We start from the raw sequence: 144,179 nt of genomic DNA, 5'->3' as shown, positions 1-144,179 counted from the left end.
ATAAATGTCTGTCCAACACTCGAGAAGCAATTGCATCTGCTAATGTATTCAAAGACCTTGGAATATGTTGATATTCAATGTAATCAAATTCACGTTCCAAGAGACGCACTCTCAAAAACAACCTTAACAACACAGGATTTCTAATGGCATAAACTCTATTAAGCTGTAATACAACAAGTTCAGAATCTAACCTCACAATCAAACGTCGAATTCCAAATGAAATAGATTCGGATAATAATTCAACCACTGCACTGTATTCTGCAATGTTATTCGTTGTTTGACCGAGGCTTACCCCATGCATAGAAACTAACTCGTCAGAGGGTGAATAGATAACCCAAGCTGCGGAAGAGATATTCCGTGTACTACGACAAGCACCATCAGCAAATCCAATGTATGTTTGGAGAGGCGTCGACATCTACAATATCAAGAGTAAAACCAAGATAAGCCAGGATAATGACGAAAACCACACTCGCTAAACTAAGCACACTGACTAAACTAACACACTTGCTAGCTAGAAAGGAAATCTAACCTATCTAAAAATTTCTCCATCCATCATTTTAAGCATAATACCTCTTTAGGTAAAGTCCATTTCTGGGTTTGCCCAAAGAGTCCCCATCAAAATCAACTAACTCATAAGCCCCTTTTGCTAGCTTTCGCTTTACAATGTAGGGCCCATGCCACATGGGAACGAATTTTCCAGCACCTAGCTTATCGTTCGCTTGATCATATAATAGTACTAGGTCTCCTTCTGAAAAACTTCGAGGAGTTACATTTTTATCGTACTGAGCTTTCATTCGTTTTGCGTGAGTCTCGATGGCTAAAGTAGCGTCACGTCGAGTCTCATCTAATTTAGCCAAGTATAACAACCGTTTCTCCTCTTCGGAAGTAGCTGGAAGTAATTCGACAGCCATTTGAAGTGATGGGATTTCGCACTCAATAGGTAACACAGCTTCTAAGCCATAAACTAGCTGAAAAGGGGTGAAACCTGTTGAATTTTTCACTGAAGTTCGATATGCCCATAGCGCCGAAAATAACATGTTATGCCAATTCGTTCGATGGATACCAATGATCCGTCGAATCATGACGACTAGAACTTTGTTGATTGACTCAACCAAACCGTTGGCTTGCGGATAATAAGGTGTAGAGCTATCGTGGCGCAAACCAAGCTGGCTTGTAAGCTCAGTCATCATGACATTTCGAAAATGGCTTCCATGGTCCGTAATGATTGCTTGTGGGACACCAAACCTAGTTATGATATGATTGAATACGAAAAGTGCAGCTGTCTTGCCGCTTGCGTCGAATGTAGGCATCGCCTCGGCCCACTTAGTAAAATAATCAACCGCAAGGATGATATACGCATGCCCCCCGGCCGAGTGAGGGTTACAAGTAATAAAGTCAATGCCCCATTTGGCGAATGGACCAGCGGCAATTATAGGGTGGAGAGGAGCAGGTGGAGCGCGCATCTTGCGATCAAACACTTGACAGTTGTGGCATTTTCTGACGGCAAGGATACAATCTTTAAACATAGACGGCCAGAAATAGCCAGCGCGCAACACCTTCTGAGCTGTGGCATACCCAGACATATGACCGCCACATGCTCCAGAGTGACAATCATTCAAAACTCTCTCAGCCTCATCGTGAGTTAAACAACGTCGAAAAACTAAGTCTGCCCCCAGGCGATAAAGTGTATCTCCAATAATTCTGTATTGCTGGGATTGAAACCGAATTTTTCGACGGTTTTCCTTGGAAGCTTCAGGCCGAAAGGTTTGGGTTTGGAGATAGATGATTATATCCCCATACCACGGATCTACAGTGCTAATAAGAAACAAAGATTCGTCCGCAATGGACTCCTCTGCCACAGTCTCTGTGTCAGCACTCGGGAAATCACACATCAATTCCGCGAAGACTAAAGATTTCTTAGACTTGGACTTCTCAAACTCCAAGTCGAACTCTTGCAGGATGACGATCCATTTAGAGTACTTGCCCCCTAGCAGTTGTTTTGTCAAGATATAAATCATAGGGTTGCAATCCGAAATAACAGTAGTTTTGCGGAGAAGAATGTAGTGACGAAAACGCTGGACAGCTTGAACGGCTGCCAGGGCCAATTTCTCCACATGTGAATATTTTAACTCAGTTGGATTTAAGGTTCTGCTAAGGTAATATATCACATGCTCTGCCTTGAATTCATCTTCTTGAACTAACACCATTCCAATGGTGGAATGCGAAGCTGCGAGGTATAAGAAGTAGTCCTGGTTGTAGTTGGGAGGATGCAATAACGGTGCATGGGTCAACGCGTGTTTTAATGCATCAAAAGATTGTTGAGCAATCTCGTCCCAAAAGAATTGTACGTTCTGTTTCAACAACCGTGTAAAACCTTTAGTGACCTCGGCGTAGTTAGGGATGAATCGGCGTAAAAAGTTCGCTTTCCCTTGCAAACTTTGGAGTTGGCGCAAACTCGAAGGAGGAGGCAATTGGATGATAGCCTCGACTTTCGAGGGATCGACGCGAATGCCGGTTTTGGAAACAACAAATCCCAGCAATCGACCTGTTTCTATACAGAAAACACACTTGTGGGGATTCAACCGAATTCGATAATGCCTACACCTCATAAAGATTGCTCGTAAATGGACAAGGTGATCAGCTCGGTGTAAAGAATGAGCAGGCAAATCATCGAGATAGGGTTGCACAATGTGCTTGATGTCATGAAATGCATAAGACATGGCCCGTTGAAAAGTAGCACCGGCATTCTTAAGGCCAAAAGGTAATTTGCAATAAGCAAATGTCCCCCATGGACAAATGAATGCCGTTTTTGGTTGATCGGCAGGTAGAATATTGATTTGATTATAACCTGAGAAACCATCCATGAAGGAAAACATCTCACTTCCGGCACAATCATCAATTATTTGATCGATATAAGGCGTAGGATAGTTGTCTTTTGGACAAGCTCGATTGATATCCCTATAATCGATACAGATTCTTATTGTTCCTTGTTTTTTATTGACGGGAACAATATTCGATACCCAATCCGTTAACGGGATCGGATAAATGAAACCTGCTTTCAACAGCTTTTCGACTTCGGCTTTGATTGCAGCTGCTTTTCGAGGGTGAATCTGACGCAACCGTTGCCGAATGGGTTTAGCATCCGGGTAGGTTTTGATTTCATGAACAACAATGGCAGGATCGATTCCTGGCATTTCCTCGTAGGACCAGGCAAACACGTCGCGGAATTCTTGGAATAGGGCCTTGTAAGTTTCAATTTCTTCGTCAGTACATGCGGCACCTATATGAATGTTCTCCTTAATTCCGGGCTTCACTGATATATCAATGGGAATAGTACGAGAAATATTCCCTAAATTCAGCTCTGAATCAGAATGTTTCGTTGGATCCTGAGCGTCTTTGACATATTCAGCGGTAAAGATAGATGAAAAATCATTTTCAAATGCATCGCCCTTAGGTAAAAACGAAGATCTGTGATGGAGATCTTCCCATGGTAGATCATCTACACTTAGGATTTCGCGAAGTTGTTCGTCAGATGACACTTCTTCGGGAAACGTTATCCGTTCTAAAGGTGAGGTGAAAAGTGACTCTTCACTGACCACATTCATTTGATCGGTTCGGTTGAATGAAAATCGGTAAAAGACATAAGAGCTTCATAAGCAATTTCATACGGACTCAACGGCATAACATCACCGAGTGAATCTAGCTCAGAGTCAGAGGGAACATACCAAGGATCATCATAAATAATGTTTTCTGACGTGATCATATGAATCGTTGCAAATGAAGGATCTACATTGAGTGGAGGGAGAGGAAAAGTTCCCAGTAAACCGGAATCCTTAACTAAACCTACACCAATGTCCTTATAAGGGATTGTCGTTTTACCAACATGTTGGATAGTTTCTGAAGAGGATGGGTCGGATGAAAAGTATGTCAGCTGATCAATAGTCACGATCTTACCGTTATGTGGAAATTTAATGACTCTGAAGACCGATGAAACGACCGCTGTCATAGCATATGACCAACTTCGACCCAAAAGAAGGTTGTAGTCTAGAGGGGCATCAACCACTTCCACATCCAGACTAACGGTTTTACCTTCGACCCCTATAGGCAATTCTTGTAGAATACCAAACGGACGGAACCCACGGCCATCAAAGGCCTTAAGGATGGTGGGGGATTGGTTCAACGAAGGAGAACCAAGCGATCTCCAACATTGAATCGACATAATACACGTAGAAGCTCCCTCATCAATCACAGTCCGATGAATAGGCCTGTTTTTGACTATCACTGGGATTTGGAAAGCCATTTGATGGGGGAGACGTGGTGTACTATTTTCTAGATCAAAGATCATTAGGTTCGGGTCCTGAACATCGACAGCTCCGATAGCCGACAAAAGCAATTTTCGTTGCGCTGGACATGATTGCAGCACTTCGAGTGCCGACATTGCTGAAGGTGAAACAGCTAAGTCTTCAACAATGTTGTAATTCTGGGCTGCTCTCGCATGTGGGTTGAAAGCAGACCTTCGAAGTACACCCTTGGCGGGCGGCTTAATCACTAAGTCTGGGTTAGGTTTTTCGATCTGTAGTGGATCGGAACCAGGAGTTGAGGTTGATGGGTTAGAGTGAGAAGATTCTGCTTCTTTACCATCAACAGGAGCCTTACTACCATAATCTTGCGATCGAGTCGCAATCCTGACATGAGACATCATCAAAATGGGTTCTTCACTGGCATTCGAAGAAGAACCTATCATCTTATTTTCCTGCTCGGGAAATGGATTCTTTAACACAGCAGGAGTGGAAGAACCTTTAACGATTTTCACTACCTCGGCCCGATGAGGGCAGTCTCTCGTAAAATGATCTTCTTCACAAATGAGACAAGGATAACGAGGTTTGCGTTTTTCGTCATTGGTTTCCGATTTTTCTACTTTCTCCTTTGGAGCCTTGTCTTCTTTGGCCTTCTTCTTTCCTTTCTTCTTTCCACCGTTTTTTGGTTTGGCCGTAGATGACTCTACGGCGTGAATGTCGGCGGTGAGTTCAGGAGAAGACTCTCCTGTCGGAGAATCAGGCAAAGTGATAATTGGAGTAGTTGAAGCCTTGGAAGACTTCTTCTTGCTCTTCGTAGTCACGATACCAATCATACCATCAGCGGCATGAGATCCCGAAGGAGCAGCAGCGATTTGGTTTGACTTGGGAAGATCCGGTATTTTCTCGTGTAACGTACCCGACTGAGTATAAACTAAGTCAAGGTACTGTGCTTGAGCAATGACTTGCTCCTCAGTAACTACTCCGGCCTTAGCTACATCTTCAGTAATTCGTGGTAATAATGATTTTACAAACCATTCAGCTAAGATTTGGTCCGGGATAAAAACTTTCACTAATCTTCTTCGACGTCTCCACTCATGGATGTGATCAGAAATGTACGTGGATGTCGATTGTTTTAGCGAAGTTAATAATTCTGTACCATTATCGTATCTGACTGGTAACTGAAAATGAGTTAAGAATGAAGTAGCTAACTGGCTAAAGTTGTAAAAAGAAGCCCGTGGCAACTCAATGTACCACTTGGCTGCGAGACCAATGAGTGTACGCTGGAAAAGACGTAAGCGGATGGAATCATCTGAGATGGAGTTTGATGCACACCAGAGGTGGTAAGTCATCACGTGATTGGATGGATCCTCTCCAGACTTACCTTCGAACTTGGGTATATCGCTGGGCAACTTATTTGGCATTGGCGGCCAGAACTGTTGATATTGAATTGGATCGTTTGTTAGGCGCGTCAAGTCGGGTAAATCTAAAGTTGCAATAAAGGTAACTGCCGGTTAGGATCTCTAAAATTCTGAGTCACAATACCAGCCCCAGGAGGAGGATATCCAGGATAACTAGGAACAGGAATCGCATTGGGGATATTATATCCTCCTGGAAAACCAGGATTAACCGGACCGTACTGGGGTTGCTGAGGTTGTTGATAAGTGTACCCAGGATACGGTTGATACTGGTAAACCGGTTGTTGGGCAGCTTGCCAGGTTGATACGGTCCCTGGTACGGAGGTTGAACAAATTGAGGTTGAGTAGTAACAACCGTACTTGTACCAGGTGGTCCTACAGGCATCTGGACTGTGGTTTGGACTGTAGGTCCAGACAACGGAACAGATGTCTGAGGAGTGGTTACAGGGACTGTAGAAACCGGAGCTGCCGATACTCCAGAAGTAAGCATGGTAGATGAAGCGGTAGTTGCTGCAGCCGTGTGAGGTGGAGTACCAGGTGCAATTGGCGGCTGAGTAACTACCGAAGTTACAGGGGTCTGAACACTTGACTGGACAGGTTGCGGTTGCTGGGGTGGACCAGGAACTACAGGTTGTCCTGCTTGAGGTGCCGACTGTACACTTGGCTGCAACATCTGTTGACCTGTGACGGGTCCCATGTTAACATTCCAGGGTATTGACTCGTAACAGGTTGAGGATACTGAGATCCATAACCGTATTGAGGATAGGGTTGATAACTGTAAGGTGCAGTCCCATATGACTGTCCTTGAGGTGGTTGATAACTTTGACCAGGGTATTGACCCGTAGGTTGATAACCTTGACGTAAATACGAGTACTGGGGTTGACCTTGACCTTGGGGTTGGTATCCTTGAGGTTGATACCCTTGGGGTTGATACCCTTGGGGTTGCCATCCTTGAGGTTGCCATCCTTGAGGTTGATATTGATACTGAGGTTGACTTTGGGGTACATATTGAGGCTGGGGTTGATACCCTTGGGGTTGATACCCTTGAGGTTGCCCCCCAGACATTAACGAAGGTTGCCCCCCAGGCGGTAATTGGCCACCTTGAGGTTGGTTAACGGGAGTTGAACCTGACATCATATAAACATCACCTATACTCAATGGAACATTACCACTGTTTCCAACTAATAACCCATGCTCAATGGGTCGAGGGATGCTCCTGAAAAAGTACCAGAAAGTGACTGATACCCAGCAGGAACAGAAGGACCACCATGTAAAAATGATTCAGGACTTGGTGAAAACACAGATGACGGACCAGACATATTTACAGGATTATGAATTCCTCCGGGTGGAAAAGGAGTACGAGGTGTAGAAAAACCTGCTGAGTTGTCTAAAAAATTGGTTAAAGCAAGGTACCAAGGTTCACTTCTAGGAGGACTGTAAAAGATGGACTCACGCTCCCTTAGATCAAGGGTAATTATATCTTCAGAATCAGAAACGCCTAGTTCTTCCTCTGGAACAAGTTCTTCGATTGCAATTAACCCAACAGGAAGATTTTCGGTGATAATTCTTTCTATTCTTGGTGAATCAGGAACACTAGGAGTTGGAGTAACAGGTTCGGAAATTTCAGGTTCTTCGCCTGTTTCACTGGCAGATGAAAAACTACCAGTAAGCTCGGAAACTGTAACAGCTTCGGGATTGTAACCTGTTTCTAAACTTTGGTAATCTGGATGGACTACCAAGGCAGACTCTCCTTCTTCAGGTGAACCTACTTTACTGCCACTAGGAGTTACAAGGACCTTTAAACCCTCTAAATTACCCGGACTATCTTCAGAAGATTCACCCCGCGCTTGACGGAGTTTTCTTAATAAATCTAATCCGGTGACAATTTCAGGAGACTGGCCCCCAATTCGACGGGACCGTCTCGGTAATTCCGCCACAATTAATGATTTTAATTACAACACACGAAAACAAAGTAAAAAATTTCAAATCAAACCACCTAAGTCTTCTAAAGAACCAAACAAATTTGAAGCATACGCCTAAATAATCTAGAGTGTCAAAGCACACACAAACAGTATCTTCCGGACCAAAAGCGCTAGTTGGTGATTAGGCCCAACCTCGCAGGATTCAGTACAGAAATGGCGGGTGGAACAGTTACGCCGACAACCTGCTTAATGAATAGACTGGACCAAGTACCTCCACTTTAACCGTCTCGAAGTGAAGCGTACCCCCCAGAAAATCCAAGTGAGTATAGCCGACGTCTGCTCCAGGTACAGTGGGACCTTCCCTCCACCGTCACCTTGGGTAGAATCCTAGATATTATGGCCACTAAGGTTACCAATCACAACAATTACACCTGGGGGAACAGTCTAAACTCCGACAGCACGCAAGGGCAGAGTAACAAGCTCCAATCCCCTTACCGGCTCCTTGACAGTAATCCAAGGTTTACCGATAAGTGACCCCTGGTTCCTCGACAATGGTTAATCCGAGGTTTACCGTTTTTAATACGTACTGCCTGGCATCGTTCCCAACGAGGGAGGAATGATCCCCTCACTGGTTCGGACACGAGCTCGTGCTTCTCCTTTAAGAGGAGCTTTCCCAGAATGTAACTGAAATAATTGGATTTGTTCTACTCAAGATAGACTAACTGTTTGGTTTTGTAGTCTTGGAGAGTTAAGTACTCACCTACTCCAAGACCCTAGCCTAAGCTATGTTGGTGCTTCAGAACCCTAAAAAATAAAAGTTACTAGATCAATTTTAATTTAAGCGTTACTTTTAAGGTTGTTCTTTAAGTCAAAAGGTGATGGAAGTGAAACTTGTGGTGTGTTGACTCGACTCAAAACCACTACAAAATGCACCTAGGATGATTTATCCACTACTTTTCTTTTTCGATGAATTGTTTTAACTAAAAAGTTGAGAGAATGCAATCTTTATAAAAGCAACTTCTTAATTGAAGACAATCAAAGAAACAATTCGATTTTCTTTTCCAAGCATAAAAACATAACTTCTCTTTACATGCACGAAAAAAACTCTTTTCTTCTTTGAAAAAAAACAAAAAGCTACTTGAAACAAGACTTTTAAAGAAGATGTTTTTGTATTTTTCTTTTAATAAAGTAAATAAAACTAATATAACCAAAAGCAATCTTTTAACAACTATCAAAATCTATGAAAATCCACTCATAAGCAAACTAAAGGCAAATTTATTCTAAGCAATTCTAACAAGGTCAAAACTAACAATGATTATTCTAAGGTGTTTTACTTGATTATGAACGAATCAAGGACTAGCTTATCGCAGAACCAAAAACTAGTCAAAACAAAATTCTAATCTTTTTGTCCTTTTTGAAAATGGAAATCAATACTTTAAAAACAAGCAATGCGAAATTTGACCCAAAACAACTCAAATGATAAGTTGCTCAGACAAGGAGACTTTACGACAGGCTCAACTTCTAAGAAGGTTGACTAACCAGAGATATCTAAGGCTGGACAACTTTCTAAGCTCAAAGTCACTACAGAACCTATTCAAAAATCAAACCCTAGGTCTAAACTTCGTTGAAATCCACTAAAACACTCAAAGCTCACAAAACCAGTTCAGGTGAGAATTCTTGACAGGGTACTAAAGGATCTGGGCAGAAAACACTAAGGAAAAACAAAATCTAAAAGTAATTTAAAGCAAAAATGGAATTTTCTTGACTTTTACAGGAAGACGCAGGCCACCCGTTGTCACAGGTGCGGCCCCGCACTGTGCAGTCGACAACAGCGCATCCAAGGACGCACTGTGAAGCACACAGAGACTGCGTCCTTCTGGAAAAAGGAAGAAAAACTAAAGCCAACTAAATCTACAGCTAAACCACCCAAATACTAATTCCCACAGCCAAAAACCAGAAAATAAAAATGATTTTCACAAAGCAAAGTTCATATAAAGGAAAAGACTTATCCATTAATGGAGTCCCCAGCGGAGTCGCCAATTTGTCGTGGCGGAAAAAGTCATTTGGGCTGACACAACTGACCTCCCTAGGAGTATAAACTCGCTAGCGACAAACAAGACAAAATGGAGTGATCTTTCTCTAAATCTACCTTTTACAACATGAAAAGTACAAGTGTTTAGGCTTACCTTATTCCAAAACGCTATTGTTGTAGTTCGTTCTTGCCAATCCGGATGAGCTCTTCCTTCAAGTCAATTCCTGCAACCACAAACAATCAAACAATTACCGAGCACTTGTATTTCATATAATAAAACATAGATTCAACATGCAGACCAAGGAACACATGAAATAACTCATTAACATAAGCTATTGAGAAAAATAAACCAGTTTGTATTAATAACGAAACAAAGAAACTCTTACAACCTGGCCTTGGTGTTGTGCAAGTCCCTCCCAGGGTCCATCAAGTGTCTTCCTCTACTTTGACAAAGCTCACCCACTTCCAAGTAGAATCATGTAAAGACAATCTCTCCTCACAAAGGTTCTAATGGAAGACCTAAATCCTGCAGCATTTACCCAAAGAAAATGTATAGCTCCAACCTCCCCTCCTTCTGGCTCAATGCCTTTATTTATAGTGCTGTAAAGAGGTTATTCAGGTCCACTATCAATGGGATCATCCCCCTCTATGGGTGGGATAGCTCCCTTATTGATGGGATAAGCTCCCTCTTAATAGAGATACATGAACCAACTGGAGGCGCATCCATTTCATCAAACCGACCTCTAGAATGTTCTAGAAGTAACCACAAGTAACTTTCTCAAGATAAAACTTGTGCATTTTGCCTTTTACAGGAGGACGCACCTGTCCTTTAACATACAGAGCGTCCATGGACGTAGTTTTTGTGAACATGACCTGCGTCCCCGCAGGTAAGGCTAGAGAGAACCTGTGACCCCAGAGATAAACAAAGTTTTTACAAGACTTTCTCTCTTCTTTGAGTTTGAGATGGATAACAGAGGCATAAAGACTTGCCTAAGAGGGTAGCATGACTGTTGATTTGAGCCATACTAACTGTAAGTAGTCAAGGTGACATTTTTTAGTGTAACAGTTACGTCTGCTAAGAATTCCGGGTCATAAAAAGCTCAAAAATGTACTGTTTTGACTGAAATAAAATGCTATGGGTTAAGTACATGTTAAGGGATGATCAAGAGGATAAAGATCTATCACTAAGAGTAAGGATTCATCTGTAGATTAGCTCTTTAAATCTTGAATTTGCTCAGCAAAGGAGCAAGAGTAACAAAACCCTCTACTTCGCTTTTGATAGAGTCAAAAGCTTTTCGATTCGGTACTCCTTTCTTCAAGAAATGAATAGCAAAATACTACAACAACAAGATACTAGGATCTCCCCAGCGGAGTCGCCAGTTTGTTGTGGGGAAAAGTATCCGATGCGGATGACACTAACCCTTTCTAAAGGTGACAGACTTTAGCAACAACTGAATGACAAAGTTTTCATGTTCATCTTTATGAAAGCACAGAGAGAATAGAAAGAGGATCAACCAACCTGGTGTCTTGCGCTTAGTCGATCCTTGTCCTTCTCGCTTTGTATCCCGTTCCCAGCTCTTTACTCTCCAAGCCGATCCAGCTACACACAGAATCTGCACAACAAAAGGGAGCAAACTACGAGATACAAGCAATCATAATTGAAACATGGATTAGGTTGCATCAAATATACATGTAAACACAAAAGCATCTATGTAAAACAAGTATATAGGAGAACATGCAAACTTTATTGATAGAAAGTAACAGGGTTCCAGAGGAAGTTACAACCAATGATGTTGGCTCCAATCCAGCAGCACCTCCTCGGCAGCAAGAACTCTCTTCTTCACCTCTAGTAAAAAAATCACCCAATAATCCTGGCAGTATACCAACAGCACCTCCTTGCTTAAACAAAATTCCAGCCTCCCTAGACCTCATAGAAGAGCTCTATATATAGGAGGGAAGAGGAAAGGATGAGTCAGCTGGAGGCTGGCATATAGCTAACTAGTGTCCTCTCCATCTTCAGTTAATCTTCAGTTCCTGTGTCCAATTGGAGGTCCTTGCTTACACATGGTGATCAAGTACCTCTTACTCATCACAGGGCGAATCTCATGACCCAAGTGTCAGTTTGGAAGCTTCCTGGGCAAATGACACCTTGCAGGATGACTGTGCCACTTGGCCAATCTCGCCCAGCGCAGGTAGCCTTCATTGTTTTTGACTTCCAGCGCAGGTACAGAGTGGGACAGTTGCAATACAGCGTAGGAGCTCAGTTAAGCAGCTGACATGATCCAAAATAAGCCTGTTCTGAAGTGTTTTCAGGTGGAGAACTGATTGGAAGTGCTGTTGATTGATGACCTTGTTCTTTTAGGGGTAAGAACAACATTTTTAGGGATTGAGGATCCCTGTAATTATCGACATTCCCTGCTCCTTGACGCGAGGCACAAAAATGTCTATAACAACCCACCAACATGAGGTTCCTCAGCTCTAAGAAGTACTAATGATGACAATGTATGGTTTCAGCCCACTTCTTGAAAATAAATTAATGAATAAATAGCATCCTTGCAGATTGTAGTAGAAGTTCCCCGAACCTTATAGTCTGAGTTTCTTAGAATGCCCTCTGCAAGGAGAAGGATTTTCACAACACCAATTGCAATTGAAATTTAGTTGAATGAAATTTCCACTACATGAAGAACCACCTGTAGTTCTTTTCTTAAGAGGAACCTGAGATTGCCCAATAGTGGAAAGACATGGCCAAGTGTGTCCATGCTTGAAGATCATACAACTCAAGGTTCATGTTGCAATGTTTTCCAACAAAGGCTAACCCCACTAAAGGATGGGTTCCCTAGCAAGTCTTGCTAGTTTGGTCTCAAAACATCACCCAAATCTATCATTATGAATGCAGAGGAGCATGATCAAGATAGAGAAATTAACCTTAAACCATTCATTTTTGGAGGGTTTAATAAGAACTTGACTAGCACAAATGAGACCAATTCACATAGTCCTTATCACCTATAAAACTAGTGTGAAAGAAAGATTTAAGTTGGAAGGACATATGGCAAGGGATATTGGAAAACAAAAGCAACAAGAGTGTCCCACATATAATTCCAAAGAGGTGCGACACTACAATCCTTTATTGTATCAATGCAATAGGATAATCCATTCCAAGGTTCTACCTTACTCAAGGGGAAAATAAATTGAACCACATAGCTAATTGTGTAGTGTGAAGTTGTGAACCAAGTGCATGCAGTAGTACACACTCTCATGCTTTGCATTAAAGAAACCATTCTTGAGTTAGTTGAAATCTATTCCAAAAGGTATATCAACTACAAATAGGCACCTTCATACATTAGATAGACATGGGAGTTACCATTCAAGAGGGGCATGTGGTTTAATGCATCAGACCAACCACGAGCTTTATCCATTGAACGTAAGCATGCATTTAGTTCTCAAATTATGTCTCAAATCAAAGGAATCAATTTGGATGGCCAAAATTGGGGCTTCAAATAAAATGTTACGAGTTGGTCACACTCAACAACATGGCATTCTGAAAGGAATTGAGGCCCAAAAATATGAAAGTTGGTTTTTAAAGACTTCAAGATGGCCCTTAAATCTTGAAGCCTCAGTCAATGATATGGATCTTGGAAAGGAATTTAACATTTCAATAAAGGAGGAATTAAATGTGTCAGATAACATTTTGAATACATCTAGAGGGAGATCAAGGGAATCCTGCTTAATGCAAGTTATTAATTTATCCAACCAAAATTTAGATGTATGTGAGAAACCAATAGATGTGTATGTTTAATCTATCCCCATTAAGCCAATTGAGGACCAAAAGATCTTTGGAGCTGGGTTTGTAGGGTTTAGATTTTTAGTTTAGACTTTTCTATTTTACTTCCTGCTTCTTTCTTTGATATAGGAGCTGCTTTAGCACTCCCACTTTGTAGAGACATCATTGTACCTAACAGACCCATTGACCTACTTTAGTGGTTATTTTTTGGACACTAATACATTTATCTTATCTTATCTTTCTAACTATGCCATCTTAGTGTGGCCATCTACATTGTTTAAGCTAAATGTTGATGAACATGGGAGAAATATTCCATCAAAATGAGGACCAAAGTATTTCAAGACCATCCTTACTAGCAAGCATTGATCCTAAAGGGGAGGGGGATGAAAACAGGGGAGGGGGATGAAGATACTAAAGTATTAAAAATGAAGTTTAATCTCCCTTCTAATAAGAGAGAACATACATGGCAGAAGAACATAGAACATAACAACAGAGATAATAGTGAATAGAAAAAAAATAATAATATAGTACATTGTGCCAACTTGGTGTAGCTCCAGATTGGTTAATGGAAATGATGACAAACTTGAGACAACAATTCATCTACAATACTGGCTAAGGATCAAAATTTTTCAATACCTATATTATATAGACACCCAAATAGTAAGGTGTCGAACTCACAATAATTACGTGATGAAATATATAGAATAAAATGTTAGTGTTGGACCTCACATAATATTCTTATCACATTAACTCAATCGAACCTAGGGACTTGCGTCTCGAAGCCAGTTTCCAGATTAACAAATCTTAGGTAATCCCTCATAATGTAATACAAATCAAAACATATTTTGATTTAAAATGGAAACATTAGAGATTCAAATAATGAAATATATTCATTCTCTAATTTCATGAACATTAATAAGAATGATTGCATACATGCAAGAATATTATGCTCTCTTTTATGCATTGAGGAAAGAATTTGCATCTCGGTGAGAATTTCTGTGATGCATGATTTCCCTCATAATGTCTTGAATTTCATTTATGGGTAACAATTGAAACCATTGTGCTATAAATTATATAACATGTTTCAAGTGCTCAAATATGGATGGAACAGAGGAAAGTAACTGAACATTTGGATTTCCATTGTTATACCCAAAACCATTGAAATATTTGATAGATATACATTCTTCTATAATAATTTTAGGAGTCATTACCACCAACAGTTGTACATGTAAGTGAATTGCATGGAATCACTCTATAGCACTCCAAAATCTTTCAATGCAAACTTATCCCCCCTTAATATTTACTTGTAAGCATTCAATTACAATGTTGAATGTAGCCTTTGTACTAAATAATTAAGACCCACTGTGGATATGGGACACCCAGATCATTGGCATAAATTCAATCCATGGAGTTGTATGTGGCATTGTAGCAATGTACTAGCACTGCAACAGTAGTTATGAGTTCTTAACTAGAATGTCAGAGAAGAGCATTCAGGAAAGCACCCATGCTATTGGTAGAAGTTCAATTCATGGAGTTGTATATAAAAAGGTAGAAATAAACATGTACTTCTGGGATAAAATTTGAGACTAACTACAAGTGGATATGGGCCCTTCACCAAAATTCTAGACTGGGGCATTCAAAATAGGTATTTCATCCAAAATGTATTGAATTTTTTAACACCTAATACCGAGTGATAATGATGCATAATTGCACATGAATGTTTCTATGAACATGTAATATTGTAACAACCAACATGCCTCGTTCTATCCAAATTTCATATATAATCCTATAGGTGTAAGAGTTTTGGATGTAAAGGGATCCTGGTATCAATTGTTTTGGACATGAACTAAAAAAAAATGAACCTTCTAAATGCCTCCATTAATGAAACATAAATTCTCTAGCCTGAAAATTCTAGGTCCTCCCAAACAAATTTAACGTGAATGCTTAAACACTTGGATAATAACTTTTTAACCTCATGAGAAGCTTACATAGAATCTTCTTCACACGATTCTTACAACAATTACTTAGAATCTACTTCCTATGATGCTAACAAACTCATTCGTTTCATTAAAGGAACCATTCTTGAATTAGTTACAATTGCTTCGAAAAGGTATATCAACTACAAATAGGCACCTTCATACATTTGATAGACATAGGATTTATGTTTCTCTAGCTTACCATTCAAGAGGGGAATGTGGTTTAGTACGTCACACCAACCATGAGCTTTAGCCATTGAATGTAAGTATGCATTTAGCTCTCAATTTGTATTTCAAATAAAAGGAATCAATTTGGATGGCCAAAATCAGGGCTTGAGATAAAATGTTACGAGTTGGTCACACTCAGCATCATGGCATTCTTAAAGGAATTGAGGCCAAAAAATATGAAATTTGGTTTTTAAATACTTTAAGATGGCCCTTAAATCTTGAAGCCTTAGTCAATGATATGGATCATGGCAAGGAATTCAAGATTTCAATAAAGGATGAATTAAATGCATCAGATAACATTTCAAATACATCTAGAGGGAGATCAAGGGAATCCTTCTTAATGCAACTTATTAATTTATCAAACCAAAATTTAGATGTATGTGAGAAACCAATATATGTGTATGTTTAATTTGTCACCATTAAGCCAATTGAGGACCAAAAGATCTTTGGATCCTGGTTTGTAGGGTTTAGATTTTAAGTTTAGACTTTTCTATTTTACTTCTTACTTCTTGCTTTGATATAGGAGCTGCTTTAGCACTCCCACTTTGTAGAGACATCATTGTAACTAACAAAGCCATTGGCCTACTTTAGTGGTTATTTTTTGGACACTAATACATTTATCTTATCTTATCTGTCTAATTATGCCAGCTTAGTGTGGCCATCCAGATTGTTTAAGGTAAATGATGATGAACATGGGACAATGATTCGATCAAAATGAGGACCAAAGTCTTTCAACACCTTACTAGTAAGCATTGATCCTTTAACAATAGTCTAATATTATGTAGTATGCCAACATGGGGGAGGATGAAGATACTGAAAATATTAAAAATGAAGTTGACTATGTCTTCTAATAAGAGAGAACATACATAGCAGAATAACATAGAACATAATAGAAGAGAGAATAGTGCATAGACCAAAATAATAGGGTAGGATACTGTGCCAACTTGGTGTAGCTCCAGATTGGTTAAGGGAAAGGATGACAATCTTCAGACAACAACTCATCTACAATACTAGCCAAGGATCAAAATTTTGTCAATGCCTATATTATATAGACACCCACATAGTAAGGTGTCGAACTTAGAACATGTACTTGATGAAATACACAAAAGAAAATGTTCGTGATGGATCTCACAAAATATGCTTATCACATCAACCCAACCGAACTTACGGACTTGCATCTTGAAGCCAGTGTCCAAATTAACAAAGCTTGGGTAATCCCTCATAATGTAATACAAATAAAAACATATTTTGATTCAAAATGGAAACATTAGAGCTTGAAATAATGAAATAGATTCATTCTCTAATTTCATGCACATTAATAAGAACAATTGTATTTGTGCAAGAATATTGTGCTCTCTTCTATGCATTGAGGACAACATTTGCATCTCGATGAGAATTTCTATGATGCATTCTTGCCCTCATAATGTCCTGAATGTCATTTATGGGTAACAATTGCAGCCATTGTGCTATAAATTATATAACATGTTTCAAGTGCTCAAATATGGATGGAACAGAGGAAAGTAACTGAACATTTGGATTTCCATTGTTATACCCAAAACCCTTGAAATATTTGACAGATATACATTCTTTCGTAATGATTCTTAGAAATGATTACCACTAATGGGTGTAGATGTCAGTGAACTACATGGTATCACTTGATAGTGCTCCAAAAGCTTTCAATTCAAACTTATCCCCCCTTAATATGTGCTTGTCAACATTCAATTACAATGTTGAATGTACCCTTTGTACTAAAGAATTAAGACCCATTGTGGATATGGGATACCCACATCATTGGTAGAAATTCAATCCATGGAGTTGTATGTGGCATTGTAGCAATGTACTAGCACCATAATTGTAGATATGAGTTCTTAACTAAAATTCCAGAGCAGAGCATTCAACAAAGTACCCACGCTATTGGTAGAATTTCAATCCATGGAGTTGTATATAAAATTATAACAATGCACATGCACTGCAGGGATCAAATTATGGACTAGCTACAAATGGAAATGGGCACTTCACCAAAATTATCGACTAGGGCATTCAAAATAGGTATTTCATCCAAAATGTATTGAATTTTTAATACCTAATATCGATTGATAATGATGCATAACCACACTTAAATGTTTATGTGAACATGTGATATTGTAACAACCAACATGCCTCATTCTATCCAAATCCTAGATATAATCTTGCAGGTTGTTTAAGGGAAAACTAGTGTCGATTCGAGCTGCTAGTCCCACTAAGATGGGTAGCTATCTTAGAAACAAACAATGAAAGCTTTTCAAGAGTTCCTTTAAGTGTGATAGATGGAAGAGAAGAAAAGAGGACCAACCTGGATATTCCGCTTTGATCCTAGCTTGATTTCTTCTTTCCTTGATAGAATTTGCCACTCCTCTCCTACTTGTCCCGCTTCAAAGAGTACACGTAGAGTCAAAGTAACAACAAACTATCAAAGCATCTCTATCTAAAACATCATAAACAATGCAGAAACAGAAACACATTGACCATACAATTGCATTGATAAACAATAATATTCACAAATACAAGATCATATGGAGGAAAACTCAAAGAACTTTATTAATAGTAATGTAAGAGAGGATTACAACCCAGCTGTCTCATCCAGCATCATCCTCCCAGTTGTAGAAGCCCTCTTCACCTCATGAACAAGAAAATCACCCAACAATGCAATGTCTCTTCTCACCAACAAACCAACAACATTTCCTTACAAAATACAAAATTCTAGCCTCTAGATCTATCAAATGAGGGATCCATTTATAGATGTCTTGCAAGGGTGTGATTCAGCTCTGGGCTTTTGATTAGTGTCATTCCACTAATAGTTATTGGTTCCACTTGTAGATTTCATGATCCCTTACTCATCCCTAGGCGAATTCAGAGAGGCAAGTGTCACAGCAGAAGCTTCTGGAAGATTCCATGATCATCCACCTTGCAAACTGTCTCTGCCATTTGTCTATTCTCAGTCATCGCACCCCACAGAAGGCCATTTGAGTATGCATCGCACCTGGCCAGCAATCAGTATGCATCACACCTTGCCCATGGAGTAGTTTGTATGGTCCAGCTTTGGCCAGTTCTCAGTAGTTTTTTAGGTGGAACTTCTGGGAAATGATGTAATTAGTTGACCATGATCCTTTAGTGTGTGAAACAACACTTTTAGGGACTTAAGAAGCCCTTAGTTTATGGACATATGAGTTTGCGGTTACAGTGCCAAAATATGTCTATAACAGCTGCCCCCTAAAGCATGAGGTCGTAAATCTTCTGATGTGAGGTGAAATACTTTATTTATGAGGATCCAAGGTATTCAAACTAGAAGGTGACCTGTATAAGATACAATACAATACATCATCATTATATTATTTTCATGATCTAGATGAGGCAAGAATTCCCATGCTCAACTTTATAAATTCATTTTCATGTACATAGGATAGACAATCGTCTACTGTTGCAGACTGGTGATTCTCCACATACAGAGTCATCTTCTCTGATTTAGATGACTATCTGTGCAACTTCTGTGTACAATTGATGTCTTTATTTTCCTGAATATATCATAGCTCGGATGGATGAAACTAGATCTGGGGTCTTCAAAACTCGTCCAATCTTCGCCCGATGTACAAGTCGATCCATGTGAAAAGATGTTCTGAAGTCGAACATGGAAAGACATCGCCTGATTACCAGCCAATGATGTAAGTTGTTAACAGACATGAGAGGAATCACCGATAATGATGATGACCCTCAAGGTACTACAGTACAATTCACGTGGTGTGAATATATGAGCCGATGTCGAACACCATGCAAAGTCTTTCGGTCGAAGGTCATTGATGTAAACTTGTCGCTAGAAGTGAGAAACTTGCCATTGAGGCATGCAAGTTTCAAATTACTGAAAGGGATGTTTCTAAGTCAACTTCTTGGATAATGAGCTGATGTCAACAAGAAGTGACCTTTCGTAGGATGGCCTTGATGTATCCCACATCTACGACGCAAAACAAAGAAAATGCTTTTTGTGGAGGTGAAAATGATCTGATGATATGAGGTTCAGGAATGGCGGTTATGGAAAATGAAGCGTGGATGTAAAGCAGTGGATGAGGCACTTGCTGGATGGTGAAATTTCTGAATGACTTCTCTTGAACATATTGGTGACACTGATATGGACTGGCAGCATTAACCCCATGGATGGCATGACGGACCAATGGTGATGGTGAATGGAAAAACCCAACCCAACTTAATCACAGTGATGGAGTGAAAGTGTCATGTTCAAGAGCGACTTGTTACCAATAGAGTTCTTCAAGTTTTCTTCCCATTTTTCCCCAATCGTTGCTGACCAGTACCTCTTCATTTTTGACAAGCTTAAGGAGGATAACATATGCTTGGTCTATAATGTTTCCTTCGGGCAAACCTGTTGCTTTGTGTTTAGGTAGCCTAGCGTTAATGAGACTCATTCTTGTCTGGGTGCACAAGTTTGTCACTATTGTTTTAACGAGTTTAACGAGAAAGATAACTTGGTCCTTTTCACGTTTAGAGAGTTTTAAAATGGATGAAAAGCAGACTCCAACAGTCCTTTTTCATGGAATAATCCCTTAAGTCCGAAAAAGTGTAAAATAATATGAAAGGGATGGCTTTTTGATAGCTTTAACGAGCCGACAAAGACAAGCACTCGATCTTTTTGTTTAATGATCCCTCAAGTCCAAAAAGATTAAAATATATGAGAGGGATGGCGTTCCCCTTATTTTAACGAGCTAGAAAGGCCAATAGCTCGACAATCTTTTTATATTTAACAAGTCTAAAAAGAGTTTAAAAGAGGCTCGTTTTTTAGGAACGAGTGGTATTTCTAGGTAGCAGCTGGTTCCAGGTAAGTTTGGAACTTCTCAAAACATGGCAATGTGAAGAGGGTGGCAATCAGAATCAGTCATCGCAGATGTTCCTCAAAAGGCTAAATAATCAAGTGGAAGCGTATGGTCGGCCAAATGAAATGGAGGTGACAGAAGGAACACAACCAAAGTTCAAAAGGGCAGATAGCAAAGTGATCACAAAGGTTATTTACCAAAGGCGGGTTTAGTTTTTAATGATATTGAACCTTGTGCCAACATGTACTCAGTGTAGGTTGATTTTTTAACGAGCTTGAACCTTGCGGGAACATTGCTCTTACTAGTCTTTTAATAATGTCTCTTGGTAGATTTATTTTTTAATGAGCGTGATCACTACTATAACATGTGCTCATGACCTTTTTATGTAAGGTAGAAATGACCAAGCTACGAGGTTAAAGGGTTAAGAACCTACAAACTAAGAAAATCAAGGGCTGCTTTTCACTTGCATGCAGAGGTTTGCATGCCCTCGGGTCTTTCAGTAAAAAGAGAGTTTCCAGGTTATCAAATGGAAGTCCTTGTGGTTAGGCAGGATCGTTTCTGTTGGGAGACAAAAACTCTTCCTTTGCGATGTCCATAAAAATAGACAAAGGTGATTGTTGTGAGCTTCCATTCACATAATGTACGAAGTTGAATGCTGTGAGCTTCTATTCACAATCATACAAAGGAAATAATTGTGTCAGACTGATCACATAACCTATACAGGAATGTTATTCGGTCCAAGTATTATAACCTTTCAAGAAAATCTCTCTTTTCCTCTGGGTTCGCCTATCGAAGCAGACTAGGGTGCATGCCCCCTAACCTTCATCACACTCACCGATCTACTTGCAGTAATTAGGTGGATGGGATGAAGGTTGAAGAGACATTGTTGATGCGAAGAGACCATTAAGGGATGATGGTTGATTTGTAGTTGTGTTTGAACCAGGAAATGAAAGCTGGTCAACACGTTGCACCAGTCTGCCTTCATGTGGAAAACACATCAGTCGAAAGAATTTGGAAACAATGGCTTCCATGCTATATATATAATCACATCCAAGGAGTACATTGTAATCTAGTGGACCTTGGACTACCATCATGTTCAAATGAATGATTTTCTTTCTCAAAGTTATCGACAACTTTGGAAGGATCCCTAATGGTCGACTGGTTCCTTTGTTGAAGCCCGACAAATTTTGTTTTTTAGGCAAAAGCGATGGAAAACAAAGCACTTTCCAAGAATTTGAGCAAAGGATACTCACCGAAGCCCCTTCATCTATGATTGTGCCAAACACGATCATTTTGTAAACTTATACTATGATTCGGAATGGCACATTAGATGGAAGGCAAGGTTTCGCTAGTTGATTCCAATCAAAGAAAATGACTAGACTACTCGGAGGAGGTACCAGATAAATGTCCAGATAAGTCTCATGAACTAGGGGTTTCTCTTCCTATTGTGAAGGAATGGGCGGATTTCCCCCAAGTTCATTAGACTCTATATCGACAAAAAGAATTTGAACAATGTCGTTCTCATCCTCTTTGGAAACTATATCATCTAAAGGTGGATTTTCTGAAGGCAAGACTGGGTCGACTGCCATCTTGACTAGTTGACCATGATCTAGTATGGACTCAGAAGGTCCACTTTCAATTATAGGTGATTCGATCGACAATTGAGTTATGTGAATCGGGTTTTCAAATAGTGAAGGACTTGGCAAGAGTTTCTTGTATCCAGGTGGAAGCTGCTATGGTGAATCGGGACGGTTATCCGAAACGCTTTTGGATTCATCCAGAAAAGGATAATGGTGAAGAGTATTATCACCCTCACATAACCTACATGGAACTCTAACTTTTCCTTTCTGTCGATTGACTTCATTTTCACTAGTTGATGGTGCACTGTCAACCTAATTGTCAGGGGTTGACGACACTGAATGGTGTAAACAAGGAGATCATTCTGTCAAGATCCGTAGGATGCAAGGGAAATCTTGATGGTAATGTCTCTCCTTGCAAATTACGCATGGAGTTTTTGGTTTGGAAACTTTAGTGTGCATATTTTTTCCAGATGATGCATTGGTGTTCCCTTGTTTAGCTGGCTTCTTCTTCTTCTCCTTCCCTTTCTTTTTCTTCTTAGTTACTTAGTTTTTAGTGTCACTAGTTTCACCAAGTGAAGAGGAAGAAGGGGAAGGAGAAACAAACGAAGTAGAAGGTGAAGGGGTAACTTCAGTATCATCTGGTTGCTGATTAGATTGTTGAGGAATTACGGTGTTTTGAATGACAAAGGTCGAGAAAAGCCATACCGGCAGGTTGATTGTGATTCCTGGAAGGGACAATGTAGCCATATATGGAGAACCAATATCTCCCCAAGAGGAGAAAGGACTAGGATTCCCTCCATGAAGGATTCCTTGATCGGTAGACTCCATTATCTCAACCTCAGATTGATGTAGGAACAAGGATGTTATTATGTTTAAAATAAATTTTAAGATGCTTTGACGCAACTTGCTTTTTCGATTTTTAAGAGTTGAGAAAAAGCTAAAGGTGACTCTAGTCACCTTTGATTTTTAATGAGCCTCAAGTGACAAGTGCTCAGATGGACCTTTTCTTTTAAGGAGTCAAAAAGGAATGAAAGTGACTGATCTAGAAATCTAGACAGAGGGTTTACCAAATCAATTGTAAAACTCCAAAATACGCCTTGGTGCTAAATGATAGAGAAATTACCAAGGACTTATGTACAACAGTCAATCTTCCAGAATGCTGTGTTCAGTGCATTACGATCGATAGGGTGGCAGACATGACTTCCTAAGGATAAAGGATATCATCCTATTGTGGTCTCCCAATATATTCTCGATGGTACGGGGAGCACAAGTCCATACTGGTACTTGTCGTATCAAAGAGGAGGAATCACCCAACCTTCGATGAAAATGATAGTAACTAGTTTTTATGACGCCAGAACACGTCTCTAGCCTAGACTTCTAGATGTGTTGCGTTAGGTTCCAAAGCATTTTTATGTTCATTGAGGTTTATTTTAGAGTTGATCTTGCTTAGAAGTTTGTCTTTCAAGGTTCACCGTGTGATGTAGATGTGAAATTCCTAAATATGCAATCTAAAATGATAAACAGTCATTTATGTTCTTTTAGCAATGAAAATCCTAGCTACAAAGGAAAGAAGATAATGATTTTCTTTCAGCAGAGAGCATAGAGCACACACTAAATGCACTTTCCTAAATCAAATTTCGCATGCAGTCAAAATGCAGATGCACATGCATGTATTTGTTTTCCGCTTTCTTAATGTGTGAATGCCAAAAAGAAAGCTAAGTACAGATCTGAACTATTTTCTTTCAAAGCGACAGTACTAACAATTTTCTTTTCAAAATGAAAGGAAGACTAAGACGACACTTTTCGATTTTGAATTGAAAATTGTTTTCGACACTTCAAATACTAATAATTTCAAATCAAGTACAATGACAAAAGTACAATCAACTATCTAGAAGAGGAAGACTTTACGACACTCTTCTTTTGATTTAAAATGACAATTACGACACTTGCATCAAAAACGATAGTGCAATTAGGCTACTTTCGACGAAGGAATTCTGTAAATGATTCGCAAATACACAAAAACATTTACAATTCCTAACTGATTGAGGCTGAAATAATGTGAAGGAAGATGGTTTCAGCAAGAAGGTACTGATCACGAACAACAAAACTGCTGAATAAAGCGGAAAACAAGGAGGAAAAACCAAATTTCAGAGAAGAAAAACAATTCACTCAATCATCGCACCTACAACACAGGGAAACAGGGATGCATCTCACCTACAACACATGGGAGTTGCGATGCATCCAAGTTGCACAGTTACAAACAGTGCAATGGGCCAGGGAGCGAAACTGAGCTTGGTTTTTGCTCGAAACTTGTAGCTAAGTTCAGTGATTTAGGTTGAGTAATGATGGACAGTAAACACTTAGCATAAGGGTAAGATTTGATGAGGTTCTGAGCTATCACAAGGGCACTTAGGATGCTTTGTAAGTTAGATGTTCAGTTCATAAACCAACCCAGAGATTGACTGAAGCAGTGTTTGTCTACTTCGCAATTGCATAGCAAAGGCATTTCAAAGGCTAGCTGGCTAACTTCAGGCTCTGTTTATAGTTTATAAAGCAAACAATAAAGAATCAAAACAAACTATTCGTTCCCCAGTGGAGTCACCATTTTGTTTCAGGGAAAACTAGTGTCAATTCGAACTGCTAGTCCCACTAAGATGGGTAGCTATCTTAGAAACAAACAATGAAAGATTTTCAAGAGTTCCTTTAAGTGTGACAGATGGAAGAGAAGAAAAGAGGACCAACCTGGATCTTCCGCATTGATCCTAGCTTGATTTCTTCTTTCCTTGATAGAATTTGCCACTCCTGTCCTACTTGTCCTGCTTCAAAGAGTACGTGTAGAGTCAAAGTAACAGCAAACTATCAAATAACTTCTATCTAAAACATCATAAACAATGTGAAAACAGAAACACATTGACCATACAATTGCATTAATAAACAATAAGATTCACAAGTACAAGATCATACGGAGGAAAACTCAAAGAACTTTATTAATAGTAATGTAAGAGAAGATTACAACCCAGTTGTCTGATCCAGCATCATCTTCCCAGTTGTAGAAGCCCTCTTCACCTCATGAACAAGCAAAACACCCAACAATGCAATGTCTCTTCTCACCAACAAACCAACAACATTTCCTTACAAAATACAAAATTCTAGCCTCTAGATCTCTCAAATGAGGGATCCATTTATAGATGTCTTGCAAGGGTGTGAGTCAGCTCTAGGTTTTTGATTAGTGTCATTCCACTGATATTTCTTGGTTCCACTTGGAGATTTCATGATCCCTTACTCATCCCTGGGCGAATTCAGAGAGGCAAGTGTCACAGTAGAAGTTTTTGTAGGATTCCATGATCATCCACCTTCCAAAATGTCTCTTCCATTTGTATATTCTCGCTCATCGCATGCCACAGAAGGCCATTTGAGTATGCACCACACCTGGCCAATTAGGCAGTCAGTGTGCATCGCACCTTGCCCATGGGGTAGTTTGTATGGTCCAGTTTTGGCCAGTTTTGAGTAATTTTTCAGGTGGAACTTCTGGGAAATGATGTAGTCAGTTGACCATGATCCTTTAGGGTGTGAAACAAGACTTTTAGGGACTTAAGGAGCCCTTATTTTATGGACATATGAGTTTGGGGTTGTAGTGCCCAAATATGTCTATAACAAGGTCTATGAGTTTTGGAGGTAAAGGGATCCTGATATCAATTATTTTGGACGTGAACTAAATAAAAATGAACCTTTTGAATGCCTCCATTAATGCAACATAAGTTCTCCAGCTTGAAAATTCTAGGTCATCCCGCACAAATTTAACGTGAATGCTTAAATACTTGGATAGTGACTTTCTAACCTCATGAGAAGCTTACATAGAACCTTCTTCATGTGATGCTTACAAAAATTACTTAGAATATTCTTCCTATGATGCTAACACCCTCATGATTTGCATTAAAGGAACCATTCCTGAATTAGTTGCAATTGATTCCAAAATGTATATCAACTACAAATAGGCACCTTCAGACATTCAATAGACATGGTTGTTATGTTGCTCTAGCTTACCATTCAAGAGGGAAGTGTGGTTTAGTACGTCACACCAACCACAATATTTAGCCATTTAATGTAAGTATGCATTTAGCTCTTAAATTCTGTTTCAAATCAAAGGAATCAATTTGGATGGCCAAAAGTAGGGCTTGACATAAAATGTAGGTCACCTGCAAAAGTGTACATCTTATATTTTAAGGAGGAATGGTTCAAATTTTACTAGAGGAATGCTTCAAATCTACCAATTGTTGCTGTGGATGGACCAGGTATTTTTGGTATAACTCATAGGCATTCCTGAGACGTAGAACATAGAATGCGATCTATATTTACAAAAGTATGTCCTTCATAAGCTCATAAGATGGACTCCTCATCCTTTTATGGAGGATGGTATTTTAAGGCATTTATCTCTACTATGTAGAATGAAATTCAAAGGTTTGAAGAATTGTGGGCCTATAACGATTACAAATCCAAGGTTGAGATGCTTGTCTGAGAGGAGATCATGCCCCATCAGAGGCTATCTATGAGAATTACTGAAACGATTCACATTCTTAGATCCAATGGGTAATGGAATAGAAAAACTTATTAGATCGTTTAAAATCCTTTGTTGATACTTGAAGTGGCCATGTTATGAATTCCAAAATGAGTATGAATGAACTTACATAAGAATCGAAGAGAAGGGAACTGAACTCAATTCCAAATCTCAAACAAACTATATTTAGGGCTCATATTTACACTAGATTTTTAATGCATCTTGAAAGTTGAAATACATTGGATAAGGCTTGGATTCAAATTTCCCTTGCTATGCTATCCAATTTTGAATTGGAAGAGCACTGGTACAATAAATAGAAATCGGAACGTGAACAATTGGAGTAAATTGAATCAATCATGGGCTATCATAAAAAAAGTTTCACAAACCCATTTGAAATTTATGATTTCAGGGAAATTAGATAATAATGACATGGAAAGCTTGGGGGTGATGTTGAACCTCATAAATGTATTCGTTTTCTCATCTTCCACTGATATTTTCATGATTATAAAAAACCTAACACATCCAATTTTGTAGATTTCTTAACCACCTTATTATAGAAATTTGGCTTTAAATAAGTAATCCATTTCAAATTATGTGTTTGATAGTATCTATGAATATTTTGAATGAAATTCCTTAGTTCTCGCCAATTATGATATGTTGAAGGTTACTAGTGTTCATCAACATTTTCTGTAGAATTAACACCTACCATAAAATTCCTTATAGAGAATGATTAAAGATAGTTGTAGAATATCCACAATCACTTCCTTAGGGCAGCTGCATAATTCTTCTTAGTTCTACAACATGCCAATTGTAGGGTGGAATTCCCAAACAATAGTTAGGTTGACACATGGCACCCGGATTATAGGGCAATATAGTCCCCACAATATCAACTCATTAGCTAAAAGTAAAACCTGTTAATTCCAGTAGTTGTTAGTTTGTATTTCCAAGAAGTTGTTAGGTTATTCTTCAGAATTTGGTTTTAGCAAGTTTCTAGGTTATACCTGGGAATTCCATTCAGCAATTTATTAAGTTATACCTGGGAATTCAGTTTAGGAAGTTGTCAAGGTAATTTTGGATTACAGAAACGAAAAATAATTTGCTAGAATTAAAGATGATATAAGCATTAGGGGAAATTTGAGGTCTAAAATGAGCATCCTAAGAAAAATTTACAACCAAAATAAAATTTATAAGTAAAAATAGGATTCAAGATGATGACGCCAACCATGGGGGATGATGCACTATTTTTGGAGTAAAAAAGTAAAAAGATTAGAAAAGATTAAAATAATAAAACTATTTTTTCAACTCACATTTTCAACTTATATCCCTATGGGTTTACTCAAATTTCAAGTGACAACACTTTTTGGATGCAAAATTTAATTCCTCATCCAAGGAGTACCCATGTTGCATACTTTCGATGTACCCTGCTACATGAAAAATGAGAAATAAAAGAAAAAACGTGATTGCAATCACGTTTTTCATTTATTTCTAATTTTTCGTGTAGTAGAGTCCATAGAAAGTATGGAACATGGGTAGTGCCTAGACGAGGAATCGGATTTTGCATCCAACAAGTGTTGCTGCTCGAAATTTGAGTAAACCCATAGGGAGATAAGTTAAAAATACAAGTTGAAAAAATAGGGAGATGTTGTTATCTATTATTATTTTATTATTTCCACTATTATTTTATAATTTCCTTAGGAGGCCCATTTTATACCTCAAAATTCCCTTAATGATAATTTTATTAATGTCCATGAATGACCAAAAGGTTAGGTCAATGGGATGCAAATGTACAATAAATGGTTACAGACTATAGAAGTGCCAAAGAAACTCCTATAAGATAGTCTCTAAGAGGTCAAACATAAAATAACATAAATTAAACTACTGAACATGGCCCTAGAAATAACAAGATAAAATTATATGCATTTCCAAAAGCATGAGGGAAATGATAGGGGGAAGGGGGAATCCCTCCACCCATAATAGACATAGAGTCAGACATGAAGGTGGAAGAGAATGGAAAAGTCCCTCTAGGATCATTTCTAGTGGAAAATGAGCCAATACACTATTCGAGAATGTCCTCTAGAGGGAGTCCAGGTTTGAGAGGTTCAAACAATAAAACCATACAAGGAAATATATAATGATCTACTGATAATATCCTTACAATCTAGGCCACTAGAAAGAACTTGGTGATGACAGAGTTTGGGGGCGAGTGGCAGCAGCAACTATCTTGTACTCAATGTTGTGATTAGGAACTCAAATTCCTCAAGCACTGTGGGGGTTTTTATGCTAGCTGAAGAGGGAGAGGAGGTCCATGGTTTCACAGATCTAATTCCATAAGTATACCAGGGCTCTGCCTATCACCTGTCACCACCAGCAGAACTACAGAAGGGACAAAAGGAAAAAAGGAAGTGATATACTTGATGGAAGTTGTTATAGGAATTCCTCATAATATCTTAAGTCCATGCCCTAACACCTACAATAGCTATGCATATTTAGTCTAGATGGAGGAATTAAGAGGTTAGGGAACCCCTCAATTCCCAATAAAGGCAGACAAACCTACCTCTAAACTCATAGTAAAAGGGACATCAAAAATCTTGATGTATCTGCCAAATACCAAGCATAAATATAGAGGATTAACATAAAAACAGTTGTTGAAGCCAAAATCATAGAACCGATTACTCAATATTGAGTTGAAAATATATATAAAGCCTTGAAAACATTTGTTCTAGATTGGAAATGACCAGTTAATACTTGTTCGCAGTCCATTCACAGGTTTAGGGTGAATCAAACAAAAATTGAAAATTCTTGTGCCAAATGCTACATAGAAACAAAGGCTATTTCTCAAGAGAAAAAAAGGAAGTAGAATGTGTTTTTGTGTTCCTTTTTTGTGACAGTACTTTCCAACAAAGACTTGTTTATAATGTTGAACCATTTTGTTTACGAGATAGTCTCCTTCCACCCTTTGGTCATAACAACATCAGACTAACATTGAATGAATTTAATAGGCCAATGGTTAGTGCAACACCATCTTAGGAACATAGTGTGAATACAAAGGTTCTTTTGTCAAATGTACAATATAAGATGGCCTGGTGTTTTGCAGTGTACATGCTAGGGCGCCTTAAATATTCTCCCATTCTATATTCAACTCAATACAAGCACTAGTATATAGTGTTGTTCCAAGGCTCGAAACTTAAAATTCATAAATGCTATAAAGTTAGTATATAGAACCATTATCCCTAATTATGGAAGGCAATCATTATGACCAACTCTGAAAATAAGTTTTCTAAAGTCATTGTTTTCCTCTATTGAAGAAGCGACAATAGTAAAATTCCTAGTGTGTAAGGTAGTGGTGGGAGATCTAGATATGAGTACAGAGGTTCCTTTTCATACTAAACACCTACATGCATTAGTAAATGAATTTGTTGTGTGGGTAGACGTCCATGGAAATGGCTATGGAATTTTTAGTTATGATGAGTATGTAGGCCTCATTTATTAGGCAATAATATACATCCAATCAGGTTGAGAATCCATGTTGATATTATAAAATGGAAAAGAAATTGGAGCGTAGAAGAAAAGTGAATTTGAAAGGGGAGTACCTTACCCAGGAAAATCTCTCCAGAGGGGATAGACCAAAAAAGAGGAGGGGAACTTCTACCACAAGGGAAGAGTTCAAAGAAGGCTCTAGTTAAAATATTCATAATAAAATATTCATGCCTAATTCCCAAGCAAGGGTTGTCCCCGAACCATGCCATTGAATTGACCACATCGGGTATAGAAAATTCCTTCACTTCCACAAACTCTTGGCTTCCATCATACAAATAGAACCCCAATGACTCAGCTCAGTCTAGGAAGACACTTCCATGATTCGGAGCCCATGAATGAATATCCGTAATCAATGTAGGATCCATGAAGACTAGGGCCTGGGAAGGAACACCTCTCTGGGATGTGTAGAGGGAACTTTCCTCTTTGTGATGTGTAAAGGGAAATTTAAAATGAAAAATAAAATAAATGTGTGATCACTAAAAAATATGGAGGGAAGGAAACATGGAAGGCTTTGTTATAGTTTCACCAACACCATATATTAATAGTAAAAAATGACAAATTTCCTAGGTTCAAGTGTTTATTTGACATTGTTACACACATTTTCTCATTATATGTATATTTATATATTGAATTGCCAAAAACTAAATTAGAGTGAAAATGTGGTTGTCATGACAGTCATTGAGAAAAACCCCATATATATATAGATATCTATCTATAGGAAACATGGAGGGCTTTGTTATAGTTTCACCAACACCATATATTAAGAGTAAAAAATGACAAATTTCCTAGGTTCAAGTGTTTATTCGACATTGTTACACACATTTTCTCATTATATGTATATTTATATATTGAATTGCTAAAAATTAAATTAGAGTGAAAATGCGGTTGTCATGACAGTCATTGAGAAAAACCCCATATATATATATATATATATATATATATATATATATATATATATATATATATATATATATATATATAGATATATATATATATATATATTATTTTTTCTATTTATGGCGAGGATATTGAGTATCTTAATATGTGTTTTGGCTGATCATTTTAATAGTAACTTCTATGTTGGTTTAGTAGCAATTGTATAAAAGTGTTATAATTTTAGCATTATTGATGGATTCATATACCCCTTTGTCTCTAAATTTTAACACTATATATGGATTTAGAGACCCTTGTAGTGAAGTGTAACAATTCGGTATCAAAATTGAAATTGTCCATTTATAGAGTGACAAAATTAAAAATTACTAACATAAATGACTAATTCATATCGTTGTTGTACTTTTTATCTGATCATATTTTTATTCTTGGACTATAATAGTCATTTAAATTAATCATTATTAATTTTGACACTTATTATCTAGTCATATATTTTAATCTTAGACTAAATTACTCATTTAAATTAGTCACTTATTTTCTAGTCATATAATTCATCCTTAGACTAAATTAGTCATTTCTAGTTCGGTCACTTAAAATTTCTCAAATTTAGTAGTAATTCACTTGAAATAATTGCGGTGACTAACTTTTTTAGTTAGCTAGTCACTAATTTCATCATTTTATACTAGTGATCCTCAACAACTCCCTCGAGAGCCACTCTGAATCTATGTGAAATTTGCAACACTATATTGGTGTTTATCAATGATCCTTGGAGGTTCAGTTTTAGCATGGTTTATTTAGTCATCACATTCATGGAAGCCCCAAGATCAATCAGGGTGTGAGGGACAATGATGCCATTAATGTGAACATCCACCACTAGACTTCCAGGGTCTATATTTTTGGACAAATCACTCTCCCCAACATCAAATCAGATAATTGGCCAATAAAATTGATGGTTGGGATGTCTCTTTTCGTCCTACCAATGTGTTTTAAACATTTCTCTCTGATAAACTTATTGTAGATGGGAACATCCTTAATATCTTAGAGGAGGGGTATTTTAACACATAAATTCTTCAATTATCCCAGAAATTTTGTCTCTTATGGGGTGTGATAGTTAGAGTGGATCAATCTCTCAGGAAAATTAGGTGGATTTACTTGAGGGATACTCTCTTCCTTTTCCTCTTCAAGATCCTTAGGTGGAGATGGAGGTTGGTTATCTGGGAGCACTCTTCTAAACCTGATGTTGATTTCTTGAATCTTGAATAGCATAGGCAAGGTAAGATGCCTCTCCACTATAGAACTATTGTGCTTTCTTGTTATTTGGGTTCAGATTAGGTTGAGGAGGCATCTAAGGTTGCTTGGATGGAGCAGGATGAGTGAGCTATGGTTGAGATGGAGATGGAGGTAGTAAAGAAGGAGGTTGGTTGAGTTAAGGCTGATGGGTTATTCCACTGAGGATGTGGAGAGGCACATGGCTAAAATGTTTGATTCATAGGTTGGGGAGGATATTGTGGTGGATAAGGCCAAGAAGGAGGTGTGGACCATGATGGATGAGTGAAAGAGTACCAAGGGGGAAAGGGTGCATTCTAGTTGGGATGGTAATAAGAGTAGGATGCACCTTGCATTCCCTGTTGGTATGGCTAAGGTCCTTAAGATCTCCTTTGATTGATAAAATAGAGTTTCTCAGCCGTACCTTTTTCCCCTTGCTATATAACTTTTAATCAAGGAAAAGAAGGAAATTTATCTGTGGCATGGTTTCCCTCATAGACTAATAAATGCTCTATCATATTTAATGGACATTCATTTATGGGGTTCCTTTTAGTGCACTTAGGGAAAACAATGGCTAAGGCCCTCTCTGTTTCCTCTTGTCTCCTCTTGATCTGCATGGTATCCATTTGCAAAAAGAAAAAGTATGTAACATTTCACTTTTAAAGTCCTCCAACATGTTTGAAATTTCATTCTTAATGGATTTCATGGAGGGATAGGAACTAACCAAATCTTAAATAGCCCTACCCTTCTTCCTATCAGTTGTTTTCGTGTCTTCATAGAATAAATGGTAGATGTCTCCCCCAGATAGCATGTTGAGGTTTCCAGCATGTCCTCTCTGATCCCTCGAAGAAGAAATAACTTGAATGATTCAGGATCACGGTGCATTTGGACCTCCTATAACTCAGGTGGAATATTTCCTCATAGTCCTCTAAGAATTCATCAGGTCCAAGAGTCATTATAAAGATTTATTCTTTGGTTTCTTTGGATCTAAAGTAGTCCCTGTACTTGTTGTTAAATGCTTATCGCATTTGAGCCTAGGTACTAAATTTATCCATGGGAAGACCCATAAACCAACATAAGGTTGCATCCTTAAGGGTAGATGGGAATAAATTTAGTGTCTGGTCATGAGAGGTACAGTCATAGGTCCTATGGATAACAACAAAATCAAACTTAGAAGCATCAGGGTCCTCACAGGTTAAGCCATGGAAGTGAGGAAGGGAGGTAGGGCTTATATTCTTCATTCTAGCATCTCCATTAGTCTCTCTAATAGGGAAAACCTCCTCATTCTTGTTTTCATCCATGGTTTGGGTAGGTGAAATGGGTTCTTATTATTCCCCAATAGGTTCTCCAAAAATCTCATTTTGTTCACCTAAAGGTCTTCTAACTCCATTGTAGTGAGGGAGGGCAGTTGACAGTCACCGAAGAAGGGTGAAGGTTGACTGTTTGATGGTGTGGGGTTGTTTGGTAAGAATTTTCCTTGAGCATCTCTATTCCTACAAGGCATGAAAGAAAATTTTTACTTTCTATGTGAATTTTTTAAAATTTGAATTCAAAACAGAAAGCGCTGCTTAAGCAGAAATAACATCTACATAGACACCTCCCCGATAATCGAGCCAAAAAGTGGTGAACTCTGGTATTGTACCAAGAGTGCTGCAACTCCCAAGGGCTCCTCAACTCTATTTATCAACCCGAGCTTTGTACAATTTTCGAGGTGACAATCCTATATACATAATAGATGGAATTATACTTATACCACCCTCAACTAGGTCACTTAATCATTAGGGCTCCAAAACCATTCTTCTACTAGATTAGGGGGAAATTAACTACTAAAAGTTGAATTCAAAAGCTGGCTCTAATGTAGAAAAATTAAATTATTTTAAAATCTTACTTGTAGACATTACCACCTTGGAAATGTTATTGGATCAATTCATGAAGGAACACCAAAGTTATTATACCCGTAGAAAGGAAACTACAGTAATTTCAATCATCCATCTAGCTATCAAATTCACTTGTAAACGGGAAATTATTTTACCAATTCATAACTCAATATTTCATGCATAATTGATCTAATTCACACTTGTACATAAATTAATGTTCTACTTTTCCCAATCTAAGATAAAGAAATTAATGTTATTCTCTCTTGTAGTAAAGGAAAAAGGATGGTTGGAATGGCCTAGGTGCTACATTTAATCATGGAGTCCAAGTTGAGGGGTCAGACTACTCCTAAACTAAGTCAAACTTGCATTATAGGTGAAAACAAAGGAAAAAAATTTTGTTACAAGCATGCTACAGGAATTTGCTACAAGATCCCTATATTGCTATAGGAATACCTTTAATGGAACAAGAAGGTTGCCGAGAGGGTTTGTGATCTAAAATGGATTTTTGATAGACTTCTAAGTCTAAGTGCTCCTCACAGAGGAAAATGAAAGTCCAAGGATGCTCTTGGAAATATGCCCATTGTGTAGAACTTTTCATTTTGGATCTACTACAACTTGAATGGGCTAAAATAGACCTCAGATGCAGAAGTTATTGCAGAAAGAAGATTTCCTTTGTCCTTTGAAAAAGGAGGCATTTCTCCTAAAAATTGGCCTACAAGGCTTTATAAAGGAAAATCACATCGGAAGGGTCGAGCGGAGGACGTAAAGCGGAGGTGGAATGAACCTCTGACTGCGACCTCCGACTTATCGCATCGAAGGTAGGCCTTTGCGTGATGTCGGGACCCTAAGCAGGGTGATGAAGCAATTACGATGATCAGCATCGGCATATGCTAATAATATAAGGGAAAGACCCCAGGCCAATGTGACATTGCGATCACTGATATCGGCATCGACAGATCGACGTCAGCGTATGCCATGCCATATGGAAATACCCCCGAGCCGTAGCAAATGCAATATGCCATACATCGATCCGCGATGTACGATCTCAGCCGTCGGATTGGGAAAGGATATCAACAGCCAGGAATTAATCGGCGGTCGGGGTATCGGTGATCCCCAACACAAAGGGGTGATGCACTAGCGACATGCGATGTGATATGGACCGTCTGATCGGGGATCAGATCAATGGTCTAGATTTAATCAACGATCGGCGATCCCCGATAATAGGGCCAATGAGATTGCGGTAGTGATAAGTGATAAAAAGCCGGACCTGATGGGATTATAGACCCAATTCTATAATTTTTGAAGTCTAGGAATTCAGATTTTTCAATGTATTCCCGTGTATTTGGGGTTTTGGCCAATCCACCTATGCAATGCGATATGCGACTAATGATGGGACCGATAGGCTTTATAGGGGCAATTAAATGGAATTTGAAGTCCGGATTTCACGCCCGATAGTGTATTTTTGGAAAATCTCTGTGTATTGGAATTTTTGTCCATTTTTGAGTTTTTGCCTAGAAAAAGGTCTCGATCCCTTTGTAACAGCTCCTAATAACTGTGCCACGCTGCAAGTGGGCATTTTGCAGACAATTATGTGCTTGGGAATGCGCAGAGCCACAGAACCACAGAACCAGATGGCCAGTCAAAGAGACAGAGAGAAGAAAAGCTGCAGAGCCACCGAGGGATGATTACACGTAGAGAAACAGCTGGGGAAGCCGCAAGGCCAGAAAAATGCCTCAAAGGAGTCAGAGATCTCAATTGACGGGGTCGCAGAAGATTGTTGTAGCTAATGCGCAGAGAGCTGGAGGTCACTGAAGGAGAGTTGTTAGCTGAGAGAGAGCGAAAAGCTGGAGAGCGTGATTGACTGGCAGCAAAGTTGCTAAAGGTCACTGGAAGGTTGAGTGAACCATTGATGCACCCCAAAGGCTAAGACAGAGCTTAGAGAAGCCATAGCCAAGAGCCAGAGCCAGAGCCAGAGCTAGAGCCAGAGCCAGAGCCAAAAAGTCGAGAGCTTCAGAGCCAGGGATGAGATGGTGTTCTAAGCCCATTGTGTTCTATGTAAACCAGTGGAGTTGAGCGTGGAGCTTGTAAAAGAACTACTGGCATAATCCCACAGAGCCTAGTCGAGTTGACTAGAGCTCAAGGAGACATAGCCCAAGAGTTTTGGGTGAACTCCAAATTAATATTGTTGTTATGTGTGTTGTTTTATTGGTGCATCTTGCTGCTATGCGTGTGTTGCTTATTTGTTTCTTTACCTACTGTCATATGTATTTTATACCAGCATAAGCAAGTGAACTTACAACACATAACGATTTTAAAACAAATAAAACATACACCTATGTTCAAGCACATTATTAATTCCACAATTGGTTAATCACTAGATCTTGGGAATATATATATCTAAGCTTTGAAAGTGTGAGAGGTTCTTGGAAGTTAAACAAGAAGCTTTTAGTGCCCCATTTTCAGATCAGGTGGTATTGGAGCTTAAAAGTTGATTAACCCCACCTTCAAAGAAGGTTATATCAAAATTGGTTATACCATGACGTAGGTGATATCATGATGCAAGTGGTATCAGATGAGAATGATTGATTTACAAAGCAAAGATTTCTTGTCTGAAAGGTGTTTGGGAAGTCAAGGATTGATTGTCTGATCGATTGTATGCTTGTTTGCAGACTGACTATTGTTTGAGTTTGCAGAGGTGAAGGGGAAGCTATTGTTTGCTGAGTGTAGGAGAGGACAATAAGGAAGAAGGGCTAAAGGAATTCTTCTTATCCCAAAGGACCTCAAAGCAATCCTTGAAGCACAAGAGGTTTGTTGCAAAAGGTTGCTTGAATAAGCTCTTTGATAGTCTTTCTTGAAGTTCTTTTGTGCATGTTGATAATGACAACTTCTACAAGTGATTCCTCAAATTCCTCCTTCATCACAAGATTATTTGATGGAGATATGAAGCAATAATTTTTCATCATGATGGACAAGGTGAGAGAAATTTATGAGGATGGAAGGAAGAGCAGCATACTTTGAGAGTATTTGAATTTCGTGGAGGAAGAGAAGCAGTGGATTTCTATCAAATTACAGGAAATGGAGAGGCAACTTCATATTGAAAATATGAACCTGAAAAGGATGCATGAGTTGGAGACATAGCTCTTTGTTGCCAAAGAAGCCTTAGTCAAGTATCTGCTTGAAGAAGAGGTAAACCATTCCAGTTTCTCTTCAAGTTCCTCTAAGAATGCTTATATTGGTTCTTTTGAAAAGCATACCAGAGGCATAGGTTCCAAGCTAATGTCCAAGATGGGCTAGGAGGGGTAAGGCTTGGGTAAACATGCACAAGGTATTGTTGAGCCAATAATGGTTGAGGAAAGGCCTAAGTATTTAGGTCTTGGCTATGGACAGTATTATGGAGAAAGTTCCAAAGCTGCCATGAAGACCATTGAAACAACTCCAAGAAGGAGTTTCATTTAAGGTATTCTACCCCAAGATTGTGAAGATTGTATTCTTAGGGAATTCAGTGGTGTGAAGCATACCTTGAAGAAAGAAAGGTGTATATCAGCATACACTTGAACCAGAGAGTTGTGGAAACTCTGACAACCTTCAATAGATTGATGGTGTTCCAAAGGGAGCTACTTCTTCGTTCAGCTCACCTCCTCGTGAAGGTAAAAGTGGTGGAAGAGAAAGGTATAAATCTGGTTCTTATCATATTCCTTTTGATTACGTTCAACATGATAAATTTCCACATAAGCATGGGAAAATAATTGCATGTTCCTTTTGTGGTTTGGATAGCCATAATGTTTCTAGATGTTGGAGGAGAATGACCACATACAGGAAACCTTTGAAGGAAAAGAAGCAAGAAGCCAAAGGTCCATGGGACAAGGCAAATCATGTTGTCAAGAGGATGCACATGTGTTGCACTTATTGCCATAAGCAAGGGAATCTTGCTGAAAGGTTTTGGACTCTGAATCCAGCAATGCTTCCCCAAAAGTTGAAGAAGGTGGAAAGAGAAGATGGTAGAAATGGAAAGGAAGATTCCATGAATTATGTGTCTCATGATGATTCACATGTTTGTGTTGATGTGCAGATAAACGAAAGACCTTTGAAATGGATTGGTAAGAAATGGTTAGAGTTCTTAGACAATTGAAGATTACATGTCTTTTGATATAAGGCATCTGTTTGCATTTCTTTGTTAATGGAATGCAAGTTGCAGGATTTTACCAAGATGGTGAATGGAAAAGGGTTTAGTAGGAGACTCACTTTGTTGCTGCAACATTATGTTCATTTCAACTTCGAAAGTATAGTGTGCTTAAGCAAAAGTTGAAGGATGAATTGCATGCATGAGAATGATATGCATGAACACAGGGATGTTGATGATTTCCTTGTATTTGAACATGTATGTGTAATTAACTTGAAGGGTTAATAGCTTTGTTGTAACATGCATGTAATGTTGACTTGGGAAAAGTTGATTTGGTCTCCAAGATGGAGATAATGATGAAGTGTTTCATCTTTTGAAAAAGAGTTCTAATGGTCTTTTTCTGCATGCTTGACTTGAAGGGTAATTTGTTTTAAAGGCACGTTTTGTGGACTTGGTATCTAGTCCATCATTTGTATGCAGATGTAGGACATGGAGGTGTTCACAAGATGTGAAAATCTATTTCTTTTGTTGAAGAAAGAGTTTTAGGCCATCCAGTTGTTGTCTGTATTTCTGTTGTTGTTAACAGTTGTTGTTGATTGATTGTCAAATAGGTACAAATGAAAATTTTGTGAAGTAGATGTAACTTCACATTGAGACACATTGAATCAATGATCAAGGTAGAGAGGTTCAAACTACCTTCTGTAACCTTCTTAGCAAGAGTTCTGCAGGAAGGCAAGGAGGAAGGCAGTCCTTCCCAGGAGGACCAGCACATCTAGAAGGAAAGTGGTCAGAGGCTTTGGTTCAAAGGCACTATGCAAGGCAAGTGTATGGAGGCTGAAAGAAGAGGGTGTTGTTACTCTCATTTAATGTTTAGATCAATATATCAGTCTTTTGGGGACCAAAAGTTCTTTTAGTGGGAAGGCGTGACACAAAATGGATTTTGGATAGACTTCTAAGTCTAAGTGCTCCTCACAGAGGAAAATTAAAGTCTAAGGATGCTCCTGGAAGTAGCCCCATTGTGTAGGCCTTTTCATTTTGGATCTATTGCAACTTGAATGGGCTAAAACGGATCTCGAATGCAGAAGTTATCGCAGAAAGAAGATTTCCTTTGTCCTTTGAAAAACGAGGCATTTCTCCTAAAAATTGGCCTAAAAGGCTTTATAAAGGAAAATTGCATCGGAAGGGTCGAGAGGAGGACCTAAAGCGGAGGCGAAAGGAACCTCCGACTATGACCTTTGACTTATCACATCGGAGGTAGGCCTTCACCCGATGTTGGGACCCCAGGCAGGGCGATGAAGTGATTACAATGATCGGCGTTGGCAATCAGCGTCGACATATGCAAATAATATAAGGGAAGGACCCCGAGCCAATGCGACATTACGATCATTGATATTAGTGTTGGCATATGCCATGCCATATGGAAAGACCCCTGGGCCATAGCAAGTGCGATATGCAATATACCGATCTGAGACATGTGATCTCAGCCGTCGGATCAGGGAAGGAGATCAACGACCAGGAATTAATCGGTGGTCGGGAGATCGGTGATCCCTGACACAAAGGGCTGATGTGCTAGCGATAGTGATGGATATGGAATGTATGATCGGGGATCAGATCAACGGTCTAGATTTAATTGGCGATTGGTGATCGACAATCCCTGATAATAGGGCCAATGTGATTGCGATAGTGATAAGCGATAAAAGGCCGGACCCGATGGGATTATAGACCCAATTCTCTAATTTTTGAAGTCTGGGAATTCAGATTTTCAATGTATTCCCATCTGTCTAGGTTTTTGGCCAATCCACCTATGCGATGAGATATGTGACTAATGGCGGACCTGATAGGGTTTATAGGAGCGATATAATGGAATTTGAAGTCCGTATTTCACGCGCGATAGTGTATTTTTAAGAAAATCTCTGTGTATTGGAATTTTTGTCCATTTTCATGTTTTTGCCTGGAAAAAGGCCCCGATACCTTTGTAAAAACTCCTGATCACTGTGCCACACTGCAAGTGGGCATTTTCCAGATAATGATGCATTTGGGAATGTGCAGAGCCACAAAGTCGTATGGCCAGTCGAAGAGACAGAGAGCAGAGAAGCCGCAGACCCACATAGGGATGATTACACGCAAAGAAACAGTTGGGGAAGCCGCAGAGCCGAAAAAATTCCTCAAAGGAGTCAGAGAGCTGAATTGATGGGGTCATAGAAGATTGTTGTAGCTAATGCGCAGAGAGTTGGAGATTGCTGAAGGAGAGATGTTGGCTGAGAGAGAGCAAAACGCTAGATAGCGCGATTGACTGGCAGTAAAGCCGCTAAAGGTCGCTGGAAGGTTGCAAAAGGTAGCTTGGAGGTGGAGCGAGCCATTGATGCATGCATAGGCTGAGAGAGAGCTCAGAGAAGCCAGAGCCAAGAGCCTGAGCGAGAGCCAAAGCTAGAAAGTCGAGAGCTTCAGATCCAGGATGAGATGGTGTTATAAGCCCATTGTGTTCTGTGTAAACCAGTGGAGTTGAGCATGGAGCTTGTAAAAGAATTGCTGCCATAATCCTAGAGAGCCTAGTCAAGTTGACTAGAGCTCAAGGAGATGTAGCCGAAGAGTTTTGGGTGAACTCCAAATTAATATTGAAGTTATGTGTGTTGTTTTATTGCTGCACCATGCTGCTATGCATGTGTTGATTATTTGCTGCTTTACCTACTGTCATATGTATTTTGTACCAGCATAAGCAAGTGAACTCACAACACATAACGGTTTTAAAACAAATATAATCATACATCTAGGTTCAAGCACATTATTAATTCTGCAATTGGTTAATCACTAGATCTTGGGAATATATATATCTAAGCTTTGAAAGTGGGAGAGGTTCTTGGAAGTTAGACAAGAAGCCTTTAGTGCCCCATTTTTAGATTAGTTTGGAATGTAAGAAAAATGAGATCAAGGGATGGGAAGAGAATGAAGGTTGGGGCATATGGATGGAAGGTTACCAACACCCCTAGCCAAGCTAAACCATTTAGGATGACTAGATTTGGTCTAAAAGGGTTGCTCATGGTGAATTAAAAGGCAGAGCTCAAGAACAATGGTGGAGATTCATCATAAGGGAGTGGAGAAGTATTGGATGGAGATGGTGAAAAGGTTCCTTGCCTGCAGGTCTAATAGTCATGCAACATCACATGCACCTTCTCTTCTTATCATTCCCAAAATGTCATAACCAATGGTGGAAAAGATGAGTTGAATTTATAAACTATCTAACATATGCCAAAAACGCTTATCTATGCAAGCAATCAACTTCTAAGATACAACAATTATATGAAAAATAAGATAACCAATGTAGAATTTCCAAGGAATCATAAACATAGTGTTTTTTCGATATGATTGTGTTGAGATGGGATCCCTTGGGTCTTTTTGGGGTTAAGATAACCAAAGCTTTGGTACATTTTGTGAAAATAATGTAAAGTCTCTGCGATTTGGGGATGTAGAGCATGTAGATGACTAGGAGTCAAAGGGGTTTAGCCCCTTGTTTCATGTAAAGTTTGAGTCAGTTTTGAGATCCACCCATGGTCTGCGAACCATGGCATTGTATGAAAAAGGCTATAAATAGGTGTGCCTTAGAGCGTACAAGGCAAGCAATTGAAAAGGGATGGAGTCTTAGAGGTGATAGAAAGAAGAAGAGAGGGTAAGATAGAAGGAAAAAGGCTCTGCAGTTGAGTGTGTGGAGGCCTAAGTAGAATCCATAATTGAGTGTGTGAACCCTTGCAGCTAAGTGCGCAGTGCAGTTTTGAGTCTGTAACCTTGAATCGAAGATCAATAAAGACTATTTTTGAAGAATTATTGCATATTTTTGTTTATCTCTATGAATGTTTATGTTGTCGATGAATAAATTTTTTATGGAATATTGATCAAATGTTGCAGGATTCTCTTGAATAAGTACTATTAATGTACGCAATGCATGTTTAAGTACTTTCACAAAGACTCTGATGAATTTTGATATGTTTAATAATAACTTAAGTAGATTTGCATGAACACTAATTTAGGGTTGTTCTTAGGTGCACGTAAGTGGATAAATTAAATGTTAAAGGTCCGCTAATACTAATCGTAGACCTTCAAAAAGGTCTGGAGACTATTTTAACAGAGTTTCAGTAATGTGTCCTTAGGGTGTATCAATCTGCGCAAAGGAAGATCTGAGGTACTAAAAAACATCACACTAGTCTCTGGATGCAGAAACTTGGTTCTAGCATCCCCCCTTATTGCTTCAGGTCAGACTACAACCTGCGCTACGTGGGTTGTTGCGAAAAGTTCCATTAGTGTAGGATTTTGTTGGTTGGCGTAGCTAATTCCGAACCTGGGTCAGGACTCCTAAGCCAGCAAATGGTTCCATTGTTGGGACCGAGATCTACTTGAAAGAGATGTGTGATGTCACATCACTGGAATTGAACCAAGAAGGAAATTGAAAAGTGGTTGGATCGGAAGATTCACAAATTCATTGAGCAAGAAAAAAGTAATCTGCACTTATCGAAGGAAGAGTGGTTGAACATGTATTTGTATACAGAGATACACGAAATCTTCTTTTGCACCTTCCCCATTTAACTGTATGAGTGGATGGCTAGATTGACGGATAGCGAAGGAAGGTGTAGGCTTGATAATTTGATAGTGTGGACTCCAAAATTAGTGCAACAATTAGAAGCCTCTAAAAGAAAGATCGAGCAGACTATTAATCACTGGCTCAATCAACTTATAGGAGGATTTGTTACAGAATTTGCAGTTGATACCTCAGTCAACTATAGCAAAGTAGAGTGAATATTTTTCAAAGGACCGCGAGGTAATTACTTAAGATCCTTGAATACATGGATTAAAATGTTATTATGTGAAAAATCGGTGATTCCATACCTTGATGTTCAGAGCTTTTTAGAAACCGTGAAGGATCAAGGCCAGAGAAAAGTCCATTGATTGCACCTCCTTTAAGTGACAACGAAGGGGTGGAACGGACTCTGTTGCAAAGCGCTATTTAGCTAATCACTCATGGGATTCCTAGAGTAAATCATCCATCCACTCCAGCTCCAGCTCCAGCTCCACCACCACCACATACACCATCGCCCAAACCTCCACCTCCACCACCACCACCACCACCATCCAACATGGTGAACGTGATGAAATTGCCGATCTTCAAAGGCATAGGGAGTGAAGATACAAAGAAGTTCTGGTTTATTGTGAATGCTATGTGGACATCACAACAAATTACTAACGACAATATAAATAAGGCCCAATTGGTTATCGCTTTGTAGGATCACATGCTCACTTGGTATATTAAGTATTGTTCTGATAATCCTCTTGCATCGCTAGCAGAGACTAGGGAAGCTTTAAACAAGGAGTTTAGTAAACCTAAGTCTGACTCATAGTAAATAATTGGATTTAAAGAGATCATGATGAGGGTCGATGAGATGCCATGGGAATTAGATCAAAGGTTGAAGTGTCAAACTCGAGAAGCTAACATGTAGCTATCAGATAGTTAGTATCATCAATGGTTTATAGCTTCGATTTTGCCCCACCCGAGAATTTCCCTGTCACAATAGAAGATAGGAATGCAAGCAGAAGCCTTGGAAATTACGACGAGGTTACATGCAACACCTATTTAAGATGCCACCTTTGGGGTACAACAGATTCACTCTCAACTACAAATCTTACACCTAGAATTATAGAGTTTGAAGAAAGAAAAAGAGACTAAACCGGAAGTGCGCGTGGAAGTGTAGTGTTTGAAATGTAAGAGTGAGGGGCACGATAAAGACCACTGTCCAGTGTATCAAAATTATATTACAAGAGGAGGGTCGATTCACCTGAAACCAGAGGGCCTAGTAGGACCGAGCATGGGGGCTGCACTATGGTGTGCTATTTTTCAGGTTGTTGAAGAACACGCGACAGATAATTTTCATTTACTTCAAAAGTTCATCTAGACACCTCAATAGTTGTTCTATAACTTTAGCAAATTGGTGGGACACGATGAGCACCATAGCTGAAGCTATGAACTGATGATGGAAAGAACACCTACATACCAGATGCAAGCAGAAGCTCGTACTCCAGATTAGGGCACCGAAGGGGTGCGCGAAGGTTATCAGGGATGAGGACAGGACCGAGGAAGAGGAAGGCCTGGTAGAGGCCATGGTCAGATCATATGCTACAACTGCAAAATACCAGGGCACTATGCACGAGAATTTCAGAATCAGACACGCCTGCCATGTCAATACTGTAGCCTGCACTACGCGGGTTGTTGTTGAAAGGGTCAGTAGTGTAGGGTTTTGTTGGTTGGCGCAGCTAACTCCGAACCTGGGTCAAAACCCCATAATACAAAAATTGTGCATCAGTGGATAAATTAACTACTAAAGGTCTGTAAAGATTGATTGTAGACCTTTGCAAAGGTTTGGAGATTGTTTTATCAAAGTTGCAGTAACATTCCCTAAGGTTGTATTGATTTGTGCAAAGGTAGCTCTGAGGTACTAAAAGACAACACACTAGTCTCTGGATGTAGAAACTTTGTTCTAGCAACCCCCCATACTTCTTCAGGTGAGATTGCTGCGTGCATTATGTGGGTTGTTTCTGAAAGGGCTAGCAGTGTAGGGTTTTGTTGGTTGGTGCAGATAACTCCGAACCTCAAGCCTGGAAACTGAGACAAGCAAAGCATCATAGTTAGTAAGGACTCTAGACCTAAAAAATATAGCATTTCTAGATGGGTCCCTTCATGCACAGACCACTGACGGTCACATTATCCTGAGTACAATTAAGAACATTGAGCTAAATATAGATATGCTCTCCAATGAGACCCTCCATGCGTTGCATACAGGGGTGGAAGATAAATTGAGAACTAGGAAGCAGTGCACCTTCAACCCCATCAGTGAGTACAAAGTGAACAAAGAGAATATGTTCATTAAAAGGATGTGGGATTTGAAGGAAAAGGAGGCACCTCAGATGCATAGTTTCAGTCTAGAGTCAGCTGTTGCAGAGGCATGCAAGATATTGTGTGAACTTCACATCCTATAGGATGCACAGCCAGAAGAAAAGATCAGAAAACTAGCCATTGGTGCACGTGAAGCTAAAGCAGAGGTTGGCTGAGTCTAGTTTGAGCTCAAAATGAAGATCACATAGTTGCAATTAAAGTTGCAGCCCACGACTCTACCTGAGGTACGGGAGTAGTGTAGAGCTGCGATAAAGGAAGCAATGTCTACCCTAGATGCCATAGTCGCTGACTGTACGACATGGTTCGAGCAAGCTATGTAGCTAGTGACCAATCTGTAGGAGGATATGAACCTGTAGACATTGAACATAGAGGTAAGGGAGCTGCAGCGGCAATACGATGAAGTCAGGGAAACTGTGCGCTCCATAGCACGAGTGCAATGCTTTGCCAAATTACAGGATGGGAAGCAGCTCCTAGCACAGGTAGAGGAAGCATAGAAGAAGGAGGCCTTGCAAAAGGCCAAGTTGTATCCTTAGTTAGAGGAGGCTTATTAAGTCACGACTACTATTTAAGATAAGCTAAAGGGTCGCAACAAACATAAAAGATGTTGAGGCTGGTTGTAGAAGGACCAACCATGGAAAAATTGGTTGAGGAAGTCAAGCATAAAGCAACATAGGGCGTTGTAAAAGTTGCAATGCTCTAGGTGGACATGGGGGATCTTCACAGTAAGATCATAGCACCAACGGAGTGAGTCAAGGGTGAGTCAAGATCTTTGTGTTGGCGGCCTATTGGGATGGAGTCCCCTGGGTGAGTTTTGGGTTAAGATAACCAAATTTTGGTACATTTTGTGCAAATAATGTAAAGTCTCCATGATTTTGGGATGCAGAGAATGTAGATGACTAGGAGTCAAAGGGGTTTAATCCCTTATTTCATGTAAAGTTTGAGTAGGTTTTGAGATCCACCAATGATCCGCGGACCATGGAATTGTATGAAAAAGGATATAAATAGGTGTGTCCTAAAGAGTCCAAGGTAAGAAATTTAAAAGGGATGGAGTCTTAGAGGTGATAACAAGAAGAAAAGCGGGTAAGATAGAAGGAAAAATGCTCTGCAGCTGAGTGCATGGAGGCCTAGGTAGAGTCTGCAGCTGAGTGCGCAGACCCCCGCAATTGAGTGTGTAGGGAAATTTTGAGTCTGTAACCTTCAATTAAAGATCAATAAAGACTATTTCTGAAGAATTCTTAGATATTTTTGTTTATCTCTATGAATTTTTATGCTTTCGATGAATAATGTATTTTATATAATATTGATCAAATGTTGTGCGATTCTCTTGAATAAGTCTTATTAATGTACGCAATGCATGTTTAAGTACTTTCACAAAGACTCTGATGAATTCTTCTATGTTTACTAATAACTTAAGTAGATCTTTGAGAACACTAATTTAGGGTTCTTCTCTTGTGTGCGTAAGTGGATAAATTAACTATTAAAGGTCCACAAAGACTGATCATAGACCTTCGCAAAGATCTGGAGACTGTTTAAACAGTGTTGTAGTAACGTGCCCTAAGGGTGTATTGATCTGCGTGAAGGTAAATCTGAGGTACTAAAATACATCACACTAGTCTCTAGATGTAGAAGCTTGGTTCTAGAAACCCCCCATACTGCTTCAGGTGAGACTGCAGCCTGCGCTATGTGGGTTGTTGCTGAAAGGGCCAGTAGTGTAGGGTTTTGTTGGTTGGCACAACTAACTCTAAACCTCAAGCCTAGAAACCGGGACAATCCAAGCAGCATAGTTTGTAAGGGCCCTAGACCTCAGAATGACAACATTTCTAGATGGGTCCCTTCGCATAGAGAGTGCATGTGGTCACATTATCCTAAGTACAATCAAGAACATCAAGCTGAATATAATGACACTCTCCAATGAGACCCTCGACGCACTGCATACACGGGTGGTAGATGAATTGAGAACTAGGAAGTAGCGCACCTTCAACCCCATTAGTGAGTACAAAGTGAACAATGAGAATATGTTCACTGAAAGGATGTAGGATTTGAAGGAAAAGGAGGCACTTCAGAAGCATAGCTTCAATTTGGAGTCAACTGTCGTAGAGGCATGCAAGATAGTGCATGAACTTCTTATCCGGGAGGATGCACAGTCAGAAGCAAAGAGCAGAAAACTAGTTTCTATTGTGTGCGAAGCTAATTCAAAGGTTGGTTGAGTCCATTTTTAGCTCAACATGAATATCACATAGTTGCAATTGAAGTTATAGCCCACGACTCGGCTTGAGGTTCAGGAGTAGCACAGAGTCGTGATAAAGGAAGGAATGGCTACCCTGGATGCCACAGTCGTTGACTGTATGACCTTGTTTGAGAAATCTATGGAGCTAGTGACTAATCCACAGGAGGATCAGAAACTACAGACATTGAACACAGAGGTAAGGGAGCTACAGCGGAAATACGATGAAGTCAGGGAAACTGCACACTCCCTAGCACAAGTGCAACACTTTGCCAAATTACAGGAGGGGAAGTAGCTCCTAACACAGGTATAGGAAGCACAGAAGGAGGCCTTGCTAAAGGCCAAGTTGCAGCCTTGGTTAGAGGAGTCTTATCAAGTCACGAATATTATTTAGGATAAAATTAAGGGATTGCAACACATCAGACGATGAGGTTGGTCGTAGAAGGACTAGCCATGGAAAAATTGGTTGAGGAAGTCAAGCACGAAGCAACATAGGGCATTGTCGAAGTTGCAACGCTCTAGGTGGACATGGGGGATCTTCGCAGTAAGATCGTAGTGCCAACAGAGTGAGTCAAGGGCAAGTCATGATCTTTGTGTTGGGGGCCTGTTGGGATGGAGTCCCCTGGGTGACGTTTCGGTTAAGATAACCCAAGTTTTGGTAGATTTTGTGAAAATAATGTAAAGTCTCCATGATTTGGGGATGTAGAGCATGTAGATGACTAGGAGTCAAAGGGGTCTAGCCCCTTGTTTCCTGTAAAGTTTGAGTCAGTTTTGAGATCCACCCATGGTCCGCAGACCATAGAATTGTATGAAAAAGGCTATAAATAGGTGTGTCTTAAAGAGTCCAAGGCAAGCAATTTAAAAAGGATGGAGTCTTAGAGGTGATAGCAAGAAGAAGAGAACGTAATATAGAAGGAAAAAGGCTTCACAACTGAGTGCACAGAGGCCTAGGTAGAGTCCACAGCTGAGTGCGTAGACCCCTGCAGCTGAGTGCGCGGGGCGGTTTTGAGTTTGTAACCTTGAATTGAAGATCAATAAAGACTGTTTCTGAAGAATTCTTGCATATTTCTGTTTATCTATGTGAATTTTTATGTTGTCAATGAATAATGTGTTTTATGGAATATTGATCAAATGTTGTGTGATTGTCTTGAATAAGTCTTATTAATGTACGCAATGCATGTTTAAGTAATTTCACGAAGACTCTGATGAATTATTCTATGTTTACCAATAACTTAAGTAGATCTATGTGAACACTAATTTAGGGTTGTTATCTCATGCACGTAAGGGGATAAATTAACTGTTAAAGGTCTGCAAAGACTGATCATAGACCTTCACGAAGGTCTAGAGATTGCTTTAACAGAGTTGCAGTAACATTCCATAAGGGTGTATCAATCTACACAAAGGCAGATCTAAGGTACTAAAAGACATCACACTAGTCTCTGGATGTAGAAACTTGGTTCTATCATTCCCCCATACTACTTCGGGTGAAATTACAACCTGCGGTATGTGGGTTGTTGCCGAAAGGTCTAGTAGTGTAGGGTTTTGTTGGTTGGCATAGTTAACTCTGAACCTAGGTCAGGACCCCCTAAGCCAACATATTGTAGATTCCTCTATTCAGGCTCCCATGAGAGAGATGAGATAGAGGCAAGAGTCAAATTTTTTTTGAGGAATTATACTCTACTAAAATGCAGCAACTAATCAAACATTCTAAGCTAAAAGGAATATCAATACATAAGAGGGATCTAAGCTACTAGGTTTGGGACGAAACCCAATATCCTCAACCCTCTGAACTGACTTAGTGACAAATAAATAAGAAACTTCTCATTATCGTTGCAGAACTGTCAAATACATCACATAATAAGGTAAAAAATAGTAGTCACAAGTGTTTGAAATCAATAGATTCTTATATGCAAACAAAGTTGGAATCCTAATGAGTTCCTTGGCATGTTTATTTATACAAGAGGGTAGCTACCAATAACTCCGTATAAAATAGATATGTTTGTCTCCCAAAACTCGAGAAAGGTGGATCTAGATCTTCGTTGAAATGCACTAGCTTGGCTGCCAATGAATTCGAGTTGATGAGAAATAAAATGGTGATATTAGCTTATTGAAGGAGTTAAGGAGGTGGACAACCTCCTAGAATCTCATCCTTCTATCTACTCTGAGCTCCTGCATTGAAATTATCTAAAAATTTCTCCAATACCTACATTTAAACCATATTAGGCCACATGACATAGCAACACATATTTCACCCCTCTCACTAAGCATAATATAAGAAAAATTGTAATTAAATGTGAGAAAGAAATAATTTTAAAGTTGGATGATGGAATTATGACCCTTATGGTATAACAATTGATGAACCTCATAATAGGTCGAATATCTAGGTGGCATCATTGATGAGCAAGGCGTGCATGTGGATCCATCTAAGATCTAATTCATTCAGGATTGGCTAGCCCTTACCACTCTAATAGAGGTTCGAAAGTTTTTTGGAATTGAAAATTTTTATTAGAGGTTCATGTTGGGATTCTCTCATATCACTTGGCCTATGATTCAGGTTGCCAGGGGTGGAGTGAAATAAATTTCTTTTCTGGTCCAAGTCTCAACAAAAGGTGTTCATTGAGCTTAAGCACTTCCTCTTCTTTGCACTTGTACTCACACTGCCCGACCTACAACAACAATTTTAAATTGACAAAGACACATCTGACTATTCTATTGGTGTAGTTCTAACCCAACATAGGCATGCGATGGACGATCATAGTGAAACATTTTTCAATACAATTTGGAAATATCCCACTTATGATAAAGAGATGTATTCCATTGTTCAGGCATGATGACAATGGAAACATCACATTCTGGGGAAGGAGATGGTCATCCACACATATCACTGACCTCTTAAGTTTATCCAAACACAAGGAATGTTGTAGAACAATTGGCATCAGAAGTTGTCTACATATATGAAAAAATTTCACTTGAACATTAAACATAAGAAATGCAACACCAAACATGTTTCAGATTGCCTATGTTGACCCCAATTTGTAGCACTGACTATTGTTCTCAACTCTTGTGGCCACGACACCTCTAGATGGTCGCAATTATACAAAAATGATCTGGAGTTCGCCACCACATACCAAATGCTAGTGTATGGCAAGAAAGTTCCATATCTCCACCTCTAGGACACATTATTATGCTACTTGGTCCACATTTGTGTTCCTTCAAGTGAGCATCCCAAGCTGATCTGGGAGGCACACTACAGTTAGGGCATAAGACACTTTGGTGTGGAGAAAACTATGGTCATATTATAGAGGTGATTTTATTGGCCAATAATCTGACAAGATATTGGAAAATATATCAAATCCTACACTTCCTATGCCACTGCGAAGCCAACCATATAGAAGAAACTCTAGTACACTCCTTTGGCTACTTCCAACCAGCCCTGGGAATCCATCTCCATGGACTATCTGTGGGTCCTCCCTTATAGCAAGCCTAGTAATGAATGTGTATTTTTGGTCATGGAAATATTTTGTAAGATGATTATATTGGAGGCTTGCAAGAAGAGTATCATAGTAGAGGAAATTTCAAACTCTTCTTTGAACGAATATGGGTACATTTTGGAATCCCATAGACCATTATATCAGATCAGGATAGTAGGTTCCTAAGAAAATTCTATTTGAGCTTCTAGACATTACTGGACACTAATCTCACCAAGTCGAGTGCATTGCATCCCTAGACTAATGGAGAGATAGAGGTCGTCAAGAGGATGGCAGTGCACACACTGTGCATGTACAACCCCAAGCATCCAAAAATTTTGGATAAAAACCTTCCTTATGTGCAATATACTTATAACATAGCTCTCCATATCTCAACTAACCATATTCATTTTTAAGTGGGTCTAATTTTTTAACCATTATGTTTGATTGATGTTGTCATGCCTCATGTGACTACACAGACATAATCCACACATATACAGTTTGACGCTAATAAGGCAACCCTATTTATTGAATGCATCCAAAATATCTGCCAATAGGTGCATGACATCTTGGATAATTCCAATTCCAGGTATAAGTAGTGACATGATCAACATCGGATTCTGCATAGGTTTCAGTTGGGAAACAAAGTTTGGTTGCATTTGTAGAAAGAATGTCTTACTAGATCCCATTGGAAGCTCAAACCACTATGATATGGGCCTTACACCATGACCAAGGCTGTGGGAGACAATTATTTTAAGCTCAACATTTCCCAAATCCTTAGTTTGCACCAAGTGTTCAATGTGGACCAACTTGGGTCATACTTTCCATCATTACTATACAATCAAACATTACAGAGCAACTAACACCAATAAAGTTAAGTCTAGATTGCATGGAATAACCCATAACTGATTGGATCATGGACACATATATCAATAACATTCACTAGTAGACTATCCAACTATATTGGCTTGTCAAAGTTGTCAAACTCCTACACCAAAGCAAGTGGCTCACTAGGGACCAAGTTAAGTAGAAGTTTTCCCATCACATGAAGGCACTGAACACAATGGGGACCAATTCTTCCTAATAAGGGTGGAATGATCCAGGTGGATATTGGTGACCACTTGCCTATTCCACTTGGACTTCCACCATTGTTTCTTTCAATTTCCTTAATTGTAGCACAATTTATTATTTTTGGCAATTTTTTGGGTCATGAACTTCTGGAGCTGTTTTGAGGCCCTAAACGATGTTTTTTTGAAAAATGGGAAAACATGGGGCCTACAATAGGGGCTTTTAGTCGAAAGTTTTAGTCCTCCGATATATATTTCTAAAAAAGTATCATACACATCAAATGGAGATCATATGTAAAAGTTACGACCACATGAAGTTGATGTATCGTATTTACCCCAATGGGGCCCATAGACTTTTGGCGCTTCATCTCTTAGGGTTAGGGTTTTGGATGTTTATGGCTTTTCATTATTTTTAAATAAAAAATAGGCCTAAAGCCTTATTATAACACAATTTAGAAGGCATGTAGCCACCACATCTCTTCTGAGATATAACCTACCATCACTTGAGCTAGTTTATATTCATTTTTCATGTAAATAATTTTTAGTACTTTGCTGTTATGAATTCAAGTTATATTTTTGTCATATCTCTATCTTTCTATTTATATATGTATTTAATTTCATTCCTTCATAAATTTGGATCAAACCCAGAGTAGATAACTACCTGGAAGTGGCTAGAAGAATAGCAAGAAACCCTCAAGTGCTATTTTCATTGAGTTTCCATACCAAAACAGAAACTAACTTGCAAAACAAAATTTACCCTAATAAGATGACAAAAATTGTGAAGGAAGAGTAAGAAAATTCCAATTAAAATTCCAGAGAAGGAAAGCTAGAAATCACATCAAGAAAAGTAGGAAAAAATTCTCCTCTACCAAGCACAACAAGGGTTTGTGCTGAGAAACCCACCCATCAAAAAGAATGTAATGAGTAGTTGAAGGGACAACCTAAGTAAGGGATTTTAAGAAAAAATGAAAACGAACATCGATTATGCCTAAGAAGTATGGGGAAGGGAAAAAGAGGAAGTGTTATAGACATATTTGGGCACTTCAACCCCAAAAATTATATGTCAATAAACTAGGGCTCATCAAACCCTAAAATATTTGTTTCATACCCTAAAAGAACATGGTCATTTGATTACATCATTCCCCAAAAGTTCCAGCTGAAAAACCATCCAGAAATGGCCTAAATTGAACCATACTAACTGCTACACTGGCCAGGTGTGATGCATACTAAGTTATACACTGCTTAGGTGCAATGCATACTATTTGGGCCTTCTACAGGGTGCGTGGGCGAGGATGGACAAATGTCTAAGACATTTTGATGGGTGGTTGCTCATGGAATCTTCTAGAAACATCTCTTATGACACTTGCCTCTCTGAATTCACCCAAGGATGAGTGAGAGATCTAAACTTCAGTTATCTCTTCTCTTGTGGAACCAAATGTAACAGGTGGAATGACACTATTCAAATCCCAGAGATGACTCACACCCTTGCACACATTTATAAATGGATCCCCAATATAAGAGATCTGGAGGCTGGAATGTTATGAATTGCAGGTAAGTGCTGATAGTTTGTAATTGAGGAAAGAGCATGGTATTGTTGGTGTGATCTTTCTATTTCATGAGGTGAAGAGGGCTTGATGCTGGGAGGATGATGCTGGATCACAACTAGGTTGTAATTCTCCCTTCTATTTAATAAAGTTCTTCAATTTTTCTTCCATATGATTGTGCAATTGTGAATGTTATCATTTGTGAATGCTATTAAATGTTCATTATATATCTGATTCTGTAATGTGTATGTTGTAATATATCAAGATGCTTTGACGGTTCTTTGTTACTGTGTTTCTACAGGTACTCTCCAAGCGGGATAAGTATGGGGAGGAGTTGCAAGCTCTTTCAGGGGGGGAGAGATCAAGCAAAGGATTAGGTGGAAGTTCCAGGTTGGTCCCGTTATATTTCTCTTATCTATTACACATATAATAAATCGTTGAATTGCTTTAAACTGTTGTTTCTAGGGTAGCCGCCAAACCTAGAGGGCTAGTCGCTTGAAAAGACACTAGTTTTCCCATAAACAAATTGGCGACTCCAGGAGGATCGAATAGATGTTTGTTTGTTGTTATTGTTTTTTTTATAAACCATAGATAGAGCCTGAAGTCAGCTAGGTATCCTTCGAACATCTCTTGCTCTGCGATTTCATAGTAGATGAATGCTTCTTCAGTCAATCTCTGGTTTAGTTTATGAATTAAGCATTTGACTCACAAGCATTCTAGATTCCATTTTGGTAGCTTAGTAACCTCTCAAGACATTCATCTCTACTTCACTCTTTACTGTCCATAATAGCTCAACTTAACTCACTGAAAACAACTGCACATTTGAGCCAAAACCCACTTCAGTTGCGCTCCTTGGCCCATCACACTATCTGTAACTGTAAACTAGTATGAATCACACCTCCCAAGTGTGTAATGTGCAATGCCTCCCTGTTTCTATGAAGCCTAGGTGCGATGACTGACTGAGCCTATTTCCATTCTAGAAATTGGGAGTTTTTGTCCTTGTTTTCAGTATTGTTTAGTTGTTTTGCTGCTCGTGAAAAATGCCTCCTTACTGAAGCCTGCTTGCATCACATAGTTCAGTCTCCATTGATTAGGATTAGAGAATGTTTTTGTATTTGTTCATCATTTACAATCCTTTATCAAAAAGTTGCTTAAATCGATTTGTCGCTTTGATGCAAAAAGTGTCATAACTATCATTTTGTGTCGAAAAGAGAAGTGTCGTGGATTCTTCCTCCCCTGACTAGTTGATTGAACTTTTCGTCATGTATTTGATTTGATTTGTTGATATTCAAAGTGTCGAAAGTATTTTTTTATTCAAAATTGAAAGTGTCGTTTAGACTTCCTTTCTATTTTGAAAAAGAAATTGTTGAAAATGTCGCTTTGAGTAAAATATTTAAGATCTTTGCTACTTTTAGTTTTCCTTTTGGGGATTTTTCACATTGAGGAGAACGAAAAAAATACATGCATTTGAATTTTTTAGTTTCTGTGTGAAAAATGATTTAGGAAAATGCACTAGTGTGTGCTCTTTGCTCTTTGTTTGAAAGAATTGTAAACTTCTTTCCCTAGTAGCTAGGAGTTTCATTGCTCAAAATAAACAACAATTGTTTATCATTGTAGATTTCATTTTAGGAATTTCAAATCAACATCACACGTTGAACCATTGAAAGGCAAACTTTAAACAAGATCAACTCTAAAATAAATTTCAATGAACTTAACAATGCTTTGGAACTTAACACAAAATATCTAGAGGTCTAGGCTAGAGATGTGTTCCGGTGTCGTAAAAACTAGTAACTATCATTTTCATTGAAGGTTGGGTGATTCCTCCTCTTTGATACGACAAGTGCTACATGGACTTGTGCTCCCGTACCGTCGCATATATATTGGGAGACCACAATCGGCTTATACCCTTTATCCATAGGACGTTGATTCTACTGCCTTATTGATCGTAATGCACTGAACACAACATTCAGCAAGATTGACTGTTGTACATAAGTCCTTGGTAATTTCTCTTTAATTTATCACCAAGGTGTATATTGCAGTTTTGCGATTGGTTTGGTAATACCTCTATCTAGATTTTCCAGAGTAGTCACTTTCGTTCCTTTTCGACTCTTTAAAATAAAAGGTCCATTTGAGCACTTGTCACTTTAGGCTCATTAAAAATCGAAGGGGACCAAAGTCATCTTTAGCTTTTTCACGACTCTTAAAAACTGAAAAAGTGAAGTTGTGTCAAATTATCTTTAAAATTAATTAAATTCAGAATAACATCCCTGTTCCTTAGCTGATCTTAGGTTGAGATATATGGAGTCCACCAATCAAGGAATCCCTTTTGAGGGGAATCCTAGTCCTTTTACTTCTTGTAGAAATATTGGTGCTCCTCATATGGCCACATTGTCCCTTCCGAGACTTACCATTGGCCTATCAGTATGGCTGTTCTCAACCTTAGTGGTTCAAAATACCGCGATTCCTCCACAATCGAATCAACCTCCAGCTGATACTGAAGTTGACCCTTTGCCTTCTTCTTCATTTGTTTCTTCCTCCCCTTCTTCCTCTTTGCTTGGTGAAAGTAGTGATGCTAGTAACCAAGTGGCTAAGAAGAAGAAGAAAGGGATGGAGAAGAAGAAGAAGCTAATTCAGCAAGGGGGCAACCAAACAACCATTGCTTTGGATTCATGAGCTGGTGAAAATCCACACATTAAAGCTCCTAAACCAAAATTTCCTTGCATAATCTGTAGAGGAGACCATTTTCATCGATATTGTCCCTGCTTTCCTCGGATCTTGAGAGAATGGTCTCCCCGTTTGCACCATACAGTGTCATCAACCTCTGGTGATCATGTTGGTAACACTCCTTTGACTAGTGATAGCAAAGCTCATGGACAGAAGGGAAAGGTCAAAGTTCCATGTAGGTTATGTGAAGGTAATCATTCCCTTCACCATTTTCCCTTTTTGGATGAAGCCAAAAGATTGTTGGATAATCGTCCTGCTTCATCACAACGACTTCCATATAGTTACTAGAAGCTCTCCCCACGTCCTTTACTAGTTGAAAAACCGACTGACTTAAATCAACCATCAGTCGAAACCACTCTCTTTGAAAGTGAATCTTATGAGTCTATACCTGACCAAAGTCAACAGGTCGAGGTGATAGTTGACCCAGTTTTACCTTCAGAAAATCATACCCTTCTCGAAGAGAGTGAGAACGATACCGTTCAAATTCTTTTTGTTACTTCAGAGTCCAAAGCTTAGGGGGCATGCACCCTTCTCTATTCTGCGGACGAACCCAACTAAAAAGATAAGTTTCCCTGTACGTTATGTGATTGGTCTAACACACCATTCACCTTTGTCTATTCTGCGAATGAAGCCAAGGAAGTGTTTTCTCTTCTGGATGAAACTGTCCTACCTAACCTCAGTAAGTTTCCATATGGCTACTGGAGACTCTCCTTTTCATCATGTTAGGTGCATGCAAACTTCTCATTTCCTTTTTGAATTTTCAGTTTCTAGCTTTTTAGTTTTGTTGTTTCTAGCTTTTTAGTTTGTCATTTCGAGCTTGCGTAGAAATAGAAACTAGCTCAAGAATATCTTTCCATTTTAAGCTTGTAAAAAAATGAAACTAAAAACCAAGCATAGTTCCCCCATGGTTCAAGATCGTTAAAAAATTAACCACCTTCGGGTAATTAACCTTTGTAATTGCCATGCTATCAGCCTTTTGAGCCTTGGTTGTCTACCTCCCACCACCTCCATTCTTTTGGCCGATCATATGCTTCCACTTGGTTGTTTACCCTTTTTTAGGAACAATTGCGATGAGTGGTCTTGTTAGCCAACCTCTTCATAGAAACGACCATGTTTTGAGAAGTTCCAAGCTTACCCAGAACTAATTGCTACCCTAAACACCACTCGTTCCTCAAAACCGAGTCTCCTTTAAACCCTTTTCAGACTCGTTAAATATGAAAATATTGTCGAACACCGGCCTTTCTAGCTCTTTAAAGTGATTGGAAATATCATCCCTCCTGTATATTTTAATCTTTTTCGGACCCGAGGGATTATCTCATGCGAACATTCAAGCGCTTGTCTTTTTTGGCTCGTTAAAGTGATAAAAAAGTCATCCCTTTTGTATTGTTTTAATCTTTTTTAGACCTAAGGGATTATTCTACGGAAAAGAGCCTCTGGAGTTTCCTTTTCATCCCTTTTCAAACTCTCTAAATATGAAAAGGATCGAGTTATCCTTGTCATTAAACTCGTTAAAACAATAGCAACAAACTTGACCATTCTGGACGAGATTGGAGTTTCCTTTTCATCCCTTTTCAAACTCTCTAAACATGAAAAGCACCAAGTTATCCTTGTCTTTAAACTCGTTAAGACAATAGTGAAAAACTTGTCCACCTAGACAAGAATGAATTTCACTGTCTCTACACTCATTAAAACATAGCGACAGGTTTGCCTAAAGGGAAAATCATAGAACAAGCATATGTTATCCTCCTCAAGCTTGACAAAAATAAAGAGGTACTGGTCAGCAATGACTGGGGAAAAAGGGAAGAAGACTTGAAAACTTTATGGTAGCAGGTCGCTCTTGAACATGACACTTTCACTTCATCTCTGTGATTGAGTTGGGTTGGGTTATTCCATTCACCATTCATCTCACCATTGGTCTTTCACACCATCCATATTTTGGGGTTAATTCTACCAATTCATCTCATTGTCACCGATATGTTCAAGAGAAGTCATTCAATTGAGAATTCACCATCCAGTTAATGTCTCATCCACTGCAATACCTTTATCTTTCATGACCGCCATTCCTGAACCTTGTGTTGTCAGATCTTTTTCACTTCCAGAAAATCATTTGCTTCGTTTCATGTTGTATATGTGGGATACATTAAGGTGCTCCTACGTTGAGTCACTTCTTGTCGACGTCAACTCATTTTCCAAGAAGTTGACTTAGAAACACCCCTTTCAATGCTTTGAAGCTTGCATGCCTCAATGGCAAGTTTCTCACTTTCGGTGACAGGTTGACATCAATGGCCTTCAACCAAAATATTTTGCGTGGTGTTCGACATTGGATCATATATTCACACCACGTGAATTGTACTATAGTACCATGAGGGTCATCATCATTATCAATGATTCCTCTCGCGTCTGTTAACAACTCACATTATTGGCTGGTAATCAGGAAATGTCTTTCCATGTTCGACTTCAGGACATCTTTTCACATGGATCAACTTGTACATTGGGCGAAGATTGAACAAGTTTGAAGAACCTGGATCTAGTTTCATCCATCCGAGCTACAATATATTCAAGGATATAAAAACATAAAATGAACAAAGATGCTACACAGATGGTCATCCGAATCAAGGATGATGACTCTACCTCTAAAGAATCACCAGTCTGCATCTACAGACGACTATTTGATCTATGTACATGAAATGAATTTATAAAGCTAAGCATGGGAATGCCCACCTCAGCTAGATCATGAAAATTATATTATGATGATGTATTGTATTATATCTTATATAGCTCACCTTCCAGTTTCGAAACATTAGATCCTCATGATAAAGAATTTCACCCGACATCAAGATTTAGGACTTCATGCATTAGGCGGCAACTGTTATAGACATATTTGGGCACTTCAGCCCCAAAAATTATATTTCGATAAACTAGGGCTCATCAACCCCTAAAATATTTGTTTCATACCCTTAAAGAACATGGTCATCTGATTACATCATTCCCCAAAAGTTCCACCTGAAAAACCATCTAGAAATGGCCTAAAATAAACCATACTGACTACTACACTAGCCAGGGGCGATGCATACTGAGTGATACACTGCTCAGGTGTGATGCATACTGTTTGGGCCTTTTATAGGGTGTGATGGACGAAGATGGACAAATTTCTGAGACAATTTGCTAGGTGGTTGCTCATGGAATCTTCTAGAAACCTCCCCTATGACACTTGCCTCTCTGAATTCACCCAAGGATGAGTAAGAGATCTAAACCTCAGTTATATCTTCTCTTGTGGAACCAAATGTAACATGTGGAATGACACTAATAAAACCCAAAAGATGACTCACACCCTTGCACACATCTATAAATGGATTCCTCATCTAAGAGATCCGGAGGCTAGAATGTTATGAATTGCAAGTAAGTGCTGATAGTTTGTAATTGAGGAAAGAGCATGGTATTTTTGGTGTGATCTTGCTATTTCATGAGGTGAAGACGGCTTGATGTTGGGAGGATGATGCTAGATCAAACAACTGGGTTGTAATTCTCCCTTCTATTTAATAAAGTTCTTCAAGTTTTCTTCCATATGATTGTGCAATTGTGAATGTTATCATTTGTGAATACTATTATATGTTCATTATATATCTGATTCTGTAATGTGTATGTTGTAATAGATCAAGATGCTTTGACAGTTCTTTGTTACTATGTTTCTACAGGTACTCTCCAAGCGGGATAAGTATGAGGAGGAGTTGCAAGCTCTATCAAGGGGGAGAGAGATCAAGCAAAGGATTAGGTAGAAGTTCCAGGTTGGTCCCATTATCTTTCTCTTATCCATTACACATAGAAGAAATCGTTGAATTGCTTTAAACTGTTGTTTCTAGGGTAGCTGGCAAACCTAGAGGGCTAGTCGCTTGAAAAGACACTAGTTTTCCCAAAAACAGGAAGTGCCGTGAAAAACCTTATAGTCCATTGCCAAGACCAAGGATAGGAAGGCCATGCTTCTCTGCAAAAATAATCATTTTGAAACAAGTTAGATAATTTCATATTCACATGAGTAAATGAAACATAAACCTTGGAGAATATCAACAAACCAAAATACAAAAAGGGACGAAAGATATAATTTTAATTTGGGCATGGAAACATATCTCTATAGCAACATTTTATGAGATAAACCTTGAAAGATCTCCAATTTAATTCAATATTCACAGTGGTAGCTAAATCAGGCAAGGAAAAACCCTAACAATTCTATTTTCTTGATAGTGGCATACCTCTGCTCTCAAAGCTGAAAAATTCAAATGGAAAATTCAACAAAGGAGGGAGGGTTAATCCATTACCCTTACTATGCCTCGAATAATCTCCACCGTTAAATATTTTGAATGAACCTCCACAATTAGTAGTGTGGATTTGCATGACCATGGGATGGACTAGACTAAGGCCTCAGATGATGCGGCCACTTCACATGATTGGAAGCATAGATGGACCCACTTACATCAATCCAAAGCACGACGAGAAACTTCCATCATTCCATAAAATGTATATGTATAATTTTCTAAGGTGTAATGAGGGAGAAACATAAGTTACCTTGGTCCTAGCCAAGTTCATCTGCGATCAAGTGACAATATAACCACTAACAAGATATGTCTACCATATAACCATCACCATGTTTATGTTTAAATATAATACATGTTTTCAATATGACATGGTATTTACCATTAACTTAATCAAATAAAAGTCTCAAATGATATGGAAATATTTGGATATATTTTGAAAGATCCAAGTGCCATAAACTAGTCCAAGAATGAGGAACAAGTAATCTCTTAAGAAGGAAATATAACTCAATGCCTCATAATGTAAGATTAAAACTGATATGGCAAGTGTTGGACCAATAAATTTTCCTATTATTCACCATTCTAAACACCCATTTTCATTACTTTACCACTCTTATTTTCTCGTTCATTACCCATGTTGTTGTGTTTCTTTGTGAATGTGCAACATTAAGCTTATGAATATTAAAGTAGTTAACTATTGTTATTTTCCTTTAATCTTGATGAAACAGAAAGGAATATTGTTGTTTTTTTTTATGATGGTTTTCCCAGTGCTATTGTAGTGGTTCCCATTCAGTAATAGTAACAACCTCCATGGATACCATATTTATATAGCTCCAAGATAAATTATGGAACATGGAATTTACTTGTAGGGATGTTGACATGGATTTGTGTTGCTTAACTCATACCCAAGTCAAATTTTTTAGGCTTCAACTCATGATCTATAACTCAATCAACTCGCGTAGGTAAAATTGACTAACTAAACTCAGAAACAATTTACAGCAAAATGAGGATGTATCTAGAAAATCCATAACATGCATTTTTCTTAGAACATCCCAAATTAAATAATCTATAAATGGTTACTCCAAACAATTCATGGATTGGGAGCTACAAGTGGTTCTTTCAAGCATATTTATTTCTTGTTTTTATTATTGATAGATTATGTCCTAACATAGAAATCAATTATCGACTGCAATATCTCCCACCTATTCTCAGATGATTATGTGACAAATAAATTTATTATAATAAGATATTGACTTATTTTCCATCTAAGATATCCAAAAAATATAGATTCAATATTTTGTAATCTTCCCATAACCGTGAAAACCTATATTTGGGGAATTTGTTCCACTTCATCCCCTTATCTCTTTTCTTATATAAATGTATGGACAAAGAGCAGATTGGAGGTGAGAAAGAGAACTAATTTAGGTAGGATAAAGTAATTAAGAGTTGGGATATAGTTAGGATAGGAAGGGGTTAGACACCATCATCCATGTAACAATTCATATTATAACTTCATATTTAAAGCTAATGCAATCTCTACAAATGTGTGTGTTATCTCTGAATTTCTTATTTGTGAGTAGTGAATCACCAACCCTTGCTAGGGAGGAACAACCCTCCTCTTTAATAGGGTTTGTTGTGATAGTAGAGGTAGATAGATGTTACACATTAATTTATTTTTATGTTATGTTAATTCATTTAATATTATATCACTATTAAAGATTCATACTAATATGTTACTTCTACTCTTGGTTAATTTAGTTTGCAGAATATTGAATACAAATTTCTTCTTTGTTAGCACAAGTACTCCTAGGTCGATACTTGGTAACTTTGTGCTAATTTTCAACTCTTGTCGCAATTTTATAATTTATTGTTGAAAAAAAGTGATAGTTGATTTCTTTTACATTTATTACAGTGTGCTACTTAGTTAATGAATCAATTAATTTAAATTAGCTGTTTTGTCAGGATTGATTTCAAGGAGTGTATTTGAATTCTGCGAGTGTGATTTCATCTTTAGCATTTTATGGAGTTATTTTTATGCATGTGAGGGTTTTATAGTGAGATTCACTACGCAAAAAAAGTTCATTGGTGGGGGTCATGCATGTGATGGACCTTTAAGGTCCCGTTGCGTTATTCAAAAACCCCTAATTATTCTATTTTATAAATTTCCTATGTAATTTATTTTATTAAAATGGGGATCCTTAATAATTTTTAAAACATAAAAAATTAAAAATATTTTCTTTGAATTGAATAAAACAAATTTTTTATATAGACCCCTAGACCAAAACTATACTTAGGCTTTAAAAAACTTAAGAATTAAAATGGGTTACTTAATTAAAATGAAATGGAGTTTTCAAAATTCCTGAAAGTTAAAAAACTTTATATCTCTACCATATCCCTCATCTAAAATCAACATAATAAACTATTCCATGGTAATACATGCGACCCATTCCTGGATCTGATATGCGATTTTAAACTAGTCACGATGGTGGAATTAATATAATTCTAGAAAAACCCACATCCGTTGATCACAAAAACAATAGAATCAAGTCTCAGCCTTAACCCGATAGTGATTGCGATAGCGAGACCCACCAGGATTATTCACTATAATTTATATTAATATCGCATCCGATGCTTATATCACAATCGAAAAGTTCTAAAAATCATGCCTCATGTTAATCTCGATTGTGATATGACGTCAGCAGTGACGCCAATTCCACATCATCTGTCACGTAATATTCCACGTCGCCGTTCCACATTACTCACCACATTATAGTGATGTCACCATGACGTCATCCTTGACGTCATCCCGCATATCACAAATTGCAAGTCTTTCAGCCACCTCTTCTAGTCTGCAACTCCGATTTGTGATTGAGATAATCCTGTGCATTGTGATATGTTATAAAGCCCCAGACCCAATAGAGTTATACACTCCAATTCATTTAGTACCTACGTTCGCGGTTATCACAAACAACAAAGGATCACTGCTTCTTGTCTCTTTCACACATTTCGATTGCAATTGCAATGTAATTTAAGAAGGCCCCTTTAGATTTTATTTCGAATACTTCCAGTCTAATTGGATTGCAATTGTTTTATCATCTACCCCAAACTATGATTTCCAATTGTAATAAGCCGTAAAATCCACCCCCTCGCTCTGAATTCCTCTTCATGATGTCTGTGTCGGGATTTATTGCACACTACATCTTTCTTGATTTCCTGCAAAACCTGATTTGTTTTAGATAAAATTCTCTTGTCATCTCATTTAAGTGTATCTTATCGATTCCTATTTGTCGTGTTTAGATACATGACAGAGGAAGACAATTGTGCTGATAATTGGCAGATCAGTTCAAACAGACAGACAGATATCTAGAGAATTCGATGGAACAAATGAAGTTGATGAAGATAGAAAATCACTTTTAGAAACTTCTACCAAAATACTATTTTCATTTAAAGCGTTGTTGAAAGGATCATTTTAAAGGCCCTCAACGCTCTGCACAATGGATTTCAATTATTTTCTACTATTTAAGGTTGCCTCCTATATGAAATATAGGTTCGGAATTCGAAAGAGGAAGCCTCAGAGGCTTGCACTATTTTACCTCTTAGTCTTTTTAATAGAATTTTGGGTCCCGAATCAAAGGAGACAATATTGTAATACTGTAACTGTGGATTATATCTATTGGTGGAGAATATCTTATTTATCTTGCACTACTGCTGAAAGGAGGACACATTTTCTGCAAGCAGAAATCGATTACAGACTCCAAAGGATTGTGCACTACTGTCATTCTGTGAGAATTTTTAATTTGATTTCATTTATTAATAATGGATTTTTTCAGTTAATGATGTTTAACACTATTCTTTATAGGATTTAACTAAAATAAATTCTTATTTCAATCTTTCAATTTATATTTTGAATTTATGTGTTAATAATTGGATTCATGCACTATTGTTGAATCTTGAGTGTTAATTCTTTTAAAAGTCTGCCCAGACTATTCTAGAGGCTTAATTTTAGATATAATATGAGAGCTGAACTTTGAATAGGAATAGATAGTTATAATCTTAGATCAGCACGTTATCTTCCGATTTAGGATAATAATTGGTTGCTTGCATACATGATGTCTTATTTGAACTAATTCAATAATTCATTATGAATCTTTGTAGTTCTTATGCATATGATAAATAAGGACTTGGATATATTTTCAATAGGTACCTATGTAATTATTTACTAAGTGTTTAATTGTTAATATTTATTCTAATGAGGAATCATATCTTGTGAGTTATCTTGTTAATATAATTCCTCCATCTTAATTCTAATTCTTTAAAACTTCTTTTCCAATTAAGTTAAGTTGGCTCTCGATTGAGAAAAGAGTTACCCTTTCCTTCAATCTAGATAGGTTAGATTAATTACATTGTAGAATTAGTCTTGCATGTGTTATCATAGATCTTACATTTTAGAATTAGTTTTCATTTAGATTAATTCTACATTCCTAGAAGTCCTCTTTTCAGGAAAAACTTTATATTGGTTTGGTTGTTCCACAAAAACAACTTAAGAGTCATTCTTCTTGCCTAATCAATGAACAATTAATTTGATGGACCAACTATTAGAAATCAAAGACATATTTAAAGCGGATAGCTGTTTGGAGAAGGTAACTGGACCTAATTGAACCACGCAGAGCCACTATCCCAAATGGAAACGGAGATGTGTTAAGATCCGGACCGGGAAGTTTTCCCCAATGTTGTTGCAACAATTTTCGAGGCATAAACATTTTTGGCACTAGAAGGAGGGCCTTGAATTATTTATTTTTTTGAATTTTTCTATATCATTTTTTAACTAATAATGGCTCCCATACGCATTCCTACACTTGGTCATACATTCAGTTCACCTAAGCCTACACGAGGCATGCCCAAGAAGCAGATCAAGTCCTTGTCACAGTTAAAGTTTGATGGTGAGAGTAATATTTATGCATTAAAACATATTGCTGGTTTTGTTAATAGATGTAAATATTTTAATATAATTGTTGATAATGAGATCTGTAGGCTTTTCACTCTCACATTCAGAGGATGGGTCTGCAAATGGTTCTTGGTGCTTCTTGAGAAGTCTATTCATTCATGGAAACATTTTTGCCAGGTATTTATCAAAGAACATCAAAATTACAATTACAATAGTTTGTGTTTAGAATTAGATAACCTTTACATGTATGATAGTGAATCTTTAGATGATTTTTATAAAATATTTTGGTCATTTTGTTGTGGATTTCATTTAGATGATTTTCCTTCAACTGAAGATTTAATTGAACGTTTCACTTCTCTTGTTTCTTCCCACACTAAAAATAATGAATCAATTAATGAAGAACAAGATACATCTAATTCATTAACTAGTCTTGAATCACTAAATGGTTTTATGGAACCTGATCCTAAAACTGTAATGGAATCACAACGTTCTTCTTTAGAAAATTTCAATTCTCATTTTCTCTTTGAAGATGCAATTGAAACAATTTTTAATACGTGTGATTGATCAATAGTTCTAGTAAAATCTAATCTACAACAAGACTTCGATAATGAAAATATCAATTTATCTTCATTCAAGGAAAATTCAGAAAATTTGGAACATGTTTCTCTAATTGAAAGAACTTCCTTAAACCTATATTATAATACGACAAGTTATATGGATAAATAATTTTGGTCGTCACTATATTTTGGCATGCATTATTTTCTTTATCCTGATGTCTTTTCAAACCAGAATATAGTTAATGATGATTACCTTAATTTTTCAAATGATAATCTCCCAAATCTTTGTTCTGAAAATTCTGTATGTATTACTCATTTGGATGATAATTCTTTAATTACAAAACCCACTTATTTTATATTTTCTGATTCTGTTAATTTAGATCAGCCATTTAATCTTCATAAGAAAAAGGTAATTTATGATGATTATCATGACAATGAGGATAGAGAATCACATCTTGTACAAACTACGCCAATTTTGAAAATTGATTTATTTCGTGAAGATTCAAATGCTTTAATTTTGTCACCTAAACACAAACTTAGTTTTAAGAATTTTGATGAATTAACCACGTGAGTTTCTAATGTATTTCATTCTGATTCTCTTTTAGAAATACATACATACATACATATATATATATATATATATATATATATATATATATATATATATATATATATATATATATATAGATATGTATATATGTATATATATATGTATATATATATGTATATATATATATGTATATATATATATGTATATATATGTATGTATATATATATATGTATATATATATATATATATATATGTATATATATATATGTATATATATATATGTATATATATATATGTATGTATATATATATATATATATATATATATATATATATTATTTATTTATTTATTTTTCTCAGGGAATGTCCTTTTAGTGGAAATTCATTAACTGAAGCCATAATAGGTTCCAGAATTCCCTTGTAAAACTATTTTGTAATTTTAGCTTTCATAACAATTTAATTGTTTTTGCACCCTTCTATTTTCTTTTCTCTTGTTTTTGCAAGCATGTTAAATCTTTCAATATTGAATATTATCGAGAATCATTAAGTGAAAATTATGAATTGGTTTATCATAATCATGAATATCAAAAACTATTTCATTTCCAATTTAATTCGACATTTAGAAATTCATTCCAACAATTGCATCAATAGTCAAATTTAAATATTGAGAGTGTTCTTCCTTCACAACATGCTTCACCATCATCTCCTTTGGAAAGTTTTCATTCCCTAACAAATATACATCCATTCTGTTATGATCCCATTAATATTTTTTTAGAAAATGCTTTCCAAAAAATATGGTTTAGTAATAGGTTAATTGTAAATAAACTTAATTTTTTACATAATTTTACATTAGATGTAAAAAATAGATTTTGTTTCATTTTGATTTTTCATTATCTTGTTACTAACGTTTGACTTGTACATATAGGTAGGTAATAAAAAGAGAGAATGGTTACATTGGAAATATGATTATACATAGTCATGTTTCCTTCATTAGTTAGAATTAGGAGTAGATTAGTTTAGATAAGATTTAATAAATAATGATTTTGAGGTAATTGCCTTGCATTGGAAAAATTCATGTCTTTCCAATAAGATTAAATGAAATTATTCAATGATAAGTCTCTTATACTCACTTTCACTCACTTCATTACTTTTCATATATAGTTTTGTTTTCTTTTTTTCTACTGATATATAACTCTCTTTGGCAGTTGTTCACAAACATTTTTACACCTTCACTAGATCAAAACTGCAAACTTAAAGAAGTAGTAACAATTTTTTGTCGAACCAGCCAAACTGGGGAAGTTCTAAATCTTAATCTTTTTCTTCAAAAACATTACTCTAATTAGAAAATGGTTAAAACACTTTATACAAGTTATGATTTTGAAAAAGATAAATAAATAGGAAATTTCATCATTCAAACTAAATTATCACTAAATTCTTTTAATTTTTCAAATTCGATTTATCTAGATTTCGACATAAGAATAAATATTTTCTTCGTTATCTTTTTCCTCCTTTGTTAAGAAAGTCGCATAAACAATTTTGTAAATTTTTCCTTTTAGATTTGGTTTTGAGTGATTTTTTCGTCATACTTGTGAATGGGTATATCTTGAGAGCTCAGTTATCATATCGCATTTACTTTTTATTTTAGATAATAATTTTAAATGATATACTCTTGACCCTTCATCAACATCTCTTGAAAACCATTTTAAGATTTTTCAATTTGAAAGTACGATTTTTTCAGGAAGTGGTTATGAAAGTTGAAAATTAGATAAAAATTATTAACTCTGAAAATTTTCCATTAGGTTGTGAAATCTTTAAAAAACTTAAAAAATTATATCCTTTTACTCTAGTTTCAGTCAAAAAAGTATTCATAAAAAGTAAAGACCATCTTAAGACTAAACACTTTCAACTTAGATTTGTCATCCAAAACTGTTAAGGAGTCAATAATCCTCCCCATCCATTAAAAAGAGAATTTTTGGAGTGTAATTCTAAAATATTAAAAATTTAAAAAGATAAGACGTCACATCACGAGCATGCTTACCATGTTTATAGGAACCAATTAAACTCACATTACGACACTGATCACCAAATCAGGGTAATGGATTATGATTTTTAATTTTAAGACAAGGGGTCTCATCACAAGTGAGATTGTTCAGTTTAATTATTAAAAAAAATTACCTCTAATTATTTCACTATTAAATGGATGGGATATTGTATTGTTGTTGGTTAAAAGGTAACCCTGTCGAGGCTATGAATGTCTACTGGAAATAGTGGCTCTACCTATGATAAACGAGTACATTATAAGCTAAGTCGTAAAAGGCCCCCTACTTTATTTTTTACAACTGATTAATGACTGATACAAGTAAATAGGAGTTTTTCATTCACATAAGGTTTTTAAAAGAAATCGCAATTTAATGATTTCTAGCCAGAGTATATTTTTTTATCTAAATATTTCGAAAAGTAGTTTTCACTTCTTAAATTGTTTTTACTGAATCTTTGAAGAAATTTCACTTTCATTCATTAGAGATAGTTGTTTCTTCCAATGAATTGCCAATTGTTGTGCTATTCAACAACCACCCGTTTTTCTATTTTATAAATTTCTTATGAAATTTATTTATTAAAATGGGGACCCTTAATAAATTTTAAAACATAAAAAGTAAAAATATTTTCTTTTCTTTAATATTTTTTTTTATATATTGCCCTTGAGACCTAAAATATGATTAGAGTTTACAAACCTTAAGAATTAAAATGGGTTATTTAATTAAAATGAACCAAAGTTTTCAAAATTCCCTAAAGTTAAGAAACTTTATAACTCCACCATATCCCTCATCGCAAAACAACATAATAAAAAATTCCATGCTAATACCTGCGGCCCATTCTTGATTGCGATATGTGATTTTAAAATGGACCCGACGATGGAATTAATATAATTCTAGAAATCCCAGCATCCGCAGATCACAATAACTACAGACTCAAGTCTTAGCCTTAACTCAATAGCAATTGTGATAGCCTGGACTCAATGAGGTAAGCCACTCTATTTAATAAACCTCGCTTGTGCACAAATCGCAAAAGTTCCAAAGGCTTGACGTCACTTCACACTACCAATTGAGATATGTGATATAAGCCCGGATCCACTTGGATTATTGACTACAATTTATATTAATGTCATGTCAGGGGCTTATATCGCAGTCGTAAAGTTCTAAGAATCATGCCTCATGTTACTGCCGATTGCGATATGATCATGATTACCAATAGCGATATGACGTCAGAAGTGACGTCAGTTCCACAGCATCTACCACATCATCTATCACATCATCTTCCATGTTCCATTCAACGTCACCCTCCACATCATAGTGACATCACCATGACATCATCCCTGATGTCATCCCGTATATCCCAAATAGCAGGTCTTTCGGCCACATCTTATAGTCAACAACTCTGATTTCTGATTTTGATAATTCTATGTATTGCGATATACGATAAAGCCCTTGACCCGACATAATTATACTTAGCAATTCATTTTATACCCACGTCTGCAGCTATTGAAAATAACAAAGGATCACTGCTTCTTACCTCGTCTGCCCATTCCATTTGCGATTGCAATGTGATTTAAGAAGGCCCCTTTGGATTTTATTTGGAATACTCCCAATCTAATCCGATTGTAATTGTTTTATGATCTTCCCCAAAATCTGATTTCCAATTGAAATAAGCCGTAAAATCCACCTCCTCACTCTGAATTCCTCTACATGATGTTAGTGTTGGGATTTATTGTGCGTTATGTTTTTTTGGATTTCCTGCAAAACATGAATTTTTGCAAATAAAATTTGCTTATCATCTCATTTAAGTTTATCTTATCGATTCTTGTTTTCCGTGTTTAGGTTCATGACAGAGGAAGACAACTGTGCTGATAAGTGGTAGATGAGTTCAAACAGATGGACATACATCCAGATAATTCGATGGAACAAACGAACTTGATGAAGACAACAAATAACTTTCATAAACTTCTACCAAAATACTTTTTTCCTTTAAAGCATTGTTGAAGGGATCTATTTAAAGGCCTTGAATGCTCTGCACAATGGATTTCAGTTATATTTCGTTATTTAAGCTTGCTTGTTGTATGAAATACAAGTCCAAAATTAGAAAGAGGAAGTCTGGGAGACTTGCAATATTGTATGTCTTAGTATTTTTCATATAATTATAGGTCCTAAATCAAAGGAGAGAAGCTTGTAATACTTTAACTGTGGATTATATTTGTTGGTGGAGAAGCTCTTGTTTATCAAGCACTAATTCTGAAAGGAGGAGACAGTTTCTGCAAGTAGAGATTGATTACAGACTCCAAAGGATTTTGCACTATTGTCATTCTGTGAGAATCTGTAATTTGATTTAATTTATTAATAAAAGATTGTATCATTTAATGATGTTTAACAATATCGTTTACAGGATTTAACTGAAATAGATTATTATTTTAGTCTTTCAATTTATATTTTGAATGTATGATTTAATAATTAGATTCATGCACTATTGTTGAATCTTGATTGTTAATTCATTTAAAAGTCTGCTCAGACTATTCTACAGGCTTAATTTTAGATATAATATGAGAGTTGAAATTTGCATAGGAATAGATAGTTATAATCTTAAATCAACAAACTATCTTCCGATTTAGGATAATAATTGTTTGCTTGGATACATGATGCCTTATTTGAAATAATTCAGTAATTCATAATGAATATTTATAGTTCTTATGCATATGATAAATAAGGAATTGGATATATTTTCAATAGGAACTTATGTAACTATTTACTAAGTTTTTAATTGCTAATATTAATGCTAATGAGGAATTAGATCTTGCGAGCTATCTCCTTAATCTAATTCCTCCATCTTAATTCTAATTCATTAGAGCTTCTTTTCCCATTAAGTTAATTTGGCTCTCAATTGAGAAAAGGGTTTCCATTTCCTTCAGTCAAGATAGGTTAGATTAATTGCATTGTAGACTTAGTCTTCCGTGTGTTATCATAGATCTTACATTTTAGAATTAGTTTGAATTTAGATTAATTCTACATTCCTAGAAGTCCTCTATTGAGGCAAAACTTTAGATTGGTTTGGCTGCTCCACAAAAAACTTAAGAATCATTATTCCTATCTGATCAACTCGAAGAATTGATTTTATGGCCCTAGCTATTAGAAATCAAAGACATATTTAAAGTTGATAGCATTTGGGAGAAGGTAACTAGATCTAATTGAACCAGTTGGAGCCACTATCCCAAACACAAAAGGATTTGCATTAAGGTCCGGATAGGGTGGTTTTCCCCAGTGTTGTTGCAGTGATTTTTGAGGCATCAATAGGTCCATCACCAATGTCACATATGGTGACGGTCCTTAAAAAAACATTGTTTTAAGTGCATATAGTGATGGTCCTTTAATTATTGTCACCAAAGCCATTTTTAGTGACACTTTTGGTGAGGGTTGTTAAAGGCTCGTCATTAATCCTCTCGTTGGTGACACTTCTACTGACGATTTTTTGTTGACCCCCACCAATGCTATTTTTGCTTACTTTTGGTGACAATAATTTTTTTTTTGTCATCATTGATCATCCCAATGAGTTTTTGATGACACTATGTTTATGTTACTATATTTTTTTTCAAAAGATAACAATTTAAGACCATTGTCGTGGAGTTGTTTTCATTATGTGTCCAATGCCATAGTGGTTAGAGTTGGTCAATTTTTTAAGAAGTAGTTAGTGTGTATCATTTCCCTCAAGTAATGAGAATATAGTTTTCCTATGAGTTAATACATGATTCATATTTATTAGATTTATTTTCTAAAAAATTCCCTTTAGATAAAGTTCCACTAGTGTTTCTAGGAACTACATTATTTAATACATAATAAATCTCTGTCAATATTACTAATCAGAGAGTCCTCGCCCTCCTCAACACTCTTGCACACCTTAACATGCATTGGCACACACTAACATTCCTTAACACCTCGCATGTCATGGAACACATTTATACCTAGAACATCTTGCCATGACTAGGACACTAAAACACACGTTGGCTGGCCCTAGCATGGTGTAGCACTCTCTGAGCATGTTTTGGCATGCCCTGTAGTCCCTACCACACCATAGAACATTTTGGAATGAATTAGCATACATTAGCACTTGGCACACATTGGCACTTGGCATGTATTAGAACCTATTATTAGTGTTCCTAGCATGCCCCTTTTGAAAAATATAAAGTCATGGCTTATTAACCCTGTTATGTGTTCATTTCCTTTCATTGTATCTTGGTTCTTCCTTTTTTTTCCTTGAAACTCCTTGACACATATTGGCATACCCTGACACCCTGAAAATCCTAGCATGCCTTAGCACCTGTCATGTCTTGGCATGGATTCACACTATTTGGAACATGTTAACACACGCTGGAACTCGCTAACACACTCTGGCATGTCTTGACATGCTCTAATATTCCCTAGTATGCCTTACTAGTGATTAACAAAACTTGTCATTCCCTCCTTGGCATGCTAGCTATCACTCATTGACACTCTATGGAATGCCCTCATATTCATTCACTTCCATGCATTTTGACCTAGTGCTCCCTTTTATTTCCCTAGTAATCCCTAACAATCCTCAACATAAATTATCACTCTCTGGCAAACCTTAACACTCTTCGACATGCCCTGCCACTTCACAACATGTGTATCACTCCCTTACACACATTAGCACTTGGCACATGATGGCACTTGGCAAGTCGTAGCATGTCTGTCTAGAATTCATTGAGATTTCACAGTATGTTTTGGCATGGTTTAATATTAAATTTATTTGAGATAAATTATTGGAAAGTATATGATAATTAAAAAAGGAATATTTAGCACTTAGAATGCACTAACACTTGGAACTTGGGCCCTATTGCCACCTAGTGTTGGTGTGCCTAGCATGCCCCTCTTGGAAGAGTTAAATTGATGACTTATTAACCCTCCTATGTGTTCATTTCCTTGTAGTTTAAATTGTTTCTCCTTTTTGTTTCCTTAACAATCCAAGGCAGGTATTGTCACGCCCTTGTGCATCTTACAATGCCTTAGCAATTGAAACACCTTAGCGTATTTGACATGCCTTTGAACTATCTAGTACATGTTATTATTCCCTACTATTCCTTTGCACTCATCCCCTCACAACTAGCCTTACATTTTTTCACGACTTGGGGAACCCAATCAAGTCCTTAGCTACAACAATTCATGTGACATTAGCTTGCTTCAGCCACAACAACTTGACCAATTGCACATACTACAAGAAGATTGTGCCTTGTTGACCTAAGAACTACCTATAACTCATCTTTGGCCACTCATGCGCAACCTCAACTTATCCCACTTAATAAACTACCAAGACAAGGATCACATATAGCATAAAACAACTAAGAAACATAGCTTAGACATGAAATATTTCACATGTATTTCCAGTTCATAAAAATAGTAGAGCATTACCTAAGAGTTTGCAAGAACAACAAGATGCACAAGACACACAAGATATAAGTCGGCACAAGTCGAGTTACCCAGATCTTATACATGACAATGCACAATATGAAATCGTCTAAAATAATATAAAATGTGAGAATTCACCAAAAGTGTGCCACATGTCATATAAAGATAATAGATAAAGTTCAAACAGTGTTGTGCCCAGTACAAACTCTCCGTTTCTATAAAAATACTCTGTCGAGCCCCTTATCACAACCATAGGATTTCCTCCTGAAATCCTATTATGAACATCTTGTAACAAACTTAGTCCTTGGCACACTTGAATTTAATGACACTCCCTAGCACACACTCTTATTTGTTCAATTCCATGAATTTTGACCTAGTTATCCCTTGTGATACCTCAGCACTCCCCAACACTCCTCATCATGAATTGACATTGTCTGGCATGTGTTAGCATGATTTTTCATTCCTTGGCATGCCTTGACCCTCCCTAGCTATCATGCGATCACCACTACCCTTAATTTGCAACTTAGGAACCCAACCAAGTTGTCTCTTGACTACAAGAGCTTGATGAAGTTACAATTACTACAACTAGACTATGTTGTTGAATTGTGTAGCTTGGGACGTACTCCACAAGCCTAGTGACATGGGTTTGTGGGATTGGTCACAAAAGGATTTGTGGGAAAATAAACCAATTAGAGGTTTTTTGGACCCAAGATGGGGGTTAAAATCTAAAAGAAAACTAAAAAGGAAACTTAATATTTCCTAAGGTCTTTGTGGATAAAACCCATAAGTTCTAAAGGTTTCCTAAGAGGCCTAGCTAGGAAAATATATTTAACGAGGCCTTAGTATGAAGGCAAGAACGTCAAGTGAGAAGGACCTCTTTTGATCAAGGAGGCGAGGGGAGATGTAGTCCTAAAGTAGGTCAAGTTAGAGAGTTGAGTAAGGGTTGCTAAAGAGAGGCAATGATCATCCACCAAGAGCAAGATCATCATGTGAGGATTCACATGAATGTCACATACCTTAATGGGTTTGAGATAGGAAGTAGGATGGCATATTGTTGGTTCTATTTTGGAAGACCAATCTCAAGAGATGCAACTCATGAGAATTTGGGTGTGTGATTTTAGTGGTGTTTCTGTGTGAATGCTGCATCAAATTATGAAATAGAAGAGAGGGTTGAGACCCTATCTCATGGTGGTTAGTAGGTCGCAAGTTCTATGATAAAGACCGACACAAATGGAGGAGGGACTACACTGGAATTTAGGGCCATAATAGAAGTATCCAAATGTGTCATATTGACTAAGGTAATTGTAGTTTTAGGGTCATAGAGATCTAAAGTTCGGTTAAGATTTAGTCAAATAAATGCCTAAAATCTATGGATCCATATGATCTAGGCCAAGTATCTTATGGAGGAAAGATTTTTTGTTTTTACTATGGATGGATAAGGTTTCTTCTAAGGAAATTAGAACAAAAGTATAATTCTGTAGTTAGGTTCATTTCATAACATGTTTAGTCCATAAGGTATGCCCTTAAGACTGTGACAAATTTGCTTAGAAGAAGAGGGGTTCTGACCCTTAAAGTGAGGTTCATCTCTATAATATAAACCAGAGATATGGAAGATGTTTTGCATAGGTACGTGTGGAGATAACAGAACCAAAGGAGGGTGGAACTCGAGTAGAATATGTAGTAGAAGACATGTGCCATATGAGGTATGGATTGACATGAATAGGAGTTGATTTTGGTGGTCTGTCCAGAGAGTTTTGGACAAAGATCTAAAGTATCCTATAAATAGTTAGTTAATGGAGTGTTAGTGGATGATTTGTGACCCTAGTTGAGTCATCTAAATATTATTAGAAGGATAATAAGAGGAGTAGTTCATATTTTTTCATAGATTGGATAACAAAGAAATTTATACATGATATAGTGATTTTGAGAGGACACAAATCATTATTAGGTTGCATATTTGAAGATCCCTAGATGAGGGAAATGCTTTGGACCATAAATTAGTAAAATAATTCACTGTAGTTGGTAAATTTGATTGCAATCTAAGTAGAGTTGAAGGGTTGTTAGGTGACTGTCAAAGAAGAGCCTTAAGTCATGCAGTTGTGAAGGAAGACAAGACCGATAGAAGGGTAGGTGTATTGGGCCTAAGGATGTGTAGAATTTGAAGGACTAAAGTAGCAATCAAGTGGGCTAGAAAACTAGCCCTAGTTCACTATATAGTATAGGATTGAGTCATTGAGAACAAGGGTTTCCTCCAAAGCCCTAGACCTGTCATATTGGATTAGTAGTATGGAAAAAGTGGGTAGATCGAAGAGTTCTTAACAAACAAAGTTATGAATAGTTGATAAATGACCCTAAGTGTTGCAGACCTTGAAGGCAAAAGGAGGTAGCTAGAGTGAAAAGTTTGTTGTGTCATGTTCAGTGACCTAAAGGAGTAGAATTCATTGATAGAGGAATATTGAAGACTTGCAAAATGGGAGGCAAGAGGACTTGACAGATGTTTTCAGGACATGTGGACTAAAAGGGTTGTTTGTGGCCACCATCAACAAGTAGGTCAAGTGTTGTCTTATTCAAGGTAGATTGGTTATCACAGGACTAACACCAAGTCCTATTTGTATTCTTTGTATCATTGTGATTGTAAAGGGACATGATCCCTGGTATGGGAGCTATAGCCTATTATATTATAGTTTGTAATATAATGAACAAGGGTTTGAAAAAGTTAAATATTGTAATGTGCACTAGTTGATTCCCCGTGAGCGTGGATTTTGTTCTGCAAAGTAGATGTGTTGTGGCACTTAAGTGTGTCCGCATAAAACATTATAAGACTAAACCCAATTTCTCACATATCATGGAAATTCAACATATGCCTTGTTCACTTAAGAACTATGTGTAACTCATCTTAGGCTACTCATGTCCAATATCGACTCATCTCACTTAACAAGTTACCAAGATAAGGTTGATCACATCCAACCGTAGTCGTAAAAAAACTAAGCAACATAGTTTACATCTTGACATGCCATAACAATTGGAATGTCTTAGAATGTGTTAGCACTATGTGGCATGTGTTAACATCCCCTACATTCCTTGGCATGCTTTGACACTCCCTATCACACCGTAGCACTTCCTGGCATGCCTTAGTAGTTTAGCATACCTTGGCACTGCCTATAATATAACTTTGTCACTCCCTCCTTAACACACCTAGAACTCATTTAAAATCACTGACACACTCTTATTCATTAATTTGCATGAATTTTGACCTAGTTCTTCCTTATGCTTCCCTGACACTCCCTAACACTCCCTAGCATGCATTGACAAACCCTAGAAATTGGTACATCTTGGCATCCCACCCTACCACTCTAGCATTCCTTGGAACTACCTAGCATACCTTGTCACTCTCTCCTTAGCACACGAAGATCTCACTAAAACTACCTAGTACCCCCTAACACTCAATGCTATGCACCGGCACTCTCTGGCACACCTTAACGCTATTCAACATGCCCTACAACTCCATAGCATGTGTAACACTCCTTGACACATATTGGCACTTGGCATGTCTTGGCACTTGGCAAGTCTTAGTATGCTTGACATGCGTTGAGATGCCTTAGCATGGTTTTGCATGGTTTAAGATTAAATTTATTTGAGATAAATTATTGGAAAGTAAGAGAGAAGTGATAGAGGAAGATTTGACACTTAGAATGCACTAATACTTGGCACTTGGCATGTATTGACACCTACACTAATTCAAAAAAGGCATTTAGGGGTAGTTTGGCTTGCAACGGTCTTGCCAAAACCATCTCTAAAAGTGTTTTTAGGTATTTAGGGGAGGTTTTTGAAAAGCCCCCTGAAAGTCATGAAAATTAGAACCTTTTTAGGGGTTTCCAATAACTGCCTTTAAAAGTGTTTTCTCATGACTTTTGGAGGGGATTTTTAAATTATTTCCCCTAAATATATTTTTCATGGCGATTTTTTGAAAACCCCCCAAGAAAGTCATGAAAATTGAACTTGGTGGGTGGGGGGGGGGTGTTTAAATGAATTCCCATAAATATATTTTTCATGACGATTTTTAACCCCCTCCCCCCCAAGTCATGATTTTTTTTTTTTTTTTTTTGTACGATAGGGAGTTTTTAACAACTGCCTCTAAAAGTATTTTCTCATGACTTTTCTGTGTGTGTGTGTTGGGGGGGGGGGGGGGGGGGGGGGGGTGGGTGGTTGGGGGGTGTGGCGGGCGGTGGAGATTTAAATGACTCCCCCAAAATACATTTTCCATGGCAGTTTTTTGAAAACCCCCTTAAAATTTATGAGAATTTAACTTTTGCAGACAGCTTTGGAATCCCCCCCACCCGCCCCAAAAAAAAAACATAATAATTCATCCAAATTGAACATTTATAGATGGTCATTTAACAATTTCCTATAACATTTAAATTATCATTACTTGTGGGAGAGGGAGTGTCCAAAACCACATCCCAAAGTTCAATTCTTGTGACTTTTTAGGGGGGTTTCCAAACAAATCCCCCTTAAAAGTCATTGTAGAATTCTTGCAAAAACTTCGATAGATCTAGAATTCTAGTTAAATTAAACACAAGTAATTTGCTGATATTCAAAGGAGGAGAGAAAGAATTTGCTCCATAAAATAAAGGTATTAAATTAATGAACAATAGTAATACATGAGCAACCAAACCTCTAATCCCAAAGGGAGGTGGTTATAAAGAAATTGCCGAATTTAGAAAACTAGGAAAAAACTAGTAAAAAACTAGAAAAGGCTAAGAAAAGCTAAAGGGAGGACTAAAATAGCAACAATGACTCAAGACAACCTATGACAACTATCATCTAGGAGGAAAGCATGAGGATGGGTGCATTTCCCAAGGAAGGAAACTTGAAAGCATGCTAAAATGGTCTGGGGGACCAAATCCCTTGATTAAAAGGGGAATCTTCATGTGGGGGGCCAATCCTCAAATAACTCAAGTGGATGAGGTGTGGTTAGGTGTGAAGATGCATTTAGTTGTCTAAATGGTTTAGGAAAGTGGTTGGACCAATATTTCCATAATATTAAGCCTTTAAAGGCAAAAAACAAGGGAAAGTTGGTCCATCAAGCTAGTTTACCAAAAACCAAGTGTGAACGTGATTTTTAGTGCATGTGGCTAAGTCAAGGATAATTAGGCTAAAAAATAAATGTAGATGTTAAGATTATATTCCAACACCCCCCTTCATCCTAACTCACTTATCTAAGCTGAGTCTCGGCCAAGATGCCATGTTAGGTACTCAGCTACAATAAATAAAAGATCCTCATAAAATGAAGAAAGAGGGAAAACCTTGTGGGAAACACCCCCCCCCCAAAAGAGGAAAAAAGGGATAAGTGGCCACAAGGGCCTACTAAACTGTCTCCACCACTCCAATCATAGCTCTCAATTCTAAAAATTTCTTTTCAATGAAAGACTTGGTGAAGTTGTCTGCAACCTGCTGCTCAGTGGGGCAGTACTATAGTGATATGACTTGGTCACGGATCAGCTTGTGGATGTAATGCATGTGAATATTGATGTGCTTGGTCCTATACCTATGAACTCAATCAAAAAATATCTGAATGGACCCCTGATTGTCACAAAATATGACAGTCAAAAGTGGATACTGAATACCAAACTTAGAGAGAAGCCACTGCAACCAAACAACCTATGTAGCTACATTCACTGCACATCTATACTCTACCTCGGTTGTAGATAAAGAAATCGTGGATTTCTTCTTACTAGACTAGAAAAAATGCCCTAAACCAAAGGTGAAAACATAATCAAAGGTGGACTTGGGGTCTCTACTATCGCCAACCCAATCAGAATCTGTGTACCCAATCAGTGAAAGTGAGCAATCTGCAACATAAAAGATACCAAGGTTGGAAGTACTTTTCACATATCTAAGGATTCCCTTTGCAGCTTTCCAGTGAAGCTTATGGGGCTCCTGCATATATCTAGAACAAACTCCTACTGCAAAAGATATATCAGGTCGGGTGTGAGTAAGATACAACAAACTCCCAACCAACTATCGATACAGTGTACTATCCACCAAAGGTGTATTACTCACATCCTCAAATCTGATCCCTAAAAGAAAGGGAGATGTTGTTGCCTTGCATTCTATCATCTGAAAGTAGACAAGTATATCTGATGCATACTTATACTATGCCATCTTGATCCCTGAAGTAGACTGAGAAAATTCAAGACCATGAAAGTAGTGCAACGGTCCCAAATCTGTCATGGAAAATATATCGTGCAATGTTGATTTTGCCGAATCAATAGCTGAGGTAAGGTTCCCTGTCATCAGTAAATCATATAGATAAAGTACTATCAGTAAAAGGGAATCATCATGTTGCAGAAAATAAACATTCAGATCATATTTGCATCGAATGAATCAAATGGAAAGTAGGAAAGAATCCATCTTCGCATACCAGGCTCTGGGAGCCTGTTTTAGGCCATACAAAGATTTCTTTAATCTACAAACGAGGTAAGAGTTCTGAATGTATCCCTATGGCTTCTACATATATATCTCCTCCTTGATATCTCCATGAACAAATGCACTCTTCACATCCATGTGATGAACTTCCCATCTGCGAGAAGCAACAATGACTAAAACTAGTCGAATGGAGTCCATTTTTGCAACAAGTGCAAATGTCTTTGTGTAGTCTATGTCATGTACTTGTGAGTATCCTTTCCCAACAAGTTGAGCTTTTATACTTTCTGACCTCACCATCTGCAACAATATTTGGATCTATCAAACAATCTTTCTTCCTTTCAGAAGTGGAACCAAGTCCCATGTGTTGTTTTCCATGAGAGTAGAGTACTCTTCATCCATAGCAGCCTCCCAAAGCGGGTTTCCCACAGCCTCAGAGTGTTACTATGGATCTGAACCAATTTTCATATAGCAATGTATGGGAAGCAATGGTTTGGTGGTAGCCAGGGCTTGAGGAGCCCCAAAATACTGTGATCTAGTCCTTCTCGCATCCGTAAGATCACCGACTAGTTCACCTGCATCTTGCAGGGTTTTCTCTGCCCAAGTTGGCAGCTGAGTTGGATCAGCCATGATCTAATCCTCATCCTCTAAATCATACCCAAGAGGATTCTCTGATGGCTGCTCTAAAGAGCTCGAAGAAGTTTCAGGCTCCTCCTCATTAGTGGCAACAAGCAGCTCCTCGGCAGGGTCTACTGAAAAATCATTCAGTGATTCTTCTTCAAACTTCACACTTTGAGCTACAAGGAACCTTTCAGTGTGAGAGTCCAGCAATCTATATCATTTGACACTATCAGGATATCCAACAAAGATGCATTCAACACTTTGAGGCTCCAAAGCCTTCCTCTTTTTTGTCGGAATGTGAGCCCATGCTCGTGAACCAAAAATGCGAAAGTGCGACATTTTGGGTTTCTTACCGGTTCAACATTCAAATGGTGTGTTGCCTTTGAGTGCTTTGTAAGGAAAGTAGTTATGAATGTATGTTGCACAATTAATAGCTTCATACCATATCTTAGTAGCTAATGATTTGGACTGTAGCATACAATTTGCCATCTCTTTTAACTACCATTTTTTCCTCTCCACGACACCATTCTGCTGTGGTGTATATGGCACTGTGTGTTGTAGCCATATACCTACATCAATAAAAATTTTCTGCACATATTTGTTGACAAACTGCGCCCCCCCCCCATTATCAGTATGGAGTATCTTAATATTACACCCAGACTCATTCTCAGCAAGTGCTTTAAATTCTATAAGGCATTCAAATACTTCCGATTTTAATTTCGGAAAAAATACCCAAGTAAAGCGAGAGAAATCATCTATGAAGGTGAGTACATATCGATCCTTACCGATTGAAGACTATGGGAATGGGTCCGTGATGTCACTGTGAATCAGCCCAAGAGGTGAAGAATCTCTATGTGCCTTCCCTTTGTCAAACTTTTGCTCTGGATGCTTGCCAAGAATGCATCCTTGACATACACTGCTTGTGAATTTAATAGTGTTCAATCCTTCTACCCATTTTTCCTTGTTGAGTTGATGCAAGTACTTATAGTTTAGATGGCCAAATATTTCATGCAATAACCTGCTGATATCATTACATTGTGAGAGAAATATAGTACAAATAGATTTGGGAACAAAGTGGGAGAAGAAATACAAACAAGAACTGTGATCTGCAATTCCATGTGCAAGCTATGAGCCCGTGGAAATGTCAGTAATCACTGCAGAGTCCAGAGTGAACTCCACCTTCATTCCAAATTTGGAATGAGTGATCTGATATATCGAGAGAATATTTGCAGATAGAAAGGGAACATGAAGCACATTTGTGAAGCAGCCCCCTTCAAGGTCTACAATTCCTTCTCCGCACACCTTTGTGGGTGTGGCATCTCCCAAGTAAATTGGGGATTTGGTGCTTTCTTCGATGGAGAAAAATTCATCTTTTGATGCACCTGAATCAAGGATCCAAGCTGATGGAGTGGATGTGATAGCCATTAAAGAATGACCATCTCATGCTCTCCCTCTCCCATCTCCCTTCCTGTTATCATTCTTCTTCTTTGCATTCTCGGGCACAGTGAGATTATGCTACTGCAATTGCTTAGCCATCTCATCGATTGTTTTCCTCATCCAATTTTCTTCGTGATGAAAAAATTTGGAAGAGTAGCTTCAAAGTTTTCTTTCCTTATTCTTCTTACCCTTAGGCAAAGAAGAGCTCTCTGAATATTGTACGGGTCTCTCCTTCTTCGATTTAGTAAATTTACCCTTCCCTTTTTGCTTGTCTCTTCCACTAGTCTTTGGAGCATCAGTAGCCGCAAGTGTGTGGTTCTTTGAACGCTTGATGGCACCCATTTGGACTAACTTAGCTTGATCTTGAGTCAATGCTGCAATGAAGTCATTCAATGGAGGCATTTTCCATTTTTCTCGAGTCAATTTAGATGCTTGAAAGTACAATACAAATACGAAATATTCAAGGCCTAATTTCGAGAGAGTTGAAATGATGAGTTGATCTTCCTCTTTCTTCACTCCACATGCATCAAGTTCAATGAGGAGGGATTTAAACTTGGTGAAGTATTCTTGTAGGTTGCTAAAATGAGTTAGACTGAGGGATATGAGTTCATTCTCCAATTGATGCACTCTCATTTCATCCTAATTTCCTAATAGTCCTTCCAATGTGGTCCAGACCACATCGGGAGTAGTGGCTCCACTGACATGAAAGAGGAGTTATCTGGAAATTGATAGGCATATTAGCCCAATTGATTCATCTAATATATTTAAATACTTTATCTTTGTTGGATACATGGGGCCTGACCCAGGTTCAGAAGTGATTTAGCCAAGAAAATCTCAGTACTATTGGCCCTTTCGGCAACAGTCCGCAGAGCATGGACTGAGGTCTCACTCGAAGTAGTATGGGAGCGTGTTGGAACTAGGTTTCCGCACCCTGGTGATGTCTGATATGGGGCGATAGGTACATGATTCAACCTTCGTGCTTACTAGGTTATGTGCACTAGCGAGCTCCTTGCATCCTGTGGTATTGCCTCTACGCGGCTCTAGTCGCAGTGTGACTAGTGTTAATTACCCAAGTCTCCCTTAATTAGGTTCTCTTCGCTAATTACTTAGAAGGTTTTCATACATAAGCATTCATACAAGTGCGCGCATATAAATAAACTAATACCATTAACACATAACATCAAAACATAGATCTACGAAATAGATGCACAATATGCCGAATCAACTTAGCTTTATTAATAATCCTTTTCAAGCTCAATTCATTACAGACCCAAATCCGCCCTTGCATACTCAGCTGTAGGGGTCCACGCACTCAGTTGTAGACTCTACTAGGCCTCTGCGCACTCATCTGCAGAGCCTCTACCTACTACTACGACCCAATACACTTTAGATCCACTTCTATCTTCTAACCAGGGCTTCGCATCTATCTAGTACTTGCTTGCCAAAAAAGTTGTCTTTACACTTAGAGCCTCACTCTATTTATACAATCCCATGGTCCGCGGACCATGGGTAGGCCGACACAGCTTTACATTAAATTACATTATTTTAGGGCGGACAACCCTATGAATCATCCTAGACTCTTGTGCTCCACACCTGCATTTCGTGGGGTTTTTCCATTACATTGACCAAAACCTAGGCTTTAAGCCCCAAAAACATGCGGTGGGGGGATTTTCTACCCAACAATCTTCTCCACTGCAAAGGTTAGTTTAGTCTCCATTCCCACTATTACCCTGTAAAGCCCTTTGCTTCAGAGGAGCAGAGTGATCTCTGTCTCCCATTAAAAGTAATTGAAAGGATTTAGAACAAGCTTTGTGGGTTGAGAGAGATGATCCATTGTTGCTTTCTTCTCCTCCTGATGATCTATACCTGCAAATAAAACTGTGTACAATCCACTAGATTCAAACTAGCTCTAATACCATGTAGAATTCCTGTAGAAACTCCAATAGATCTAGAATTCTAGTTAAATTAAACACAAGTAATTTTTTGATATTCAAGAGATGGCAAAAAGAATTTTCTCCATAAAATCAATGTATTAAATTAATGAACAATAGTAATACATGACCAACCAAACCTCTAATCCTAAAGCGAGGTGGTTATATAGAAATTTCCAAATCTAGAAAACTAGGAAAAAACTAGTAAAAAACTAGAAAAGTTTAAGAAAAGCTAAAGGGAGGCCTAAAATAGCAACAATGACTCAAGACAACCTATGAAAATTATCATCCATGAGGAAAGCATGAGGAGGGCACATTTCCCAAGGAAGCCAACTTTAAAACATGCTAAACTGGTTCGAGGGACCAAATCCCGTGATTTAAGGGGGAATCTTCATATGGGGCGCCAATCCTCAAATAACTCAAGTGGATGAGGTGTGGTTAGGTGTGAACATGCAATTAGATGTCTAAATGGTTTAGGAAATTGGTTGGACCAATATTTCCATAATATTAAGCCTTTAAAGGCAAAAAACAAGGGAAAGTTGGTCCACCGAGCTAGTTTACCAAGAACCAAGTGTGAACATGATTTTTAGTGCATGTGGCTAAGTCAAGGATACTTAGGCTAAAAAATAAATGTATATTTTAGGATTATATTCCAACAGTCATGACAATGTAACTTTTGGAGGCAGTTTTGGACAACCCCGCCAAAAAAACATTAGAATTAAACTTATAGGGGTGGTTGTTAAATGACAACATCCCAATGTACAATTCCCGTGAATTTTCGGGAAGGGTGATATTTTGGTGTATTGAACGGGGCAAGGGGACATAAGGGTATGATGTACGGGTATATGTGAGAGGTTCGATCATGGTTTACTGAGATCTATAATCCTAGCATTAGAGAATGATAAAAGGCTATAGTACATCATGACACAAGGGCTAGGGGCCCTAAGGAAGGAAATGATAAAAATTGGTAGGGGAACCCCCAATAGTTTTGATAAAGTGATTAGGGGACCCATTATCAGAACCCATAATCCCTTAAGAAATTCCCACTAAATTCCCTATCTCCTTAACCCCCAAGCCATAACCTCTTAACCCCTACACTCATAATTGTTGTGCTATTCAACATCCCACCATTTTTCTATTTTATAAATTTCTTATGAAATTTATTTATTAAAATGGGGACCCTTAATAAATTTTAAAACATAAAAATTAAAAATATTTAAACCTAGCTAGTTTTATAAACTATAGTTTAACTCATTGTTTAAACCTATTTTTGCTGGATGATTACTTGTTTCAAGGGCTGAATATAACATGTTCTACTATCATGCTTTATCACCTTTTATGTTAGTTTGCAATAACCAATAAATATTTTTTTTTCCTTTTGTAGTGTTTTGGGATCCTCTTGTACTAAGTGATGACTTACCAAGCCTTCCAAATTACACTAGATCCTGATCCATCCAAACCTAGAAATGACGTTCAATAATAACCTTGATATTTCGTTGATTATCATATTCTATTGGTGGTAAGTTTGGTAGCTGCATAGGTGCCCTTAGACTTGATTTTCGCATTTAGGGACCATAGAGGCTACTAAGGAAGACTACCTTTTATAGGAGCCATCCTTCACTAAAATGAGGAAATTTGTTGCCTTGATTATAGTGGTAACACTTCCATGTTCCACTGGCCTTATCACCTTGTGAAGGGTTTCCACTAAGGTACTAGACTTTGTGATAGCAGTCTTATTGACCTATTTTGGTCATTTGTGGACATTGACAAAATTGTTTTGTTTCTCTCTACATGTCTAGTAGAAAACACTAGTTTGGGATTAAATTAAAAGGAAAAGGTTAGGGCTGATATTTGGTGCGGGATGAGGAAATCATGAAAGTGAGGAAGCACATGACTTTATGTTGTGTAATTTCCAACTTCAATATAAGGTATCGACCTCTTTAATTGTTAGTTGTTGGTTAATTTTCCATGTCTTAATATTAAATATTTGTTGGACATAAATGTATTTTGTACTCAAGAAACTGTTGGAGATATTCTAGGTCCACCACCTACTTGCGAATGTGGTTGCATTCAATAATGGTTTCAAAGCATAGTCAAAGGGTCATTGTCAAAAAATCATTTTTCATCTTCATTTTCCAAAATATAATGGTTAACAGTTCATGCTCAGTTATTATTGAAAGGATATAAGTACTAAAAGTCCCTAATAATTAACAATCAAGGGATGCTATAATTGCAAAAAAACCACAATAATTAACTAGTCAAGAAAAGTGATAAGGAAGTAGAAATCAACAATTAAAAATGTGTCGGTATTGGATTTAACATTCTTTCAACTTAACCTGGAACATGGGAGAATGTATCCCAAATGCTAGAGTCTCTTCCATCCTCATAAGTAACTCCTTCCACCTTGGGAAATAAATAACATTTTTTTCAAAATGAACCAGACTAAATATTTAACAAGAAATATCTAATAGAAAATCAAGTGCACATAAAAAGCTAGGATTGGCACATATAATGTGGTAGCCAATATTATTTATACCTCGGAGTGTTTAAATGTATCTGGTGGAAAGATATTGATCTTGAATAAATAATATTGAAGTGTTGAGATTAGAAGTTGGTGATGGAACTTTTCGTGTTTATAGCACTTAAACTTGTAGTAGTTGAATGATCACCTCAATTGTTGAATCAAGAATAGAAATTACCGTGAAATAATGAATTCATAATGTATACACTACTATGAAATGGTCAGCTCACATAACCACCTAACACCTCACTAGGCTAGGCCAAGGAGACCCCTCATCATCAATTTTGAAACATACAATCGTGTGCATTACGTTTCCAAAGCCCTAATTTCATCTGTAAGATTATGAATACAATGGTTCCACGTTTATCAAATCTAGATGATCTAGAATCGGAATTCTTGAACCCATATTCCAAATAAATATTCCTACTAATGTAATGAAATTATACAATTTATGGTGTTTGAGTGTTTTCTAAATGTTTAAAATTGAATTTTTTCTTACCTATTTGATCATATAATTTAATAAATATAATGATATTGGGGAAACCCTAACCCCAATTTGAAATCCCATCCTACTTCAAATGACCCCCAATTTATCATTTTTGGTGTAAACCTAAAACCATGAAACACAGAGGAAATGTTTCAACACCTTAATGTAATAAATGAGGGCTTGCTAAATGTACCACAAAATACTGGAAATCATCCTCTACCCATTAAAACACCTCAATGCACAAGAAAAACCCAAAAAAATTCTTTGAGGGAAATTAAGGACTTTCATAGTCACTTAGACAAAAAAGAGAGATGGCAAGGATGGAGAAAGATATCTGTAGAAGAAGGAAAATTTTCCCAAAGAATATTAGGAGGAAGATTTCAAAGATCACATCTATGAGCCCAGGTACTTGATAAATCATGAAACAAATATAGTTAACTTATATGAGTTGTATTGGATGAATAAAATATTCATTGTCGAGGTGGTGGTGGTGAAAGGTAGCTAGTGTTTACAATTAAGGACTTTCATAGTCACTTAGAAAAAAAAGAGAGATGGCAAGGATGGAGAAAGATATCTGTAGAAGAAGGAAAATTTTCCCAAAGAATATTCGGAAGAAGATTTCAAAGATCACATCTATGACCCCAGGTACTTGATAAATCATGAAACAAATATAGTTAACTTATATGAGTTGTATTGGATGAATAAAATATTCATTGTCGAGGTGGTGGTGGTGAAAGGTAGCTAGTGTTTACTTGTTTTTCATACATTGAGTGTGATGGAGAAAACGTTTGACGTTTTTTTAGGAGATTTCAATGTCGAGACCACAATGCACAATGATACGAAAAAATAAACAATACACTGGAGAAAAATGATGAAGTCCTAAATTCCAAAGGGGCTCCATTGAATCCCATTATGATGGATAACAAAAAAAATAAAAAATAAAATAATAATAATAATAATAAAAAAAAAAAAAAAAATCAACAACCATGACAAACATGGAGACTGTTGAAGTATGCAACTCATTTGTAGTGTCACCATGCGTGCAGGAGAGAAATTAACCATTGCATTAATATAAAACCAAGGGTTTGAGGATTAGGTTCAAGTTTTATATTAGCTAAGAAGGCATTTTGTTTGCATCCACAATCATTGGCTACAATGTGGACTTGTTGGAGTGCCTACTATACATTGTAAATTGTGTTATGAATAGAAAGAAGAGTTGTTTATCTAGTGATGGAGTTTACTAGACTACATATTTTCCCTAATGGCCATGTGGATATTGAGTCTTGTGGAGATATTGACCATTGTTTCTCCTCCACCCATTACTATGCTATTGAAACACGAAGGTCTAAAATACTCTATTATTCATGGTTATAGCCTCATAGAGATTACAAGGATGAAGGACATGAGAATGGGGATTTTATATATAACTATTGTCATAAATATAATCAAATAAGGTTGCATCATAGTTCATAGGAGAGTTAGCATGCTATTTGATAGGTTAAATTTGTGTGTTGATTAAATAACACCATTGACAATTGCATTAGTTCAAGGCAATGTGTCTCCTTGTTAATATCCATGTGCAAGTTTATTTATGAAGAGAAAGAGTAGTGAACAAAGAGCTTAGGTTGTTGGAGTATGTCATGGGGCACATAGCCATAAGCAATATCCAAACCATATTGTGAGTGTGTTGTGTAACATGGTTGTTGTGTTGGATGTTGACATTGTGTGCCCATAGAAAATAATTTCCACAAAGGTTCAATTTTGATAGTAGAAGAAGTGCATCACCATTTTTTGCACCAAGGTGAGCGCTATCATTGCATAGGTTTTCAAGCTAAGCAGTGTGATTATGGAGGTTTTCAATGGCAAGTTCGAGAGGCCCAAACGAGTTTTCAAGTTCATATATTGATTTTTTTTTTTTGAGTTTGAATTGTGTCAAGGTAGTGAAAAAATATCATGGTAGTGACATGGATTTGAGAGGCCAAATGATGAGGAAAGGTAAAGAATGGTCGAAATTTGTGTGAATTGGAAGGGATGAATCAAAAGTGAAATTTATGAATAATTCCATGTCAGATAGTAAAGGCACAACTTACAACAAAAGTGTAAATTTAAATCTCTTTCATGGCATATGATATCATATGCTCGGTGATAGTTTTGATGACATGTTTTGGAAGTGAAAACAATCTAAATACGTGCACAAATGATAAAATACCAAGCCTTATTTTTGTTTAATTTAATGGATTTGGCCTCATAATTTAATGAGTGTTCCCATCGATTACATTAATATGTTTGGTGATATTTTGGATGATGTGCTTTTGAAGTAAAATCACCATGATTACATGCATAAGTGATAAAATCCCAAATCACATCCGCCAAATTTCCGCAATGGTGACTTCTTAAATGGATTTGGTCCCATAATTTCATTAGTGGTTCCATGCATTAAGTAAATAATCTTTTTGGTATCTTATTTATATGGTATGGGAACATATTGTTCATAGGAAATTGATTACAATAGAGCTTGTTGCCTTTAATTATAAGAATAAATCAGATTTAAACGTTACCTTTAAGAGATTTTATTGGAATGATTTGTGTGGATACTGTATCCTTATAATTTTGATGTTTTGAAACTGAGCATTCATATTGAACTTTTCTACCTCAAAAGCATATAGAATTATTTTGTTAGAACTTTCCACCTTAACAATTGATGGGTGAAATAATAAATATTGAAGACAAATATTGAATAGAGATGTTGAAGAAGAAAAGGTGAAGGACATAGTTGAAGACACTAAGCATGAGAAGGAAGACAATATTACTACCATGTGTCTTACTTTTTCTTTTATCAATGACATGTAGTCCTATATAGCAATATTATGTGATGAAAAATAATTCCTAATCTTGCATGGTAGTTTACAAAGACTTCCACATGAATTCTTTGTTGAATGGTCCACTATAAATCCTCATTTCATTAGTAGGTGTAGAGAATTAAACATTGAAATAGATACATTTGATAACCTACTTTTCTAAATAACTCATAAGATCCATGGTAAGATACCTAGATTTCTTATTAGATGGAAGCACTACTACATCCAGAGGATTTTAAGACATTAATACATTAGTTTAAGAAAAAATACAATTTCTTGTCAGCTTAACCTTTTTCTATTTCTTGTTTATTTTAACTAATATTTATTATATCTCTACCAACATAACATAAATCAATCGATGGCGGTGTTGGCTTTAGGGGTCCTAACCCAGGTTCAAAGTTAGCTGCTCCAACCAACAAACCCCTAAATTGTTGGCCCTTTCAACAACAACCCATGTAGCGCAGGTTACAGTTTCACCCGGAATTGTATTGGGGGATGACAGAACCAAGTTTCTGCATCCAGAGGTCAGTGTGAACAGGTTCTATGGTTCCTAGGGCATATTTCTATCTTCACGAACCCTAACTCTCACAATACAGATAATTGTAGTAATGTACAGAAACCGAATCTAAACCTTTGTGAAATTCTTTAGCATTATTAGCATTAAGTAAATAAGTAGATCTGCTATTTTTGTGCATCAAATAATAATTTCTTTATATAAATTAAAAATAATAGAGTGAATATAGAGAATTTGCATAAGAAAATATAGATTCACAATTATGGTTCAAAATAGTATATATTAGATGTATTATTTTCTATTATAGACTCTTCTTCCCTGCACACTCAATTGGAGGGTCCCACGCACATAGCCTGCGGAATTACCAAGGTCTCCGCGCACTCAACCACATGAGCCTTCCCCTTAACCTAAGTACAGGAAGCAGACTTTCATGCCTTATCTTACTCGCCCTTACAATGATATTCTATTCTTGAATGACTTCCTAGACTTGCTATGACTCCTTTATGTATCTTTATCTTTCACAATATCATGGTCCGCAGACCATGGGTGGGTCACAAAACTCCCTATATTCCAGAAAACTAAGGGACCAAAGCCCATTTTGACTCCTATGACCTTCATGCTCCACTCCCTCAAAACGCAGAGACTTTACAAGTATACAAAATTAATTACAAAATTTTACCCCAAGGGACCCTGTCCCAACAGGACCCCAACACAATTTTGTGACTCATCCTCGAGTCACTTTGTTGGCACCTTAATATTCATCTGCAGCTCGCTAAAATCCAACTTTAAAACTTGCAAGTATATTATTCAATGTGTAGCATCTTGTTGCACTTCTTTGACTAACTTTTTAGTAGTGGGGCCTTCAACTACAAGGCCCATCGTCCTTTGAGTTTGCTGCATCCCCTTGAGCTTACTCTATTCTAATAGAGTCAACTGGCTGGCCTCATATATCCATGGTTGTGTATGTGAAAAGATGATGATTTCCTTGTGGCGTAGCTCATCGATGTTGGTCTGAATTAACTTTCCTTCCTGCAGTCTGGCGAACCTTTTCACTGGTGCTAAGGTCTGCATTGTTGACCTAATTTCCTCAAATTGACTTTGCTTCTCCCTAATGTTTGCAGAAATCTTTTTGAGAGTCGGATCCTACTAGAGCGAGGTCCACAATTCCATAGCCTAATAAAAGAACTCAGTGCAACCCTTGACTGCATATTCCAAGTGTTCCATGCCTTCTTTGATAGCAGTTTGGTGCTTCTCTCTAACTTCTGCAAGAGTCATGGTCTGCAGTTTAAGATGTAACTCTGAAATCTGCAACTGAAACTCGAACCAAAATTGTCTGATTTCATCCTTGGACTCCTTCACTACAGTGGCCAGATTTTGAGTCTACTTCATGGAGGCCGCTTTCGCTAGGATCTAGAGCTCTAGAAGCTCGCTACAGGCTTGTGCAATGGTTTCTTCCAACTGTTGACTTGTGAAACAACTTCCTTTTTGTACGCAGCTTTTTCCTGAGTGGAAGCCTTGTATGCTTCCTTTTTCTTCCCTACTGTCATGGTCTGCGTGGTTGATCCCTTAATGGCCTTACTAGTACCTTTACCATCATTAGAAGGGGTGATCCAGTCACTTGGCCACTTGTTGATAACCCCTACTATATCCTCGTTGGTCACCATGTAAGACAACTTGTGCCATATCCTCATGGCATCCTTCCTTGCGCGACTATGTAGATTATTGAAATCGGCTTTAAAGTCAGCTATAGTTTCATACTGCACGTGCAATGTGGGTGATAGCCTCAACCTGTGGCTAATCACCGTTCACAGTTCCATCTCAAAGAAAACCCAAAAGATCTTAGTCTTCGTGATGCACATGGGGTACTTGGTAGCCCAGAGCGAAGCGAAATTCGCTACCTCCAGGAGGTTTGAATCATGTGGAGTAAATTGATTGTCCTCATGTATCCTCTAGGCCACCAGAGCTATGAGTAGCAACAACCGGGCGTAATGGAATGCCTTGCCCTCATCCTAGGCCTCCCTCCAACTCTACAAAAGCTCCTACCATAAATATTGAGCCCAATTATACTGGACTCCTTTGGTGCACTACGCATCCAAAGAGACAACCAGTGCCAGTGCTTCATCTACATGGAACTTACACATTATCTTTCCTACTAATATCTCCACATAAAACTGCACCGTGAGATCTGAGATAGAGCAGATGGAGTATCCTCTCGACTTCTTTATCAGAAAAAACTCACTCTTGGTTTGGTACATGAGCTTTGTTTCCAATGTTTTTCCTCCAAATGCCTCGGTAGGATCCACTCCTTTATATGGCAACAATGTAATCTAGCAGATCAACATTTCAGTTATGGGGATGGGTTCTTCCAGCTCGAGACATCCATCATGGACTAGTGTTAGAAATTGGCGCACACAGATAGTGTTTATGTTGGTGCGACTAAGGTGCGACACTCATAGCATATTCAGGAGCCCCGTGGCCCCAACACCAGCAACCCATTTCATCGGCTCCAACCGTGTGACCTCCAACTCTTCATAATATACCTTGGATAGGTGTTTGTTCGTCGCCAACCAAGGGAACTTCTCATGGTCCCCTAAGTCCCAATCCTCTGTCTTTAGTACCGATATGCGGGCTAGTAACATGCCCTCAAACATCACTTTCTCTGGGAATAGTGGAGTGGACACCATGAACTTCACGTTTTCTGGATCTTTCGGTACTTTAGTTGTGGCCTTTCACTGCGGAATATATTTCGGCAGCCAAGTGATCAGCTCACCCTCCTCAACATCAATTTCTTCTACGCCTCTACACAGTTCTTCCTCATCCAAATCCATTGGCTCTGTCGGCTATTGTGACTGATCCATCTTCCCCTTCTGGCGGATTTCCATGGGGTTTTTCCTTGGTGACTGCCTCACCAGGACATGTTAAGGTTTCTTTTGCTTCTTGTCTCCCACCTTGGAAGCAGAAGGCTTAGGTCTAGGAGACCTAGGCATCGTAGTCGAAAATCCAGTAGGGATAGATGGGGCTACCTCTATCTCAGGGGGAGTTGTAGTCATTCTATCTATAAAACTCTTACGAAAATATTCAGGCATGTCTGCCAACCCCAATCGTGAAAAGAGTTCCTCCCAATTTGGATTAGACATACAATTTTGTACTTGGCACAAAGCAAGGTGAAAAATATTAAGGCAAACTCTCAGGAAGAAAAGTGTTCAAATGTGGAGTGGCATGCCATATTTATAGATGAATTTGAATTCAAATCCAACTGTTCCCTCCAATTCCCAGTCATTAATGCATCTTTGGTGGCATATTTCCAAATATATGCTCCATAAATGCATTTTCCTGATCCTTTCAATGAAAATTTCGCCATCCAATCATCTACAATGCTTCCAACAGTCACTTTTCATCCAGGTTACGCAACACCCAACCTTGTGGCATAGCTCCTTCGGCGTAGCTCCCCTCGACGCCTCACCTCAATTCCTCACATAGCCTCCTCACTTCGGCTTTCCAACTTTCGGGTAGTGTAGTTTATAGTCTCGTACTTCCTTACAGTAGCCTATAGTAATAAGACTATCCCGCAATCATATAGTCATTTTGTAGGGGAAGGATCACCCGTATACAACTTCAATTGACTACCATTGACCTTTCCTAGGAATAATTTCCCATTCAACTTTGCGAGATGAACTGCACCACCTTTTGTAATTTCCTTAACAACATAGGGTCTTAGCCAATGAATTTGAAATTTCCTGGGAACTTTGTGAGCTCTATCATATAGAAATACCAAATCTTCATTCTTGAAGGTGCACTGTTTGCTATGACGATCATGGCATGCCTTTTCATGATCCTTCTACACCTGTTGATGAAATACTGCCAAGAAGCGATCTTCTTCCAGTTCTATGAGCTAAGTGAGTTGCTCCACCATAGTATCACGATGAACCATGTCTGTAATTAGAACAATTCGCAAACTTGCCACAATTTATTCCATGGAAATTATAGCCTCGTGCCCATATACCAATCGGAATGAGGTTTGGCCTACGAACTTCTTATAAGTAGTCTTGTACACCCAAAGGACATTGGTATGCGTACATCCCAATTATTCCTCTTCGCGTTTCAAATCTTTGTCAAGGCTCTCTCTATAATTTTACTGAAGGCTTCCACCGTGCCATTTGCTTGAGCGTGATGAGGTGTACTCTTCTGATGATATACTTATAATTCCTCAAGCAATGCAGCAATTGGTTCATTTAAGAAGTGTGTGCCCCTATCACTCATTAAAATTTTAGGGTAGCAGAACCGAGACAAGATATAATCAAAGATAAACTTTGTGGCTATAGTTTTTCTACAATCTTTTATACATTGTGCCTCCTCCCATTTGGTCAAGTATTTAGTCATTGTAATAATGTATCTAGCCCCCGTCTTTTTCCTTGGTGGCTATATTGGACCCACAAAGTCTATCACCACTTATCAAACACCTGAAATGTCACTCGCGGATTCATGGGAAATTCATTTCTTTGTGACGGTCTACCCATAGTTTGACAAACATCACATGCCCTGCAATAGGTCTTAGAGTCCTTATGTACAATAGGCCACCAAAGACCTATGCGTAGGATATTTTTCACAGTTTGTTTTCCTGCGTAATGTCCTCCTTCTATTCTTCCATGTGCTTTTGCAATAATGCTTGGCTTCTCATACTTCAGGACATATCTATGCAATATTTCATTAGATCCCATTTTGTATAACTGTCTCACAATCACAGAAAAATTAGTCGCCCAGACCATTAGTTCTTTCTTCTGTTGTGTCGAATATCCTTCTAGATTGTACCTGTAGATAAAAATTGGATTGGATCTGCAAAGAGATCATCTGTGACGCGAAGAGTAAAGAGCTGCGCACCAGGAAACATTCCCTTTAAACTTGTAGGCTCATCACCAGTATCAATCCGCTAGAGGTGATCAGGAGCGACATTTAGGCGTCATGGATTCACAATTAACTAAAAATCCTATTCCTGGAATAGAAACAACCACCTAAAAATCATCCCCTCTAACATAGGATTTTTGACCAATTATTTCAGAGAAGAATGGTTTGTATATATCTTGAAGTGCGATCCCAATAGATAGTGCCAAAATTTCAGCACTGCGTAGACCATTGCTAGTCCTTCGTGCTCTATGGTCGAGTAGTTCTTTTCTGCCTTCGACAACTTCCTACTCGCAAATGCTATTAGGTGATCAATATCTCCTTCACCTGGTTGGGTTAGTATCGTACCCAGCTCAATATAGGATGCATCTACATGAACATGAAACTCCTTCTTCCAATCAGGGAACACAAATATGGGAGTGATGACCATTTTATCCTTCAAAACATCCAAACTTTTCTAACCATCCTCATCCTAGCAATATGTCGCATCCTTTTTCAATAGTTTTTCCATTGGTGTAGTTATTTGTGCAGACGCTTTGATGAACTTCCTGTAATACCCAGTGTGGCCCAACGTTGTGCGTAACTGCTTAAAATTCTTCGAGGCCTCCAAATTAACAACTACTGCTATCTTGGTAGGGTCTACTATCAATCCCTTCTTGTAAACCACATGACCTAATAGTATCCCATAAGGTACACATAATATACACTTCTTTAGGTTAAGGGCTATATGATGTCTTCGATAGCTATCCAACATGAGGCGCAGATGAGAAACATGGCACTTTACCAATCCAAACATTGTCTAGTCATCAAAGTAGACCTCCAAAAATTTGTGGATGACTTACTTGAAGGCCACAATTACTACTCGCGAAAAGATTGTGGGCACATTCTTCAGCCCAAAAGGCATCACTGTATATTGAAAACAACCCCACTTAGTTGCGAAGGTGGTCTTCTTCCGATCCTTTGGCACAATCTTGATTTTATGGTACCTCAAGAACCCATCCGTGAATGAGTAGGTTTCCTACCCTATAACATTCTCCAGTACCTCGTCTGTAAATGGCGTAGGGAATGGATCATGCATGCACATGTCATTCAACTTCCTCAAGTCTACACATATCTAAATTTCATCCTGCTAATTCGTTACTTGAACAACCATGGGACTAACCCAGTCTGACTCCTCCACAGGTTTAATGATCCCAGCTTCCAGCATCTTATGCAAATCCTTGCTGACCTTTTATTTATGCTTGGGATTCAATCAGTAGGGACATTGCTTTAATGGCTTCGCATTCGGCTTAAAAGTGATCTTCATGATGCCAAAATCCCCTACTATTCCTTTTAGATGAGAGAACTTGGTGGGAAACAAATTCCGATATTCGCGCAACAGCTCTGCGACTTTGTCAGTTGTATCTTCATCACAATAGTTGCCTAGCTTCACAAACTTCATCTCTGCTTCTGATTCAGTATTCACTTTCTTGGTGTTTAAAGGCTCTGATATATCGGGGATTTCTATCTTGGGTCCCTCGACCTTGCGCTCTCTTTCAGACTCAGGAATGTCGATGTTTCTAGGATCTTCTTCACCCTCCTCCACGGTCACATTATAACATTCAAGCGCATGGCGTAGCTGCATACTCCAATCTGGTTGTACCCACTCAACTGACTCTTCATGCATTTTGATTATCGCAACTTGAATCTCTTGGAGCGCCTCATCTATACACTGAAACCCATATTCAGAACTCAAAGCTAACAAAAATCTCTCCATTAGGATATCCCATTTTGTCATCCCGTGTTGCAGCTCAGTTTTCAAATACTAGTTCATTGGGATAGTGTCCAAAGTATGAAAAAATATGTGAACCACTCCGGTTGTGGTTATTCTCCCCATTCTTCCATCCATCACGCCAAATTCTCGTGCAGATCATCCTTCACTATGTATTTCTCCACCAAGCGGGTATTGTTGTACCCAAACCTCAACTTCATCATTCTTTGGTACTCCTTCCAATCGGCGAAGATGTCCTTATGTGTACCCCACCAATGGGTACGCATAGCTCACAACACAATATCTAGAGCTTGGAAGCGATGTTCCTCCAGTACATCCCTTTCAAACTTATCCAAAAACAAATTAACATCTTCTAAACCATCATAATAAGGTAAATTCCATACCTCAATGGATAGGCATCGAAGTGACTTTGTAAGCCTATTAAACTGTAGTGATGATACTTCATGTAGTCGATTATGCTAATGCTCAAGATCCTCATCAGGATATGAAGTGTAGGAACTATCCCTATCCCACGTGATCCGTCCATCCACAATGGGGTTGATCTAGTCCTCATCGTGTGTAGTGATCTTATAGATCTACTAAAGGTCATCTTCTTCTTCATAATCGCAGACTCGTGTAGTATATTGCACACCCTCAGTGACATCCAATGGAACAATAACCCTGAGCTCCTTCCTCTTGAACGTGATTCTCCACTTTTAGAGATTAATGACCACATCAATATCAAAGGCCCAATCGATGCCAAGTAGTGTAGGGTAAGGGTTTCTATCATTGACTATCTCAATCATTTCAAAATGAGCTAGCTGCTTTCTCCTTCAATATCTACCATTGCCCCATATAGGTGCCCCATAAGAATGATATTTTGTTGGTTCGACATTCATAGCTAGATAGGAGACCACTGCAATGTAGGTCTCCCCATTCTCTCCCAAGTTTGCTTTGGCAAAACGTTTTCATTAGATCCGAGACCAAGAATTACCTAATCCATTTCGTACTCTCCAATTTGTGGATCCAGTCTCATCTTGCGACCAATTCACTACTTTCTTTTTCCCATTTTGCATACTATTCATTGTTCTAGAAAAGGTTTATTTTTTCCAGTACAATTATCGATCAGCTCCTGTATCCCCTCTACCAACTTTGAAAAATGTCACTAATAATTAAGGTTCTACATCATTCACAATATTGTTTCCTCTAAAATTCTCCTGGTTTGTCGATATAGAAGCTTCCGTGGAGCTCTTTTTAGCTTCCATAAAGGTTTCCTTTGTTTTTCTTTAATTGAACCCAAGTTTTTTTTAGTAGCCTTACATACCCAACCCTTAGCTTCTGGCTACTTCCCCCTGTCTTCCCCATTGTTTATACCATCTCATGTAATGATATTTACACTAGGTTCATCTTCGTGAGGCTCTGATCTCATGATTTGGATATTCTACGTAGGTGGTTGGGTCTGAGTCTTATTTTTTTGCATCTTCGCTATAATTACTAGGCAATATTCTATGACATGGTCAAACTACCTACAATACTGACAGGAAGGGTGTGTCCGATTCTGAAAATGGTGTGAAAAATGACTTGCATCCCCACAGTTGTAACAAATAATCTACCCATGACCCCTTCCAGCTCCTCCTCCTCACCCTCTTCCTTGGCCTTGAAATCCTCCGTGCTCCATAGTTGCACCTTGATCTTAAGGCCAATTTTCTACCTGCATCCTATATGTAGGGTTTCACTCCATCATTAGTTCACAACTTTGACATTTGCACTCATCGTGACCTACAGATTTGCAAAAATTACAAAACAACTGTTGCGGGGTTTGTATAGACTTTTACAAAAGATGACAATTATTTGTCACATTCTTCCCAGAAATTTGAAAAATAGCGCATCAAAATGCTACTCCTGCACTTGGCCCATTAGTATTTTCTACCTTCAAGGGAATAAGGCCTCCCCCTATAAGATAATTCTGATATACCGGGCAATGGTCCTTATCGTGACCATGGTCCTTGCATTTCGAGCACCAAAATTCTCCACGCACCTCCACGCTAGACTTCTTTTCCCTTCTTGAGGCTCTGTAACTCCATATGTAAGCTGGACAATTGTGACTAAATCTCTTGAACCCCTAGATTCTTATTCTACTTACAATCTCTTGGTAATCTCCAAGGCTTCAACTTACATTCCCATATTTTGTTGAGATAGTGGCAATCTCAGATGAGGTAATAGCTAAGCAGTGTACTAGTCTCTGTGTTAATCATCCATGATTCTCATATTAGCCTATTGAGCTAGACACTTTAGTCCTTGATCAAAGTCCCACATGGATTCATTTACCCTCTGCTATATCTCTGTAAATTTTTTCACTAACTGGGCTTGTTATTTAGGCTTCATAAAGTCATTGTTTAGCACTTGTTGTGTTTCCAACATAGTCGCATTAGGTTTACTTGAACAAAACTTGATATACCAACTCAGCACTCTGTCCTATAGTGCTGTAACAAAATACCCTTTCTTCATGTCATCATCTGTAACCTATTTTTCCTTCCATATAACATCTTCTACAAACCATAATTTTGGTGTCTAAGTCATGCTTGTGACCATGTTCTGGTTATGCTCGAAGTCTTCGCTTCGTATGTGATTGTTGTCTTGGCTATGTAAGCATCTCTCACACTCACACACGAAGTCACATTCACTATGGTGCAAGCGTCGTCTCGATCAATTAACGGTCAATCATGAGTGTCGCGCTTGTCACTTGCACCGTCGGTTAGTCATGATGGACATGTATGCCTAGATGGTTTTAGTCATTTCATCATCGGGTCATGTCAGTGTGTGTTTGTATGATCAACTATGCATCTTTTAATTGTTTACACACTTAGTCATTTTTGTTGAAGCTCAGACAACCAGACTTGTGATAGCCATACCATCACCCCGCCATTGAGTTGATCAATTGTCCACCAGAATAGTGTAGAAGCACCCAGATAGTCTTTTCAATCTGTGCTACCTGCAAGCGATTCAATCAACTCTCATGTTGGTCACTCGGTAGTCACCCCAGGGCTGACTCCCCTAAAATATTGCGCAGAGGCCACTGACCTTACTTGCTCAATTGACTGAGGAAATTGTGCAAACAGGCCAAACAGACACCAAGTGCCCATCCTTGTCTCCCTTAGAAAATTGTGTAGTTCTCCCAGTCAGTCATCCCGATAGTTGACTGAATTCTCATATTAGAATCTATGCAATTTTCATGAGTAGGCCTTCCATTGCCCAGCAGTCTGCTCAGCTCAGAAATTGTGTAGAGATGATCAGCAGGCCAACCTCCTGGCCTCAGTGTAGTTTCCCCTGCCAGCCACTCCTAGCAGTAGACTACCAGTTCCCTCCAGGAATTGCGTAGTTTTGGCTGCCAATGACTGAGAAACCAACTGCCAATTCCCTCTAGGAATTGCAAAATTTTGGCTGCCAATGAACTTAGTAGCCAACTTCCATTTCCCTCTAAGAATTGCGCAATTTTGGCTACCAGTCTCTTGGGCAGTTCCTCCCAAAAGCTGCACAATCCCTGCTTGTTGTCCCTCCTTATAGCCCAGCTTGTTCCTCCATAAAATTACACAAATTTTGCTTGCTAGTCCTTGCTACCCACTCATTCTGGAAACTGTGCAGATCCTGCCTACCTTGCTTTATTGCAGCTCGGATTGTCCCTCCCAAAATTTGCTCAATTTTTCCTTCTAGCTGAGCCAGACCTCGCAAACAGTCACTGTCCACTTGGACTATCCATCTCCATCACTCAGTGACTCTTATGCAGTTTTCATTAGAAATGCCTAGAGTCATCATCCTACTTGACAACCTTGCTGCCTCTCCCAATCACCTACATCCAGAATGATCATGTGTCATGGTAGACTAGGAGGTTTTCGATTTGATGTCGTCTCGTCATGAGTGACTACAGGTACAATTACACCAACAAACATGCAAGATGACGAATGGGATGAATGAAGGGAGCACATGTAGAAGGATAGGTTCACCAACAGATGAACAAACGATGCATGCAAAGAGATGTGTTCACCAATGGATGAACGGACTAAGATGCACGTTCATGAATAGATGATCCTGTTAAGCCTTCTAACATGCAAGCAAGGAGCAACACGCCAAAGCTTCATCAAGCAAACCAAAGTCCATCGAAGACTCCGTGGACCTTTCCATGTCGACGTGAAGTTGTGATACACCATGAAGACATCCATCACCCAACATAACTATAGCTCGACATGCATTCCAACAGCAACGTGAATGTACCACCACTGTCATGTTGAGTCATGTCATGAGTCTTGTCGCCCACATGTCTACTATCGGCTATGTTGTCAATCAATGTGATGTAACATGGAAGTATATGAGACCCACTTGTTGAACATAGAGTCATGTAATTTGAAAAGTCATGGAAGTCAAATATTCATGAGGGTAGTTGAACAACCACAAGGGTCAGTTTATAAATACCACCTCATTTGTACATGCAAAGGACTTTTTCACCTTAGCTCCTCCAATATAGCTAAGAGAGTCTATAATATTTTCTTTGAGGAGCAAGTAGTGGCTCCAATGCCCCACACTGGGGGTTAGTGATGCATGGCGTAACGATGTATCTCGGAACTTTCACTTAATTCAAAAGCCTACCAATAGGTCAAAACATTTTCACACATGTATTGTAACTGATGTAAGACTAATATTTAAAACTTGTGATGTATGTTGCTTTAAACTGTGTTCTACAGCTAAACTATTTCACTTGTTGTAATACATAATCTATCAATGGAAATGTGTTGCATATGTTGTTAACGCTATCTTGCCCATGTAGAGTACTCTCCTGGACACAAGATAGACCTTTCACATGAAACTTGTTGTATCAATCATTTCACTCGTTTAGACTCATCTGTTGAGTGTTGTACTTGTTATATTACCTTGTGTGTTATGATTTTCGCATCCATGTGGACTGCTCCTCTAGAAGATGTGCACATCTTGTTGTGTTGTATGTTCCTAGCCGAGTTGGGACTTCATCCCGACCAACTTGGGACTCACTCCCACCCTATCCCTCTACAGTGAAAGAACCATTGGCACAAGTGACGCTTACACTAACCACACACGTGAACCTCACTTCTCAAAGACAAAGGAGACCACTCTCATGTGCTGACAAGTAAGAGTTGAGGCATATCCCTAAGACAATGGCAACCAGGCCATCATACCGAATGGGATTCCCACACCAAAGGGTGTGAGGTATAATTTGGACTTCATACCGGGGTGATCCCCTAAATGTTGGCAGGTCTAGCACCGTCAACAGAAAATAACAGGTGTTATCCCTTCTCAACAATGATTTCTTCAAAATTATAATTTGCGAAGTAAGGAATGAATATTGAAATCAGTATTTGGCCCTTAGCTCCAAAGATACATTTGCCTATGCCAGCATAGGTCTCAAGTCCTGGTTGACTTTCCAAACAACATTTTAAGAGTACACCTGTGTAGCAGGAAAGTACTAAAAATACGAATAGCACACCCAATCCTAGCTATCATCCTTTTCGAATAGCATATGGAGTTGTTAATATTCCAAGACCACATAGCACATTCATTCCTACAAATTGAGACCACTATTGTAGTAAGAATTTTGCAAACATGTCTACTTTTTGTTAAGAATCAAATCTACTTTAAGTTTCTAGGTTTACACCAAATAAAATTATGTTATTGGGTTTTTTAATCTTTCCATTGAGATTGAAATTGCACCTCTTCATCAAGTTAGTTAGCAATAGCTTAGTTGATTTGTAAAAACTGATTAGGCCCAGATTTGATGTGAAATAATTTTTCATATCAAAATCAGCAAATCTGATGCATAGTAACAAAAATGAAGCAGGTTGTACAAACCTTTTAGTAGTGATTGTCCAAAGTTGTATTCTTGGGGAATTTGTAATTCATGAACATTTTTTAATGTCAGTTTGTCATGTATGGCCTTTTTTGGAACCAACCTTCTTGGGTGGACCTCAGGAAAGCTAAATAGTTGTACATGTCCGTAGATTTTCTGCAAACAAATGAAAAAAACTATAAGAATACACAACCAGACTTTAGCTTGCTAATATTAAAATATTTGAATACACTGATACAATCCTTCGAGTCCTTTTGATGAGTTGGTGCAACTGTTGATTATTATAATTATTAGTTAATAATTTTGTTGAAATTGCATTAGACTAACATTAAAGATTAGCTTATGAGAAGTACTCATAGATAGAGTAGTGAGTTCACAGTAAATAGACCACCAAAAATACAAATGAAAATCACTGTTAGTAACTTAGTACTAAACCAGAGATGTATAAATTCTTCACACCTATTCAAATTGTTCTAATAAAGAGTAGAAGGAATAGTTATTCAAAAGCCACAAATAGTAAGGCTTAATAGTGTGGTTGGTGGATCCACGTTGATACACAATTGATGGATTGAACCCCCAATGTTTGATGCTCTCGTTGAGGTCTTGATTTGTTATTGGATTATTTTCCAAGGCCGATACTCAACAATGGAGTTGTTTTGATCCAGGTGGATATTGGTGGCCACCTGCCAAGTCCACCTGGACCCCCACCATTGTCTTTCTCAGCATTTTCAGTTTCCTTAATTGTAGCACAACTTACTATTTTTAGCAGTTTTTTGGGTCCTGAACTTCCGGAGCCGTTTTGAGGCCCTAAACGACGTTTTTTGGGGAATCCGGGGGCAACACGAGTCCATGGAATGGACTGGTGTTGCCCGTTCCAACAATGATAGTGCTCGGATAGATATTTCTAATGAGCTATTGTACGCGTCAAACGGAGATCATATGCCAAAGTTACGACCCCGGGAAGTTGATGTACCAACTTACCCCCAAACGGGGCCCACAGTTTGGCGTTTCATCTCCTAGGGTTAGGTTTTGGAATGTTAAGGGTTTTTCCATTGTTTCTCAACAATAAATAGGCCTTCGAGCCTCATTGTAACACAATTCAGAGGCATGTAGCCATCACATCTCTTCTCAGAGATAAGCTACCATCGCCCTAGCTAGTTCATTTCCATTTTTGTTTGTAAGCATATTTCAGTATTTTCCATTAATGAAACGAAGTATTATTTCCGCTGCATCTTTGTGTATATGGTTATCTCTGTAATTTGTTGCGTTCCTGTTTAAATCCGGATCAGTGGTATCAGAGCGGTCTGCTTTTTCTCTGTTTTTCTTTGCATGTCCCCAACAAGGTCGGGATATAAGGAGTTAGGGCTTGAACTGGTTGAACCTTTGCAAGACCAGCCTCGCAAATCCCGACGGCCTCCCATGGTGGACGAGAAGAAAGACGAGGGGGTAGGAGATCCCATCAAAATCTTGCTCGAAGAAGCGCTCGAGCGACAACGGAACGTGATGATGGACAACTTTGCGCAGATCCTTCAGCGGCTACCCAGAAGCGGCGCATCGGCTTCCAGCAGCTCCTCTAGAAACGCCACACCCTTTAAGGTACAAGTTAATTTTGAAATCCCCATATTCGAGGGTCAGATAGACGCCGATGCCGTAGATAAATGGTTAAATCTGCTAGAGGGTTATTTTTCTGTTCATGAATTTTCGAGTCGGGAAAAGATTGTTTTTGCTCTTCTCAAAGCAGCCCCCCACATCAAGGACTGGTGGGAAACCTACTGCGAGCAGAAGGATGAAAGTACTGGATCACTATTTTCAGCCGCACCCACCTGGGATTCGTTCCGGGATGCCATCAAGGAGCAGTACTACCCTGTCGGAAGCTATGAGGATGAATACATAAAGTGGACCACGCTACGGCAGGGAAGGGACCAAGACGTGCCGGAGTTCACCAATCTTTTCCATACCCTTCGCACAAAGTTGGGTATCAAGGATTCAGAGCAACATTTGATACTCAAATACCGTGGCTGCCTGCACAAGTACATCCAGGAAGAAATACAGTTCCTAAACATCCCCTCGCTCGGCGCAGCATACCGGTATGCCGTCAAGGTCGAGCAGAAGTTTAAACAAAAGAAGCGAGACTTTGGATCTGCGAATCCAAAGCAGGGGAAAGGTGCCCCTAAACCACAGAACAAAGGACAAAGCCAAGGCGGGACAGCCCAAGACAACCAGCCGAAGCTCCAAGCAAAGAGCAACGCCGCGAAGCTGAGAAAGGACACTGGAAAATGGTGCGAGTTCCATAAGAGCTCCACTCACAACACAAGTGACTGTCGGGCCAAGCAGTCACTGGTGGCTGAGCTAAAGGTTTCAGAATCAGATGCATGTTCCGACTCTGAGTCAGAACCCGATAAGGGGTATGAAAAAGGGAAGCAGATCATTGATGCGGATCCCAGCGCCACTGTTGCTACCGCAAAGATCCAGAAAAATGAACCTGAAGATCCAGAGGAGGAGGAGCGTCTCTTCCACTCCCAGATGTGGGTAAAGGGCTCCCCGATACAGTTCATTGTTGATAGCGGGAGTCAAAAGAACCTCATTTCGGCAGAGGTCGTGAAGTGGTTGGGCTTACCGACCACAGCACATCCACAACCATACACCATTGGGTGGCTTCACCAAGGGCGAGATCTCCGCGTGAGCCAGCAGTGTCGCCTTCCATACAACATCAAGCCCTTCACGGATGAGGTATTGTGTGACATTGCTCCCCTTGAAGTTTGTGATGTATTACTAGGAAAACCATACTTGTGGAAGCGACATGCTATGTATGAATCAAGGCCCCGTGCTGTTATTATTACATTGGGAAATAAGTCGTTCAGGATACCAGAGGTAGCACCACCTGCCGCCATCTCTTTGATTACTGCAAAACAATGCAGTAAGATCATTTCCAAAACCAGGAAATTTGTTTTCCTGATGATACGCCCTCAAGGGAAGAAGAAAACAGTGGCAGTACTGCAAAACTATTTTTATTGGCTGAATCTTCGACAGGATGTTGGGAAGTACATCCGATCATGTATTGCCTGTGCCATTGCCAAACCGACCATTAAGAAGCAAGGCCTCTATACCCCGTTGCCTACCCCTAGTCGACCTTGGGAATCCATCTCCATGGATTACATGTCAGGCCTTCCTTCCACTAAGCATGGAAATGACTGTGTTTTTGTGGTCATCGACAGGTTCTCAAAGATGGCCATTATGATGGCCTGCAAAAAGAATATCACAGTAGAAGCCACTGCTAAACTTTTCTTTGAACAAGTGTGGGTGCACTTTGGGATCCCACAGTCTATCATCTCAGATCAGGACAGTCGGTTTCTCAGCACCTTTTGGTCCAGTCTCTGGTCAATGCTGGACACCAAACTCACGAAGTCCACAGCCTTCCATCCTCAAACTGATGGCCAGACAGAGGTTGTCAATAGGATGGTTGTGCACATTCTGCGCATGTATAACTCAAAGCATCCACGCACATGGGACGAGAGCCTTCCCTATGTTCAACACAGCTACAACCGAGCTCTTCACAGCTCCACTGGCCATAGCCCTTTTCAGGTGGGTTTGGGATTCCAGCCACTATGCCCCATTGATGTGGCCATGCCACTTGCAGCTACTCACATGAATTCAGCTCATGTCCAGTCCGAAACAGATAAGGCCACCAGCTTCATTGAGCGCATCCAACATATTCACCAGCAGGTCCATGACATTCTTGAGAAATCAAATGCCAAGTACAAGCAGCGACATGATCAACATCGGGTGCCACACAAGTTTCAGGTGGGCGACAAAGTCTGGTTGCATTTGCAAAAGGAATGCCTTACTGGAGCCTATCGGAAATTGAGACCACTCCGATATGGTCCTTACACCATTACTAAGGCTATGGGAGACAATGCATTTGAGCTCAGCATTCCTCCATTCCTTGGCCTGCACCCAGTATTCAATGTGGACCGCCTTCGGCCATACTTTCCACCATTGCTAGACACATCCGACATTGCAGAACAACTCAAACCCACAGAATTAAATCCAGATTGCATGGAACAAGCTGCAACTGATCGGATCATGGACACACAGATCAAGAACACTCGCCAACAGAATATCCAACTGTATTGAGTTGTCAAAGCGGGCCAACTCCTTTAGCAGGGCAAGTGGCTCACCAGGGAACAAGTTCAGCAGAAGTTTCCTCATCTCATGGAGGAGCTCAACGCAATGGGGACCATTGCTTCCTAAGGGGGGAGGAATGATCCAAGTGGATATTGGTGGCCACCTGCCAAGTCCACCTGGACCCCCACCATTGTCTTTCTCAGCATTTTCAGTTTCCTTAATTGTAGCACAACTTACTATTTTTAGCAGTTTTTTGGGTCCTGAACTTCCGGAGCCGTTTTGAGGCCCTAAACGACGTTTTTTGGGGAATCCGGGGGCAACACGAGTCCAATGTTGCCCGTTCCAACAATGATAGTGCTCGGATAGATCTTTCTAATGAGCTATTGTACGCGTCAAACGGAGATCATATGCCAAAGTTACGACCCCGGGAAGTTGATGTACCAACTTACCCCCAAACGGGGCCCACAGTTTGGCGTTTCATCTCCTAGGGTTAGGGTTTTGGAATGTTAAGGGTTTTTCCATTGTTTCTCAACAATAAATAGGCCTTCGAGCCTCATTGTAACACAGTTCAGAGGCATGTAGCCATCACATCTCTTCTCAGAGATAAGCTACCATCGCCCTAGCTAGTTCATTTCCATTTCTGTTTGTAAGCATATTTCAGTATTTTCCATTAATGAAACGAAGTATTATTTCCGCTGCATCTTTGTGTATATGGTTATCTCTGTAATTTGTTGCGTTCCTGTTTAAATCCGGATCATGTTTGCACTAGTTTTTCTTGCCAGCAGAGGAAATATACTCCGCTCTTTATAGCTTAATAGTCCAGCACTCTAACTTCTAAATTGGGAAACAAGGAGGAAGGTGAAAACATTTTTGCACTATGAATTGAAACATCCAATGATTATCAATACTCCAGAAACAAATATTTGAAAATTGAGCAAAAAATTAAATATTGTTAGCAAAGGGATGAATAATGACTAGTCCAATGGAAGATACCACCACATTTTTTTACTATGCACCGAACTCACCCAACAATTGTATATGGCCTCTATTCTTAGTCAACCATCTTGAAGACATATTGTATTCTGGGGACTAGTAACTTTAGTGTCCAAACAGAAGAAATTCCATGGGATATTGTCCAAAAAGGATGGTGTAACTATTTTGTTGGAATCTGAAGAAAAAAGTATGTCCTGACTTGCTATTGAATTTATGTAGAGTAGAGGTCAATTAACATATGGGTTTTATGTTTTTGTTTATTTCTAGGTTTCTTATAAAACCAACATTTCCCCAACCCTTTGATAGAAGATGGTGTCCAAAAGCTTGGGGCCTCTCTAAGAATCTAAATTGCATTCAGGCTATAGATGTTATTGAAATTTGAAGGTGTACAAACCAAAATTTTATGGGAGAACACTACAACTTTACACTCTTACACTTTGGTAACCCTCTTATCACTTGGCTCTAGCGAATCCAAAGAGATTGCACATTATTATCCATATAGAAGCAGAGTTGAGACTAGACCAATCAAAGGTTCAACCTTTAATATTACATATAATCTCCTCAAACTGGACCAATCAAAGATTCAACATTTAATACTACATCTAATTTGATGACTTCTTATTTGTAGCTAAAAGGTAAGAGGTGTTCTATGGATGAGTTCAAGTGTGGGAGGAATTTTGTATACTCCATAATTTCTTCATGACCAGTATGATGAGAAGAATGTTGGTTAAGTCACTTTTTATTTCTGTCAAAACATCTGTTGGCAAATGTCAGATATATGGCAATATGATTCTTAGGTTATCGATTTAGCAACGCTAATTAGAAAGGACCTACAATGTATAAAAAAAAAATACAGGGATTTTAATGGCAAGAAACTATTTTATAAAGCATCTGTTGCATCTTCACCAGAAAAACCAACCAATCAATTTCATTGTTGGAGATTGGAGCTTGGCTTGGGTTTTATGTTGTGATGGTTTGGATCTTATTGCCTTCATTCCTCCTATCTCTCTTCAAATAAGAAACAAGACTCAAGATGTAGAGGATACTAGTAAATTGGGCCTTGATGATTATGTACCTCACTTATATATTCAACAGATGCAACTAGAAAATATAACAACTAAAGTTATTGTGTTTCCAGATCACTTGAAGCCTAAACTGATTAGTGATCCTACTTGTTGCAAGTATTATGCACTTAACAGTGTTGTTTCCTCTTGATGCAAGCCACCTTGAAATTACATGAGGATAAAGGACACAAGCATTATAAGTAGAGTTGTATGCTAGTAGTTTGCATTGTATCACATTTCACTTCCAACTTCATTTTAGCCTGCTCGGAGTACTAGGATTTACTTTTGCACTTACTTTCTACATTTTATTTTTATAACTTACACATAAAACTAATAGAAATTGTAAAACTCATAAAATGAATCCAGCAGCTAGTGCCACAAACTTAGGATCCACCAATGAAGATGGGAACCATACATTTAATGTTTTTATCCTAGTTCCTTTTTTTTTCATGAAAGTCAAAATCCTACATCAATAAGGCTATCTAAAGTCCAAGGAAGAAGTGAATTGCAAACCATTTCATAGTTGTTCATGATTTATATGCACCCACAAAATATATTGCATATAATCAGGCAAATAATGAAATTCAACACCACAAAAGAAAATAAAATAGGGAAATAATTTAGTTATATGTGACAGCGTAAAATGCATCTAAGTCTTCCAAAAGGAAGAACAAAGTATGTTGCATGTTGAAAACTCAATGTAACGCTATAAAAGTCATCACAATGCATTGAAAGGAACCCTACAATGATGACATTCAATGAATAAAGAAAATATAAATATTTTCAATGATCTCAGGAGACCTAACTTCTTATTTTCACATAAATTCTCAACTCTATCACTGTCAATATGTCATGAAGCAACATAAGTGCATCTAGGGCTTGTTAAAAAATAAGTGAATTATACATCCATTGGATCTCCATTTTCCATGAGGATTGTGACTCCAAGTGATGTTGAACAAAATCATAACATAAAATAGTTATAATTTCCTCAATACCTTTCAAAATCACTAGTATGATACCAATTCAAGAAATGGCATAAATTTTTGGCTTCTAATGTCAGACTTCAATCTAGTTCCTAGCAAAAGAAAAAATTGACTTGCAATAACATCCCTTGAGGGACAACCTATTGAGATAATAACACCTACAATACTGAACAAAATCAATACTGTGACCGCAATGTGGAAATGGAGCCAAAATTTTGGATCTTGCAGCTTGAATGTAAATAGCCACACTAGTGAAAAAATATCCCTGTCACAATTTTTTTTTGTTGTTGAAAGGAGTAGATCTAGTGGAAGTTGAAAAGTAAAAACCTCAATGAGCCATGGTATAAAGATCTTGATTGTAATAACCCATTAGTGTTAGATATTGTTGCAGTGTGAGATGGAAACCTTAAGAGGTGACTTGATATACAAGTTGTTATCATTTAACTCTAATACTAATTGAAATATGCACAATTAAGAAAATATAAGAAAGATACTCACATGAGGAAAACACAAAAGAAAGTATGCAAATATGAGAGAATATTTTTAGAACCATACATGTATATGTACCCACATTTTTATTAAGAAATATACAAAGTAAAAAATTGTTGAAAAGTGATCAAGTTTGAACATGCCTCCAATAAAGTACAATAAAGTGGGCGAGAAATCAATGTATATAAAGTAACCCAAAAGAGATAAGGTGAACGGGAAAAAATAAAAATTACATAGCATGAATTGATACCAATAGATATGTGCACAACACTAGTAGATGGGAGAGAGACACTCACACTCTGTGCTACACTGGATATACTCTTCTACTCCCATTGGCCTACTTTTGATGTTGTTTGTTGGACCTTCATAAAAGTATCGATCTTATTATCTATCACACATAGAAAAGAACAATACAACAAGTATGCAAGCATGAGAGGAGACTGTCAGAATTGTAATTATATATGTGCACTCATTCATATTAAGTGTTGAATTTCCATGAAATCCCGCAACTACTTGAATCAACAATATAAACTAATGGCAAAAAAAAACGGAAACCAAATATTATTTTCACTAAGACATAATTTGTCAACACTAGAAGTAGTGGAGTTAAACATAAAGATAAAGACACAATCACACAGATTCAATGCAATAATTTTTCTATGGAGCCCAACTAGGAAAACCCTCTCCTTGTTGTAGATTTTATTAAGAGAATTATAAGAAATCAGATTTCTTTATAAGGAAATATTATTTTACTAGGAAGACACAATTCTTCTCACATCTTATAGTAAGCTGGAAATAATTTGCAAATAACCCGAACAATATCCTCCATGCTTGCACAATTTCTACAGTCCAAGAAAGGCAGGGATATCCCTCTACATGACGATGCATTAAATTCAATTGATGCACTAGGTGCATTAAATATGAATACCAACATATTACCATCTAAACACTAGTATGACATGCACCTCAAGAACTTACTGGTCTGTAGGTCTAGTCAAAGTTCTGGTAGCCATCAATGCTTCCTTTGGGTAAAAATTCTCTAAAATCTAGGTGGTGGCAGGTCAACCTTCAACAAAACAATGAATTTGATCTAGTTGATGCACTAGGTTCATTGAATATGAATACTAGTATATCCCCATCTAAACCTTGGTTTGATATGCAACTGGAGCACCCATTGATCGACATTCCAAGTACCAGTCTGGTATACATGAACACTTTCTCTAGGTAACAATATAAATAAAAGGGGTGGCAAGTGCGGGGGAGATCCTCATTGATCTTGGATGAATAACTAAATACTCATGCACTTGGAGATTGGGAACATCATCCAATAACCAGGAAGTAGATTACTCATTTCTCCAAAGGCTAAGGTTAGCAATGGAAATTGAAAAAAATATCTGGTAAAAAATTATCTTGGGGGGCTCTGGCATAATTGTTAAGTCAATGATCAAGAAACTATGTCTAATTGATCAGAGACTTACCTCAATTTTGACATGAGCACAAAATGTGCTAAGGAGACATTATCACCAGGCTGACTCACTAGATAGCAAGGCAATAATATTGAAAATTAGGAGATTTAGATAAATCGTGCTCTAGCCACCCCAAGCTATTCCATAATTCCTCCCTTGCTAATTAAATGTCATCTACCTAAAATGTATCAAGCCATGTGTCCTTCATGTGCAAGCCCATCCATCAAGATAGAGCAATAAACATGAAGAGACTTAAAGCTCCCTCGTACATGTCTAAGGTAGGGGGGATGAGTGGTAATGAAGGTTTGCATTTAATTCACCTTGAGCCAAGTGGGATAATGGAAAACTAATCCTTAATCCAATGGGAGGAAGATAGGCATATCTACATGAATTCAACAACATTCTTTAGGTTTGATTTGGTTTTCACTTTTCACTTTGTTTGTTCTTCTTCTATCAAGTACAATTTGTGGTTATAATTTGGCTTCTCATATATCTAATCTCTCTAGATATGGACATACTATTTTTGAATTTGAAATTCATAGGATTGGAAATTTGAGTTTAAAGCTTTGTACATTACTCCCTAGAATTGGGCTTATATGTTTATTTGGCCTCTACAACCAATCTTGATTTTCAGACAGGTAGTTGTTCTTATTAACATTCAGTTCATGCTTTGTCTATTGATTTATTTATGTAATGGATTCTTTCCCAATGTTTATACTCTATTTCTGGGAATATTTATTTGTTTCTAAGACTTGGGAAATGGTACAAAGAGAGTTTTACTACTCAACCTATTTGAAACTTGTGGTTTTGAGTCATGCCTACTCACTGGAAGAGACAGATTTATTTGGAGCCTTCTCAATCTCTCTCTATACAATCTTCACCCAGATCTAGAGGCTTGTCATCTATGTCTCACAGCAGGTCAAATTTATTAGAATTAAGGAGGATTTTATGGAAACATGAAGACATGGTAGATGGTAATAGATCTTCCATTCTCACTCCCATTTCCATATTTAATGGATATGAGTAGAAATGAGACCTGATTGATGGTCTAGGGCAATAGACTGAATACATGGGTATCTTTGGGAAATCTACATGTGGAGACTTAATACATGGGTATCTTTGGACAATTCCATAAGTACATGGGTATCTTTGGGAAATCTACCCAGAGAGGATATCCATAATACAAATGACATTGCATGATCTCCTAAAAGGTAAGGTTCCCAACACTGGTATACTTCCATATTGTTCATGCAGGACCAGTGTCTAGGAGATACAATTTTGTGGACAGATGAGGCAAACTCAAAAATAAGGAAAATAAATCCTTTACATAGTTTTCTGGATGTTTTCATCTTCGAGCAGCATTCCTTCCAATTCTCAGAAACCTATTGTTTGAATATTTCTTGAGGTGGGACCCTTCCAATAAAATATGCAATGAAAAGAATGATTTTTGATCACTGTGCTTCAGGTGAAATCATTCCAGCAAGATATGTAATTAAATTAACAGTTTCTGATATCATGCATTACTTTCACAATAGCATAGATATAAAACACGATTAATCTTAGTGCAAGTAATTAATCTTCTTGGCAGTGCCATCTTGATGGGTTAATTCTACTTCTAGGATAACAATCACATGCAATATGATTATCCATCATACTGGATGCTTAAAGAGCTCTATGAGTTCTAAGGGCCTAGGTTTTGAGATGGTATCTTTTTCAAGGCAAGTGAAGAGTTGATACAAATTATACATAGAATAATAGGTTGACCTAATACATCCTACAAGGATCCAAAAATCCTTCTAGCCATTAATTGTCATCTCTTGTTATTTCCTCATCACGAGTCTTAATTTTTCATTATCACCCTTGTTTCATTGTTCTACGTTCTTTGTTTATGAATCGAAGTAATTGATATTCTAGTAATAAATAAATATGATCTGTTAACTATAGAATATTTACATAGATAGCATCTTGTATCATTCCTTGACATAGATGTTTGGTTAATGATGATAAAGATATTTTTTTAGCATGTTAGCTTCCCAAAAAATAGATCCTTAATATATAGATGAAAATGTGATAGTAGACTTGCAAATAAAAACTTAGAATTTCCTCTATCTCTGTGTGTCTTAAAATGACTTTAAGCACCTAGTATTCTAGTAAATTAAATTGATGTATTGGTTGCACTTGTTCATAAAATTATTTCATAACCAAAATTCTACTACTAAATGGGTTGCTTAAAGTTATTAATAAATCACATCATTAAGGGAAAAAATATGAAATGCAATATCGAATAATGACAATACATTAACAAGAGATGCTTGTTGGTAATTACTTTCATCAAGAGCTAATAATTGATGGCATTTGATAGCGATCTATCACTACATCTTATTCTTATGATGCTATTTGATATGTTGGTGTAGCGACTGAGAATGATTTCAAGCATATTTTGACTAGCCTTCCTAAACCTGGTGGAGGAGAGTTTGGAAAGTATTACAACCTTACAACTCTAAATGATCTAAGGACATGTATCTTCATTTGTTTTATCCAATAGTTCTTGGAGAAATTATCTTGTGTAGCATCAAAATGTTACTTTTATCTCTAGAAACCACAAATTTAACATCTGTTTTGTCAACAGATATTGTAATTTCTTCCTCATATTGCATTTGTGAGATTCAATAAGCAGTGTTTTAATTTTTAAAACTTTAGCATGGGGAATACAAAGCTCTAATTAATAGTAGTCACCAATGATCCAAGTGCCCTGTCTTGTGGTCTTTATCTTTGATTGAATGCCTTAAGTAGCTTCAAGTGTAGATAATTCATTTAGTAGTGTTTTTATTCATGTGTTGTTTGTATAGCCCTATTTAATTTCAGTTGTGCAGGAGTGTATGAAGAATCATATTCATGAGTTGCTTAAAGGGAGGGTTATAAAAGGTGTTAAGTAGCTTCAAGTGTAGATAACTAATTTAGTATCCATTTTATTCCTGTGTTGTGTGTATATCCGTAGTTGATTTTAGTTCAGTGCATGGATGTATGAAGATCTTATTCATGAGTTTCTTAAAGGGAGGGCTATAAAAGGTTAGGTTGTCATCTTAATTTAGTGTGTTTTGTTTAGTAAAATGTGTTGTCCTTGACAAGAATGAGAAAAATATTTATTCTGCCTAAAACTATAACAATTAATCATGTCTCTTCTCAGAGTTTATTCAGTATCAGAACCCATGTATAAAATCAAGACAAAGGTACATATACAAAACACTAAGTGATTTTTTCCATGACTGGAAAAGTGGACAACTCAAGAGCCTGTCCAGAGAGAGTGAGAGAGATAGATATGATGATGAAGTTAATGGTGTCAAGGCCTCCTGAGTCTGATGGTTGAGGGTGAGGAGGGTGAGATGGGAACTGGCTCACTGTTGGAGTGCTCTGGAATCATCGGGGTGGGGGGGGCGGGGGGTGTTGTTAGTGTATATAGCCATTTCTTCTGGAGGTTGAGCTAGCTTGTTGTCTCCAGTGTCCACTTTCTTCCTCTTTGGAACCGTAATTTATAATAATTGTACATATTCTTGCACAATTGGTGAGGTTAAGAAAAATATTTTTTCATCTAATGACTCACTTGGCATATTACTGAGACTTATATGGCATACTCTTCTTGAATCCATCCACAACTACTTTGTTTTTGTTGCTGGACTATGTTGTTGAAATTAAAATTATCCAGGTTCACATAGTTAATTTTGTTATACTCGGTGTTTTTGGTTATTTTTCAAGAAGGGCATGGATGGTGTTTGGATTTCTCTATCCTTTTTGTAGATAGACTACCTTATTGTGTCATAATTCTTCTCGAGTTAGCAATTCACAATGGTGATAATTTTCAAGTCACGAAGAATGACGTGGAGAAAATTCTTCATTGGGAGAATACTTCCCCAAAGAAAGTTGAAATTCCTTTTAAACATCCTCATGTTATTCTCCAGATGAGTTTACTGGCATGGTTGCCTCATGCATTGTCTTTACTGTTGTTTATTGGACATAATGCACTGTAGATTTCCTTGTTCCAGTAATTTTTATCTTAGTATATTTAACATTTTGGAGTTTAATACTTAATTTGGCATTGATTTTTCATTTTTACCTTTTCAGGATTTCACTGGTGTGCCAATAGTTGTTGATCTTGCTAGCATGTGTGATGGTATAAAATGACTTGGTGGTGATCCTAATAAGATCAATCCTTTGGTAGGTTATTTGTTAAGAAAATTCTATCTTTGTTAACTGAGGCTTCTGTGAGGAGAGTTAATTAGAGATTTTACTTCTAGATCCATCACATTATGATTTAATTCTGTCAATGCTTCAAACCACATGTGAACATTTCGAACCAACTAATTTGGTTCAAAACATTGACAAAATTAAATCCTAATGTGATGGATCATGAAGCAGAATATGTAATTTCTATCTCTAATATTCTCAACGTCATTACTTACTCATTTCCACGAATGCAAATATGGAATTATTTATAGTTTGTTGCTACTGCAGTTAAGCATAATATTATTTTTTAAGACAATTGTTTATTTGTTTCCATATTTCCCAAATTGGTTGAATTATAAGAACTCTAGTGCAAATCAAACAACAATTAGACCTCCTTTAGATAATGCAATTTATTAAAAAAATTAGTTGAAAATCTGAACAGAGATACACTTTTAGTGAGCTCTAATAAAAGGATGTTAGACCAATGAACAAATATGAGTTTTCGGTGGACTCTAATTTGATGATGTTAGACCAATGTGAGAATAAGGACAAGAACACAATGATTCAGATGGTAAAAGTCACGGGCATTGGAGAACAAGAGCCAACATGCAATGACACAGGACTGGAGGAAGTAGCACGATATCTAATTTTTATTTAGTATAATTTTTCTAAAATAATTAGTATTTTAGGAATCTATTACAGGTATTATCTTCCTCCTTTGTTGTATATGATAGGGATTAAAGCTTTCTGCAAAGAAACAATAATAACCTCCATACCACACTCCATACATTAGAGTTTATGGTGCATCAAGAGCTCCTCATCTACTACCATTATATTCCATGAACATAGTGGTTCTGTTGGAAATATTATATCAGACATTTGCTCATCAAGTGATAGGTACTCTTAAGAGGGAAAATAGGTCAATATGGCCTAAGTTTCCTATAAGGATTGGATACTATGGAGTTGATAGCACCATCCAAGCCATGAAAGAGGCCAATGAAATTGAATCATATCATTTTGGAGAGATAAGATTCAGGAGACATGATCTTGAAGTCATGGTTCTTAGTAATAGTGTGGCTATCAACTAGATGTGGTCTTATATTCGTGAGAGAGATACTGATGAGGAAATCTTCAAGAGACGAGGTTAAAGAAAATCTAAGTCAAGGACCTTAGAAGAAGGAAAAAGAAACCCATGGTTCACATATTCTCAACCTCCAAGAAGAAGCTGAAAAGCTCCAGAGGGCGTTAGAACTGGTTAAGGAGATGAAAGAAGCAGATATAATCAAGAGTGAGATTGAAGAAGCAACTAACAAAGGAGGGAAAAGAATAGAGAAGGTGATCAAGTGGATATTGGTGGCCACCCGCCTATTCCACTTGGACCCCCATCATTGTTTCTTTCAGTTTTTCAGTTTCCCTATTTGTAGCAGAATTTACTGTTTTTGGCAGTTTTTCATGTCGTGAACTTTCGGAACCATTTTGAGGCCCGAAACGATGTTTTTTGGGAAAACTAGGAGGAAAATGGGTTGTCGGCTGATGTTTCTCACTGAAAAGTTGTATTCCTCGGATAGATATTTCTAACTAGGTATCGTGCACGTCAAACAGAGATCATATGCCAAAATTACAACCGCAGGAAGTTGATGTACCAATTTACACAAACGAGACCCATAGTATGGCACTTCATCTCCTAGGGTTACGTTTTTGAAAGTTTAGGGTTTTTCATTATTTCTCAACAACAAATAGGCCTTCGAGCCTCATTGTAACATAGTTCAGAGGCATGTAGCTGCCACATCTCTTCTCAGAGATAAGCTACCATCGCTTGAGCTAGTATTGTTTCCATTCTTTTTGTAAGCATGTTTCAGTATTTGATATTAATTAAATGAAGTGTTATTTCTACTGCAACTTTATATTTATGGTTATATCTATAATTTGTTTCATTCCTGTTTAAATCTAGATTAGTGGTATTAGAGCGGTCTGGTCTTTCTCTGTTTTTATTTACATGTCCCGAATGAGGTCGGGATATAAGGAGTTTGGGCTTGACTGGTCGAACCTTTGCAAGACCAGCCTTGCAAATCCTGATGGCCTCCCATGGTAGATGAAAAGAAAGATGAGGGGGTAGGGGATCCTATCAAAATCTTGCTCAAAGAAGCCCTCGAGCGATAAAGGAACGTGATGATGGAAAACGTTGCCTAGATCCTTCAGCAGCTACCTAAGGGTGACACATCTACTTCCGGTAGCTACTCTGGAAGCGCCAAACCCTTTAAGGTACAAGTTAAGCTTGACATTCCCATATTCTAGGGTTAGATAGATGCAAACGTTGTAGATAAATGGTTAAATATGCTAGAAGGATATTTTTCCGTTCATGATTTTTCCTGCCCGGAAAAGGTCACTTTAGCACTTCTCAAAGTATCCCCCCACGTCAAGGACTGGTGGGAAACCTTCTGTGAGTAGAAGGATGAAAGTATGAACTCACTATGTTCAGCCACACCCACTTGCAACTCATTCTAGGATGCCATCAAGGAGCAGTACTACCCTATCAAGTGCTATGAGGATAAATACATAAAGTGGACAACGCTGTGACAGGGAAGGGACCAAGATGTACTGGATTTTACCAATGTTTTTCATACCCTTCGCACGAAGTTGGGTATCAAGGATTCTAAGAAGCTTTTGGTTCTCAAGTATTGTGGTTGCCTGCAATGGTACATCTAGGATGAGATGGAATTCCTGGACATCTCCTCGCTCGGCATGGAATACTAATATGCCATCAAGATCGAGCAAAAGTTTAAATAGAAGAAGCGAGACTTTGGATCTGTGAATTCAAATCAAGGGAAAGGTGCCCCAAAACTACAGAACAAAGGAAAAATCGAAGGTGAGGTGGCCAAGGATAACCTGTCAAATTCGCAAGCAAAGAACAATGCCGTGAAGTCGAAGAAGGATATGAGTACGTGGTGTGAGTTTATAAGAGCTCCACTCACAACACAAGTGAGTGTCGGGACAAGCAATCATTGGTGGCCAAGCTAAAGGCTTTGAAATCAGATTCATGTTTTGACTCTGAGTTAGAACCCGACAAGGGGAATGAAAATGGGAAGAAGATTATCGATGCGGATCCCAACACCACCATTGCCACCATGAAGAACCAGAAGACAGAGGTCATGAAGTAGCTAGGCTTATTGTTATGAAACCAGCTCAAGAAAAGATAGAAAAGATAGATCAATGCCTTAGAATTCAGCCTCTTAGAGGGGGCAACCTCCTTTACATTACATAAATGAACAATTCTTTGATGATACAAATGACAAAACCTCCTTTCTATATATAGGAGTCTAAGGAGTCACAGTATAATCCAGCCGACCTAACAATAATAATATAAAGCCACAAAAATAACAATAGAGGGATTCTATGGGGCACACAAATAACAATATGGGGGTAATAGGGGCACAACAATATAAATAAGGGGTATAACTACAATAGTAATGGGGTAATCACTAGTATTATAGGGACCCAACATGCCCCTCTCCTTCAAAAAAGTGTTGTCCTCAACGCTTGAGTAGTTCTGGATACTTCTGCATAAAATTCTCATCCTCCCATGTGGAATCTTCAGCGGATAAGTTCTTCCACTTGATAAGATACTATGAAATTGATCGATTTCGTAGCTATCGAGTTCTTGTTTTTGTGACTGCTTCCGGTTCCAATATAATTTTTCCTTCCTCGTCAAATTCTGGCAATATTGTTTGAACTGGGAGCTTGTCACCTATAACCTTCTTTAAACATGAAACATGGAAAACTGGGTGCAATCGAGAAGCTGCAGGAAGCTCTAATTTGTATGCCATAGTACCAATCTTTTGCAACACCTTGTACGGACCATAATACTTTGGTGATAATTTATTATCCTTCTTAGCTTGCTTTAGGGACATTTTCTTATATGGTTGCAGCTATAGGAATACCTAATCACCTACATCAAAACTTCTTTCACTACGATGTTGATCTGCCTGTTGTTTCATTCTATTTTGTGCCAACACGAGGTTATCCTTTAAGAGTTGGAGGACTTGTTGTTGATGTTCGATGTGATGTTCCACTGCCTGAACCTTAGAATTTTCTCTTAAATATGATGTGATGGATGGTGGTTGATAACCATAAAGTTCCATAAATGGGGTCATTTTTGTTGCTGTATGGAAGGAAGTGTTATACCACCATTCAGCCAGAGGCAACCATTTGACCCATTGTGTTTGTTTATCAGATACAAAGCAACAAAGATATCCTTCCAAACATTTGTTTACTATCTCAATTTGCCCATCAGATTGAGGATGATAAGATGAGCTATAATAATTCTGAGTACCAAGAAAAGAAAATAATTCTGTCCAAAAATTTCCAGTGAAAATGGGATCTCTATCACTTACAATAATCTTTGGGTTTCCATGTAGCTTTTGAACTGTTTCCATAAATGCAGTAGAAACTGTACTGGCTTTAAATGGATGTGATAATGCACAAAAGTGTGCATACTTGGTAAGTCTGTCAACTACCACCATGATGACACTCTTTCCCTCAGACTTGGGTAAACCTGTGATAAAATCCATTGAAACCTCCTCCCAACGGTGGCTTGGAATGGATAAAGGTTGTAATAGACCCGGTGTCTTAATTGTTTCAACTTTATTTTGTTGGCAAACCAAACATTCCACCACAAACTTTTGAATATTTGATTTAAGGCCATCCCAAAAAATTCCTTCTTAACCCTGTGGTAAGTTTTTAAAAATCTTGAGTGCCCTCCTAAGGGAGAAGTGTGCAATTCCATAAGAATCTTTTGTTTTAGTTGGGAATTCTTACAGAGGTATAAGTGATCTTTGTACCATAACGAATCATTTTGCCAGCTAAATGTATCAGAAGTACTGGAATCTTGTTGTAACAAAGCCCTTTTTCTCTTTTTTCTTCCAATTGTTGTGGTGTCAACCTTGTAGGTTGTGGAAGACTATGGGAAACAACACTTCCGTCTTTATAGTTGTGAATGGTATGCTTCCTAGTTGCCATAATTTTGCTTTCCATTTTTCTTGCTAACCTAAATGCCTTCTTTAATGAATCAGGTTCCCAAAGGCGAACATCATGTTGGATATTATCCTTTAAAAACCTTATGAACACATCAATCCTATGCTCCTCTGGAATATCTTTTACCCTTATGTTCAATTTTTGGAACTCCTCAATGTGCTCCATTACTGAACCCTTTTGTTTGAGACTTATCAATTGGCTAAAAAAAGTGTTGCTTTTTGTATCTTCATAATGTGCTATCAATTCTTCCGTAAAAATTGCCCAAGTGATAAATTTTTTACGAGAGCAAAGCCATTTATACCATACAAACTGATTTGGTTCCAAATATATAGTTGCCATACGTACCTTTTGTGTGTTTTGCACATTATTGAGATCGAAGAACTGCTCCATCTATAATATCCATGTGGCGGGATCCTTGCCATCAAACTTCCTCATATCGATTTTTGGAATATGGTGGATCTTTGATCCAACATTAGCATCTATGGAATCATGATTAATATTACTTTTGTTCACATCATGAGTTTCCTTTACAACCTTTTCACCATTAGTAAGTATTTCTTGTAGAAAATTTGTCAAATCTGTCTTCAAATCTGCCATGTCTGTCTTCAAATCTGCCATGTCTCTCTTCAAATCTGTCTTTGAATCATCCATCTTAGCTTCCATGCCCTTTATCTTAGCTTCCATGCCACTTATCTTAGCTTCTGTTAGTTTTTGTGAGCGTGACATTTGTTGCACTTGTTCTTGTAATTTTGATATATCATGTAGCATTTCTTCCTCTTCTTCATGAGTCATGCTAGAGATTTCAGGTTCCTTACTAGGTGTTTGCATTTTCGTTCCTCGGGGCATCAGTTACCGATAATAATGCTTTACTATGCCCTTTGAATTCCGTTAAACCATGCTTACACAAAAAATAAAAAAAAAACTACACACCTTTTTTCACTTTATAGAAGCCTGATATTGAATCTGATGTATCTCTGTAATTTCTGATCATCGAGTTCTAAAATTGCAACCTATAGTAGCCTTCTGTGTCCTCTTTCCAATGCCACAAGTCTGACCCAAATTGGATTCTCCAAGGAAGAGTTATGTGAAATCTCCCACAGTGACTTGCTTTTAGACTAATTCAGTAGAGTGAACTTGTACGACGTGCCACGAGTCACTGTTTCAACCTTTGAATTTGAAACACGCATACAAGAAACTACAGTCCATCCTCTTTCTGTACCATGATGATTTTCCCCAGGTCACCTATTTTGAATGTAATTCAGGATTCTGCAAAAAGACTAACTTCCTCAGATCATATCTCCGCAAATATCGTGCGAAAAGCTCTGAAATTCAGACCCAAGGTTCAGCGTGATTTCTTCTCAAATGGGTTTTTTTTTGCGACTTCTGAAACTTCACAGAAAAAAAGTTATAGCGAAAATGCCACGATGACCTGTTTGGAGCAGCAAAACCCTAGAATCCAAGGCTCTGATACCAAATGTTATGAAACCAGCTCAAGAAAAGATAGAAAAGATAGATCAACGCCTTAGAATTAAGCCTCTTCGAGGGGGCAACCTCCTTTACATTACATAAATGAACAATTCTTTGATGATACAAATGACAAAACCTCCTTTCTATATATAGGAGTCTAAGGAGTCACAATATAATCCAGCCGACCTAACAATAATAATATAAAGCCACAAAAATAACAATAGAGGGATTCTATGGGGCACAACAATATAAATAAGGGGTATAACTACAATAGTAATGGGGTAATCACTAGTATTATAGGGACCCAACACTTATCGACCATAGCACATCCACAACCATACACGATATAGTGGCTTCACCAAGGATGGGATCTTCTCCTGAGACAACAGTGTCGCCTTCCATACAACAACAAGCCCTTCACGGATGAGGTATTATGTGACCTTCCTCCCCTTGACGTTTGTGATGTATTATTAGGCCAACCATACTTATGGAAGTGACATGATGTGTATGAGTCAAGGCCTCGTGTTGTTATTGTTACTTTTGGAAATAAGTTGTACAAGATACCGGAGGTAGCACTGCCTACTGCCATCTCTTTGGTTACTGCAAAGCAATGCAGTAAGCTCCTTTCCAAAACTGGGAAATTTGTTTCATGATGATATGCCCTCAGGGAAGGAAGAAGACAGTGGCAATGACCTCTAAACGGGGCCCCTCCACATGGAAATAACATATGGACAAGGTCATGGAGGAGTACGAGGAAATCTTCGTCTCCCCCATAGGGGTGCCTCTGCATTGTGAAGTCAAGCACTCCATTGATCTAACCATAGGTGCACCGTTACCCAATGGACAAATCTATCGACACTCCATTCTAGAGAACAACAAAATGAAGAGGAAGATTCAGGAGCTACTGTAGAAAGGTCACATTCATCAGATTTCATTGCCCTGTGGGAGCCCGATCATGTTGCTACAGAAGAAGGATGGGACCTAGAGACTATATATTGACTACCGAGTGTTGAACAAGATCAGTGTCGGGAATGGGTACCCGATCCCACGGATTGAGGACCTTTTGGACCAACTTAAGGGGAAAAATATTTTAGGTGGGTTGACGAATGCTCTTGAAACCTTCATGACACTAATGGATGACATCTTGTGGCCATTCACCAACTCATTTGTAGTGGTATACTTGGATGACATCCTGATATTTAGCAAGAGTTGGGAAGAGCACCTCCACCACATCCGACAGGTTCTCCAAACACTGCGGGAAGACAAGCTATGTGCCAATTTGGAGAAATTCACTTTTGGCATGACCCAGGTTCATTATTTGTGATACATTATTGATGAACGAGGGGTGCATGTGGATCCAGCCAAGATCCAAGTCATTCTGGATTTGGCAGCCCCAACCACTCTGAGAAAGCTCTGTAGCTTTCCGGGTCTTGCCACTTTCTACCACAGGTTCGTGTTGGGATTCTCTCATATCACTTGGCCCTTGAATCAATTCACCAAGGGAGGATTGAAAGCAAAATTATTTTGGTCTGAATCTCAACAGAAGGCATTCGGAAAGTTGAAAAATCACCTCTGCTCTTCACTAGTGCTCACTTTACTAGACTTGCAACAGCCATTTGAGATCAAGATAAATGCCTCTGACTATGCTATTGGGGCAGTCCTTACTCAACAAGGGCACCCAATGGCATATCACAGTGAGACACTTTCAAAAACAGTCCAGAAGTATCCCACTTATGATAAAAGAGATGTATTCCATTGTGCATGCCTGCAGAAAATGGAAGAATTACATTTTTGGGAAGGAAACAGTCATCCACACAGAGTGCCGACCCCTACAGTTCATATAGATGCAAGGGAAGTTGCAGAATCATCGCCATAAAAAGTGGTCCACATACATGTAGCAGTTCCATTTGAATGTCAAGTATAGGGAAGGGTAGTACCAATAATGTTGCAGATTGCCTCAGCCAACCACTAATCATGTCGTTAACCACCGTGCTCAACTCTTGTGGTCATGAGACTTCTAATTGGCCACTTCTCTACAAAAGTGACCTAGATTTCAGCCACACATACCAGATGCTCTTGGAGGGTCAGCAAGTTCCAAATTTTCACCTCCAGGATGTCTTTCTATGCCACCTGGGACACCTCTGTGTTCCTTCAAGTGAGTGAGCCAAGATGATTTGGGAAGCACACTATAGTTGAGCCGATGGGCATTTCGGTGTCAAGAAAATAGTGGAAATACTGCAGAAGTATTTCTACTAGCCGAAACTTCGATAGGATGTCGGGAAGTACATTAGATCCTACACTGCCTATGCCATTTCCAAACCGACCATCAAGAAGCAAGGCCTCTATAGTCGGCTGACTACCCCTAGTTGACCTTGGGAATCCATCGCCATGGGTTACATGTCAGGCCTTCATTCTACTAATTATGGCAACAATTGTGTTTTTGTGGTCATTGATAGATTCTCGAAGATGGACATTCTAGCGGTCTGCAAGAAGAATATCATAGCAGAAGCCACTGCGAAACTCTTCTTTAAATGAGTGTGGGTACACTTTGGGATCCCACAGTCTATCATCTTAGATCGGTACAACAGGTTCCTCAGTACATTTTCGTCTAGTCTCTGGTTGATGCTGGACACCAGGCTCACTAAGTCCACAACTTTCCATCCCCAAATTGATGGCCAAACAGAGGTCGTCAACAGGATGATCATACACATTCTATGCATGTATAACTCAAAGCATCCACAAACATGGGATGAGAGCCTTCCCTATGTCCAACACAACTATAACCGGGCTCTCCATAGCTTGACTGGCTATAGCCCTCTTCAGGTGGGCTTGGGATTCTAGCCACTATGTCCCATTGATGTGGCCATACCATTCTCAGCTACTCAGGCAGATTAGGCTCATGTCCAATTGGAAGTTGATAAGGAAAATAGCTTCATTGAGAACATCCAACATATCAGCCAGTAGGTCCATGACATTCTCAAGAAATCAAATGCCAAGTATAGGTAGCGACATGATCAACATTGTGTGCCATACAAGTTTCAGGTGGGCGAAGAAGTCTGGTTGCATTTGCAAAAGGAATGCCTTACCAGAGCCTCTCATAAACTCAGACCACTCTGATATGGTCCTTACACAATCACCAATGCTATGGGTGACAATGCATTTGAGCCCAGCATTCCCCCATTCCTTGGCCTGCACCCAGTGTTCAATGTGGACCGCCTTCGGCCATAATTCCTACCATTGCTGGACACATCATACATTACAGAACAACTCACACCTACAGAGTTAAAGCTAGATTGCATGGAGCAAGCCAAAATTGATCAGATCATGGACACATAGATCATGAACACCCGAGAGCAAAGGATCAAACTATAACGAGTTGTCAAAGCAGGCCAACAGCTACACCAGGGAAAGCGGCTCACCAGGCACCAAGCTCAGTAGAAATTTCCTCATCTCATGGAGGGACTCAACACAATGGGGACCATTCCTTCCTAAGGGGGGAGGAATGATCTAGGTGGATATTGGTGGCTTCCCACCTATTCCACTTGGACCCCCACCATTGTTTCTTTTAGTTTTTCAGCTTCCTTTTTTGTAGCACAATTTATTATTTTTGGCATTTTTTTGGGTCCTAAAATTCTGGAGCCGTTTTGAGGCACTAAACAATGTTTTTGGGGAAAACCGAGAACAACATTGGTTTAGCCCAAAAGTTGTATTCCTCGGATAGATCTTTCTAACGAGGTATTGTGCATGTCAAATAGAGATTGTATGCGAAAGTTACGACCTCGGGAAGTTGATGTACCAATTTACCCAAACGGGGCCCATAGTTTGGTGCTTCATCTCTTAGGGTTATCTTTTTGGATGTTTAGGGTTTTCCATTGTTTCTCAACAATAAATAGACCTTAGAGCCTCATTATAACATAGTTTAGAGGCATGTAGTCGCCACATCTCTTCTTATAGATATGCTACCATCACCCGAGCTAGTCTTATTTCCATTCCTTTTGTAAACATATTTAAGTATTTGATATTAATGAAATGAAGTCTTATTTATACTACATATTTTGTATTTATGGTTATATCTGTAATTTGTTGCATTCTTGTTTAAATCTGGATCAGTGGTATCAAAGTGGTCTCCTCTTTCTCTGTTTTTCTTTGCATGTCCCCAACGAGGTCGGGATATAAGGAGTTAGGGCTTGAATTGCTCGAACCTTTACAAGACCAGCCTCGCAAATCCTAACAACCTCCCATGGTGGATGAAGAGTAAGAAGAGGGCCAGGAGATCCTTTCAAAATCTTGCCTGAAGAAGCCCTTGCACGAACAAAGGAATGCGATGATGGACAACTTTGCCCAAATCCTTCTATGGCTACCTAAGGGTGATGCATTGACTTCCGGCAGCTACTCTGGAACCACCACACCCGTTAAGGTACATGTTAACTTCAACATTCCCATATTTGAGGGTCAAATTGATGTAGATGTTGTAGATAAATGGTTAAATATGCTAGAAGGATATATTTCCATTCATGATTTTTCCAGGGAAAGCTCACTTTTGCACTTCTCAAAGCATCACCCCATGTCAAGGACTGGTGGGAAACCTACTATGAGTAGAAGGATTAAAGTACGAACTCATTGTTTTCAACCACACCCACTTGGAACTCATTCCAAGATGCCATCAAGGAGTAGTACTACCCTATCAGGAGCTATGACGATAAATACATAAAGTGGACAATGCTGCAACATGGAAGGGGCCAAGATGTGCCAGAGTTTACCAATGTTTTTCATACCCTTCGCACGAAGTTGGGTATCAAGGATTCTGAGAAGCATTTGGTTCTCAAGTACCATAGCTGCCTGCACACATATATCCAGGACGAGGTCGAATTCCGAGACATCTCCTTGCTCAACACGGCATACCGATATGTTGCCAAGAGCGAGCAAAAGTTTAAATAGAAGAAGTGAGACTTTGGATCTACGAATCTGAAGCAAGGGAAAGGTGCCCCCAAACCGTAGAACAAAGGACAAAGCCAAGTCAGGGTGGTGAGGACAACCCACAAAAGCTGCAAGAAAAGAACAATGCCACAAAGCCGAAGAAGGACATGAGAAAGTGCTGTGAGTTCCATAAGAGCTCCACTCACAACACGAATGAGTGTCAGGACAAGTAGTCACTAGTGGTTGAGCTAAAGGATTCGGAATGAGATGCATGTTCCAACTTTGAGTCAGAACCCGACAAGGGGAATGAGAAAGGGAAGTGAATTATCTATTAGGATCCCAATGCCACCATTTACACCATGAAGATCTAGAAGGAGGAACTGAAGGTCCATAGGAGGAGGAGCGCCTCTTCCACTCCCAGATGTGAGTAAAGGGTTATCCGCTACAGTTCATTGTCGACAGCGGGAGCAAAAAGAACCTCATTTCAGCAGAGGTTGTGAAGCGGCTGGGCTTACTGACCACATCACATCCACAACCCTACCCCATCGGGTGGCTTCACCAAGGACAGGAACTTCACGTGAGCCAGCAATGTCGCCTTCCATACAACATCAAATCCTTCACAAATGAGGTATTATGTGACGTTGCTCCCCTTGATGTTTGTTATGTATTATTAGGCCAACCATACTTATGGAAGCGACATGTTGTGTATGAGTCAAGGCCTCATGCTATTATTGTTACTTTGGGAAATAAGTTGTACAAGATACCGGAGGTGGCACTGCCTACCGTCATCTCTTTGGTTACTACAAAACAATATAGTAAGCTCATTTCCAAAACCGAGAAATTTGTTTTCCTGATGATACACCCTGAGGGAAAGAAGAAGATGGTGGCAGTGACCTCCAAATGGGGCCCCTCCGCATGGCAACAACAGATGGACAAGGTCATTGAGGAGTACGAGGACATTTTCACCTACCCCACAGGAGTGCCTCTACATTGTCAAGTCAAGCACTCCATCGATTTGACCCAAGGTGCACCATTGCAAAATGGACCAATCTATCTGCACTTCATTATGGAGAATGATGAAATCAAGAGGCAGATTCAGGAGCTACTATAGAAAGGTCACTTTTGTCAGAGTTCATCACCCTGTGGGAGCCCAATTGTGTTGGTACAGAAGAAGGATGGGACTTGGAGACTCTATATTGACTACGGGGCACTGAACAAGATCATTGTCTAGAATAGGTACCCGATCCCATGATTGAGGACCTTCTAGGCCAACTGAAGGGGGAAAAATATTTCAGCAAGATCAACTTGAAGTCTGGCTATCACCAACTACCAATCAAACCCTACGATGTGTGGAAGACTGCCTTCAAAGCCAAGGAGGGCCTTTTTGAATGGTTCGTTATACCTTTTGGGTTGACGAATGCTCCTACAACCTTCATGAGACTTATGAATGACATCTTGCGACCATTCACCAACTCATTTGTAGTGATATACTTGGATGACATCTTGATCTTCAACCGGAGTTGGGAAGAGTAGCTCCACCACATCCAACAAGTTCTCCAAACATTACGGCAACACAAGCTATGTGCCAATTTGGAGAAATGCACTTTTGGCATGAACTAGGTTTATTTTATGGGATACATTACTAATGAACGAGGGTGCATGTGGATCTAGCTAATATCCAAGTCATTCAGGATTAGCCAACCCAAATCACTTTCATAGAGCTTCGTAGTTTTCTGGGTCTTGCGAATTTCTACTGCAGGTTCGTGTTGGGATTTTGTCATATCACTCGGCCCTTGAGTCAAGTCACCAAGGGAGGAGCGAAAGCAAAATTATTTTGTTATAAATATCAAGAGAAGGCATTCGTAGAATTGAAACATTGCATGTGCTCTTCACTAGTGCTCACCTTACCAGACTTGCAACAATGATTTGAGATCAAGATAGATGCCCCTGACTATGCTATTGGGGCAGTCCTTACTCAACAAGGACATCCAGTGGCATATCATGGTGAGACACTTTCAGACACAGTCCAAATGTATCCCACTTATGACAAAGAGATGTATTCCATTGTGCAGGCCTACCGACAATGGAAGCATTATATTTTGGGGAAGGAAACGGTCATCCTCACAGACCACTGACCCCTGTAGTTCATATAGATGCAAGGGAAGTTACAGAATCATCGCCATCAAAAGTGTTCCACATACCTGCAGCAGTTCCATTTGAATATCAAGTATAAGAAGGGTAGCACCAATAATGTTGCAGACTGCCTTAGGCGACCACCGATCATAGCGTTAACCATTGTGCTCAACTCTTGTGGGCACGAGACTTCTGATTCACCACTTCTCTACAGAAGTGACCCAAAGTTCAGCCACACATACCAGATGCTCTTAGAATGTCAACAAGTTCCAGATTCTCACCACTAGGATGCCCTGCTATGCCACCTGGGACACCTTTGTGTTCCTTCAAGAGAGTGATTCAAGATGATTTGGGAAGTGCACTACAGTCGGGCCGCTCAGCATTTCGGGGTCGAGAAAACAGTGGCAGTACTGCAGAAGTATTTCTACTGGCCGAATCTTTGACAGGATGTCAGGAAGTACATCAGATCCTACACTGTCTGTGCCATTTCCAAACCGACCATCAAGAAGTGAGGCCTTTATACTTCGTTGCCTACCCCTAGTCGACCTTGGGAATCCATCTCCATCGATTACATGTTGGGCCTTCCTTCTACTAAGCATGTAAACAACTGTGTTTTTTTGGTCGTCGATAGATTGTTGAAGATGGCCATTCTGGCGGCTTGTAAGAAGAATATCACAGCAGAAGCCATTGCTAAACTCTTCTTTGAACTAGTGTGGGTAAACTTTGATATCCCATAGTCTATCATCTCAGATCGGGACAACATGTTCCTTAGTACACTTTCATCCAATCTTTGGCCGATGCTGGACACCAAGCTCACTAAGTCCACAACTTTCCATCCTCAAACTGATGGCCAGACAGAGGTTGTCAACAGGATGATCATACACATTCTGCACATGTACAACACAAAGCATCCACACACATGGGATGAGAGTCTTCCCTATATCTAGCACAGCTATAACCAACTCTCTACAGCTCGATTGGCCACAACCCTTTCAAGTGGGCTTGGGATTCCAGCCACTATGTCCCATTGATGTGGCCATACCATTTGTAGCTACTCAGGCAGATTCGGCTCATGTCCAGTCAGAAGCCGATAAGGAAAAAAGATTCATTGAGCACATCCAACATATTTGTCATTAGGTCCATGAAATTCTAGAGAAATCAAAAGCCAAGTACAAGCAGCGACATGATCAACATTTGGTGCCACACAAGTTTCTGGTGGGTGACAAAGTCTGGTTGCATTTCTAGAAGGAACACCTTATCGGAGCCTATCGTAAAATCATACTACTCTGATATGGTCCTTAAAAAATTACCAAGGTTATGGGCGACAATGCATTTGAACTCAGCATTCCCCCATTACTTGGCCTACACCCAGTGTTCAATGTGGACCGCCTTCGACCATACTTCCCACCATTGCTGGATATATCAGACATTGCAGAGCAACTCACATCTACACAGTTAAATCCAAATTGCACGAAGCAATCCACAACTAACTATATCATGGAAATGCAGATAAAGAACACCCAAAAGCAAAGGATCCAACTATATCGAGTTGTCAAAGTAGGCCAACTCCTTCACCAGGGCAAGTGGCTCACCAGGGACCAAGTTCAGCAGAAGTTTCCTCACCTCATGGAGGGACTCAACGCAATGGGGACCATTGCTTCCTAAGGGGGGAGGACTAATCCAGGTGGATATTGGTGGCTACCCACCTATTCCACTTGGACCCCCACCATTGTTTCTTTTAGTTTAATGGTTTCCTTATTTGTAACACAATTTACTATTTTTGGTAGTTTTTCGGGACCTGAACTTCCAAAGCCATTTTGAGGCCCTAAACGACGTCCTTTGGGAAACCTGGAAGCAACATCGCTTGGAGACCTATGCTTCTCATTCGAAAGTTGTAGTTCTCGAATAGATATTTCTAGCAAGGTATTGTGCGCATCAAATGGAGACCGTATGCCAAAGTTACAACCTCATGAAGTTGATGTACTAATTTACCCAAACAGGGCCCATAGTTTGGTGCTTCATCTCCTAGGGTTAAGCTTTTGGATGTTTAGGGTTTTCCATTGTTTCTCAACAATAAATATGCCTTCGAGCCTCATTGTAATAGAGTTCAGAGGCATGTAGCTGCCACATCTCGTCTCAGAGATAAGCTACCATTGCCCAAGCTAGTCTTATTTCCATTCATTTTGTAAGCATATTTCAGTGTTTGATATTAATGAAATGAAGTGTTATTTCTACTGCATCTTTGTATTTATGGTTATATTTGTAATTTGTTGCGTTCCTATTTACATATGTATTAGAAGGAAAGTATAACAAGATGATCTGGTGAAACAATTAGCTTTAGAAACTAAACAAAGAATCAAGCAGCAAGAAAAAAAGGAAAAGAGATGAGGAACTCCAAAATGAGAAGAAATAAGCTATGTGGAAAGAAAGAAGGATTGAACACCTTGAAATTCCATCATATCTGAAGATACCCCTCACTCCTTAGTCTCCATTGGAACCAAGTTAGATTAAAGAAATGGAGAAGGAACAATTTTCAATTTTCCCCATGACCATGGTTGACCCAGTAGTGGTATTGAAAACATTCAATTATGAATACAAGAAGAACAAGGTTAGAAGGAGAGTTTCCAAAAAGGATAAGGTTGGGAGAGATATTTTCATTAAGGAGGTTCTCATTCATGATACAACAACTGATCTAGATATGAATGCAACTGCCAGTATTGGCATGGCCCAAGCAACAGATGATAATGTTTCCAAGCTAAAGAGAAAGGTCTATGATGCTTAGACAGAACTCAGTGTTGCTAGGCAAATAATTACAGAGCTAGAATTCCAGCAAGAAGGTGAACTAGACTCAATTAAAGAGTTCAAAAGGAAATCACTTGAGATCCAAGAGGCACTGAGTATGGTTCAGAAATAATTCTATAGGAGCATTCAAGACATCAAAGATAAAACTGCTAAGTTTGATGATTATATAAAGAGGATGGGGCATGTCAAGGAAGAATTGGAGAATATTCCAAATATGCTAGATGGAATCATTCAATGGAAAATACAATATCCCAATAAGGGGGTAGACATTCCTCATCTCAGTGACTTGGAGAAAATAATATGTTTTTCCAAAGCTTAGAAATGTCTAGATAGGGCTAGAGCCTTAGAGGAAAAGGCTCAGGAAGCTTTCAAATTTTTCTTCAAGTTTGAAGGAGAGGTTGATGCAATCTTAAATAACTTCAAGTTACTGATGGAGCAGTGAATAAAATAAAAGGAGAGAGTGATAGACAGTTGCAAGTAGGAGATCCAAGCATTAAAACTCATCATGTGGGACAATACAATTTATATGAAGATTTGTAGAATACAATGTTGATGAAAATTAAAAGGTAGGTGTGTCTATTTCTAACAAGGTTGCATAGTTATGAGGCTATGGAAGTAAGCGACATACAAGTATTGGGTATATAAGAAGAATGTTGAGTAGTTAATCTAGGACCTGGGTCAATCTAACATTTTTTCCCTTTAATCTCATAATTTTATAAAGATTTTGGCTAGATGAGAAGTTTCCATTTTACTCAAAGCCTAAAATATATTAAATTTTTGGCACTATGTTCCAATGGATTTAAAATTCATAATGTCACAAATCCATTAACATCTACAAACAACCTCATAACATAAATAAGCAAAGAGAGATGGAATCAAAGAAAACCATCATATACATACTTAAGTGTCTTGTCCCAGCTTCTAGTTGCAAGCAAGTTCATTTCTAGAATCTATGAAATTTCCTTAATAGGTGCATCATGCATGGCCACAGTTACTGGCTAAACCCCAGTTAACAGTGGCCACATTTTAGCTTGTTTATCACAACCAGCAGAGAAAACAACAATTCCATGATCCTTCCATGTTGAACAGATAACCTGCATATGAAGCATTACATAATATAAAAACTTAGAAGCACACTCTGAAACTTCATTAATGGTTATTTCCATAAGTAAGCTATAGCCCTGGTTCCTGCAAGCATATTACAACTTCTAAACAAACTTCACAAGAAAAAATAACAAGTACTAGAATTCCAACCACGGTTTGAAGCACCTCACCGATTAGTCATGTGACATTGTTTCTTTTGGCATGCTAGCCCTAGTTTGAAGGACCTTCCAACATCTAAGTTGGTGACCTACATTCAAAAATATAATAGAAGATCAAAAACAAAACACCAATCCAAAATTATTACAATAATGCCATTATCCCCAAAATCTCATCTGAACAATTCCACATTTCAGTAAATGGAGGTAGTTGAGAACAAACTTGATTATCCCAGGATATGGCCACCAAATAGTTAGCTTTTGGACTAAAAGAGAGGATTGAGATACTATCATTTGGGGGCTACACGATCTGCAAAACAAAAAAATTACGAAAGATTTGTTAGGATTGTGAGGACTTTTACCAGTATCGATGGTGCCGAAAGTAGTAGCCATTGAAGAAACTCTATATTAATTAACCTCTCGAATACGAGTAAGCACATCAGAATGCCTAAAGTCGCACTTAAGGTGAGCTAGAATCCCTCAATTATGCCCCGTTTAAAAGGCCTCAGAAATTATCACTGCACAAAATATTTCAAAGCTTGTCTTAGAAAAAATGTTTGATATGTTTAATGACCGAAAGTGCTCAACCCTCAAATCTCCAAGAACTGCAGGCTGCGTTGTTTTTACTATACAAGTCTCCCGAGGCTCGCGTGTTGGCTCTCCCTCCAATTGATAAGCCACCAAAGTTCAAATGGTTAACATACCCACCACCAAAGTTCAAATGTCTAATATACATCCATCTTGCCTCTCAATTGTTTGACATATGTTTTGCCATATTAAAAAAAATCCTCTCGCTTTTTAGAAGTATTTTTTTCCATATTAACAACAACAACAAAAAGTAAAGGTACACAATAATTGTAAAATTTTTATTACTTAAAATAAGGATATATAAAATATAAAAATAAGGGTAAACAATAGTTGTAACATTTTATTACTTAAAATAAGTATATATAAAAAATTGTTGAAGATTTTTAAAGGATATTTTTTTTTCATTGGAAAAATAGTGATTGAGGTTAGTTTATTTTAAGTAGAGCTAATATATGTAATATAGTAGTGATAATTACGCCGTAAGGCGTTTCCCTCTGAAATCAACTCCCCTAATTGCCTTTCTGTCCTAATCCTAACCGTCAGATGCATTGTTAGATGATTCAACAATGGTATGCCATCCAATTTAATTAAAAAACATTAAAAAACTTTTAAAATAAAATTGGTTAATTAAAAATTTAATTAATTATGTTACTTACCAGCCTCTTTCGTCGTGTTTTTCTTTGCCGCAGGAGGATGAGGAGGGTCGTGGAGGGCAGGGAGGGAATACCTTTTTCTTGCTGCAGGATGAGGAGGTCCGCGGATGGGAGTGAGAGTATCCCTTCTTTGCTACAAGATGACAACTCAAGATTGTTGAGGCATGGTTAGGGTAACGACCCACGGGAAGCAGGGAAAACACCGCCATTTCCGCACCTTTTTAGAATGAAATCCAGATCTTGTAAAAATCTCTGCACTCATTCTATCTCCATGGTACATTTGTCCCTTGATTGATCCAACAATGGAGATTATGGTAGTTCAGTAGAGGTAATAACCATCGTCAGGGTTTCTGCTCATTCTTATTGATAAATTGGTTTTGAAAGAGATCCCCTTTCCAGCTAAGGGTTTTTCATTGCTTCTCCAGGGTCTTCCATTTGTAGGTTTACGGGTGAGTTTCCTTTTTTTTTTCTTTTTAAACTTCAAAAAATGTTTCTTCTCTATTTGGGTTCGTGCCTGATCTTCACATTTGAAATTTCCTTCTATTGGGGTTTCCGTCTGATCTTCAGATTTGAAATTTCTTTCGAGTTCATTATTGTGCTGGTTAACTAGATCATGGAGGCCATTGCCATGGCAAGGCATTGCTAACGTTACAATGGCTATTTCCAATCATGGTAAGAAACCCCTCCCACCTAAGGCTGTGGCTTAGTGGTTGAGATGGGAGCCAACATGCAAACTGTTCAGATTCAAATCTTAGTTGCCCTTTGTATGTGAGGGAAGGTGTTTGACCCTCCCAAAATTGTTTTCCCTCAAGAACTGAACACATAAACATGTCCTTAATTAATGTGTGGCAATAATGTGTTCAGTCTTTCTGATTGGGCTAGTGGGTATATACTGTGATTTGTATATGTTGTGATTAGGTGTGTTGTTAAGGCATTTCTTAATATTAAGGTTACTAGTTCAAAACTCATCTTCTCATTTGTCTTAACCCAAAAAAATAAATTCTAATTAAATAAAAAAATTTGCACTTACAGGAATATTACATTCGGCATATGGATGGTTGTACCCTAGACATAGAAGATGAGAAACACAGAGTTGTCAAGTGCTTGGAGGCTGCAATAGAACGCAGGGCATCTGAGGTCAGTGGATTTTTCCTTCCATATTCTAAATCTTTCAAGTTTTATCCAACTAATTGCTCACTGAGATGTTGATCTGAAGATCTGAATCTCTGCTTCTGCTGCTGAATCTAATAACCTCTAGCTCCTGCTGAACAGGGCCTGAGTCTTGAGCTATGTGCAAGCGATAGAGTAGTCCTTCTTTTGGATGTCACTTGCATGTTCCGTGAAAATGGTCTCTCAGTGACAAGATCAGATGTGACAACTAGAGGGGATAAAGTGATCAATGTATTCTATGTCAGGGATGCTTATTCAGGAAATCTTGCCATGAATATCGATATGAAGGTAGTTAAAGCTATGAGGAGAGAAATTGGCCATACCATGTTTCTGCAGGTTAAGAATATGCCAGGTGACATTGCTAACTCTCTCCCAGTCGATTCCGGATTGAAATTCGGATTTTATTTTGTTAGTTTATTCAAGGCCCAGCTTGACCGTCTCTCATAAAATTTTCGTATGATCAAGTTCTGAATCTCAATGGCAGAATGCTTACTACCACTAATGCTTCTACTCCTTGTTTGCTAAACTTGATCCCATGGCCACTTTCGAACCCAGTGTTGCTTCATTCGCTTTGTATCTTATAGTGGTAGGAAAGATTATCAGACGAACTTATGTTTGGAGGTATTTAACCTGTATGTATGAATGACTGACTTGGGATAGAAGGGTGTTTCAGACAAGCTCGCTTGTAATGATATCTTACTGGTTATTATCATGCCATGCCTTGTCTGTTTATTTCTTTAATGGAATGGAAAGCTAAATTCCTCCCTCTTCTTCTCCCTCCAGGAAGAACGTTAGTAAAGTTTTCTTTTTGTATTAGATTAGAATGACATTATTGCATGTGTTTAGTCAATATTCATTCTATACTATTTTCATCAATCAACCATTTTAGAATTTTTAATGGTAAATAATAGAGACTCAACAGTGCAGTTTTTAATGAGTATAGACTAGTATAGATGCATTTCAAATCTAAATCTATCAAATTCCCAAGAAAAAATCAAATCTTTTGAAGTACAATTGTTTTTTGAATCTAAACCTTAACACCAAAAAAAATTTGATCTTCTCAAACATAAATAATAGAAATATACACCATTCAATAACACATATCTCACATATATCAATAGACACACGAAGTGGATATATCTGCCATTACTCTTGAATGTGGCACCTCATCACTGTTTTACTTTATATTAGTCATTCGAGTGCAGAGTAAAGCTATCACAGACACAGCTTGACTGATTTTTTTCAATTCAATTCTAATTTTGGCTTTTAAATTTTAGCTATGGAGCAGAAATTAAGTAGGGTTCTCACGGTGTAAAGTTTTTATTCTATTTATAATTAATTACGCCATTTCAACTGCAGAGTTTTGATGTTAAACCCATCAAGTAGCACTTGACCTTCATTCACAGAAATTAAAAACAATACTTTTGAGAAGCAATTCATTAAACTAAAAACCGAAGTTCAGGGTATGAAAATGCCATGTAAAATCATGTATTGGATACCTTCAATGGGGTCATAGAAGCGTTCGACCAGAGCAACTACAGTACTCTTTCCTGACCCACTTCGACCAACCATAGCCACAGTTTTTCCTGTTGGAATGTTCAATGAGAAACAACTGAGAACAGGTATCTCTGGTCTAGAGGGATATGCAAAAATCACCTGTGTCGCTTCAGACCTCAGGGCGAGCGACTCTTCACTGATCAGAACATTCTTCACTGATGATCTAATGGCTGGAGATTATTTAATCGTCTAACAATCCATTCTGGAGTTGGGTCTGCAACTCCAGGTTGGTGAAAGAGGTGGTCAACTATCAGGCGGACAAAAGCAACGCATTGCAATAGCCAGAGCGATGTTGAAGAACCCGGCCATACTACTTTTGGATGAAGCAACCAGTGCTCTGGACTTTGAATCAGAAAAACTTGTTCAGGAAGCCCTTGACAGGTTCATGATAGGAAGAAGAACAATAGTTGTGGCACATCATCTCTCAACGATTAGGAAGGCTAATCTGGTGACAGTTGTTTAGCAGGGGATCATTTTGGAGATGGGGACTCACGATGACCTTATCTCAAAAGGGGATGACATGGCTTATTCAACATTGATCAGACTCCAAGAAACTACCCATGAGCTTGGTAACAATGCAAGAAAGAACAGTGCCAGGTAAAGTTTTTATCCCACTATGTTAATTCAATAATGGCACATTGTGGTTAACCTATGCAATAGTTTTCTCACAGAAAGTCCATAGAATTGGAATTGTTTTGTTTCTCCCATAAATGCTCTCGCCTTCTTTATAAAATTGTAATTTTTTTTGCAGTCCCATAAATCCTTGGGGCCTTCTCTGTAAAACTGTAATTATAATGCTTATCCTCAGCTTCTTCTTCATAAAATTATACTTGTTTTGTTCGTCCTTAGATTAGTAGTTTGTGAAATTATAATTGTTTTGTTTGTCTATAGATCCTCAGGGTTTTCTTTGAAAAATTATTTAGTTACTGCCAAGTTTTTCTAGTTTTATTACAGTGAAAGATTTTCCACCAAACTGTTTGGATGCCTTCTCATACAATCCTTCATTTTTTTTCTCAAATTATAATGGTTTTGTTCGGTCCAGAGATAAATCTTTTTTCTTAAATTGTAGTTGTTTTGCTCCTCCCATTAACCCTTCTAGTGTTTATTGGTACTTTAGATGTTACTCTGTAGAAGTTTATGGACTTTTACATTTGGTCACATTCTGAATGACCCACTCATTCATCACCAAGATAGAAAGGAAAATTGTTCTGTACCTTCCATAAATTCTCAATATTTATCAGTTTGAATGATCCCAGGAAGAAAGGGGAAATAGAATGAACATAGATTTGTATTCTCGTTTTGATTTTTTGTTTGTTTGCCCATTTCCAGGCCCTCCAGTGCAAGGAATTCTGTGAGCTCGCCCATAATTGGAAGAAATTCTTCTTATGGCTGATCTCCCTATTCCAGAAGGCTTTCAGACTTCTCAACTTTCGATTTCAGCACATCTGTCAATGTTAACTCAACACACAAAATAGAGAAAGTACCCTTCATAGAGCAGGCAGGGTCATTCTGGAGACTAGCCAAAATGTATGCCCCAGAATGGGCCTATGCCCTACTAGGATCCATAGGGTCCATGGTCTGCGGTTCCATAAGCGCACTCTTCGCTTACATCCTGAGTGTCATGCTGAGCATCTATTACAACCCTGATCTGTTATACATAAAAAATGAAATCAAGAAATACTGCTTCGTTCTGATAGGGATATCGTTCGGCGCCCTCGTTTTCAATACGGTGCAACATTCCTTCTGGGAAATTGTTGGCGAGAATCTGACCAAGCGAGTCCGACAGACAATGCTCGAAGGTGAACAAAACGGTTTCCATGAAAAAATTCAGATTGACATGGCATTCTGAATATAGTCACATTCAGATTGACATGGCATTCTGAAATTGAGATAGAAGAGCACAGGATTTTCTTATTTTATCTTCTTCTGAAGATTCAATATATGCATTGAGTGCTACCTTACCAATGGAGAAAAGTAAAATTTAGATATTACATCAAAATTTAGAAAGTTATACTTCTTAGACTGAAAAGTGATTTTCTCAATTAGCCTATAATATTCTGAGGATATTAACATTGTTGTTATTGGACAGTTTGAAGTCCTTGATAAGCAACTGAGATTTTTTGTTCCATTTTGCTGACCAGGCTGTAAAAGTGGTTACACCAATGCTTTCAAAAGGTTACACCCTAGGAAAAGATACTCTAAGCAAAGCCACAGAGTTAGACTAGAAGTATCAAGTGATGGACACTGCTGCAGCAAAGGTGGCAGATTTTGGCAAATTCTTTGGAGAGATATCAAAAGCAGCTTTGATTACAGCTGGGCATGCAGCTTGCAATGCAGGAACAACTCCTGTCAACAGCAGTTATTTTGCAACAGGAGCACTGATGGTTGTTGGGGTTCTTGACAGGGCAGTCAAAGATGCTGCCAATTTTGGTAATAGGAATAATGCAGCAAAGAAGTAGACTTGAAGTATTATGGCACTATCAAGTTAGAACTGTAATGTAGTGGTGTTGGCCTTCAGGTTTATCTGTCTCATAATTAAGTATGCATGTAATGTTGCTTACCCTGCCATAGTCATTCTTGTATCAAATCAATTTTATGGTCTCTGTATATGTGTTTAAATGTCTGATCTTTCTGCAGCCCTTCACATTGAGATACACTATATATCTGTGGGCTTCAACCCCCAAATGCATGCTAGACAGTTGTTGACACCAGCTAACATCAAGAAATTGGAGATGCTTCAGACTACTCAAGTGGTTGGGCAGCTTTTTGATGTTTGTTTTGGATAAATTTAGGAACTTCAAATGTTTTAAGTTCCCAATAGACGTGGGCAATGACTGGATGGAAGTATGACTTAGATCTAACACAGTCATCTAAAACAAATAAACAATGTCTTCGTTCTAGATTTTTATTCATTCCTTCAAAACATTTTTTAATTCTCTCCTGAATTCCCTTTACACCCCCTTCTTTCTCCTCAGACACTTTTATCTGTCTGCACGTCGACAGCAGCAGCTCTTCAACGGCAAATTTGGGTGATAAAATTTCATGAAGAGGGCAACGCATTAGGAGAATTTTCATTTACTTATTTTTACTCTTTTATATTTTTTTATCTATTTTTATATGTGGAGGAACGGAACAATGTTCAAATAAATTTAAGAAATCTGTTTCCTCGAAATAGCATTAATACTGCACTTAGATCTAGACCTTGCTTACCCTGCCATAGTCGTTCTTGTATCAAATCAATTTTATGTTCTCTGTATATGTGTTTAAATGTCTGATCTTTCAATTTTGTTTTGAGGTCTTTGATAAATGAGTACCATTCATGGGTAAACGACAATACTTTTTCCTATTGTATAGTTCCAAGATCAAGATTGGATCATGTAGATTACCTCAAAGGCCATTTTGGTCAAGGATATTGAGAGTAACCTAGAATAAGATTTTACTTGTGAAAAGAAAGGAAAATAATGAAAAACAAATTTCATTTATTTCAACTGTTTTGTAAGAAAAAGTCTTAAATGTAATCTTACTTTACAAACTGTCTGTAAATAACTATTTGCAGAGAAGGAAGATCCTACCCTTTAAATTCTACTTATTCTTATAGTTTTGTAGAATAGAAGTAGCTTAAAAAGGCCACCTACCTTCCCAATAGAGAAAGGAGTAGTCTACCTAGGCAGAGGAATGGCCCAGTTTCCGTCACCGCCCGGAAAATCATCCGGCTCCAGCCGTCGGCAATCCCTCCACCCTCCGCCACCCTCCCCTAGCTCCGCCACCCTCCTTCTTTGCCACCCTCCCCTGGCAATCCTGACATTCCCTGATAGAAAATCTAATCGGTGCTGGAAATCTTGACATCCCCTGACAGATCGGATCCGAGCTGGAATTGCAGTTGTGGAGAGTTATTGCCATTTCCAATTCTAAATGAGGAATTGTGATCTCACGGGCTGCTCACTCACCTTCCTCCTTGACTCGGCACCTCCCGCTCTGCAATTCCTCTGCTCTACAATTCCTCCGCTCTGCAGCTCGCCACCCAGGGACAATTCGGTGACACCTCCGACTCTGTTAACGACTGATTGACACATGCACCATTTATGTCCTGTATCTATCGCCGGCAATCGTAAATCCCTGAGTTAGCGAAGATGCCGCAGAGGCATTCAAAGAACAACAATGACTTGGCGTTCTTTACATATGATGAGAAGAGAAAGCTTGGGTATGGTACTCAAAAGGAAAGGCTCAGCAAGGACTCCATTAAGCCCTTTGATGCCTGTTCTTTGTGCCTGAAGCCATTGATAGACCCCCTCTGCTGTCAAAAGGGCCTCCTCTTCTGCAAAGAATGCATTCTAGAATGCCTGTTAGCGCAAAAGAAAGACATCAAGAGGTTAGATTTGTTATCCTGAATAAACCCAGTTTTTAGTTTTGAATTTTTTGGAGTATTGGGTATTGTTTTCCCTTGATTTGGGCAAATAGGTTCCTGCTACCAGTGTCTTATAGGATGCTGTAAGGGTTTTCTCTTTGGGTGTTACTGGTCCTCTGTCGGGAATTGTTCCTGTATTAGGGTTTTTCATGGAATCCTCCAATTGGTTTGTGGGCATTGTTTGTCCCATTTTTTATGTTTTGTTTCGGGTATTGGATTCTTGTTATTAGGTTTCTTGGGGAACTATGCAAGATCGAGAAAGATCAGAGAGAACATATAATTTTTAGATGCACTGCCCATAAGAACATGCACTGTAAATTAAATATAAGTAATGTCTCTTCTTTTCCACAACTACTGGCAAGTGAATATATAGGTTGGTTAGGGAAACTATAGGACACCAATACAGAACAAGTAAAAACTAAAGTCAAATGATGAGGCACGATAAACCTTCCTTTTTGTAATTAAAGACTCTTTTGACTTGATAGGCATTAACCTCCTTACAAGATCCGCATTAAAATCAGGTTGTTTTTAAGCTGTGAAGTTGTGACCGATGGCATCCGTTTTATCAAATTCACCTAGGACTTCCATCTGACATTTATCCACCAATGTTGTAGCATCAACTCAACCCACAGCCTGAAACTATTTGGTCAACTGTATTGAGGGTCAAGGCTACCAGATTTTAACCGTGTCATCATCACTGCAAGTGCTTCAACTTGTTTCCAGACTGCAGCCTATTGGACCAGTTACTAGACCTTCTTTGCCTGGGTAGATGATCTCCCTCCACCTGCTAGAATAAAGCTCTTATGTCTGTCCAGGGTCTATGTTATTTTCTTTGAAGGAATCATATGGTTACATTTTGTATGAATGGCACTGCCTTTTGATTTGTTGGGAATTTCAGATCTGCATTAGATGGCCAATAGGATTATAATATTATTCCATTTATTTCTTGATGGCTCTTGTTAATCTGGATTCAATGGAATTGGACATTTGTATGGCTTAGTTATCATAGTACCAAGGTAGATTACAATTGACATTAGTCTGCTTTGATGGCTCTTGTTAATCTGGATTCAATGGAATTGGACATTTGTATGGCTCAGTTATCATAGTACCGAGGTTGATCACAATTGACATTAATCTGCTTTGAGCTTTGGATGCCACTGTGCATATTTTGACTATGGGGTCATATTATTCGTTGCATATAGTTTAAGCTAGAAGTTTGGATACTACATGGTAGAAACGAGTGTTGTTGGGATTGTATCCCTATTCATTATCAGTAGAATGACTAGTTTAGGTTGTCGGCACTTCAATGTTGAGAGTACAAAATATCTGATATATTTAGGTTTTTAATTTAAATTTTTTATGAGTGGGTATTGTAAGTTGCTGGTGTTATCGGTGTATGATTTGACAGGAAACTTGCAAGCT

General features: G+C 38.3%; 1 pseudogene; it reads left to right on the top strand.

The window, feature by feature from the left end:
• The first annotated feature begins 142,482 nt into the window (after window positions 1–142,482).
• LOC149155291 (E3 ubiquitin-protein ligase CSU1-like) overlaps window positions 142,483–144,179 on the top strand; it is a 2,470-nt pseudogene continuing 773 nt past the window's right edge.

Source organism: Pinus tabuliformis, chromosome 9 (genome assembly GCF_031772625.1).
Source record: "Pinus tabuliformis cultivar Carrire ecotype Pingquan chromosome 9, CPIR1, whole genome shotgun sequence".
Classification (NCBI taxonomy): Eukaryota; Viridiplantae; Streptophyta; class Pinopsida; order Pinales; family Pinaceae; genus Pinus; species Pinus tabuliformis.
The sequence above is the reverse complement of the archived record's forward strand: the minus strand, read 5'-3'. Positions and strand labels throughout refer to the sequence as shown.